The following is a 144,179-nucleotide window of genomic DNA, read 5'->3' on the forward strand; positions in this document are numbered from 1 at the left end:
TCCTCTAGAGAACAGCCCAAAACTGAACTAGGCAACCAACATAATAGCACGAACTGAAGTTTCTTTCATCTAAAATGACCCAAAATGCCCTCCTGGAAAAAAAAAAAAGAAAAAGAAAGAGAAAAAAATGTGGGGGGAGGAACTTGTCTTCCCACACTACTGCTAAATCTCTGTGTTAAAAATCCATGCAAATCTAATGCAATGAAGAAATGTGATGAAAATGAAATTAATGTACTTCTGTACATTTGAGGATTTGGAAGAATCCCCCTTTCTTTTGAACATATAAAATGAAAAGATCCACAACACCCAGAAGGCTGTGAATAATTATTTTTACTAACAGGACTGCCAGAAATTTTTAAACACTTACTAAGCACAAGATTTCAAGATTAAAAAAAAATTAACTTTTAAGTTTTTTCCCCAGATTCCTTTCCTCAAAAGACTTCACATAAAGAACTTATTTCAATTTTCCCCTCTATTAAAAATAAATTACATTAATAAAGCCAAAAAGGAGGAATTTCTATTCATCTAAATTCTGCAAGGAAGCATATTTATGCAGATAGATTTGGAAGTGAACAGAACAAATCATTCAGAAGTTTGGCTGCACTGCCTCAGGTTTGGCCTTCCTTGTGACGTAAACAATAAACTCAATGTTGCTATTGAATCAGATTCCTAAAACTTACTGATTGCACAGGTGCCACTCTAACAGCATTTTCTCGCAGCTTATACAAAATATATCTTCATCTTATTTCTTGTGAACTTGGAGTAGCTGAAGCTCTGTATCACTCAGTGGCAAATGAAGGCTACAGCACAGAACTCAGAATTATTTACAGTGAAAGCCAACGAACAGCTCAAATTCTTCTGTTGTTTGCACTGAAGTAATCCTAAAGTAACTTGATTTCTAGAACAAAATTGAGTTTTGATTGAATTTTGTTTGAAATACTTCAGGAGTTGTGTTAACAATTAACTGTAAAAGAGTGAAATAGTCTTTTTCCCCCTTGTGGGCTAAGCTATACTCTTCCAAGGAGGAAGCACTAACCTTTTTATGAACTATAGCATTCCTGAGGAGATATATCTATCCTGTTTTGCTCTTCTCACTTGCTGATCAGCAAGTGTTTCTATCAACTTAGGATCTCTAGAACATGTTGCTGTGGGCTGGGAAATCCCAAACTACCAAGACTGAAAAGGATTAATGTATTTTTACCCTTTGTAAAACCTGATCTCAGCTCTCTTACCAAGATGGTGGTGTAAGAAAAGCAGAAGCTCATCCTGGCCACAAAGTGTCTGGGATCTCATAATCACAGAATAAATTTTCTCTGTATAAAGAAAATAACAGAAACCTGATGGTTAGTGCTGTTTCTAAAACAAAGGGGTTTGTAATCTATCAGCAGTCTTTCTGACTCTAACTGAACAGGTTTAATCAGCTCTCTGTTGGCTACAAGAGGTTGTCACATTTACACACTTGCTCCCTAATTTCACCAAATTAAGCCAGGTGCTTTTTCCTTTGGTTATGATTGTAAAAACAGTGGGTATCTAGTGCCCTATACAGCAAGACAGGCGGAATTCTTTGATTGAATAGCTGCCAAAGAATTTAAGAAAAAAATGTTGTCAATATTTAAGAACAGCCCATACAACTTCTTTACTAAAAAATGAAATGTACTTGAAGTATATTAAAGGCAATTATTCACCTCTGTAAACCAGGTGAAAGCACTGGTACCGTCTGGTTAAAATCCCTACTGGATTTTGATTCCAAATCTACTCTAGAAAAACAACTACTCTGGTTTATTAGATCAGTTTGTGAGGTGTATAAATAAGCATCCTTGATAGAATGATAAAGTTCTGACAGTCTGCAATAGCCTGGGGAGACTATTCAATATGTCATTGTGCTAAGGAAGTGCTGTACTTTTGTTTAATGCTTTAATACAGTGATATTGACAGGACCAAGAGAGCCTAAGGTAAATAAATATTGTCTCCTTTTTGAGAAAGCTGTTTATTTCATGGTATCTTCATCCTTAATAAATGCTTAGACTCACTTTATGAATTACAGTTTTATCACAAAATAAGGATTATTTTAGTCATTTCAGTGAAATACACCATGACACCTCCAGGCAGGTAAAAAGCTGTTCAGGCATTGTTGAGTCAGGCAACAACAAGCAGCTGTAGAACATCTGCATGTTAGGTTTGAAGACCAGAGCCTTACATAATCTTTAGATATCCAAAGAACAGGATAAACCAAGAAATGATGATTTATCTACCTGGCAGATTTTTCTGTATTATTTCTTTATTTGTCTACATGGGAAACTAATAAAAGCAGAAAATAATTTCAAATCAAGCAGAATAAAGCTGTTCTACTTCACATCCTCAGTTTTTAGCAGATATTATCATTTCACAGAACAGGCTGTTACTTTTTTTTTATATTTAGTGTTACATGTCTTTCAAGATCACATACTGAGCAACAATATAATATAAATTAATACACTCAGCAAGAGATGAAAGAAAACAAAAATAATGAAGAGACAACATAGTGTAATACTTGTTATAAAACAAAGAGTTTGTGAGATCAGAGGGATAAAAAAAAAATCAGTGTAACTAAAGGTTTAGGTGAGATTTGGGGTCAGACTCTACCTCTCCTTTGATTGTTTTTTCTCAACAGACCTGCAGCCCCAGCATATAATGTGTGCTTAAGACAAGGCACCTGTATAATTGGAGATGTCCTACCCTCCCCTGGCTCCCTGTCCATAGTGAGCCTCTGTGTCTTAGCTCAGACATTAACTCCCCCGATAAACTCTGATTAAATATGGAGCATCTTAATGGACTACTGCATATACTAATGTCATCTTTATTGCATAGCATATAAAAATACAAACTGAAATAGCTAAACTATATGTAGGAAATAGTATTAAATATTGTAGTATATTAAAACCATTAAGAATTTCATGCAGGAAATCTCAAAAAATTGCACAACAAAATTGCACATAGCTCTTTCTCCTCCTACTCCAGCAAAGTAAGAGGAAATATCACAGCCATATTTGCATATACAAATCTGCTTTTGAATTCTCAACCCTGACTCTTCAAGTCAAGCTTAACTGGTATCTTGAACTGGGAGTAGAGTTTCTAAATTAACTGTTATTACTTTTGTCTGTACTCCTTCACTGTTTATCCCCAAGGCACCATGGCAGTTCGTAGTTGACCACCAGGGGACAAGGCAGAAAGCTGTTAAAACAGAAGCATTTGTTAGAAACAAGGGTAGAGGGTCTCCTGCTGCTGCTGTGGTAATAGAGAAAACCAAAAATGTGACTGCAACACAGACCAAGAAAAAGTTCTGCAGAGACTGTGAGTTAATAGTGCTCATATCATTTCTGTCTCCATTGCTTCTCTGTCAGACGGACCAATGCAAGACCAAAACACCACTTTGGTACAGATCTTTATAGATACTTAATATCCCTTCACCTTGTCTCATCTATGTCTACTCACAGCAAGCACAAAGCTCCTGATTTCTGTTCCTTCTTGGCCATGAGGTGGGCTTAGCAATACACCTCTGCAAAATGTTCTCATTTTCACCACATTATCTAATGTGTGCTGTACCAGCATTATTCCCTTTCCATGTTTTACATCACAAATTATGTCAGAATAATAATGAATCAAATCAAAACACAGAATGACAGTGTTTACCTGATGTGAACATGCTCTGAGAGTGAAATTAGACTTGCTAAAATGCACATGCATAAAACTCTCATCTTTTATATACATCATCCAGTGTTCTCAAAAATATATAAGTACATATTATGAACAAAGTAGTTCAGCACAAAATGAAACTATGCTATGCCTGCTACAAGTTCAATGTGCAACAAAAATTAGCTTTTACATGTTGTGGGAACACCTCTTGCATCATAGTTTAAGACTCATGGATTTTTCCTATTTTTTCACATCCTTCCTCATCAAGCTTTTCTCAATGGTTTTCTCACAACTGTTAACAGAAATCCAAATTTTCCAATTATCTGTGAGTTTTGCTCAATGTACTGACATGGAGATACATGAGCATGACTGTGTATAGTAAGCATGTCCTGACATGCTTAGCTATGGCCATCTTCCTAAGCGATGTTTTCTTAAAACCTTGCTATTTTCATCCATTTCTTCCCTTGTGAAACAAGGTCATTTTAAGCACATTACCTGTCAAGTTTCAGTCATTGCTATGTAAACATGTATTTGTCTTCTTACGGTTGCTCAAATGAGTGGTAAATTGAGTCAGGTAGAATTGAGATCCTAGCACTTTCTAAAAATTACAATTAGACTGATAAGAATTTAATGATCTTGCAATCTACTGATGAAAACTCTCATTTAAGTTACAGTCTTGTTAACTTTTCTTTCTTCACTCTAGTGAAAGCCAAACATATAAATGGGGGGAAGGAAATGAAATTACAAATTATACAGAAATAGGTTTAAATGGTAATCATCAGTACTTCAGTTAAATACCCCCAAACAATCATTCAGAATGTTTTTGATGCTAACATCTTTAATCATTTTGCACATCCAGAATAGATTCTATGACATTTTGACTTCAGTATTCAGTTAAAAACAGCAACAAGCCAAAGAAAACAAACAAAAAAAAGTGTTTCAGTAAATATTATCATAAAATATTGATTTGAATTTAAACAAAAAAATAAGCAACCTGACTGGCAATCAAAACATTAAGAAAAAACACTGTAAACTTTATCTTATTTCATCCTGCAATTCTTCTCACTAATGTTTGTTTATAGCAATAAAAATAAGTATTACAATATCCAAGATAAGAACTCTTTAGGATGATTAAATAAACCTTGTGTTATTTTATCTTTAGAAAGAGATCAGACTTGCAAAGAAATACTCATTAGAAATTTGAAAACCATGTTATGCTACACTTGCATTTAGTAAGGTAACAATTTACATTTATGCAGTACCTTTTATCCCAAAGCAATTTACAATTTACAGCCAGAGATTATCACTTCATCTCCAGTGGAACTCAGCAACTGTGAAGTGTTGCTCTGTACAAATTCTGGTACGTAACAATAAATATAAGGTTTCAGTTGAATAACTGTGACTCTTATATTTATGCTTCCAATTAAATCAAACAAAAATATTAAATTATTTTTCTGAAGTTGCATTGCCCTTTTTACCTACCATCCACTTGCAAAACGAGAAACAGGTTCTACAAAAAGCAGAAAAACATTTGCCTTTTAAAGAGTGTCTAAAATACAGCAATATTGCTGGTGCAGCAAGGATTCTGAAAGTGCCATCTAAGATATGGGTAGAACTTCTTCCTGAACTGCTTCTTATGAACAGTGTTTAGGAGTAGCTTGGGATCAGAAACAACATTTAGAAATACCTCTGATGTTCAGATATGTCAATATAGACATTTAAGGGAAAAAAATAAAGATATACAAAGCATTCAAAATGTAACAAGTTCAATTTTATCCACTAGAATAATCATCTTACCTTAAAACAGGTTATATACTTCTATTTTCTGTGAATTTACTCTCCAGAATGCACACTTTCACCTTGCAGCTTGTAGCAACAAGGATGAATAATTGCTCCTTTAAAAGACAAAGAAACAAAACAAAACAAAAAGCATTGAAAGCAAGAAGTTATATGACTAAAAACACATTGGTTTTAGGGTAAAAACACTGTCTAGCTTGCTCTAAGGTTAAACAAAATCAATTTTGGTGTTCCAAGAAAATTTGGCATGAGCATAAGTATGACTGAAATTCAGGCTTTCCTGTATAGAAAAACAAGGACATGAATGAAAAGGACAGAAAGTATAAAACACTGATAAATATGAAAACACCTTCTTGTCCAATCAGCATGTGGAACCACCTGACATGAGATATGTCAAAACATATATCAAAACATGAAGAACAAAACTTAAAATTTCAGACACCAGTGGATCATTTCATCCTCAGCACACAAGACAAAGTCCTTCAAGAAATAAACGCCCAACATTGGGATGTAACATCTGGACCTGACCATGCCATGACACATTTAAATTGCCTAACACAACTCTATGTAAACTTCCATAAAATATTAAGCAATTTTTAGAATTTGTAGTCTCCTTTGGAGACTATGACCACAGAAGGGAAAGAAGAGTTCACAAAAACCTACATAAAAAGTCCATTCCAGTTCCAGGATCAGGTTCTGATTCTTGCCCCAGGGCCTCCAGAGGGCTGTGGTTCAGCTGACCTTCTATCAGACCCTACCAGAGTGAGGAGGAGGAAGACACTGCAACAAGAGGCAGCTCTCTAAGAACCTGTTGGTGACAGAACCAGACAGATCACTGACCTGATTGATTTCATTTCACAGGATACACAAAAGTCCTACAAGAAGTGGCCATATTGTCATTTCTATGTTTTAAATTAATAGAAAGAACAAGGAAAGCACTAATTGATCATCTGCTATGAAAAGATTTGGAGAAATACTTAAAGCAGCAACATGAATACCCTGTCAGAATAAATTATAAAACATGCATTTCTATATATATCTCAGAGTGAATACTTCATGCAGTCTGACAAGGCCATTTTGAATTGATCACACCCAGTTCTTCTCGGACACTCATGCATAAACACTTGCTACAACAATATTAATGAGCAATGACATAAGGAATTTTGTTTTAACCAAACAGACTCCATCTGAACAGTTCCATGCTTAAACCCATAAACTCCTTCCCCACCTCCCTTAGGCAAATGAGGGTTTTTGCTTTAAAGGTGAAAAAATTGATCATATAGACGTGATTTCATACACTTTTTTCAGCAAACCCTTCCAACAGAAGTGCAGTATAATAAACAGAAACATAACTAGGCTACAGTGGAGCCGTGTTCCTCCTCACAGAATGTATTCACATCCCCCCTCATTCTACATCAGGCTAGTTATTTGCAGACTTTGAAAGAAGTAAAAATACTTCAGAGTCTTAGCAAACCAACCCAGACAGACAAATCTCTCACGGTTTTAATTTAATTTCATTTTCTCTGCAACTGTCACTTTCTGACCTCAGCCAATCTTTTCTAAAGACTGTATCCTACTACATGGGTTTAGAACAAAATGAAACAAAAAAGCAGAAGGTTAAAGTAAAAGATCTTAGTGATTTCTAAGAGATTAATGGTTTGCACCAGGTCCTAAACATCTGAATATTGAAATAATATTATTTTGGTTGCATCTATTCAGTAATCTGAAGGGTCAAGTGACTTCTCAATACATTTTTTTATGCTGCTCTCCTCCTAGCTTTCACTCAGAGAACAAAATCACAGAGCATATCACGGGAGCTATAGAAGCATGTTACAAATTGTGAGTCCCTATCCACACTACATCTTTGTGTGTCAGTAAAAAATCACATGGAAATTTCAGGAGACAGTATGTGTAACATAAGAAGATCAATTATCTGCCACCTGGCTTGTGGTTGGAAAGTTAAAAATATTCCTGCTCTAATTTATGCCAAAATTTGTGGAGTGCAGAAGGTATTCCAGGAAAATGTGATCCAGGATGTCATTATCCCTAAGACCAAGCATCATAAGCAGCAGATAACTGTCACTGGTGTTGTCTGTCTTCTGAAGCACCAGAGTACAACCTGTACTTGAAGTTTGATGTTTCTATCAATCAAGAATGGAAACTTCTTCCTTTTTCCCTCATTTTTTTCTTTCCCCCATAAAAGAAAATTCTTATTACCACTTCAGAACAATAGTTTGACTAACACTGACATTCCTTAGTGGACCCCATTTAGCACAGAAACTGCTTATTTCTGCTAGAATTTGTGGAGCAGCATTATATTGATTCTTTTATCATCATTTTTCTCCCTTGACATGAACACCAGTGCATACAATATGAAAGTTAGTCTCTGCACACACTGTTCTGCAGACTCTGTGGCATCCTGATGAGCTCAAACACCTTCCTTAAAGAAGTTTAAACTAAAGGTGACAGAAGGCTGGATCTTTAATTCTTCTTATTGCATGGAGAAATATAAATAGGCCCCACCAACATGCCCTTGCACCCATCAGCCTTCCCTTTGGTGCTCCCTGCACAAGTGTCCCTGTGTTCCACATGGACAAGTGTCCATGCATTTGCACAGTGCTCTTGGTGGCCATTCCCTCTGCTTTCTGGCCTGTGCAGCTCAAGCCACCCCCAAAGCGCTGCAATGCCACAGCTCCTCCCAGCTCCTCAGTCAGTGTATAAAATACAAATACCTGGGGAGAAGCTGCCACACCTGTTGGGAATGTGAAGGATGCCAGACTCCAGCAGATGGAAACCAAAGCTGTTGCTCAGTGTGGGGACACCGCAGATCCCACATGGCCCTCTCCATTTTTAAATTATACATTTCCCACAGAGAACTGTATCAGGATTTCTGAACCAGCTAAGAGACCATTAACAGCCTGAATGCAAACACTTTCAGAAAGAGCTGAGCTAAACCCAGAACTTATCCTACAAAATCTGCTTGACTACTTGCATGAAATTAAAGGTCTTTAAAAAGTAACCATTCATGTAATGTCTTGTACTTGCTTAATCAGATAATAAGCAAACAAAAATGGTCTATTATGTAAATATCCTTCTCTTGAATATGACAAGGTGCTTTTCCTTTGCATATTACACCACCAAGTGGCCTAATGCTCTTATTTTTTGTTCAATGTGCTTCCTCTAGAGACACCACTACACAAAACAAAATTTAATTGAAAAAGGTGAATTGCTACCTAAACAAAAAACAAACCAAAAAACAACCAACTGGAGTATCATTAAGACATTCAGTTAGACACTTGTTTTAAGCTTTGTCCTATTATAGCTTGGAAGTGCAAATTTAATACAAGTACAAATTTCATCATCCTTTTTCCTCTTACAACAATTTAAATCTTACTAGGAAAAGGTTTCTTTCCACATTATTTGGGTAATACAAATATCTAATGGAGCATTATGATGTGCCTGCTATGAGCACAGGCATTTTCAGATATTTTATTCAATTTAAAACACAACAAAAGTAATTAAAATACATACTCAGGGAAAACAAATGTTTAGGAGTTTAACTAAAGTCTGGCTAAGTGTGTGAATCAAGGAAGTTCAGAACTGGCTTGTAGTACTTTAACTGAACAAGCAAATCTTGCATGTATCTGATATGAGCAGGACTACACATATGAGTGAGGGCAATGGGAACAGGCTTAGAATCATGAATAAATATAATTTGGTCACATCACAAAAATTCTTAGGTAGGACCCGTCAGTTCAACCTAGAGTTCAAACTTTTCATCCTCAATTTCAATGCCTAGTCTCATGCTGCTACCAGATGGTGTGGTTTTGTCTGGAAATCTACTCCATATTTTGACCAATATATATATATATATATATACACACATATAATCTACTGGCCTCTACCAGTAAGTCCCCAAGGACTGCTGCAATTGCTAAGACAGGCTTCAGTTCCAACTTGCTTGCTGTTCAGGTTTCTCCCTTCGTTTACTCCAAATCCTCCATTTGACTAGGGAAAAGCAGGGATGATGGATAAATCCCATTTGTCCATCAATCTCCTCTCATGAGGATCCAGCTGAATCCTGTTTAATTTTCCCAACCTGTGCAGCAATAGCAGCCAAGAACCAAGGTCATAAATGTTTAAATTTCATGCAATTTCATGCATGTCTAGCAAAAATTTTGCTATTTTAGCTCAGAGGTGTGCAACAAGGTATTTCTTCAGGTTCAGAAAATCACTTCAAAAGAGAATTATTAAAAGAGGTGCCAGCAGGATTTGGGCAAGGTCACAGGAAACATATTTACAAAACACAGACTTGTACAAATATAAACATGCACAGATCCTAGAGCATGATCCATATGAGCGCTCTAAGGACAATAATAATATAATCATCCCTATGACTGAATTACAACCTGATTACAAAGTTTATTACAGTCATAAGGTTCTTGGGGTAGAAACAGATAATTGCCTATTTTCATGAGTAAATGAATTAGACATTTCAGTGCTAAACTGAAAAAAGAGAAAATGCATCATAATGATGAAACTGTCTACTTAAATTAAGGGAAAAAACTTGATCTGTCAGAGTGGATTTTGTCAGGACATGGAAAATGACAATGACCCTTTAATGCTCAGATATCAAGAAAATAGTCATATTGATCACATTTTCAGCTAATGAGTAACTGATTTAAAATTCATATTAATAATTCAATCAATAAAATATTGACTATGTTCTTTACTTCAGCCATATGTGTTCAGGTATTTTTAGAAAGGTGTGTTGGGGTAAAATACTGGTTTAAACTGAATGCCTGTCACAAAAACCATATTCCAGTGTTTCCATGTGTCACAGACAACAAACCAAACCTGCTTATGAAAACTCCCAGTGACTGTAGCATCCCAGGTTTCTACATTCTTGTGCATTCACAGGCACCTGCTTCCAAAGCCTTTGGCACACTCTCCTCCTGTGCCTTGCAGCAGCCTCTGCACCTTTCTGCTGTTATCAGGATCTACCTCTTCCTCCTGAAGCAGGGATTAAAGAAACAAGGTTTCACTAAGTTTTTTCATATCTCTGTTAACATATTAAATCATAATGCCTATGCTGTACACCCACTGAGCAAAGACAAGCCCAAACATGACCCTGCTTATTGCATCATTCTTTTTTCATCTGGGGGAAAAAAACCAAACCAAACCAAACCAAACCAAAAGGCAAATTTAAATAATTACAAATATTTGATGTCTAGCTAAATGAATATATACTAATATGAACTTATGCTTTCCCTGGGTCTCAATAAAAGTTCTCTATGAGCTGGAAAAGGTATATGTGAAAACACTTGGACATCTTGGAAGTGTTGAAGGCTAGACTGGATGGAGCTCTGAGTAACCTGGTCTACTGAAAGGTGTCCCTGTCTGTGGCAGAGGGGCTGGAACTAGGGGTTTGTCTTTAAGGTCCTTTCCAGCCCAAACCATTCATGACTCAATGATCTATTTTCCAACATTTCCTCTGTAGTGGCTGACAGTGATAACACACATCAGTCTCTCACTCTTAAATGCTAGTTGCTTTAGATATTTGACACAGATTAAGAAAATGACCCACAGAAAACATGCAATAAATTGAAACTATTAATTCTTCACATTTAACCAACAAGAATGAGACACAACTGTCTTTCTAATATCAAACACTGACAGCTCTTCATAGGCTTACAAATGGTGTTTCAGACACTATGCCCAGCTAGGGTATGAGGGGTTTGGAGGGGGAAGAAATACTGATCTTCTAATGGGAAAGCAGAGCTTTCCAGGATGGTAACGTCAGTGTGTATTCTAGGTGTGTGTGAGGACTAACTCTTCAGAAGTATCCTTTTCTGACCCAGAGGATGCTATTGAAGGACACATCTAGCATCTCTCAGTACTGGCCATATCTCACATTACTTGCTTGTGTGTAATTCTCTGAGATTTTATTAAATTCAGGACAAGATTAGTCAGGAAATTTCAGAATAACAATTGAACAAACAATCTTACCATATGTCATTTAAAAGAAAAAACCTTAGAATGTCTGCCAATCTTGTGGGAACAGAGGATATAGCAACATTTTTTTCATTCTATAAAACATGTCCTTTAAATATTTACTAGCCTTGTATTTTCTACATGTGGCCACATCCCAAGCAAAAGCCCTCTACCTCTCACTAAAGTATGCTTAAGAACATTCACTGCATATGTAATAAGAGTTTTAAAGGATCCAGATGTGAATTAGAAAAACAACTGTGTCCATTATAACTGAATTTAAAACCACTGGAGTAAGATCAAGCAGGAAAGCTGTGGTTTATTCCAGAGCACCACCCACACAATTCTCTGAGTAGGATACCAAATGACAGTAATGTAACCAGCAAAATACAAAACAAAGCTGTCACATGTGATTACACTCCCAGTGACTGAATGGACAACGGGCAAGAGATTTTCTTGATCTTCAACAAGCTCTCAAAATAAACCTTGTATCACTGTACAGCCATACATATCATAAATTTCTAATTAACAACTTTTTTTTTCTTTTTGGCTATAAAACATCACATATGATTCAACAAACTTGAGGAATACTTACAGGAATATTGTGTGGGAATAAATTAAAACTTCTCTTTTGAAATAGAAATAGTTTATTTTTGCACTCCAAACTTCAGAGAAGTGAAATTTCAAGATGCATTATTGAAGAGGCCTTGGCAGAAAATAATACCTATACAGTGCTGTTGAAACAGCAATGACTGCAGCTTAAGCAATAGCAACAAATACACTATGAACTTTGAAAGACTACAATCAGAGTTGCATTTAATTTTGAAAACCAGCCACTTGCTTTGGGAGCACTCCCAGGCAAGGCAAATGGGCAACTTCTAAAATTTCTAGGGGTCAGAATTTCTAAGTTATTTATGACCCATAATGGACAATAGATATATTTTCCTTAGAGTTTTAACCTGATCATAAAGTATTTGCTTTCAAAAGTAGTGAGCAAATTTAGGCACTCAATCAGCAAGGCTGAGCCTGTCCCAACCTGAGCAGGACAGGCACAACCATCACTGCTGTTTGCCAGGGATGGCCCAGGACAGACATGTCCCTTGGGTGGGTACGGACTACACATGCCTCTGCCAACTGCTCCTCGGGTAGATACATCCTCTGCTCTTCTCACTGGTACAGATTTAGGCACAGGTTCTCAAATCCAGGAACAGCAAGCCTTTGTCCTGGATTGAGGGTCTGTGGTGAGCTGGAGTTCTTGCCTGATGTGCCCGGCCAGCAGCAGCCAGGTCGTAGCTACATCCCAGGCAAGAAGCCGCCAAACCTCGCAGGCCTCTTGGCATCCAGTAAAGTGCAGAGTAAACTCTTCCGTCAGGACGGGCTGCCACGGCACCCCTCCTGCTGCTGTCACCTTCGGCCCCCGGCACACACGGTCATGGCAGGGGACATTCTGTGGCACCGGGTTCTGTGAACACTGCAGGACTCAGGGTGAGTACTCGGGCGGGGGAGCCACCGCCCCTGAGGGTGTTTAAGGACAGATCGGATGTGGCACTCGGTGGCAGGGTCTGGTTGACACGGCAAGGATCGGTGACAGGTGCGACTCGATGGCCGCAGAGCTCTTTTCCAGCCTCAATGGTTCTGTGCCCCCGTGAATCCCGGCTTAGTCTCTGAAACGCTGCATTGCCCCGGGTTCCCAAGGGTGGAATAAGAGGGGCAGAGATGCGGGCACAGCCCGCCTCAGGCCGGGAGTAAGGGCCACCGCCGGGAGACCAGCGAGGAGCTGCTGGCGGCTCCGTGAGGGGAGAGGGCGTGGGAGGCTGCGGGCAGGCGCAGGACAGGCGAGATTCAGATTAGGTATTAGAAAAAACAATTCACTACTCGGGTGGCCTGGCACTGGAACAGGCTGCCCAGGGAGGTGGTGGAGACATCATCCCTAGAGGTGTTGAAGAGGTGCGTGGGTCTGGGTCGGTGTTGTGGTTTAGGGGTTGCGGTGGTAGTGCTGACTTGACAGCAGGACTTGATGATTTTAAAGTTCTCTTCCAGCCTTGAACATTCTAGGATTCAGTAGGATGCCGTGAGGGTTCTGGAGAGGCGACACTGGCCGGGGAGCAGAGGGGGCTGCTCACAGGGGAAAATGTCCCGAGCTCGCCTCTTTCAGGCGCGGAGCGGATCGCGGCTCGGGGATCGGGGATGGCGGCCCAGGGATCGCGGCTTAGGGATCGAGGCTCGGGGATTGAAGTTCAAGGATCGCGGCTCCCCACACAGCCGCTGCCCGGCCATACCTCCGCCCACCACTGCGCCTGCGCGAGACCTCCAGCGCGCTAGGGGGCGCTGCCGGCCGCCAGCGCCTGCAGCCGGGCCGCTGGGGCCGGGCCGGGCGCCGCCTCAGCAGCGCGGCCTCTCCCGGGCGGGCCGGGGCAATGGGGAAGAAGCACAAGAAGCACAAGTCGGACAAACATCCCTACGAGGGTGGGTCCCTACGAGGGGGGCGGGCAGAGGCCGCCGGGCAGCGCGGCCCGAAGCGGACGAGGGCCCCCCGAGCCCCCGACGGCGCCCGCCCCGCCCCGCCGGGCCCAGCGCCGGGGCGGTTCGAACGCGCCGGGCTGAGGCTGGGGGGAGCGGGGCCCTCGCTCCGCCGGTGGGCCCGGCCGCGGGAGGTGGGCGGCGGGCTCGGCTCTGCAGGGGGAGAAGCAGCTGCAGGGACTCGAAATAAGGAAATGGCGCGGGGTTATTGAGGACGGGAGTGTGTTTTATTTGGTACTCACACAGCTTGTTTCTCTGCTGGTTTAAGAATATGTAGAAAAGCCACTGAAGCTGGTGCTGAAAGTTGGAGGAAATGAAGTTGCTGAGCTCTCCACTGGAAATGCAGGACTTGATTCTAGTCTCTACGAAGACAAATCTGAACATGAAAAACACAAGGACAGAAAAAGGAAAAAGAGAAAGAAAGGAGAAAAACAAGTTCCTGGCGAAGAAAAGGAGAAAAGAAAGAGAAAAATTAAGGTATGTGTATATATGCTACTTCATTTTAGCAAAAAAAATGTTTTGACTTTGTCTAGGTTTCACATCAAACGGTCAGCAGATATGACTGCAACTTGTATCCTTAAACTGGAATACATTCAGACTCGGTGTGTGAAGCCTCCTGTCTCATTTTTAAAGGATACACACCAGATAGCTGTCACATTTTCTAAAACACTAATTCAGTGGTACACTGCATTGTATGACTGAATTATTTCAGTGTCCAGCAGATGGAGACAGTACATAAAGGATACATAATTTTTAAATGATTACAAAGTATTACTTTTTAAACTTTGTGAATTTGTTTTGAAAAACCTAGAGAGCATTATGTGCGGTAATAATATAGGGTTTGCAGGTGCTCTTACATTTCCATAACAATCTTTCCAGGAGGATAAAAGGAAACGAGATCGAGACCATGGAGACAGTGAGGGAGAACAGGAAATGAAATGTCAGACCCCCGTCAGAATGGAATTGTCACCAGAGAAACCACTGACGAACACTTTATCAAAGCAGGAGGGTAGGGGGAAAAAGAAATTTATTTTGCTAATTCATGTTTTTCTGTTGACTCATGTTTTATTGTTCTTTGTAGCAAGGTACTTGGCATTTTGTGTCATCTTAGTGTTTTACTCCATCTGGTACAAAAGTTTGGAATTAGGTTGCTGTGCACTTCTTTTGCAGAGTGGTGTCTGGTATTTCTCTCAAAGTGAGCAAAATGTCAAGTAAGGGCAATGAGAAAAGTAGATCCCTTGTAGGTATTGTGGGGTTTGCCATTGTATTATTTTCTTTATGCTGAAAGTGCATCAGTTTTGTTTAGTTGATTTCTAATATCTTGGAAGTTTCATACCTTATGCAGTCACTTCTACCTCACACCCTTTCTCCCCCCTACCTTGTTTTTGGTCTAGAGGTGGAGCAGACACCACTTCAGGAAGCTCTGAATCAACTCATGAGACAGCTGCAAAGGTAATGTCTGTGCTACAGGGTTGCACAGCTGTGAAGTTAAAATAACATCCAGTAAGGGAAGGGGCACACACAAAGCTGAGTGAAAATATTATTGCTAAAGGCTATATATATTGCTAAGAGTGCTATTTTTAGGATTTAAGTGCTAGTTTAAGGAACTGTACTTAGAACTTCTTTTCAGCTTAGGCTTCTTGTGAACACCTCCAGTTTCAAGTTCATAGTAGTTTTAAAAAGCTTTGAAAACCAGGAAAATTTTACAAATAATGTGATTCTTGCTTTAGGGGAACCTTTTGAAAGGAAGGCACAAGTGATTATAATTAACTTGCTGAAGTTTCTTTTACCTTGAATTCTCCCATTTTACCATAATTTACTATAAAAAGGATATATACACTTGAAAACTTTCAACCATGTTCTCTTACTGTTCTACTAACCAAATGTCTTTTGGTTAAAACAATCAAGACTGCAGTTCTTTCAAGTACTCTCTCATTTAAGATAATCTTTCTTGACTTTAAGAGTATCTGCATCTTGTACAAGAGTTGATGAAAGATCTTTCCCTTTAGCTATCTCATCAGACTGAGCTTGAAACTTTGGAAGTTTTCAAGACCTAGGTGTGGTGTCAGTTTCAAGAAACTTAAACTATTCAAAAATACTTGTGTTAGTTTTGACTCCCTTTCTGTACATACAAAAAACCGCACTTTTTACTTTGAATTCTATTTCTTCCCTTGTGATAGTTTCTGAGTGAGCAATGAATGACAAGAATATTCTTATGATATGTATTTCTTTTATTTTTTTAATTAATTCTAATATGGTATAAGATGCCTTTGTTAAAATCTAAAACCTTAAAAAAAAATTTGCATTTTTTCATCTTCTTGGGAGCACAGGTGGTTGTCAAAATATAGAAATAATTTCTGAAGTACATTTGTAGTACTTCTGTGGTATATAGGTTTGCATATGTGATGTTTTCAACCTTGAAAGGGAAAAATTATGCTGACACAAACTATTTCTCTCTTTATAGTTCTGATTTCTTTTCAGCTTAGTTATTTCCTTTCTATTTAATTGCAAACTCAGTATGTTCTTTGTTATAAGTTGAAACATAAAAAACTATCTTTCATTTCTTAACAGAAAGGATCCAAGTTCTTTCTTTTCATTTCCTGTGACTGACTTTATTGCCCCTGGCTATTCCATGATCATTAAAAACCCAATGGATTTTAGTACCATGAAAGAGAAGATCAAGAACAATGGGTACCAGTCCATAGAAGAATTAAAGGTAATGCTTTGAATTTTGTTTTTGTCTACAAAGATGTATTATTCTCAATTGACTTGAGGGCTAGTATTTTATGGGAATAGAAATATGCCAAAAAGAACCAGTACTTGTGCCTCAAGAAATGTTTCTTGTTGAATTTTTGTGAGCAAGTAAGTTCTGACATAAAAGAGAAAACAATTCTGCTTTGTAAATGTACACCTCTAAGAGATGCAGATGGTTTCAGGTTTTGTGCAGGATTGCATGGGAACGGTCAGCTTGTCCTTCAGCCTGTTGTTTTAGAGATACTACTTTTTCCGGGCTATTCTAGTCATGGACATGGAGTGAAGGCACTGTGAGCTTGGTCCTTTTGGCAGCAACCACTTGTCCTGGTGCTAACGTAGTGTGCCTAATGGATCCAGGGGCCTGTTTTGAAAGCCTCCTAAAGCTTTTAAGAGATGTGGGACCTACTTTTGTTTTGTTTTCTTTGTTAGACTCTAATTCTTTACTGGGCCAGATGAGGAGCTGAGAGGTGTAATTTGTGTGTAATCAACAATTAGGCAGATGTTAGTTAATAGCATTGGTTCTATTTTCTTGCACATTCTTCTTTAGATCTCCAAAACTACTCCCTGTTGTAACAGCTGTTTCTGGTTAGTTTTTAATTTTAACGTTGTATATAGATGAGAATGTGATAAAATGCACCTGTAGAGGCTGCAGTGAGTATAGAAGTGCAGTTTCTCGCTCACTTGAATTTCAAACAAGTGTGCATTTCTTCATTGTAACTAAACCTTTGGGATATTATTTGTAATAATTTAACTTTGAATTGAAGCTTTTCTTTGTCATTGTTATGTTGCTTCAGTTTGTTTTAATGACTGCTGATTGGTCAGGAGGTGGGTAGTTGTAGCTAAAAGGGCTTCCCTTAAAACTTTAAAAACTACAAACAATACTGAACATAGAATACTTTAAGGATGTTTGTTAGGTTGATAGATTCAAGTCTTAAAACAATGTTACATACTTATACCTGTTTACATTTTGAATAGATTTCTTAAATTCATTCATTAAAAGTATTCTTCTAAGCTTTTTCCCTAAAGCTCAAGACATCACATTTGCAACAAGAATATCAGTATAGTGCTCTGTAAAATTAACTTTCATTCCAAAATTATTAATGTTTGAACAGGATAACTTCAAACTGATGTGTAATAATGCAATGATTTACAACAAACCAGACACCATTTACTACAAAGCTGCAAAAAAACTGCTGCACTCAGGGATGAAGATACTTAGCCAGGTAACAAAAAACACCAATCAAAATACTAAAAAGTATACTGCTTCTTTGTTTGATCCCTTTTTATTCCCTTTAAGAGGGATCTCTTGAAAATTAATAAAACCTTGCTTGGTATTTGTCAAATGATTGTATATTGGAATATGAATAGTCCATTGTTTTAGTACTGCTGCCAGAGCAGTCATTGTAGAAATAGTTGCATTTAGTATTTCACCTTCTAGACTCTGTTTATGTTTGCTAGTGTAAGAAAGAAAGAACTGAAATAAAATTAGTCTCTATGGGTAGGTTACAAAAAGATTCATTGAAGCAGCAAATAAAAGGATTTTAATGTTATTTAGGAGAGAATTCAGAGCCTGAAACAAAGTATAGAATTCATGGCTGACCTGCAGAAGACAAGGAAGCAGAAGGACAAGACAGAACTGCAGCAAACTGGGGAAGAGGAAAATGGTCCTGGGAAAGACAGAGGAGAACCTATGGATGGTGACACCAAAGCATTCAAAACACCTAGCAAAGAGCACAAAAAGTGAAGTATTATCTGAGTCATTATAGGATACACTTTTTAAATGCAACAGAAACAAGATGACTTAGGGTCCAGTGGATTTTCTCTTTCTGGTACTGCTTAGACATTTTCATCTCAAGGGATTGACACTTCCATAAAGCATCCTCATGTATTAAAACCAAATAAGTGTAGAACCATTTATGATACAATAATTCTTGCATGTAGGTAACTTTGTACTGCTAGTCAGCTCCATTCCTTCAATTATTTTCTGTTTTGGTGCCTGTGTCACGGAACTTGCACAGTTTTGGAGAAAGCTTGCAAACACATGCTTTTAAACATTTTGGTAACAAAACGCTACATAGCCAATTTAAATTACTTTTTGTTTGTTTACATAGTATTTGTATTTGAAGCAGGCAGCTGCCTAGCTATAGAAAGTGTACTTTCTGAAATAGCTTTTATCTGAAATCGCTATGTAGAAATACCAGATATGAAGATGGTAAATATTTAGGTAGATCAATACTGGATACTAAAATTAAGAGTATCTAATATACCAAGAGTGTCTTAGTTTTGTGGGAGTTCTTTACAGAGATCTTTACAGTTACTAATGTAGCTTCTGCTGATGTAAACCTTTGTCACCGGCTTTCCCCAGCTGTCTTAAATACAGTCATATGGAACAGCACTTTTTTTGTTAGTTCTGTCTACAAAACCAGGGGCAGAGTTGGCTAAAACAATATTGTCACAGTATCCTGTTGTGTTATTTAGCCAGTTGGTGTTCCAGCTAGTCCCTAAGTTGTGTGGGTATATTCACAGGAAGGATAAAGACCTGCTTGAAGACAAATTACGGAGCAGTAGCTTGGAAAGGGAACAAGAGCAGATTGATCGGATTGTTAGGGAGTCAGGAGGCAAGTTAACCCGGCGCCTTGCAAACAGCCAGGTAAGCACTGGGGAATAGCTCCTTTCACTTTTCTGTAAACCAGGTTTCCTTGGCCTCTTACACCAGTTGAAACCTCACATCTGCTTTTACTGCTGCTTACACCATTTTACACCATTGATCATCTATGTAACAGCATAAGGTTAAAAAAAATTGCTATTTGAATGTATGTTGAATTTCATCAGCAGAGCAAGTTGAGCTAAAATTTTCAATAAAGTAATGGAAAAGAATGAATAGTAGAAAGCTCAAGAAAATAAACCTGACCTGCAAAATTCTCATAGTTCTGAGACACATACCTGATCCAGGGTTATTAATGTTACAGGAGAAGGAACTCAGTTTGGTAATACTATGCCTGTTTCATTTTCTGCATTTTTTGTCTCTTGGCCTCTGCAGAAACAATATTTATCATAATATCTTAATTCTTTGTGCCTATACCAATAATAAAATTATCCAGTGAAAGTTAAAATTTAGAGCAGCACTCGCTTCTGAGTAACTGATTTCCTTTCTTATTCCTGCAGATAGGACAGTTTCATTAAATGTTTTCATTAGTTTAAGGACCAGTAAATTAAAATAGTCTGATCTTATTTCAGTGTGAATTTGAAAGACGAAAACCAGATGGTACAACGACTCTGGGCCTTCTTAATCCAGTAGACCTCACTGCAGGAGGTAAGTTGGCATGGTTCAGGTAACAAGCCACTTCCACATACCTGGCCCTCTGCATCGTTTCAGGGACACATGAGCAAATCCTGGCCAAGAACTGAATGCCGCTTTCCAGTCTGATAAAGATCTGGCTTAGAAAAGCTGCAACTGAGGGATCATGTAGATGGACCTCAGCTGTGGCTGTTGTTAGGAGCAGTTGGTGGGAGCCCTCAGTGCTGTTGCTTCTCTGGTTTGTGTCAGCTGTTTGTGGAAGCTGCAAAAGAACGCTTTTGCTGCTAGAAAAAAAAAACTTTTGCTGCTGGAGAATTTCCCAGGATACTCTTGTTTCTTGTCCATGTACAGAGTGCAGTGTCTGCTGACCCAGAAGGTCACAGATGTTTTGGAACTGGGAACTCTGTTGGTCCCAGATCAGTGGTATGAAGCATTGGGATAGGAAAGCCCACTTTGAGAGACATGTCCTGTTTATTTTGAGTTTTTAGCTGTGAGTATTAAATGAGTTTCATCATCTTCCTATGCCTTCTCTGTTTCTGTATTTTGATATGTCCTATTGCAGAACCAGGTTACTGCCCTGTAAAGCTGGGAATGACAGCAGGAAGGCTTCAGTCAGGAGTTAATACATTACAGGGGTTCAAAGAAGATAAAAGAAACAAGGTTACTCCAGGTAAGTGCTGATTTTTTTAAAAAATACAGATCCTCCTTCTTGTATAAACAAAGTGTGTTGATCTTGTTACTAGCACACAAATTTGGAACTATGGATTTCCGAAGATAAAGCACATTATTATGTGTCCCTGCCCGTGGCAGGGGAGTTGGAACTAGATGATCTTTAAGGTCCCTTCCAACCCAAACCATTCTATGATTGTCTGTAAAATCTATTTTACAATTAAACAGCGCATCACAGAGTCCAGCTTAAGTTACACATACAAAATGAGCAAGATACTTATTTTTTATCTACATATCTTCATGAGAAGAGAAACTACTAGATAAAGGCTTTTGGTAGCTTTAAAAGAGCAAGGGGGAGCTTGAGAACCTTTTTCCAGCATCAGGCTGTTCATGTTGTGCTTAGGCACAAAGTGGTGTTAATGACATATTTGCAAATACAAATGCATTTGATTTAGATCTTAGTAAAAGTTGTTAGATTGTGAACAGATGGTGTTCTGTGAAGGCTTGTTTCCACCTTAAGAAATACATTCCTTTAAAGTTTCTTGGGGATTGTTTTACAGCCCTTTCTCATTCCTATCTGATGCATGCAAAGCAGGGTAATAATTAATACTATTTTTATTCATTAGTGACATACTTGAATTACGGACCCTTCAGTTCCTATGCACCAACATATGACTCGACGTTTGCCAACATAAGCAAAGAAGATTCTGACTTAATTTACTCAACATATGGGGAAGACTCTAATCAAGGATCTTCCAGGTAATCCAGCAAGCAGGATGCACAGTGCAGCTCCCATGGACAGAAGCAGTTACATGCAACTCTGTGCAGTATGGGCTGGCTTTGCTGTGGAGTGATGGTCCCACTGTCTTTGTAGCTCACAGGGGTTTGTTTGTGTAAGAAACAAATACTTCAGCAGAAGAACCTGCCTCTAAGGTGAAATTAGCCAAGATGGAAGAATTTTGATGCTACTGATTCCTAGGAGCACGCTGCCTAAACTTAGATGTATTTATAACTGAAGGACTCATGTTCAAAGCCACAAAAATACCAAGTTGTACAAATGTTTATGTAAACTGGGTTTTTTTCACATTGATTAATGCCTTGAACGAGATCCAGCTTTGTAAAAATAATTCTGTTGCTTTATTATTCTTGATTATAAAAATTTCAAAGCTCTTTTTTGTTAATGAGAATTTCACAAGGAGCAAGCACAGTGATATAAATTTTTGGGAAAGGAAAGAATACTTTATTACAGTGTAAACGTGAAGGGCCTGGGCAAGTTTGCATTCATCTCAATGCAGCTGCCTGAGAAACAGCACTTTTTCAAGTTTTCCAGTGTCCTATTCAGAATGGATTCCTCAGCTACACGATGCAGGCATGATTAAACTAAAGCAATCCATTTTGATCCTGTGCTACTTTTTGTGTTTTCTGTGCTGTACACTCTGGTTTGACCTTGTGTAACTTTTTTACATTAAATGTTTGATAGGAAAGTAATTACCTTAACTATCTTTATTCTTTCAGTATTCAAGATTATTTTATGAAATCCCAGGATTATCCTCTCTTAATGGCTGATAGTTTGCTTGATGTTCTAACTAAAGGAGGACATTCTAGAGCTCTCAGAGAACTAGAAGTGGTAAGAGTGGATTTGTGTACTATCTGGTTTTTGGTTTTAGCACACAAGCTCTAAAGCAAGAGAAAGATGATGCTGATCCTATTGATGGGCTTCCTTTTAATTGATAGAACTGGAAAGTAAAGACTGATCTTTGCCTCCAGTGGCAGGATTTTCTCAGAAGGAATTATTGTATTGTTAGTTAGTGAATATTAACATATTGTACATAGAGATATAATTACGCATTCTTTGTCCATTATCCCATTCCCATTATCACTAACTCCTATAAGCAATAAGCAGTTGTTTAAAAATGAGATGACCATTGACAGGCATTGACATACTTACCTCCCTTTAAAAATACTGCATCTTGTTAGATTTTACTTTGAATTTAAAAGAGTAGTTTTAATGCCTTCTTTAAAAATCCTTTCTTTATTCAGCCATTGGAAGAGGCTGAAGGCCCACAGGAAAGAAGTGATGCCATAAAAGATATAAAGGTAAAATTTTTCTATATTAATTAACTTCTCCAACCAACCTTTCCAAGCTCACAGATAGAAAATGGCCTAAAACTTTCAGTCCTGTACAACAACATTGTGACTTTGACAAGCTGTAAGTCATATGAAATGGTGTGTCCCTTTGTAGGCATGAGGAGAGTAAGGTTCTCCAAAACATTAAGTCTTAACTATATGTTAAGAGATCTGGAAGAAAATGTATTTTTGTTTGTGATTGTTTGGAACTATAGCTTTGTTTCTATCTCAATTTCGTTTAAGGTGAATTTGTAATGCAAATGTAAGATGCCACATGATGTATAGCAATCTTTGAGAAGTTCTCACTTTGTGCCTCTGTAGGCAAAACATGATAGATCTCAAATCATTCCACCCAAACTTTGCTGAATTCGAGAAAGCAGTTCCAGGGCCAGGGCTGCTTTCCTGAAGCATCTCTTCATCTGCAGCCAGTGCCCAGATTCCTTTTAAATTTTAGCCTCAGATCTTCAATAAAATCTCCTTTAGTTGAGCTGAAGGAATTTCTGAACTGTTTTTTAATTGGGATGCTGGTATTGAGTTACTACATCATTTGTGCATATCCCCAAGTGGTTTTGGCAGATGTCATTTTCTATTGCCTATGAAATAGAATAGTGAACAGTAACTGTAGAACAGTTTTACAGGGTGTCTTTTCAGCTTTCCCTCTGTATGTTCACTTATTTTTGTAGAGTAGACTAACCTTACCTTTGTGTTCTGTGTTCCCCAGACAATTTTGTTGTTTCAAGGCTAAGTATTATCTAAATTATTACTTGCTGATATTTTTTTTTTTCAGATTATGGAAATTGATATTGCTGCCAGGTTGGACACTGCTAATAGTGACAGACTTACAGCTTTAAAAGCAGTTACAAACTTTGGCATGCCTATAGAAGAGTTTGAGTCTGAGGGTGAGTCTGGCAGTCATAGTTTTGATAGTTTCTCAGTCCCTTACAATATTTTATATCATAAAGTAAGTAAGTAGACTTTACTTATATCTTACTAGTCAGGACTTTCTTTCTCTCTAAACAGAGGCTGAAATCTTTCAGAGGAAACTTGATGAAACAACAAAGCTGCTCAGAGAGCTCCAGGATGCTCAAAATGAACGGCTGAGTACAAAACCACCCCCCAATATGATTTGTCTTCTGGGTCCATCTTACAGAGAAATGCACTTGGGTAAATACATTTTTTCTGATCATTCTTGAAGAATTGATGAGGCCCCAGCTTGTATCAACTCTAAGAAAAAAAAACAAAAAACCCAAGGGTTATAGTGCCCTGTTAGGCCTAGAGGATTAATTTAAACTTCTTTGGATATAAAGCCAGATGAAAATCCTGAATAGTATTTACAAGTATTTCCTGTTTATTCCTAAATGTCCCTAGAACTGATTGAAGCTTCTGTATGCCATGGGTCAGACAATAGCCAAATAACAATAACTCCATGAGTTTTGCAGTGTCTTTGAACAGAGGTTGCTTAAGTATTACCAAGTTCTTATTGGAAGGCCAGCCTTTGTCCAAGATGGATCTGGCTATCAGTCTGTTGAGTTACACTAACTAATACCAGTAATACATTCTTTAGTTACTTGAGCAAACCTGCTTGTCTCACAGATCAACTACACACCTTGTGTTAATGGCAGCCCTCTAAGATACGACTGTGTGCAGAGTACCTGTTCGGCAAGTTAAACTGACTTGTGCAACGCTATTCATGGTCTAAACTAAACCACATTGATGTGATGAAGAAATATGACCAAGCTGGTATCACACCAAGTCTAAACCAGATCTAATACTATCTTTTTTAAGTTTCACTACTTAGAGCTTCCTTCTTGAGGGAAAACCACATTTGTAGCAACAAGAACAGTCTCTTTATATCCAAAGCTTTGTGCTGAATGCCAGAATCCAGCTATTACTAACACCAGTGCTGTGTGGGTGCCACCAGCCCTCTCCCAGCTGCTGTGACTGTGGCCCAAGTTTCATTAACTTGCTCTTTAACTTCTGGTGTTTCCTGATGGCAGTAAGCCTTGGGCAGCAGCTGTTTGATTCCTCCTGTTCTTCTTAAACACCTCTTGGTTCCCAGGATGTCCTGCATGGCTGCACACAGCACAACACAGCCCTTCTGGTTTAGAAACATTATTTAACACCGTTCCCTTTGTACTGAATAATTAAACTGTTTGCAGGGTGATTCAGCAATTTGGTGTCTATATATAGCATATAAACACATCCTCTTATCTTTTCCAGCGGAGAGAGTAACCAATAACCTGAAAGAACTTGCCCAGCAAGTGACTCCAGGTGACATTGTCAGTACCTATGGAATCCGGAAAGCAATGGGAATCTCAGTTCCTCTACCTGAGACAGAAGACAGCTGGGTAGATTTGACAGAGGGTGAGTATACAAAAATGTCTTGTAGCATCTGTTCAGCTGGAACAAAACCACATCTGCAAATCCTTAGACTGGCTTATGGTAGAACTTGCAGTAGTGTGGTTCAAATTTTCATTTCTTCTCTCCTTTTTAATTTCTGTTTCAAATGGAAAGTTGCTGCCTTTGGTCTCAGTCCAAAATGAATCTTTTGTGTGTATGGAACTTTGGTTCAGCTATGTGGTTACTTTACAATCCATCTTACAGCACTGCCAGATTTTAAAGCTCAGTAATTCATTCCATTTTAATTTTTCCATTTTGCGTGAAATTGCAAGAGAGGAGTTAAAATTCCTCACTTGCTAAAATGAGAATGTCGTGATTGCTTCTTCTCCAGGCTTTTGGCTGTGCACTCCTTTTGCTTAGTTTGGCCAGCTGTCCTGCTTTGGAAGCTGACAGCCTGCATAGAACTCACCTCATCCAGCCAAAAGTAGTGGCTGTTTTTGCTGTATTAGAGTCTGGTCAGTGGAGTCTCAGTACCAGACCTTCTTCTCCCCCATTTAGAACATGAACAGCAAAAGAGTACCCAGAGTTAGGGTAGGGCAGGAAGAATTTCCTCTCACAAAACGTAATTCACACAACAAATTTACTCAGTCTGTGGTTTATGAAAGTTTTTATTAAATAACATTTTAACTGAAAGAGCAAGATTAATTCAGGAACTCATTCCTCTTTTTAAGGAAACTGCTCAAGAAATTGTGAGCCTTTTCCATAACATTACACAGAGGCTTTCTAACAGAACCAACTGAAATACAGGATTTTCTGGGACTGTTGCAGAATAAACAGCTAACATGGGGCTATCTGTATGAATATCAAATGACCTGAGGCATGCTCTGCTGTATATACATGCCTTCACTTGAGCAGTCTGTGGTCAATGACCTGCTATCTGTTGTAAACTTTCAGACTTTGAAGAGCCTAAAAAGACCATCACTGTCCCTGAAAACGAGTGTGGTGCAGTTACAGGCTGAAGATTCTGTTCAGCTTACAGCTGTTTGATTCTTTTAAAGAACCAGGTAAACATCCTTCAGGTGCATTCACCATGCGTGTATATTGTGTGTTAAACTACTTTTGTTTATTAAATTTTGGAACTGATGGCTTTTGAAGGGTTTGTATTAGTTACTTTTCCTACGTAAATGCACTAAATTATTCTTTTTGCATTGTCTGTTATTTTTAAACTCCTCTGCTGCATTTAAGTTCTCCTAAATTACCAAGTGTCTGGAAAAGTCAAAGCATAATGAAAATGTGCCTATGTATGGTGCGGGGACTCAACCAAAAGTTTCTAGAAGCATTGTATAGACTTATCTCTGAGTCTGGTTAGTGCAAACATCATTAGTGTCTGAACATGCAACTTCCCCTTTTTAAAGTTACTGTGCAACTCTCATGGACAGAAGGAAGAGAAATAAACTTTTTATATAAAAACTTATGCAGCGTGATGAATTAACAAAAGCTCAGCTTTGTGAGACTTTTTGAAGGTGGATGAATCTCCTCTTAGAAAAACCTTGCTGTGTACTTCAGTATCCTAAAACTGGAGGGCAAGCTCAGACTAACAAACCCAGTGAGACTAACAAACCCACCTACTGTCAGCAAGTAAAAGTACTCAATGGATGTGTCTCTGAGACACTCAGGCAGACAGTTCTTCACATTACAGAGAGGTATTAGCAGGCACTGTGTGGATAATGATGCTAGGCTTGTTTATCAGAAAGGAGCATGTTTTGAATCCTTCTCACGTTAAAAGACAGTTCCCTGTTCACCGAACAGGCACTGCAGGGGTACGGCTGCAGCCAGTGGCGCACCCAAGTCAGCTTTTGTTGTGCTCCCCACGTACTCTGACACCATCACACAGTGCTGCACATGGCTGCTACCACAGGCACCCTTAATTGTTTTTGAATGTTGTTTTTCTTTAATCCGTGGTTCCAGTATAACCCTGGAGTCAAGAGGAATGAGCTGCAGGGTTCCAACCATCTGATGTGTGCAGGGGCAGGGAACTGAACCAACCTTACAGGCCAAACAGCATTGTGAATTCCACCCTCTCCCCTCAGTCTTATGGCTGACATCATCCTTGCTTCCTTCCTCTCTAAAAAAAATGCTGCAGAAAGATTTGTTCTTAAACTTTCACAATTAGTAAAATATATTGCAAAATTAACTGTCAGCCTGGGTTTTTCTCCAGTAGTTTCAATTGTCCCAGAAGAGTTAATGGACACCACTGGAACTTTTTCAGTTCTAGGTAATAGCAGCTGAATTATTACATCAGGGGAGAAATTAATTTTTCCATTAATATATAAATCATTTATTTTCCTGCTACAGGAAAAAGACAAGATTCAGGGCAAATGTACCAGCCAAATCCTTAGTGGCTCCTTCCATAGCATCTCACTGCCCATCACTCACCTTTTAGATGATGCAGGAGGTGGCTACCAGTGACAGAAATATTGACATTTCTCATCAGCTGTTGAACACGTGGATGTCACTCTCAACATTTTCTACTGGCAACATTTTTTAAAAAGATAAATATCGAGTTTAATTTGTGAGTAAAAAAAGTCCCATTAATTCTGCAGCGCTATAAAAAAATGACTCCTTTTCATGGGTATCTCCATCAAAATAACTGCAAAACCAGACATGTTTCAAGAATTTTTATTTCATAGTAAAAACAAAAGTTTGTTCTTTAAAACAGATTCCTAGTTCCAAATGTTATTAGCTCTTCAAATTAGATACAGTGCCATTTTTTCCATTTAAGAAAAAAAAATAATGCTGCAAGGAAGATTTTTCCAACAAGATTGTTTCCTCAACGTTAAGTTTCACAGTTCACTCTCAGAAGAACTGCTGAAAACAATTACTTCAATACAGTTGCTTGTTAAATTGAACTTTTTCTGTGGTTGAATATAACTCTCACATTACACAGTTCCAGATCTGGTGAGAAATTAGTCACCCTATTTTTCATTACACACAGTTTCTAACTGCCCCAAGAAGGCTGTGCACAGCACACCAAGTGAGCATTCTTTTTAAACCTGCAATCAAACCCAACTCCTTCCCCTCTGGAAGCTGCAGCTCTTCCTGCCACTTCTGCAAATGAGGTTGAGTTGATGTTACACCCAAAGATACCAGCCTGGCAGGCAACATCATGTAAACAAAAGCATTTCAAAATGCTGTTACAGACAGCAAATGTTCTTTCATGGATAACTTACATCTACAGTCTGCTAGTTCTGTGAACAGGAGCACTTCAGAGCCAGCTCTATTTATAGGCATAATGCACTTTTCAAAATAGATTCATGAGACAAATGGTCACTTTACTTAACATGACATCAAAGACTGCTGAACGTAGCCTTTGACACATGCATGGTCCTGTAAAACAATAAATATCTCAAAACAAATGCTTGCTGAGCACCTGTAATTACAAATACACAACATACAAGAGTAGCAAAAGCTGTTTGAAGGTTTATTCAGCTACAACACTGACGTGCACTAACACAACAGTGAGTATGTCACTTCCTTCTTCAGCAGAGCCCATGTGTGAACTAGACAACCTCAAATTCAGGTTTTCTTACATGCTGCTTTCTGTTGGAGACCTACTACACACATAGATTTCATCTAGAAAATTGACAAAAGACTACAAGCACGATTTTTAATCCACAGTTGGACAATATTTAGGTTTGTTCCTGTCTTGAAACATAGTCACGTCCACTTCTAAAGAAATTACACAGTAATTAGAAAGTGGCAGTGATGCACAGGATTGCTTAAACACTTGTCCAGGATGGGTTGGTGCTAAACCCAGAAGCATTAGGAAATTCTGTTTGTGGAGGAGTAAGGATCAACCAAAACCAAGTGTTGTACTCACTAATGACTCTGCTGTCTAGCCTTAACATGGTTTACAGGGAAAAGGGGGAATCCATCCATAGTAACAGACATAAGCATGCACAAGATGTTAGCCTTACAAACTACTGTCACCACCAGCAGCAAACAGATTAAGAGACTGCAGTAAGTAAAAAACGCCAATGTAGAAATTGGCAAAGGCCACTAACAGCTTAAAAACCTTACAAACTAAACTAATTTACACCATGTCCACAATGATCTTATGAATGCTCTACTCATACTTCCAGTATTGGGGCTTTGCTGAAACATTTCCATTATGAATACATTTTTTCCATATGTCCTTTTGTAACCTTCAAAACCAGTTTATGAAAAAAACTGCATTGCCTTTGAAAGGCATAGAAACAGCCAGGGGCTAGACAAATTGTAGAAATAAGAACAGGAAAAAAAACCAAAACCAAACCCCACCACAGATACAGTTCTGTTTATACAGTATCTGCTACTGTTTCTAACACTTTATTAGTAATTCTGTTCTTCACCTACCCAGCAATTCAGAACAGATTATTCTTTCTTCCCTAAGTGCCCTCAAGAGCACAGAGAGAATCAGAATTCCTGCTGGGATCAGCAACAGCAGCTGCTGTCAGAGCCTGGCCCCTGTGCTCCTCACCAGCAGTTGTACTTTTTGAAATTTAAAGTAAAAAATTTAAAACTTACCATGACAGAACAAAATGCACATGCAGATACTAATTACAGAGAAATACAAAGGAGAACATGTAATACAATGTAAACATGCTGAACTAGATGAAAGTTATTTCTGAACAGCTCTTGGTCATGAAAACATCTGCATAACACAAGGTACTGCTGTGGAGGAAGTGAGGGTGGTGAAGTGACCCCATGCTGTGCAATTCAGGTTTTTTTCTAAAAGAGCTGAGCACAGTTATCATGTGATACACTTGAGTTTCCTTGCATTCCTCTTCCCATTATTCAGCTGTCTTCTGCTGTGAAGTCTGTTCAGCATTAAAAGCAGGAGAGCAGTGCCCTCAGTATCACTGCATGTGTCAGGACAAACACAATACTGTAAGCAGGTGTGTGTCACGCAGGAAATGGAATGTTTAACATGGGAATGAGTTCTACAGTGCATCCACTCCTATTGTCACCGGAGCTGTTAAGAATGCCAGTGCAGGTAAGGAAAGTGACTAGCTGAAAATGCTTCATGGCAATTCTAGATAGATCTTCAAATTACTTCAGGAAAAAGTAGTCTTTTTCAGACTGACGGTTGTGTATCTTCCAGAAACTTCTCAGAATTCTTCTTTATTAAAAAAAAAAAATTCTCTTGAGATGTAGAAGAGATAGGAACAGTATATACATGTTTTTAGAATAAAGTCCTTCACATAAGGAGGGAAATTCTAAGTCTTCACAGAAGGGAGGCAGATCCAAGTCTATTCTGATTAACTTCATTGTAGCCTCAGTTCAGTCCCATGCCCTGGAATTTGGCTGTCTCAGTGCAAACAAAGTAAGTCCTCAGTTCTCCCTTGCCTTTGACATTAATGAGTCCCCTACATTCACATGAGTATCCCAGCTCCTGTAGTATTTTGCTTGTTTCTTCTGTGACCTTTGTGTGAAAAGAATTAGAAACTCTTGTGAAATTCTTCTGATTATTCACATTATTTTTTTTTTTTAATGATTATTCACATTAAAATTCCACAACCAATTAGAAACAATGCCTTGGACATTGTAAGGCTCATAGGTTTACCTGGATCTTGCCAAGTTCCCCTGTGCTCTCCATTCGGCTGGCAACATTCACAGTGTTGCCCCAAATGTCATACTGAGGCTTCCGGGCACCAATCACGCCAGCGATCACTGGGCCATGATTGATCCCTGCAGAAACACGAGGTATCATTACTGAGGTAGAAAGGGATGGGACTTTCAGCTTCATTGTTAGCTGTAGCTTCAGGGGAAAATAACATCCCAAAACCTAGCTCTGCAACACCTTTCTAGCAATCAGTATTAGTACTGTTCTAGAAATACTCATACTGATGCTCAGGAGATGTGAAGTGACTTGCTCATTGTAAAATAGGAAGTCTAGGGCACAAAGCAAAATTCTTCCTCTTCTACTTTTAATATATAGAGATGAGCATTGTAATGACAATACTATCTTTAGCCAACAGTCACTAACAGGGTACTTCACTTATCTGTAGCTTTCATTTCCTCCAAAGTCATCCAGCTGCACTCTTGCTGCTGCTCCCTCCAGTGATGAGAAAAAGCTCATCCATGGAGGAGCTCGGCCTGTCTGAAAAGCTGACCAGACAATACTGCCTTTGGCTATTCAGCACATGGACCTACATCATCCTGCCTCATTTCTTACTTGTCTGAGCTGTGCACGTTCCCCACAACAGAACTTACCAACACGTAGGCGGAAATTGTTAAAGGAATGTCGGTTGATGCCATCCAGTTTACTCATCAGGGCAATCCCATACTCCACCATAATCCCAATGTGAGCGTGCTGCCTTTCCCTGTCCTGTGCAAGTCATGACACGTATTAATGATCAAATGACAACACAAAAGGCTGTGTCAGGCTGCTATTCCAAAGCAGTACTAGAAGTGACTGGAGTGTTTATAAGGATGAGACCACTCATCCTTGTAACTGCAGAACTGCAGAATTTCAAAACTCCATTAAATTCAGCTGGGATGGCTATGAGGCAACAAGCGTGGTATGATTAAATTCTATCACAAATTAATGTCTTTCCTTTAGGGTTTCAGTTTTAATTTTATGTATTTTGGATATATTATTATATGCATCTTTATGTCATACACAAACCTGCTATACTAAAAATGAGCCAGAGAAATTGGTGTTAATTCTTCTGGGTGACAGTTTCAGACCAAATGTGGCACTTGAGGATTCTCTTTCTGTGCCAGTTCTCCGGTATCACAAATAGCCTCCTGTCCAGGTCTGAGATGGCTTTTATTTTGGCTCCCATTCTTTGACTCCCCTATTATTAGAGCCCTTCTGTTATTCATCTAAGAATGTTAAACTACTGGAATCAAAGATTAAAGATGTAAAAAGTATGCTGGGATTACACACTGAATACCTTAATTTGGAAATAAAGTGGAATTAGGAGATAAACACTGAATTCAGCAGGAGAAAATACAATTTTGTCATCTTTTTCTACATTTCAGGAAGTCACCCTTCATGATTTACTTTTTCGTATCATGTTACATTTTGTTGCTTTGAACACACCTATGCACCCACAGAATACCGAAGGCAGATTCAGAGCCAACATACCTGGTTGTTCTCCTGGCCTGGTGTAACACTGAGGCCAGCTGCTGCCATGTATGTGCTTCCAATTGTTTTTATTTTTTCAACACCACTAAATTTAGGTTTTAACAAGAGCTGTTTGAATGGAAAAAAAGCAAAAACTTGAGACTTTAATACCATATTTCAGTGTAGTATTTAACAAGAAATCTTATACTGTCTACCATAAGCATTAAACATCTCTAGCAATACTATCACTCACATGAAGATTAGATAAAATACTGAGGATTAGTTTCACAGTTTTGCTCTACCCACTCACAAGAGAAATGAAAGCACTGAAGTACTGAAATAAAGCCCTTAAATTCAGGACTTTCAAACCATACTTCTCATGGATTACGTGATATACTTGAAAATCCCAACCAGATGGGAAAATATCTTTCAAGACTGCAAGACTGAAGTCAGAATATCAGTACAGCATAAAAATGTTTTTTTGCCCTCTAATGCTCACAGATCTAGTGAAATGTTTATTTTGCAGTAAATATGTAATCCAGTGCATTTTTGACAGAAGTTTAATTACCTCATCAAAATCAGCAATGATTTCATTTAACAGCCTCAAGCATTCCAAGCCTTCTTTATTGACATCACATTCAGTGTAAAACACCTTAAAATCTGGTACTGATGCAAACATGACACAGACACAGTCGTAGGATTGATGGTACCAGTCCTAAAGGAAAGCAATAAACCCACACATTGTCAGCAGCCACACTCCCCTACAGGTACTCACACTCAATTGTTTGTAACCAGTAATCAAATTACAGCTTTCCTATGAAGTAAACCACATCGCTTATTCTATCAGAAACACTAATGAAGTGGATTTGCCTAAGGAAAAGCTGAGATTCCTAAAGATATCTTAAAAATTTGCATCTACTTGGACATTGTCACTCTTCTGAGATACAGCATTGTTCTCTCTGATGACATGCTGGTAAAATGAGATTTTTTTTTTAAAAAAAAATCATTATCAATGAACTCTCAGGGAGATGCTAACTGCTCCTCAATGAATTTCCCTAAAAACTATGACCTATCCTCTCTGGTAAAATACAGTCTTTGGAAAGCAGTAAATCTCATTTAAATATTTAAAACTTAAATATTGTGCCAAACTTAAACTGTGTCCTGAAGCTGAACTACTAATTCTGAGAACAGATTTCAGGGACTGACAGTAAAATTTTCATTTTTTTGAAGCCATCTGGTTAACAGGTTCTTATGTTTACAAAGGTCTTGGAATACAAACAAGAGGCAAATACTGCACAAGTTTACAGTCTGTGTTCTTTTTCACATCATGTGTAATATATAGCACAGATATCTAATTTGCTGTCTTTCACATAGGAGAGACTCAACACACCTCATTTCGTTTTTCTCCAATGAAATATGCAGCAACGTGTGCTGGCAGTACATTTTCCAGCAAAAGCCTATTAACATTCTCCATAGTTTCAAATTGTTCATGTTCTTTTTTAAACTTATTCTTCCACAGACAATCCAGTCGACAGTAATAATCAATCTGCAAAGAGTTCAAATATGATAAATTAAATCCATAAAATAATTCACTGGAAAATATTGGGTGATTTTCTCAAGAAGTGCAGTAGCAATAGTTTCTTCAAGGCCTTTTGGGTCTATATAGTTATGAAAAATGTGCTTTGAGAGCAAAGGTCAGAAAAATATGAAGCAGCCACTAGGACCAAATGTCATTTGTTACCATCAGATGTATTTACCAAAATGACACTTTAGTGATATGATTGTTTTTATCTTAAATTGCTATGTTGATTTAGAATTAATACTGATATATAAATACAGATAGATCAAAACTGTAAGAACCAGGAAGTTCTGACATCTGTGATGCAAACACTGTTGAAAGCTACAAAAATGTTCCCATCCTTTCACAGTAAAGATTTTTTCATTACCAAAAATGAATTACAAGTACATTATATGCAAGACCAGCATATTAAAAAAAGATTTAAAAATATACTAATTTAGAGCAAAATTTCAAGGAACAACACTTGCATTTTATTTAAAGCAACTTGCTGCAAGTAAAGGAACTACAGGATTGCATTTTAAATACATACCTGTTTTGCAAGTAAAACTAGGGTTATGTAAAACAGAACCAAATATAAATTAGTCATTATCCTTGGCTCTTTGATGAAAAACCTGAAAATAAGAAAGCAATACAAAGTCATCTGTATGCTTTAAGAAAATCTGCACGATGGAGGGTTGGGGTGGGAGGCAAGGTGGGGAGGAGGAGGGTGTCTGTCCAGACTTGCACCACAGTGTCACTGCATTTGTGCTGGTGGCAGCCTGGGGACAGGTCCTGTCCTAACAACAAGCCAGTCCAACACCTGGAATGATGCATTTCACATCAGGACACACTGGGTGTTGAAACCTTGCTCAGTAGCTGCTGTAGTGAGATGCTCAAGTAAACATGGATTTATCTTAATGGAGCCATCTTAAGTTCCACCTGACTGAGTTTCAGCTCCCACCCCACAAAAACACAACAAAACCTTGAGGGAGGAAAATAAACTTTCTTATTTGTGGATGGAAAGACAATAACAAATTAAAAATCTGATTTCCTACGACAAAGACAGCAGTTAAATCATATCTGTATCTGAATCACCACTCATATTTCATAGTAAGATGAGCCTTACCACATCTATTACTTTTTACAAATGCAAATTAAATTCTCATCATATGAATTATTAAGTTCACTCAAACTTTTTTAAGGTGTGCTGACAGGTTATAGCCCTTGCAAAACAAATTTATTGTAATTTTCAGCTATGAGACTATGCTGAGGAATCTGAGAAAGACTTAAAAGCTGACAGTAAGGCCTTTGCATGTGATTTCTCTTCAGTATTTGCAGTTTGTGCAATTAGAGCAGGTAAATTGCTGTTACATTTCAATATACCTGCACTTAGGTTAGTACATGAAGAGTTCGCCATCCTATTGACTACCAAGGTCTCAGAAACACAGCTTGAGCCTCAGACTTTTAGCAAGGCTTTTCTTCATAAGATCAACCTTACTGTGACATTAATATTCTGCTCTCTAGTCGTTAATGTAATCCAAGGTTTCTAGGGATCACAGAAGCCACATTATAGAATTCTTTCAGAGAACATATACTTGGTTTAAAAAGAAAAAAAAAATAAAGGTGACATGGTCTAATAGGATTTCCATGTTGCTACCTTTACAGAAAGGTTTGCAGTGTCTGGCTTAGGTGATTTTGATATATCAATATTCCAGTAAAATCTAACACCTCTTTAAATGAAACATTAAAGGATGAGAAACTTTACAGTGCACCTGGTACTGTTGCCATAGATGTCTTTGTGCTGAAGGGTATTAAAAATGATGAGGTAGACAGTCACAGCAATGGACAGGAGGAGAACTTTGAGTTCGAAGCTCATTTGAAGAAATACTGAGCAAGCAATGAACCCCAATATACAGCAGTAAGCATAATACTGCAAAAGAGGAACATAAAGAGCCTTTGCATTATTCAGAACTTATGTCTAAGAGATGTTCAAACCACAGTAAATGCTCTGAGTTCACGGTCACTGCAATTTAAAACGAAGAAATAACAATCACTTAAAGCTTTATTTTTAATGACACTAAAAGGATGAACTTAATATTGATTTTAGTTTACTTTTTAATTTGTTATGGGTAAACAAAAACATTTAAACAAGAAAAGAAACATAAGTAAGCAATGCTAGATAAAAATTGAAGTGTTGAGAATTTATCTCCTGAAGTTTATTAAATTTAACCAATTATTTATTTAAAGTTCCAGACCAATCTAAAATAGGTTCACAGTCCAGTGAACCAGCTCTGAAGCAGCAAGTCCAGTGCTCTAATCCTATTTTGACCATGTTTTCCCATTGTAAGCTGAAGCAGATACCCATTCCCACCTGCCACACCAGTAACACATGGAGACCATGACCACTACCCAGCCTTGACACAGCTCCTTCAGGAGAACTTTGATGCTAATAAGCACTATGAAGCTATGGCCACTATCCCCCCCTTTATGGAATTACTGAGCATTTTCCAGGGGAATGCCAGCTCAGGCATGGTGTCCAAGGTCAGCCTGCAGCTGGCAGCACCAAACCAAGTGTGTGGTGCAGACAGGATTGCTGCCTGCAGCCATGGGCACGGGTGGAACGTGCTCAGCTGGCACACTTTAGTCCACAAGCAGCTCCAAAATTACTTCAGCTTCTGCTCAAGAATTCCTTCTCTTAATACACAAAGCAGTTTTCCCACCTGTAATAACATAAGCTTACCACAGAACTGAGAGATTTTTTGCTAAGTAATTAACATTTCTGCTGAAGTGAATGAAACCAGAACAATTTATGAGGTAACTCCTATTAAGAGCCCGTATGTAACACATTATACCAACTCTGTCATCCTAAAGACATTGAGTCTACCTCCAAAAGGTACAACTCAAGCCAAACCTCTGAAAAAGGAGCTACTATGTAAAGAACACCAACAGAGGTCTGTCTGCCCCTTAAGCCCTTTCACTCTGTAAACACACTTTACTGGGACACTTGCAAGTACAGCTGTCATCTTTCAGACTCAAACATTATCATTACCCTGTTCTGCTGTTTTTTTCCTTAAAGTTTTAGACCTACTTCTAAGTCTGAAATTTCTAAAAACTGCAAAGCCATACTTTAGTCAGCACAACAGCAGCTGAATAATTTTGATTTCATGAAGAATTTTTCTGCTGTCAGATACCTTAAAAAGCTGCCTTCCATACAGCAACAGATCCTGCCATTTGTCAGTAATATACAAGACATTCAAAGATCAGGCTTAAGAACAATGCATTCATTACTTACAGTTTCCTCTACGCAGGAATGAGTTGTGTTTTCAAAAGTCTGATTTACAAACATGCAAGAACAAAAAATTACCAGGTGAGTACAATGTGCATTTCATATATGTAACTTATTATTTGTCATAAGCTCCTGAATGAAAGGCTTCTCACACAACATGTTGCACATAATTCAAAAGTATGCCTATCATCTAAAGGGCTGGCCAGGTGACAAAGGAGCATCCCAAACATTTGGATGAACTCCAAATAGAACACTACTTTAGCATTAAAGACATAAAAAGTAAAACCCCCAGAATTAATGCTTTTGTGTCACTAATATGTGCTGAATTTACCCTTACAAAAATGCTGGAGAACACCTTTCAAATATGCTGAGAGAACAAACTAAGCCAAAACTTCAGTTTTATACATAAATACTCCAGACTTCTGAAAATTCCTAAAGGATGCACAAGAAAGCTGTATGTAAAAATACAAAATATCCCTTAAAACTGCCTTGTGTCATGAGCAAGTCTTCATGTTCAACAATTTTAAAAAAAACCCCACCCTACATTTATAAATAAAAAGAAAAAATATAAAAATGTTGCCATCCATCTATATGATAGGAGTTGGGCTTTCATAATCCTTGTACCCACCATCCAAGACTCATTTCATTTTAATCCAAGAAATTAAGAGGGTACTCTACTCACATAGGTGGTAGTGCACAGTTCATTTGGTCCAGTAAAATTGGCAGGTTTGTTCTTTTCAGTAGTCTTGATTTATTGGAGGGGAGGAAAAAAAAAACACAAACCAAAACACATCAATAAAACCACCATATAAACTTATTAGCAGGTAATCACTGATTTTTTTCTCCATATATTTTACAAAGAGTGCTGATCTGGTTGTCTTTTCAGTGCTATTGAATAAATGTTGAAATACAATGGCATTTTATGAAGTTCTATTAAACATATATGCACACACAAGCTGCAAGAAGGTTAAAATTACTTATTTTCTAATTGGGGGAAAGTTTTACATTATGGCTATGTTAATTTAGCAGCTATCTGGCACAACATGTGGTTTTGTCTCAGCCCCCAGTTTCACAGCTGCTGTTCCTATTTTCTTTCAGGCTGTCTCCAGTGATGTTCACATGACACCACTGTGAGTCAATTCAAGGACCTAAGCCAGCAGAAAAAACACGCTACAAAAGAAAATTAAGCATTTTCTGCAGTATTGCTTTCAGAATGAACTCCCCATGGAATCAGAAGAATGGCAAGGCAAACAAACACATGGGATCAGGAGGACATCAGTTTTAGTAGTTAACTATCAGTCAGGTGGAACTGTTAACACACAGAGCTTGTTTAAATAAAAAACACAGCACGGTCATTCAAATGTACATACCCCGGGTGCAACATAATATTCAAACTAAATGTAAAAGACAGACACCATTTCCACCTTACTCCAGCAGTACCCATCCTCAATGCCTTTGCTTTTAAAAGAGAGCCAAGCTGTATTCTTCCCTCCTTCATCCACATTACTGCCAGTGAGTGCAAACACTACAGTGAGCTGCTTAAAGTGCTGCCTGCCACGGCCAAACATTTAAAGCCACATTAAAAAAGGAAAACATCTTAGTGATGAGGGTCACAATCCAGTCGTTATAAGTGCCATCTTGAAAACCAGAAAGGTTTGTAGATCTGAAGTCTATCACGTGTACTTTCCATTCCACAAACTAGGAGCTTTTATTCTTAATGCTTTTAATTGCCATCATGCACTATCCCTGTGCAAATCAACTCCTGTTGCAAATCAGGCATTAGAAAAAGCAGCAAGAACTGGTACTTGATGCAAATAATACAGGAAGTTACCTAAACTGTGAATTTTACAATAAGTCCATCAATTAATGCGATTACTCACCAAATTAAAAATGGCTATGATCAGCAAGGCAGCTATAGTGATGACTGCTAAAGGCAGCCTAAGTAAAGGCATTGTCTCCACCTTTTCTGAGACAGCACACAGATGGCGCAGGAGAGGCCACTGATCTGAGCAGCACTTCTGTAAATACAATTAATTCATTTCAGGAACAAGGATAACACTTTGATACAGGAGAAGAAATATTTCTAAATATAAAGCTGACCTTTTTTCTACAGGAGAGTGTCAAGAGCCTTCACTGGAATTCTAATCTAGGACTTTGAATCTCCTCATTTGGAGTCAATGTCTAACACCTTTCCCCAGCTGAAAATAGAGACAATGCTTCCTTTCTTCAGAGGGGTTGGGTGCTAAACTTTTCTGAATTTGTGCTTTAAAAATACAGAATTAATGTCTGTTTGAAAGTTCTAGAGAAAAGTTAATAAAATGGCAGTAAAAATTTTGTATTTTTTTAGCTATAGAGCTATAATATTATATTTGGAACTACGTTCTCAGATTAATAAATCAAAACCAGCCATAGACTGTCCCCATTCTTGCCATCCCTATATTCTCCAATCCAGTAAAGCATATGATTGTAATGACTGCAAGCATTATTCCATGATGCTACACCAAAACACTCCCAGCATAAAAGTAAAGTCTGATGCAACTGCAGTCTTGGAATTTTCTATTTTCTCTGTGTGTTTCTGCACACATAGAAAAAACACATGAATGCATATACACATACCCCCCTCTCTCTCTACAGACATATATGCAAAAATCCATCTATAAACACATATAAATACCACACATACATAAATTCCATAGATCTGTCTAACCATACAATTAAATGAGTCATAAATCTTTATACCAGAGTGCAATTTTCTCTTATTTTTTTCTTTCCCCTTTGCACAGCTTGACCGTGGCTCTGTAAGAGACTCTTCCTTTCCCTGGAGAGCTCCATCCCCTCACTGGGGTGCTGCAGTGCAGTGGTGCAGGTTTGATGGGTGCAAGGAACATTCTCAAATCCCTTCTCTAAAATCCTTTTGCTCTCCCCACCCCCCAGGCAGTTCTTGAACTGAGAAGGACTTTTTTTTTACTCTGTATCATTGAACTCCATCACTATGGGCTCTCTCTCACTATATATTTTTAAACAGTAATTGTATGCGTTTAATAATGCAAAGAAAAAGGAACTACAAGTGCAAAGTGTCCTAATTGATGTAATGGTGAATTTGGAATTCTAACTGCCGTGAAATTGTTGCCAGTAAATTATTCATATGTTTGTAATTTTCATTACACTTCATAAATTATTATGAAAACTGATCTTCTCTTCCAACTTATTTCAATATTGTTTCCAGCACAGAGAATAACAGTATTTACAATCAAAATTACTATTAATGGCAAACATAAAAATAAAAATATATTTTAAAAAAAACAGTCCTACATCCACCCTCCTACCCATCTATTCTTGCACTCAAATAATTCTGAATTACTCTTAGAATTTTCAGACATGAAAGTCTGTTTCAGACAATATAATCTTCTGGTAACCTGAGGTTCAAGGCTCCTGTAACTCCTATTGAAATAGCTAAAATTTCATCAGCCTAAAAAACAGACCAAGTTGCTGAAATATATCCATCCACTTTTGAAAACAGGAAGTGTTTTTCAAATGTAAACTTACCAGACATTTCTTAGCAAAGCACACAAACAAAATAAGCACAATGATGACTGCAACAACTCCAAAGGAAATTCCCAGTTTTGCAGTTCTAAAAAGAAGAAGAAAGCACTAAAAAAACCAAGTTTAAATATGATTTTCTTCAAGTAGCACTGAATGACCATAACATCACACAGGTTATGGTTGCTCTGTTGCACAATCACCACTTTAAGAGATTCCTCCCCTGATGGCCTGAGCCACTGCTCTGTGCATAAACCACATGGAAAATGCACTGCAACAGCCACAAAAAAATCAAACATGCCATAAATTTCAGAATTATCCATCATCTGCTTTCTCAGAGCTGTGACAAGCAGCTCAAAGTTGTCTCCTTGTAGGTCTACAGAAAAGGATCACTGAGCACATTTTAACCAGAAAAATCCCATTGTCCTACTGCTCAATGTCCTTACAGCCAACTGCTCTTATAAAATAGTATTTCTTACTTAACTGACCACCCTGTGCATACTAAGCAAACAAAATATTAAAGAAATAATTATATTTTATTTTCATACTGATATCTTGGCTCTTATGCCAACAACATGAATGAACTCCTTTATCATAGGATAAATTAATATGTTTCTTAAATTTAACCCCTCAAGAACTCCAAAAAGTTCCATGCACATGAGGTTCACTTTAGCTATTGGTTAATTTGAATTATAAATAATTAAAACACCAGCACTTACTTTGGCATGATAAACATCTGGATCACAAATATACAGAGGAACACAAAACTGGCACACACAAAGTAACTCTTGAGTTTTAGAATAGGAATGTTGCGATACTGAAACACAGAGAGAATAAAGCATATGGGCAATTTCAGGAGTGTTTTTTCTTAATTTTATTAAATCCTTGTGATGATACATATATACAAGTTTATACTGTATTATTAAAAATATACCGAGGACTAAAACAGAACAAAAGACCACTACAAAAAAAAACCCAAAAAAAGTTACTTGAACATCTTTCAAGAAAAACATCCCAGTCCAAATGATAATTTCCCAATTTCCAGCCTAGAGGGAAATCCAGGCAATATGTAAATGAGCTCTCCACAGATACCCATGGTTAAAATCCTTATCAAGAAGGGACATACACAGAAGTAAACCTGAAGTGTAGGTACAGACCCACACCAGTAACTACATCCACAGCACAGTAAATTTAACAGCAGTTATTCAAACAGAAAAACTACACTGCACCTAACAAATACCAGCATTATATCTACAATGAAACAGCCACAGAAAACAAGGTGCTTTCATTATGGATGCAGAAATCCTTTTATTTTTATTTCCTTCTTTAAATCTCATTACTTTTAAGGGAAGTAGTTTATTTAGAAAAAATATCAAACTCCCACTAATTCCCTTATGGCATGAATTTGACCACAGATTAGAGACAATCTCATTTAAACTCAGAATTTGCATTTTCAAGGAAAAATGACCAGTTCAAATGAGTCCTGAAATCTGCTTTCCATTAGTTACCAGAAACCTCTTAGGATTTACAATCACCTCCAGAATCCAGTTTCAGAATGAAAAGTTTCAAACATATTCTTATGCTGCTCGGAAGGACAAATAAAAGACCAAAAGGGATTATTTTGTTCTTACCAACCTCTTTTTCAAGACCAGGCTCTGCAAAGATCAGTGAGAATCCACAGAAGTCATCTGATTTGCCACACCAGGGACTGCAGCCACAGAGAGACAGGGGTTATCAGGAGCACACAGAGGCCAAGGACAGGACACAAAATCATTGCAGCACTTGGGACCCCACAGCCACTCTCAACACACATCTGATGCTTCTGCAAGGTCTTTATGCTTCACAGCAGAACAAACCTGTGGTTTTTACTCCTCTGACAGGCAGATCCACTCACAGACAGCAATATCTGCCAGCAACATGAAAAATGTAGCTCCAAAACTTCCCAAAGACGTACAAACAGGAAAGTATAACAACAGATGTTAGAAAGGGCTCACAGCCTCCAAAAACTTTCCCTAAATAATATTAGACTCCTATTAGGAATACCTAAGTACAGCTCTCCTAGAATTTAAATGAAGATAGTTTTTCTTCTCAAATTCAGTGTTTTAGGAATTCTTTAGGTATTTAAATATTGTATTTTAAATTGAAACAAAACAAAAACAAAGAAAACCCAAACCACCACCACTGCTTGTGTTTGTCTGCTTTTGAATGCAAATGTACTGCCAAAGGAATTACCTGTCCCTGACAGACTATTTGCCTTCAGTGGATCAGACTCTAAAGCAACTTTATCACCCACAAAGCTATTTTGACTTTATACTTAGTTTTTTGTTCAGGATGGCACCTCATTTCATGAAACTTCTTGTTTTACTAAAGAAAACATTGAACAGCAAAACTGATCACTCTGTTCGTGCTAAACCATGCAGTAAGATTCTCATATTCAAATTAAATCCAAAAAGAAACAAAATAAAAAACAAAGACCAAAAAAGGGCAAGACAAAAATCCTGATAACTTTATACATAAACTAGGCTTAAACTGAGAATGCAGGTTAATCTCAAAGAAAAGATGAAGAATAAATTAAAGTACTGCATACGTAGTTGAACTGAGGCCTTCAATGGTTGACATCATTTCATCATAAATATCTTCCTCTATCCTTCCCTTCTGAGATGAATTTCTGAGGATGAAATGAAGTCTGTGTGACAAATGCTACTCAGAAACAAGTAATGGAAAGTAAAGAAAGTGTACAGAGCACACTTTCTCAGCACACAGTGGGGCAAGCTTCCAGGGAAAAGTTAAACCAGAATGCTCCAAACTGATTAAAAAAATACACCCATGAGCACTTTACTAAGCATTTCTCTAGTTACTCAAACCCTGCATTTTTCAATACAGCATTTTTGACAAACTGAGGGGATGTTCCACAAGTGAAAATCAGCTCCTCGTTTAACCCAGTGCTACAGGTACCATTCTACATGACAATTCCTTATCACAATGTAATGGCAAATATTAACAGCACTAACCAAACCCAAATCTTCCCACTGCTCTTTAGGGCTCTCCCTTCCCAATTCCCTCCCATCCTGTTGCAGCCCAGCAAGCAAAACAGAATCTGAATGGCAGGGGAACAGTAAGACAAGAAGCTGTTTTTAGAGTCTGCTAACAATAACAAACATGAGCTGAAAAATCTTTGAGGCCAAAGATTTAGCTTAACCTTTCTAAGGCAGGACTACCATACACACACTGATTAATCAACCAAATGACCACATCCTTACAGCACACTGAGAGGAGCAAGAGGAGCCCAGGAGCAGCAAAAAAAAAACAGAAAAGAAGGTACTTGACAAACCTGTCAGAAGCTCTCTGGCGCCCAGTAGAACATAAAGGTATTTCCTAAATAAAACAGGAATTAAGAATAAGTTACACACTCTTTGAATACCAAACAACTATGGGAAACAAATATCAAGAAACTGCCAAAACCATTTTTATTAAAAAATAAAAGAAGTCAAGAACCATTCTCAAACAGAAATATTTCTAAAAATCAATCCTTTCCAGCAACGTTTTCTGCTCTAACAAGTGAGAATTGTTTTCTGACAAAAAAAAAAGTATTGTTAGAAAATAATTAAACAGATCTTCCCTCTCATTTTTCTCCCCACGCCAAAATAACTAAGCAAGCACCAGCAGAGGCAAGCAGACTGGAAACCCCTTCCACACACCTGAACGGATGGATGGATGCTTAAATTAAAATTTACTACAGATGTGGCTCCAGAACCACACCTGAAAACATGTACATCTACTTCCAGCTTTCAGGAAGGGGAGATGGAAGGAAAAATTAGTTTTCTTATATTTTAAAATCTTAAAACCTTAAGAATTCTTTATCTTAAAAATTCCTTACTGATAAAATCTAGTTGCAGGGAGAATATGTGGAAGGACTATTCATTTTCTGTACATTCCAATTAAGTATTGAGTGCATCTATCTTTTTTTTTTTTTTTTTCACAAAAGCACAAGTACCATCTCAAGATGGAAAAATAACAGGAAAAATAGGTAGTTTAGCTTTAAAGATAATCAATGATTGTAGTATGCTAGAGGGACTGGCAGCCTGAATATGGTTAAGTTCTGAGAGGAAGAGATGTTGCACAGACACCCTCTCAGTTCTGTGCGCACACTCAGCACCGAGGGTACCAACAGACATTCAGCCACAGAAGTCACGTCAGTTTTGGGTTTCACACAGCAGGCACAGGAGCAGTTTGCAATTGAAGGCTGCCCATCAGCAGAGAGCTGACCTTTCTGCGCCTGCCCTGGGAGCTGGAGGAGTCGCTGCTGACGCTCTCTCTGTGGCTCAGGTGGGCGAAGGGCCTGGCTGCTCCCCAGGACTCCAGGTACCGCGTCATCCGCACGGACGCGCGCATCTTCAGCCCATCGTTCACCCGCGTTTTAGGGAGGTGGTTGTTTGACAGGCATTGTTTGGACTAAAAGAAAGAAAACACACCCATGTACAAAACAGAAATTCAGACAAATTACAAAGTATTGAAGCTCTGTGTATCGAGTAGTTTAAGACTACACAAATCTCGCCATTTAGTAGGGCTCTTGGACACATCAGCAACATGTCAGCCAACCTCAATCCTTTATCTAGCTTAATTAATATGAGCTAAAGCAAATCACAGCACATTCAATTAATTGCTTCAGCTTCCTTTACAAGCCTTCGCTTGCAACACTGCAACAGTCAAACTTCCAGGTTTATTTACAGTGATGCAAGGGCTCACAGGATCATATGAATGATACAGTTTCCTTGCAGTCAGCCCTACAGCAGGGGAAAAAGGTGCCAAATTCCTGAGCTGGGGTGTGTCAAAACAGTGGTTGGAAGATGCCACAAATTACAGACTCCACATCAGATTATATCCCTGTGTCACAGGTGCTGAGTCAGGCAGTACAGACAGGGTGTACAGCAATATCCTCACAAAACTACAGAAGAAACCAAGCCTTCAATGACTGATAATTCTCTAACATTTCACAAGTATCTTCCAGGGAGCAGAGACCATTTTAATCTATAAAAATAGAAATAGGTAACATAGAACCTCATTCTGAGAATATGTGCTGTGTGCAACTGAGGGGGGTTGCAGCACTGAAAATGTAACCAAGTTACAACAAGATTGAGTTCTTGCTAATGAAAAGTGGCTCTATGCTGTTCCTTCCTGTAGAGATCAGGAACAAAAGAAGTTTCTCATCTGCATTCTTTTTTCGTTTGAAACATTTTACTCATCAACCACAAGCCAATGCAAAATAGCAGTACCCCAGGTGTTTGTAGTTATCCAGCTCTAAAGGAGCAACCTGCAGTTGTTAACTTCACACCCTGAAAAGAAGGTGAATCTTACTTTTCAGATAGTGAGGAAGATGTCTGATGCTATTTTACAGGCAATATTTTAGCTGAAAGTGGCCACATAGGACAGGCATTCCTCCATCCTCATCTTTTGACCTGTGTTTTTGAAATACTTCACACAAATACATAGTCAAATATGTGTTTTTACCCTAAGTGGGTCACATTGGAGATTTCAGCATAACACTTAATACCTTCAATGCAATAGGCATGCCATAAAAAAACAGGATGTGCTTTCAGATTTGAACTCCCAAATCCAAGCTACTCAGGTGACTCACACCATGCTTTAATTCTGTTCCTGAATGAAAAATCTGTACGCACTGCAGAAACCTGTGTACTTAAAATGTGTGCATACACTTGAATAAATATATATGTTTATAAACAAATACATACCCTTGGATCAACCACTAAGTAGGTTTTGATATTCATGGATTCAAGGTAAGGATCCCTCAGGTGTCCATTCCCTTCTTCTACTTCATAAGCTTTGCCTAGGTGATTTAATGTTGCTTCAGTGATGTGCACACGGCTGAGAACGGGAGAAAGAACAAAGAGACCCAAACATTCACAGAAAGGTCACATTAAGCGTTTCATTTACATTTCAATGGCCACTGCTGACATTTCTGCTTTTCAGACATCCCCTGCTTTGGCAGCCAACTGAAAAATCCTGCCAGTACTTAAAATTATATTTGCAATCTTTTACTGTAGTACATCATTCATAGCAAGCATGCGAAAAACCACTTCCCATAATGAGATAGTATTGGTATAAAATTAAATTGAAATAAGCGGGGAAATAAACAAAACAAGAAGAAATGTGATCAAAGGAGATCTGATGACTCACAAGACAGACAGGCTCACAGGCAGTTTGTGAGAGCTGCCGGGAAAACTCATGAACAAAACACAAGCAAGGACTGCTTTGTGCTAGAAATGCATGAGAGTGGGGGAAGACACAAAGTCTGCGAAAATAAAGCTGGGGAAGGTTTTTTGTTAACTCTGAGGAGAATTCTGAAAGTCTGCCTTTTCTGGCTGAAACAATCCAAGGAAAAGGCAACTCAGCACTTCTGAGAAGGGTAGCCAGGATTTTTCTGTACCCATTCACACTTTCCCTTAAATGTTATTTCACTCAGTATTCCAAATCATGTATTTCCACAGAAGTTATGAGTTATATCTTTCCATATAATTTCTCAACAAGAGACTGGAGTGAGTTCATAAAATAGCATTTCTTAATTTCTATTTTCTCATTGTTCATCTTCCCATGCTTTTCTGGCTTTTCTTTGGCACAGACAAGTTTGACACTGTCCTACAATCCATCAGCTCAGGGCTGGGAAAAGCAAAATTCCAGCATGGAAACTGGCAGTGTGCAGCGCTGCAGCCAAACTACAGAGAGCAAGGGAATCGCTGTTCCATCCACCTCTCCTTCCTAAAGCTGGACATAGGTTTGCACGACAGTAATGTGTCCAAGAGCTGAAAACTACTGCCCGTAGCTTCTAAGAAGGAAGAATAAAAACTTCCTCAGTACTTTTCAAGCCAAAAGTAAGAGCTGAATTGCAGAGGGTGCATGCTTTTATTTGTTTGCAGGTAATTTTCTCAAAAAAAAAAAAAAAAAAAAAGAAAAAAATTTTAATTGTTACCTTGAGTACGCACTTTTGCAATTAAGGTAAACTTTCAAATCTGAAATTTTAAAGTTTGCTCTAAAGCATCATTTTCTTCCACAGATATTCCACAGGGGCATTCTGGGTGATGTCTGTGCCCTGAGCCTTAAAACACAGCCATATAAGTTTTCTGTGCTTTTTCACTTACTCCAAAAAGCAGTACATTTGTTCACTACCCACCATTTTGCATTTTACCAAGCTTCCTCTCCCTCAAACCACACACTGCCGTAAGACATTTCCGATCCTACTGCAAACTTCTCAAATTAGATGCCAGTGATCTCTGAGCAGTTCCTAATTGCTTACTGGATTCCAGGCTAAGCACATCACCAAGAGCTGCTCTCACAGTCAAGCTGGAGCACGCAGTGCTGCCCTTGCCGTGCCAGGACAGAGCACCCAGCACACTGTGCCCCATTTCCTATGCTGACAGGAGAATAACGTGCTGAGCCTTCAGGCATTTACACAACAGAGAGAATTGGTTGTAAATGCATTTTGAGTTTTAGTTTTATGCTACTCCTTTCTGCTTTAGTACTGTATTACACTGTTATGAATGTAAGTAATTTTTAAAATCACAAGGAGGATGAACACGGATACTCTGTCACTGGAAAAGAAATACTTATAAAGCTAAAAGTTTTCTTGCATCTTTTCAAAAGTCTTTAGAATTCCTTCATTTACAGAAACTCAAAATAGATATGCTTCCTATTTGAAACGAAACCTCTAGCTGGCTCCTAATGACAAAACTGTTTCCAAAGGAGCCAGAGTATCTAACACTGGAATGAGGAATCCCCAACAAATAATTTCCCTGCAGAGCAAGAAACAAATACGAAGTAACATTTGCATAGTGAATAATACCCTTCCACCCTGTCAGGCTCAGTCTTCCACAGGTGAAGGTGTTTCCTCTGGCCAGTTTTGAAAGACGAGTACTACACACTAGAAGAAGTAATAAGGATGTTTCTGAATCAGCATGTCAGCTTAATTCTTTACCAGCTTATCAACTATAAACCTGACAACCATAGGGAAATAATCAGAGTTTTCAAGATTAGGCAAAGGTCCTAAACAAGGCTAAGTATGGTTTTCTGCCATATTCAGAGTCATGCTGTTTGCTTTACCAACAAAAGAAACTTTACAACTCTGTATTCTTGTTTAATCATGCTGAATCAACACACTAAGCCCTTCAGCCTGGCTGAACAGTGTAACTGTTAACCAAGCTCCAAGTAGTTTTCTTTCTGTTTCAGTCACCAATGCAACAAAGTATTTTAATATTCATAACCTCTTATTATTCGATAAATCACTTTAATTTTTAAGTTACAAGCATATACCTAAAAGCTGTCTGAGGTACAGAAATAATAAGAAAAGCTATAATGTCACTGGTTAGAACCACTTACTAACAGAAACCAAATTGCACTGACTACCATGACCAAAAAAAAAAAGAATGAAGAAAGGAAAAGTCTTATAATGGCCTTTTTTAGGGCAAACTACCAAAATAACAAAGAAAAAAACAGAGGGTTTCTTAGAAGAATTCTAATACTTAAATTTAACTTAGAAAACAGGAAAAGAGTATACTTTCCTAAAGGAAAATGCAAATGCTGGTGTTTTTGAAAAACATTTATATTTGTTCTGTTCAACAAGCATCTTAAAAAGGCTACAACCTCAGATCCAATTCCTGTATCACTGAGCAGCATGTGGCGAATTATATTCCTGCTCTGCCTCAATCCTCCCATTCAGCACCACTCCCTTCCCTTCATCGTGCCCATGGCAAATGCACAACAAACAACAGCTCCAGACTCTCCTTGCTGGGATACTCCCCATCAGGGTGCATTCTCACTTCTGAGTTGTTTGTAGGGTTTGAGTGGTGGGGGTGGTGAATATAGAGCTGATATAAATCAAGTGGGACTGATCAATACACACGCAGAAACACTGGGCAAAGACACAGCTTGGCCTTGTTGACCTGAGGAGCACAACCGTTCTTTAGCTAAACTCACAAATACAGAATTATCCCTGTGTGGATAGTGGATTAACAAAGTCGACACAATGCACTGCTGAAGACGCGTATGCTTCTCCCATGAAGGGGAAGTCAAGAAGCAGTCACTTTCCTAAGAATAGAATTTTATAGCTCATTAAAAACGCAATCAGAAAATATTAACATTTTACGGCTCTGCTAAGTACACATCTGTCCTATTTCCAGCATCCCATGGTGAGGATTTGTGTCATGGCACAGTGACAGATGCCAGGCCTGTGACAGCACAGCTCAGCCTCAGCAGGGAGGTGATGCCTTAAGTTTTAGCTTTCATATTTAACAGATTCTGTACTGTCTTGGTGTATAACTCTGAACTTCATATAAAGTGCTAGCAAGTTCTCTTCGCAGTTTGGTTAGACAAACCAATCCTTTTCTAGCCTGAGAAGCTAGGACACCATTGCAGCTTCAGGCCCAAAAAGTATAAACAACAGTGAATTGAGAAGAGCAATCTGGGAGCAATATGGGACTTCGTAACCTGAAGCTGTAATTAGACAACTAACACCAATATGCAAATGGACCAAAACTTATAAAAGTGTGAAAACATGTGACCCGTCATCCATCTTTGGTGTAGCCTCAGTTGAGCTCCTTTACTGCCCAAGGTGTATCCTTTGAAGGCCTTTTAATAAACACCAACTTTATTCCTTTAACACTGTCCAGCCTCAGCTGCAGGCAGCCTCTTCAGGCATCAGAGGGTGCTCACCCCGGCACGCCGGCGGACTCCATGCGGTTGGCCAGGGATACATCGTGGGACCACACGTCGTACTGCCACTTCCTCAGGCCAATCACCCCGCACAGCACGTTCCCAGAGTGGATCCCAACCCTCATGTTGATGTCCACGCCCGTGGCTTCTCTCACCTGCCTGGGGAGGCATCAGGGGATTAGAGCAGGACACTTGTCATTTTCTCTCCTCCTTCTGTCAAGGTTTTGTCTCATCGTACACTTGGTGCAAAGACGAGCCAAACTTATGATCAGAACTGTGCAACTACAGCTAAGAAATACACTTGGAGTGTTGACAAGAAAACTAATTACTTAATTTGATATCTGCACAGTATCTATATTTTAAACAGCCTTCTGTTTAATAATAATACTTACTTTATGGCTTCACACATGTCGAGCCCCATTTTAACACAGTTCCTGGCATGAACTGGTAAGGACACAGGCAGGCCTGAGACACAGTAGTAACAGTCTCCCAGGATTTTTATTCTCATGCATTCATTCTCCTGCAAAATTACACCAAACATTTTTAACAGGAAAAAATTAACTGCAAATTGGCTAATAGCTCCAAAGGCCCTGGTTTGTGAAAGTCAGGCTTTGTCCAAACCTTGTTGAAAGCTTACTTCTTTTTCCTCACATCTGAATGCCTGGACATTGCTCACTGGAGAGAACAAAAATGAACATTTAAAGCATTTCTGAAATAAAACCATCTTGCTAGTTTCTCACCTTTTTCTTGGAACTGTGTGCAACTGAAAAAAACTATAAATAAAATAGAAGTGTCACAGAATTTACCATCTAAAGGATGAAATCTACTTATCTATCTTTTAATCTTCATCTGAAGTATGGGCAGTTTTCCCTCTATTTTTACATGGCAGCCTCATAAGTAACAGTGTGAGGTGTCGTAAAACCTCCCAGCACTGAGGGAAAACTTAGAAATTCAGATGCCCAACCTGGTTGCTGTGCAGATGCAAAATGGGATTTTTTTGTTATTTCAAACAAGACTGAAGAGGAAGCTGGCATGCACTACAGTTTGCTATTGCTAATAAAAAACCCGCAATACTAAATGGCAGCAAAAATAAATTTTCCTAACTGTGCAACAGAGGATACTGCTGCCAGTGACTGGCAGGAGAGAGAGCAAAAAGCCTCTTATACTTTTGTTAACACTTTACTGAAGAATTTTAACTACAAAGGTTGCAAGCAAGCCAGAGCTAATTCTGCAAGGCTGTGTAGTGTTTGACTGACGAGCAGAGATGGCTTAATTTGGGTCAGCCAATACCTCCAGCTATTCAACCCTACCTGCTCTGGGAACACAGTTCATAAATCAACTCCAAGATCAGCCCAAATGTGTGGCAGTTTCCCAAACTGAGCTGTTCTCCCTCATCACTTAAAGCTCTTAGGGAACATCCATCATTCTCCACATCTTAATCCATCGCAGTGGGTTCTGAGCAGTGCCACAAGTGACAAGCTCAGAGGGATCAGCAGGGAAACCCAGCCCTGGATTAGAGCCGCTGCACTTCAGCATCCAGCTCAGTGTCCAGCCTAGCCATCAGTTTTTTGTTAGGTAAATTGGAGCTTGCAACATTTGTACATTATGGAAAAGATGACAGAACGCTCTCTGGCAGAACAAAAATAGCACAAAAAGCAGGAACCTCTTCTCACAGCTCAACCACAGAGTTGCAAAAGACTTTGACTCATTAAATCCAGACATTACAGTGCAATTTGCAGACAGCAGTGAAAAATTAAAACACATCACTCAAAAGCTAGAATTTTTTCTATTTTTGTATCTGCAAAACAGTTATAAAACCTAACTAAATGTGTTTAGCCTCAGCTTCTACTTCAGCATTAAAAGAAATTTTACCATTGCCAACTAAGATGACATAAGACTGTCTTTATAGCTGCTTCACAACAACACAATTGCAATAGATATAACTTTTATGTGTCAGTGCTTAAACACTTAACAGCAACTGAATTCAGATAAATGCAAAGATTAGCCATGTCACTTAGTCAAAAATGTTACTAGCATCTCAGTCAGGTTTAAATCAGCAATATATTTAAGAATTTATTCAATTATATCCACAAGGGTTTAATTACAGGAATTTCACTCCTCTGCTACTTTAATAATTTTAGAGTTTCCCAATTTTTTTTGACAAATTTTTAGGATTTCACAAACACAACACACAAACATGTAGGTGATACAGTCCCTGTAATGTGAGAAATAAACATCTGAGTTTGTGATTACAGCTGGAAAAAATTAACCTCAAGCAACACCTGGAAGTGGTAACAATTCCTGCCAGGCTGAAGGGTCAGTATTGAGGGTATGTCTTAATAGGGACAGCTTTAAACTACTCCCCATTCTTACACTTTTTTGTAAATATCCATTAGTAACAGGAAGCTTTCTTTAGCTCACTCCTGAGCTTTGCCTGTTGCCTCTGTATTTATGAATTTAAATGTGTATCTGAGAGTTCTCCATTTCTGGAGTCAAACAAACCTTCAGGCTGAACACAGCAAAGTTCCTCAGTGGAGTTTGAACACAGAACCTCCAGCAGCCTTGCTGCAATCACTTATCACAATCAGGCAATTTCTTAAATGATACAGATAAACTTCCCCACCCAAGAACTAGAATTACAGCAGCAACTTGCTAAATTTCCCATTTTTGTTTTACATTTTGTTTTAATGTGGTTTTGCCAGTTAGCTTTAAATCAAAAGCAGTCTTGCCTTCCTAACTTCAGGACTAATATCCAGATGCCTCCTGTTGTGCAAAAAGACTTATTTTTCCAAAGGCCTTTATCCTACAGCACAAACTGTAAACCTACCTTTGCAATCTGATCAAACTTTCCAAAGAGTTCATTCAGCATCACTACAAGTTCCTTAGGAGAGCAGTCACTAGCCAGGCGAGTGAATCCTACAATGTCTGCATAAAGAATGCTGGACAGGAACAAAAGGAAAAAGCAGGAAAAGTGAAATATGAAGATACGTCAATTCCACAGTCAGCATAACTATTGAAATGCATTTAACAGAAAAAAACTCTGTCCTCTCTGGGAAAAAACTCCAGCAAAAAGGGCTCAAGTATCTCCCCTGATGTGAAAGACAGCACACCAGTTCAACACATGTTGTATTCCCATAACAGGAAAGAAGCTCACTTCAGCCTGAAAGTCTGCCTTTAAATTTTAATGTCACTGGACCATATGTACTGATAAGAATCAGAAGTTTATATTAATAATTATTTCTAGGGTTTCCACTTACCTAACATTTTGGTGCCTTTTTACGTATAGGCTGTGGAAGTTGTTGTCATGCATTTGCCTGTTATCATTAGTTTCCTTCAGTCGTTCAATGATTGCCAGCTTCATTTCCATAGAGATATGAGCAGGCAGGATGGATAAAAGCAAATTTTCCTAAAAAAGGGGGGGAGGAATAATTATGCAAAATTATTAAATTTATTAGTATGTTTGAAACTGAATTCTACTGACTGCAAGAAGGCATTAAAAAAAAACAAAACCAAAATGCCTTTATTCAAATAGCTTTTGAGTAATGCATGTCAGGTTTTCCAGAAGACATTTTTCATTGTTATTATCCACATTATTGATTTCACAATTATGTTTCATATTTTTTCTTCTGTTCCTTGCGGCATAGGTGTGACATCCCTTTGTAACTATGAAACACACACACAAAAAATGTCAGTACTCAGTACTACATTTTCTGGATAAATTATATTTTGTTTTGTTCATTAATGTCAATGTTATGTTGGCATTGTCTGATAAAGCTTCTGTAAAAGCTGATGTTTTGTACCTAACAGTCTATTCAGTATTAAAAATATTTTGTAACTTCTCAAATGCTGGAAAAGCAGCAACAGATACAAAAGTGTCAGGTACATGCTGCTACAGCTAAACTGAAGCAACGCCACTGAAATTAAGTCTTTTGAACTGAACGGGAAACAGACTCCTCCAAACCCACCTCCACTGTTTGACTATTCGGGGCACTGTTTTACACTGGCTCTCACTCAAAAGCCCCATCTTCAAAGACCCTGGTAAGTTTCTGGGCAGAAGAGGATGACAAAAAGAGACTTCTTCGAGTGAGGAAGGGCTCTCCCACCTCAAAGATGGAAGAGGAAATGTTGTGTGGAGCAGCTACAAGCAGGAACTTTTTCAGACAACATCAATAGAAAGATGAACGTATTGTGTAGCCAAGTGAAATGCTAAATGCTGTCCCCTGGGACCAAGTCTTTGTCCCCTTTTCCTGGCTACCCAATGCAGCCATGTGCAGATAGCACTGAGCTGCCAGGGTTATTTAACCAGTGCTTGCCTCTAAGAAGAAATACCCTGGGATCACAGTGGGAAGAGACAGTCCTTGAGCATCAAGTACTCGCCTACACAAGGTATAGGCAGCAGTTTAGTTTGAGACTGATCCCAGAAATAGAAACACTTCCTTTCCCTCAGCTACTGTTGTGGTACTAGGAGAGACAACCCTGGGGAAGAACTTAAACTGGCAGCCAAATCCCAGGGCCATTGGGAGGCTGACACATCAGTTTTCAAGGAAGTAATGAAGAACCCTGAACTGCAGTTCTCACATCTTCTTCATGGAGAAAAAGTGGGTGGCAGAAAGGATACCCAGAATTGCCTAACAAATCACAATATGGATGAAAAGAAAGCTCTCCATAGACTTAAGCACATTTACACTTCAAACAAGCAACCGTTAAAAAAAAAATCCCAAAACAAAAATTCTGAACACCCATGGAAGTGAGCACATTGCCCAAGAAATGAGAACACACTGCCTCATAAGGTGATCAGAGGCTTCCCTGGTGGCTGCATGGGGAAATTCTGCCAGGGCTTTCATGAAGATTTGTCATCTCATCTCACAAGATTAGCATCAGAGAACAGATCGCACTAGCAGTGTGGCATTTTCTTCTTCCCAGTTTGATCAGGTCAGTCACTTTTCAGCCCCTTCTTTTTATCTAATAACTGGTGGGCAGAGAACACGGTACACATCAGCCTTGTAGAGCTCTTCTTAACCCTATTTACACCAGGAGAGGTGCCACCGTTTCAGCTTTGGTATCTCTCTACAGTCCTTCCTCAGTAAAAAAATTCATGTTCCTTGCTTATTCTTTGAATACCACTGGAGTTTATGGAAATAAATATTTTTATCTATTATATGATTTTTTTTTTTCTCCCTTCACATCCAATTTTCTCCTTCTAGCAAAGGAAAAGTAGTTTGTGAGACGATAATGTATAAGAATAAATAACACTTCAGAATTCAATGCAAAAAAAGGTGACCAAGGAAAGCATAAAACTACCTGCTAAAATTACCTTACAAGTAATTTCAAGACATGTCCTATTAAGTTATCTCAGGCCAGTCCCAGGAACAGTTTATTCTAGGAGAAAAGGAGCTAAAATGACTGGCAATTACATTCCTGTTACAAATGCTGTGATTTTCATGTAGACAAGCCCCAGAAAACAGCTTCCTCCCTTTAACTTCCTTCTTTTGTTACAACTTTTATTTTTGACACTAGGTGGGTATCTCAAAGACTGGACCAAGCCTTTCAACATGGATTAGTCACCAACCTTATGAATTTATACAGATTTTGGAAATGAAAACAATCAATTCACAACATGAACTAGCTCACTCACTTGTTGTCTCTTTTCAATCTTCAGTTTCATTCGGACCTGAATGCACTTTAAGGTGTATCTGTACAAATCCCACGAAGCAACCTGCATTTGACGTTTGTGAAATGCACCCATGAAGTTGCCACAAAGGAAAATTACAGCATTGGCAAGGAGCTGCACAAGAAGAAAAATATTTACCTACTGCAGGGCAGTCATTGATACTTCATTAACACGCATATTAGTCCCACAAAAAACAGTCAATCCCAGACCATGTCTCATTTCCTCTTACCCCATCCCATAACAAATCTCAGTTGCTATTACCCAGGATGGAGCTGGCAGATATAATCTAACTTCCACAGTCACAGTAACGAAACAGAAAATCCCATGGTATCATTTAACATCTATTTGCAGGCACCAGTGTTTGATTTGTGAAAAACCAGTGCACAAACTCCTGCATCAGCACGCTGTGTGGAGTCTGGCACACGCCTGCAAGGAATGAGCTGGGGTGCTCCTTTGAACACACCCTGTTAATGAGTGTTGGGAGCCCTGAACCAGCAAGCAGCACCCCAAGGCCCTGCTAACACCCCAGGGAAGCAGTGGCCCTTTTGATCCACCCTGTGGCCAGTGCCTGATGAAGGTAGACCCACCTGAACGAGCACAGATTGGGATAAGTGACTGTGACTAAACTAGGCATATTTTTAACAACTTTGTTTAAAAATTAATATAACAACCCTGCTTTTTTTCCATTTAGGTCAGAAAAACAAAATATACTATAGATTTAAAAATTTGCACTTTTACAAAAAGCCCAAGGGTTTTTGGGCCCAAGCTCCAAATCCACAAACTTGAAACATCAGTGTGGAAGTCTGGAACTTTTCTGAACAGAATAGTTATGCCAAAAACAAAGGGTAGCATGACTAGGGTATTTCATTATGTAACCAAGTTATTTCCTTACCTGAAATAGAATGGATTCCTTATTTTCTTGAGAAGTCACACTTACCACACTTACCACAGTGCTTAAAACAATAATATGGGAGAGAGCAGAAACAACACTAATTATGACAGCACCTCTCATCCCAAAGGGTAGCATGGTATAAACTGTGAAGATTACGAACAGAAAGAATGGCACCTTTGGAAAGAAGAAAAAAAAATAAAAAAGAATCACATACAAATGTTATAAGGTGAATCCCCAAAATCACTACAGAAATAGGAGCAAAGTAGTAGGATTCTTGCCCAATTTCAGGCTGAACAATTTAGATATGGATGTTTCAAAACACAGGTAAAACCACAAGGAGATCTAAGAGTAGTTCTAAGAGTTCTGAGGGATTAACAGCTATATGTTCATAGACAAGATGGGTTAACATGACATATCACCTATAATTTTTTCACTTGTTCTTGCCCCTTACCCTGAACTTATCCTTTACAGCTGAAGATGCACTTTGGATACACTTTGTACTCACACATCAGGAACAGTGTGTTGCAAGGTAGCAATACTGAATAGAATCAGATTTCTCACCTGCTGGAGGATATTTTCTAACTTTAACATCACCCAGTCACATGTGTATGTTTGCTTCGTGTTTGATAAAAAACAAAATCCAACCAATACTTCCTGGTCCTCCCACAAGAGAATAACCTTTATTAACACTAACCATGTATTTAGGTGTGCAGATTTTACAAAATGCAGAACTAAACTGCTCCAGATAAGTGGAAATCTCTGTAAAACTTAAATCCATATTTATAGACCTGTTGCAATTGTTAGCTTATATATATATATATTTATATATGGAAACCAACAGCCCTGATCAGAGGAATATATAGCAGGCTCAGCTCCACCTCATCACAGCAACTAAACTTGTGCCATTCCAGACAAGAGCTTCCTTGGAGGAAGTCTCAAGGTCCAGTCTGCCCTTAAATATTTTCACAGAATAGCTAGGTTGACTGGGACAACAATAATCAGACAAACAGGCAAATAAGTTTTCATTCAACAAAAATATCTGTCCGAGTATATCTTACTATTTTAGCTGGAGTAAAAACATTTTTTTCTGCTGTATTTGCAACCCCCATTACACAATGTTCTGAATGCTGTGTGATGATTTTATAAGCACAAGCAAAGGATGGACAAGCAAAGACCATACCTGCATTTAAACAGTAGCTTTAATAAGTGATACATTCATAATTGAGGTGAAAGTCTGAAACAAATCTATTCACTTTTCAGAATAGGGTGTCCTTCTATTTTAGACTTAAAATCAATATGAATGAATTATTACCACATGACGACACCACATTGGCTTGCAGCACTGAAAGCAGCAAACCCAAATCTTGCTTTCTTACATATTTGCATTTATAGTTAAGAACAATACTTTTGGGGGGGTTTCCTAAGGTACTAATAGGCACATCCTTAAGTTAAAAAATACTGAACAGCAACTCTAAACATACAGTACTGGATCCAGACCACAATGCAAATCAGATTTTGGTGGTTTAACTGATAATTCGTGTCTTTATTCAAATAAAGAAGCAAAGGGGCAGAGTTCATAAAACAAGATAAAAAAGTAATTCTGATTTAATTAAAACTCTTCTGCTTGCATTATGAGATCTTAGGAGGAGTTTCCTACAAATTATGATATTTTTGGCTTCATGAAATCACCCATCTTCTGATCAGAGATAGCAAGCAATGAAGTTTAGCCACACCCAGCAATGCCAGGATGTGTCATTAATCCTTATTGTTCACTTCACCTCTCTCACTGACTTAAAAACCTGCTCCCTAAGGCACACCCAGCTCTGGAGTCCTTTATACATTTCTCTAACACCTCTGTGACCCAAATAAATTAACAATGCAAGTATTACTAACAAAAAAATCATTTAGAGACGAATTCATAGTAATTAAGATTTAGTAAGAATCCTAAATAAAAATCCAATTCAATTACAACTTAAAGATGCAATTCCCACATAGGTTTATGCAATTATCCATTTTTTTCACTGAAATGTATTTGCACTATAATACAGTGTACCAACTAAAATTTACTGGAATAGATCAGTAAAGCAAATTTTTAGAAGTTAACCTAAATCTCAGAAGAGTTATTACGCAGTTATAACATTCTGAAAGATTAAAGCACACAAACATATCCACACAAACACATCCACATCCAGTTCTGTGTAAGTACCTGAATGAACACAATACACATACCTGCTCCCACAGCTGATAATCACTTCCTTTTTCAAAAAGGGATACATATCCCACGGCGAGGAAGCAGATCCAAATCATCACTCCAAACCACGTCAGCCACCTCCGAAACAGGGATTCCATGCACAGCAGTAAATACATGACTGCAAACACGGCCAGGGCAGCGCACACGGTGATGATGAAGGCAAGGTGGGACTGTGCCTCCTGCAAAAACAAAACAAAGGGTTACAGCTGGTCCAAATGTCCCCTTTAGAAAAATGAAAAATGCATCTATACTGCCCTGGAAACAGCGTGGATACCTTTGAAATAAGTTAACCTGGGTTTTTAAGTAGACTAGCTGTGGCAGCACAAACACTTTCTGATATTCACACATACAGAGATAATATAATAAATACTCTTATAGATACTCATTCTACCCCAGTTCCACTGTTATTTTCCAAACTAGCTTAAAAGGCAAACCCCAAACCACAAAGTTCTAACTAAACTGTATGTATAATGCAGATGTACCCAAAGAAATGTATTTAGAGTTCAAACTTTGCTAAAGAGGAGTGTAACAGTGCTCTAAGTTTTACAGAAGATAAATTGTTTAAAAAACAGTGTTGCTACTTTTTTCTCTTCCTAAGAACTAAAAGGTAAAAGGGATACACAAGTCCAATTGGTAAGATTTGATTTGCTGCTAAAGAGAGACTTGAAGACCCTTTATCATGAAGTACAGTGTTAAAAGGCAATGAAGGATTACAACAGCTACTTTACTGCCTTTTTACAACATTATCTTTAAATCAACTCCTCTTACCAGCTGTCAGCTGGGCTCCTACAACACCAAATTTCTTTACAGAATATCAAATTACACTACATAACAAAAAAATAATCTTTAAGCTGCATCTTTTCTATGCCTATAGGATCACCACTCTTTTCTAACTAAATATTGATTCCACTGATCACCCATTGTACTGGGAGTTTTTATTAACAAAATGAGACCAAAAAAAAAAAAAAAAAAAATTAGCATCTACAAATCTTTTAAGAAAAAATCACCTCAGGAATAACCTGATGAAAAACCAAGAGGTTACCAAAATGTTTTATAATTCTTAGATTGCTCTTAAAAAATATGAGAAATGCAGGACATTTTAACTCCTGATAGTAACTGTGCATGTGCCTGACAGCCCTCTTCCTCCTCCCATCCTTTCACAAACACACACAGTATTACACACAGTTACTTGCTATCTTTCAGCACTGCAACTTTGATACCATGTGGCCCAAAATACTATATAGCCAAAAATGATTAGTGTGCTGTCACAGTGACTCCTTACCCTCTCTGAAAACACTGAACACACACAAAAGAAGTTTACTCACAGCAGTAACAAAAAAGATTATAATCAGAGTAGTCCAGAAGAGGATTGCAATGAAGAGCAGCAGCAGCAGGAGGGGATGCTGCTGGCTGGTGTAGCGGTACTTCTCGTAGAGCGGGTCTGATATCCTGCAGTCATCGCTCTCGTTGAAGAAGTATTTCCCTTTAGCTGGCATCTTCTCCCAGGCTGGCTGCTCTTTATCTCAGTTCCCAGTGCACACAGTGACACAGCTGAAGCCACTGCTTCAAAGAGAAGTTTTGTCGTTTCACTGCTGGCTCTGTGATCTTTAGGCACACCGAGTAACCCACGTTCTCTGATTTCACTTCTCATGGGCATTAACTTCAGATTTCCAATGCAATCAAAAGCAAGAGTTAGCCTCCCCAAAACCACAAGCAATTCATCATCAGCTCTAAGCATGAAGCTCCAGATCAACTTGCATTGGTGCAGATAGGATGCCTGTCTTTAGCATGAGATTTTTTAAAATTATTATTTTGCGAGTCTCTAACTCCTTTCCATAAGCTTGAATCTCACTTCCTGAGATGAATCCTGCAGAGACACAAGATTAGTAAATTCATAGTTAATCATACACAATGTTCTCCAAGGGGGAGGGAATAAAAACAGTTGATTCCTTAAACTTTCCTTGAACTTTCTACCTCCATGCTCTGACCAGTGAGCAAGGGCTGCGTGCTGCTGGTGGGTGGGAGCCCAGGAGCCTCGTGCGTGGGCAGTGGTGCCCAGCAGAGTTCACCACGGGCTGCTCTGCTCACCTTGCTCTGGCAACTCAAACATTTTCATCTACAAATGTACTACATGGGTTTTTTTCTCTTTTTGAGCAAATGACACAGTTCCTGAGAGCATGCTGTGTAACCAATTGCTCACAGCTCTTTGGAAGTTGTGTGCATCTGTGTGTGTATAATCTTTAATCACAATGCACTGGGCATTCTTTCTCAAAACATGCATCATAAAAATGAGAAAATACTGTTTTATTCATTTCACACTTTAATTAAGGCATAGAAAAATGAGAAAAGAATACAGCTGTCCAAGCCCAAAATTCATTGAACTTTTTTTAAAGATACTTAACATCTAGCTTGGTATATTTCATTCCACTCTAAGGATACTCTAATACTGTTCCACTCTAATACTGTTTCCAGGGCAATACATGTGTTCTGCTAACAATGAACATTAGGGAATAAACTGTATTGTTAATTTCTAATGACCAGTGTTTTTCAAACAGGTTCATGAATATAGTTCATTCAATGCCAAGAGACATAAAAAAGAGGCATGGGGATATGATGGAAGGAAGCATGAAAAACAGGATTTCATAAGTCTTATTAAAACTTGATAACAGGACCACAGCTTCTTTGCCACTTGACTGCCGTCACCATGGTGCCCAAGGCCACTGCTCCAGGGAGAAAGAACCCACTAAAATACATTATTTTTTCCCTCAGAAAAGCCAAATCTCAGCCAGTTCCTTTCAAAAACAAAATGCTTAACTGCACACACACGTTCAGACTGTTTTCACACTAAAAGCAGGAAAAAGTTTAAGAAACCATACTGAGCCTCTGGCAAATACAGCCACTAACATGCTATCCAATTATTAATGAGCAAGCAGGCAAAACCAGATATATCAACAGTGAGACTGAACCCAAAAATCCAGCAAGTGTACTTTTGCAAAATGAAAAGCTAGAACTTCTTTCCCGGAAAGAAAAGACCAAAAACTTGGACTAATCATAAAAAAATACCATATTGCATCACTCTTTACTGAACAGTAATACTCAGAATAAACTGATATATATTAACATATTAATATGTATCTATGTATAATAAGAAAATAAAATTGAATCTTTCCTATTTGTAGTTAATGGTATACCTAATATGTCACCTGTACTGGTTATTACTGAGCTTTTCATCATAATTAAAGTCCTCCCATTTTTCACTTAATTATTTTGGTACTCATACCATTTGCATGTGCATAATAATGCTCTTGAAAAGAAGTGAGTCTCAGAAACTGCTGACACTTAAAGAAGAGATGAATAAGAAATTGAAAGATTTGCATCATGTTTGACTGCATTTTCCAAGTCAAAGGTAACTGCACAATTATTTCATTTGGGCATAAGCCAGTTTTTTCCTGAGGAAGAAACTCTCAGGAGGTGTGCACAGGGACAAGTATTTCAGTAGCAAAGACAACACACTGCAGACAGTGGGAAGGTTTGGCCTCTGATGCACCAGAGAGGCAGACAGCTCATGAAACAGCCTGAGGAATTCCTTTACCATGGGGCTGGGGGTGCAGGAACTCACTCTGCCTGATGTGAATGACTACATGAAAGAGATGGCAGGCTTGCTGTCCCAGTTCCTTCTAATAGTGTATTTCAGAACAAAAACAATAAAGACCTTCTTTAATAAACCTGCAGAAATACGATTTTGATGGTAATTTTTATGATACAGAGGTATTTTGAGAGGGAACTTTATTTTTCCAATTAGCAGAATCAATTTTCAAAACACAACTATTAATTGCTAAGCAGCAACACATTCACAATTATGAGGAACAAATTATCCAGTTTTGGGCTACTTAATATTAAAATGCAGGAAAATTTACTTCACAGCCTTCTTTCTGTAGCTTCTGACTACGTCAACAAAAAAACAGCACCAAGGACAATGTCTATTCTACAGGATTATACTGTGTGATCGTGGTTCAGTTATCTGATGCTCAAAAAATGAAAAATGGGTGCAGTGTCAGCTTGGAACTATCTCTAAATATTAGTGAAGAGTTTCACAGGACATCAAATTAAAGAGACATGTCTTTTCCATAGTCTAACCCATTTTAATAAAAAAAGAGATTGGTATCTCATTGATTTGTTACTTCCTGTCTGATCTTCATAGATATGCACTGCAACTAATTATGAATGACCCCTGGGTCATACAATTTTCTCCTCAAAACTCTGCTAGGTAAAGAAACTCCCTGGCAGTACTTTATTGATTTACCAAGAATCCATAATGCACCACACAAATGCTATTTCAAGATGAATAAGTCAGCTCCGAATTAGCTTCCATTTGCATAGTATGTCCCACTGCCACTACCACTTCCCTTTTTTAAAGTCCCCACTTTTTGTGTCTTTCCTCCTTTGAATTTTTTCCAACAACCTTCTGGAAATGTAGAAGGTAGATTTCAGAGAGAGAAAAAGATTCTGTCATGAATGGTATCACACACTGGAAAAAGGATCGACCCAACATTCTCCTGTTCACATGTTTAAGGATCATGTGAGCACTGTGCACCACAGCATCACTTTTACTCTTTTTGGTCATTGTTTCTTGAAGATTTGCTGTTATGACACACCAAAAGAGATGTAACCCTGAAACAATAACAGGCCACAAAAACCAAAGAACACTCCCAAAAGCACCAGTGGCAAACACGCTGAGCCAAATGGGGGCTGGATTTGGACTGTTGCCATAAAGCCATGGAGCTCTGATCAGCAGCTTATCAAGAAAAAGCCTCATTTCTTTAGAAGCCTTCATTGTGTTTGGATGAAAAAGAGAAGGAATTGTCACCCAGGTCAGGATATATAAGAAAAAACCCTGGCAGAGTGGGTTAGAAACAGGACTGAGAACCTATGGGAACAGCCACCAAACACACTAATATGAGTTAGTCAAATTTGTGAGAGCTTCATAGCCACTTGCAAGCCAATTAACATGAAGAATTTTTGCTCAGTGAATATGCAAGAAAACTGGACATGTGAGAGATATAAAAAAACTGGACAACAGAATACCTTCCAGAACATGAATCAAAACACCTATTACCTCCCAAATCTACTGTGTTTCAAGCCAGTGGGAACAAGGATGTGCTCAGATTCAGCATCAGAACCTCTTCTAGGTAAGTACTGGGTAAGACCTGACAAAAGCACAGCCCCCTTTCACCTGCGAGCAAAAAAGACATTTCTATCTCCCACAAATCTGGGTATTGCTCTATGCTTTCCTCCCCACAGATGGGAATTTTCAAGCACTGCTAAACTCTCCAGTGTCCTACTGACACAGCAATAGAATTTAATCACAAAAAATACAAAAGCAAATATTTCACTAGTCTACCAGGCTTGGACTGAAGCTCTTTGGTTTTCCCAAGCTAGTCAAAAGTGTCCACCATGCTTTGTGTCAATCCACCACCTTTTCTTAAGGCCTTGCCTGGACTCAACAGCTGCAGAATAGCTCTGTACAGAGCCTGCAGATCCCAAGTATTTTAAAGAAACACATACCAGCCCAGGGTGTTGATACATGAGGTAATTTCAGCCCCCTCCTCCCCAGAAATTGTCTGCATGGAGCAGTGTGAGGGCAGACAGTGGGGGAAAGGGGGAGAGCATCCATGACATGGCAGGGCACAAAGTCACTCACCCCAGGGAGCTCTCTGGAGCTCAGGCACAAAGAGCAGTCTCCCCCCCTTAGCAATGCACAGTGGAACAGAACAGAAAGAATGATGTGCTATCTGATACAGAAGCCAGACTGATAACAACAAAACAGCTCTTGAGATGGCTTCCTTTACTCTCTGCATCTGCAGAGCATGAGCAGCTTCCAGGTGATAGCTCAATCAGGCAGGGGAGTGGGGCTGGAAAACCCACACCATCCTGCCCATCCTCTCACTCACATACCAGGATGGACAGACAGCCAGTGACCACATCCTATTCCCCCTCTGTTGGAGAATTATTCACAGCAGCTCCTGACCAACTAAAGCCTTTTCAAACAGAATCCAAGTATGCTGCGTTTTTTTTTTAATTTCAAAGCTCCTGACATATTCACAAGTGAACACAGCCACAGTAGCCACCTGGATAATCTACAAAGTATTTTTTCTCTTAGTTGTTCTTTTGCCAAGAACTCAAGACTTGAACCCCCAGAGCTGCCTGATTACCAAAGAGCAGTGTCTGATATATTAAAACAAACCCTAATAGCAAGGACCATATGAATCAATATAAATTGCCTTATTCCTCTCAATAACTTCTGTATAAAATAAAGCAGAACCATTTTCATCTTTAACTACTACAGCACCGCACAGACAGTACAGTTTTGATTCCCATTCCATCTTTTGTTCCACACAAATAACAACAGTGTTTCTGAAATTACTTTAGCAATTTCCATGACAAGAATGATTGCTCACTGTAATTACACATTAGCAGATATTAAAAGGGAATCAGGAATCTATAAACATGCAATAGAATAATTGAAGGAGATTAGTGGGTGAATTATGAATCTCAAGCAAAAATAATCACCAGTCTAGTGGACTCCACAACTAATTCAGTCTAGGAAATGAACTTTAGCAATCCAAACATGCACCACAGGAAATACCATTCATGTCAAAGACAACACTTCTTCCTTTTAGACTTTGCTTTCAAATGCTAGCCTGCAGCCACCTTAGCTTCTTCCACTCATACAAAAGTATTGAGTGGAGAACAGGTGTGTTTTTAATGATCTGTCTGCTAGCAGTGGGTTTTTTTTACAAAGGTGAACCTTTTTTAATATGTATTTTGAAGTTTTTCATGTGAAATATCACCTTCCTTAATTACACTTAATTGCTGAAAGCCCCTTCTGCAATACAGGGAAAAAAAAAAAAATCTTACTTATATTCACCTTCTATTTTCTCACAAAAAGTGAGCATACCCACTTCAACACATCAGCACTCAGAACTATATTTACATTAAAAAGCCAAATCAATACAAAAAGTAATCTGTTATTCAAAAAAAAAAAACAAAAAAACAAACCATGATGTATCAGAGCAATCAGTGTCACTACATCACTTAGGGTTTGCCCTTGAGCGTTGAAAACCAGGCAATGATAGTGTTAAATGTACTGCAAAGAAAGCATTGAAACTGAACTTTCTGATTCACATTCTTATTTCAGTAGCTTGCTTATTCTCATAATGTTTGTTCTCCAATACTTTTTAAAGTACGAATAAGTAACGAGTTGTTTAATTTGGAGTCAGTTTTTCACTTCTTGTACGAGTGGAGGATGTGAAATAACAGAGGCTGTAGTTTCCTAAACACCAACAGCCAGCACTGACCAGCCAAAGGAGAAGTCTCACCCACTCAGAGCCCCCATCCTGTACCAGGTACCTGCACCAAGCTCTTGCTGGGCTCTCTGCACACTGCATTCACCAAATATAGCATAGAAAGCTGGTTTTGGCAGGTCACTTCCCTGTCGGGGTGGGGAAGTGCAGCAGGTAGCAGAGGCATAGAAGAGCTCCAGAGCTGGCCCGGGGTTTGGAAAGAAAAAGCAAACCACAAGTAGGAAAGCAAGCACAGCAGTGAGCTCTTAAACTGACTCATCGCTTCTCACAGGTCCACAGCCTAAGGAAAAAAATATCAAGAATACCACTGCTAAAGTTGTGCCCCTGTGGGGGCAGGGTGTTTGTTGCTCATTTTTAAATACCACTATTATTACAGGATGTGCTTTGAAGAAAAAGATTATAGTCACAGAAAGAAATCTCTGTGTGACTGATCCAGGAAGGACAGAAAATGGTAACAGAATATGGTTCAGAAAACCTATTGGTAATTTAAGTTCACAAACTAAGTCAGTAAAAAAGAAAAAAAGAGTCCATATAACCAGACTGATGCAACTGAACTACATGGGAGAGTTTACTACTGTTCTAAGGTACTTTTTATTGTGAAAACACGTAATGGTTCAACCAACAAATCTATTAAGCCTTATAATTAAGTGCTGGGTCTTGCTCAGCAGGGCAGGGGAGGAAGCAGCCGTTTTATAATACTGGTTTTCATAAGCAGCAAACTCCAGGGTGTAAAAAGATACATCACACCAGAAAGGAATTGAGCTGTACTTTGCATCTTTCAAAACCAAGGTGTGTGATTATTTCTTGACTTCCTGACCCCCTGTCACATCTTACAGATAGATTTTCTGATTTTAGCTGATTTAAAATTGAACTTACCACTGCAAAAGTCAATATTCCCCTTACACTTTCAGTTTTCAGACCTATTTAAAATTCATGTCTTTGAACACAATGTCCTCAGAAGCCAGGATAGCTTTTCACTGAGTAATTTCAATTTAATTATATCAAAAGCAGAGTGCTTGCGCCATTATTGAAAGTACTAAAACCTGCAATATTGAGCTATATAAACTTCAGAAAAAAACACTGAAACACAGAATATTAAACTTCAACACCATGGGGAAAAATATTTTCAGCTAAGACAGGAATAGGCACAGAGTCTCTGTGCGTCTAAGCCCCAATAATTTCTATGAGAATATCCCTGATTTTCACAGAAATTAAAACTTCTGACATTTTCAGAGCATCTGTATTTTAAGAAAAAAAAAAAAAAGCATCACACTAGGTAATACCAAGCCTTTACTGAAATCAGCAATAAAACAAAAATTCAAGAAAGGTGTTTGAATGGTCTTTTTTTTTTCAGGCATTATTTTATTTAGGTTACAGAATTACAGCAAATAGCAAACAAAAAGCTCAGACTGACAAGTTTTCTAAGCACAATATAATTAATTACACCTAGAACGAATTCTCTGTCACCTGTTCTGCAATATTTTGAATATACCTCAGATAATCTATTTCAATAAAGCAGTCAAGAAGCACAGATGTGGCAGAGTCAGAGTACCAGGGTATAACTGGACTCTCTGGCTATGACAAGATACAACAGATGTGCAAAAAGTAAAAAATTACAAAAAATTAAAAAAAATCATTGTGAACAAGAGTGTAATGGGCATCACACACTGCTGTCGTTTTTTCCCCTGCCTCACACAGTTATTTAAGGGGAATGTGCAGTTCAACATAGAAAAGAGTCTTGCCCACCTCTAGGGTAAATAGTGTATTTGCACAGAGCAGGTGCAATGATAATACGGCATGGCACAAGGCAGGAAAAAGATAACAGCTGCCCTGGATAAGATATCACTTCCCTTTTCAGTCAAGTTCATGTAAAACCAGTAAAACAGAGAAGGAGGCTCCTCTCTCTCTCTCTTACCTACAATATTCCCACCCCACTGAAGTGAACAGAAATACAAACTGGCATCTGAAGTTCAAACAATGCATTGATACCAACAACTTTGGTTTCCATTATTTTTTTTTGTCCCAGTCTCTAATTTTTACAGAGCCAAGTATTTTTTTTCTAAATAATTTTGTCAAATATGGTTGTTTCTAGCTGGATTTCTGCTTACTCAACTCCTGCCTAAGCAATCTCACTTCTGAAGTAAAACTCAGCCCAAGGCCAAGAGATGGACACAGAAAGAATGTGACTGTGCATCAGTACTTGGAGCAGTGCACTTCAGGGTGGTATGGCAGCACAGATATTTTTGTAAATGTAAAAAACGCCCTTTACAAAACCAAAGTCTTCATACTATTTAAGGAAGAAGGGGGAAGGTAAGGAGAGTGGTTAAATCAAATCTCCCTTTATTTAATGACTTCAAGACTAAGTCTTGTCAAATACCTGCTCTAAAAATCTTATTTCTCTATACTATTAATTACAGCGGAATTTTAACGTCCCCCAAACTAACTATGCAACATTACTTACACCACCATACTTCACAGCCAAAACCACTAAAACTAACACTTGCAATAAAGAAATTCCCTCCCTTGGAGGTTAAATATTTAAAACAACATCAAAGAGACAGACATTTCTGATGGAATGCTTTGCTTCTAGAGTCATACCCTACCTCAGGACACAAAGCTGTCAAACACCCACAGTTCTTTTTTAGAAGTTCTCCAAAATGTAATACCAGGTTTCAGAAGGTCCTTTGTGGAGTCATTCTGAAATAAAACAATGATAAAGGACTGAAAACCTCAGAAATCTTCTATTTTCAGTCTCACTTGATAGCAACACACTAAAAACTTGTTAGGAATTGTATGTATATTTTTCATTGATCCAGACAAAGGGCCACAGGAGCCAAATATTGACAAGGCCTGAGGTAAGCTGCTTTGGATCACAAAGAGGGAACCATGAAGAAGTACTGAGAGCTTTCCAGTGACACCCAACATGGCTCATGGAATTTTGTTTCCACACTAAGTTTTGATTGTCTACTAAGATACTAAAATATCTGAACACAGATCTAATCACTATCACTCTTCTTGTTTCATCTTATCTTTCATCTTACCATTTCCAAAGCTTTATTTGACAGCCAGCCCTGTCAAACTGCTCCCAATCCCAACAGGCCACAGGAAACTTGCACCATGCAAAGCACTGACTCACCAGGGGAAACGTGGATATCTCACCTGGCACGGCTAAAACAAAGCAGACACTTGAAAATTAAATTCTCCTGAAGCAGCTTTATCCTTTGGATTTGCTGATACTAAGGCCAGTTAAAGAGTATTAAAGCAGAACCAGTTAGTTCCAAACCTGAAATAATACCACAGACACAGCAAATCTTCAGGATGTGGCAAAAGTCACTTCTCAAAACAGCTTGCAGTTACTGCTTCACAGCTACGTGAGGTTTACAGAAGAACCTTCCCAGCTGAGGCATCATGAACACCTGAGTGAAGGTTACACTGCTCAGCACCCAGCCAGCCCCCAGGGCTGGGTGTTCACCCACCACAGCACAACTGAGAAAGCATTTTTACCCAGACTGCAGTGCTGAGCTCTGCATAGCAGATTACTCCAGGCTTTTTTTTCCTGGGACCACTGATAAGAAACCCATGCTTGTTGTTTGCTTACCATTACAGGAAACAGGCAAAATCCGAATTTCTCCACTCCACTATAGTTCTGTTTGGTCATTTTGAAATTCCTGCAGGAGACTGAGTGCAGCCCACTCAGGTTAAATCCTTGACACTAAATCTTTTGATGTACCACACACACAGGAACCTGCAACAAGACAGGGAATCTTTACCCCAAGGATCACTCTAGGCATTAACAACACTTTATTTCTTCCCTTCACAGTTCAAGGAAGAAAAATCTACTCAATCTCCATCATACATTTTATGAACCTTTACTCAGACAATCAGTAGAAGAAGAAGTATTTAACTGTAGTGTGACATGCTGCAGCATGAATATAACCTGATTGAAAAAATCACAGATGGAAAAGTCTGAGAAGAAGGCTCAAGACTGATGAGAGGCATCATCTTTATGCTAACTGGTCCCAATGCCTTTCAAGCAAGGCCTGCATGACAGCAAAGGGCATGCTGCTAAAAATAGGATAAGAATGTTTTACCAACTTTCACAGCATTATAGATAATGAAAGCCCTATTTTTTCAGTAAGTTTTGTTACACATAAGATCAAACGTCAGCAATTAAAAAAAAGACCACTCCAAGAAGGGTAACTTAAATTGAAAAATATGTAATTCAAAACAACATAAAATATTGCAGATCAGAAAATACAACAATATGGCAAGAAAACAGCTGGAAAAAATACCCTAAAACACACCAACAAAACACTCCTCCCCTGGGCCTTGTAACTCTGGGTAAAGAATTATCTACTGCTAGTGTGGAAATTAAGAGATTCTGACACTAAGTTTGCTTAGTGTCTTGGAGTACAAAAGGGCAGAAGTACATATTCCTAGGATGTTGTGAAAACTGTGTCTCCAGTCAATCAGATGATGACAAGACATGGTTAGGCACCATCCTTGAACCCAGTGCAGCAGGGATCTAGCAGGGGAATTCATATCACACGTAACCGCTCCTGGCTTTGTCTCACTCTGTTCCTGTTTTATCCTCTTCATACACATTCTGGGAACAGCTCTTCAGATGTGAGAAGATGCCAAGGAAGTTCAACACCTCAGCCCAGAACATGAAATCAGAATTAAGATGGCACTGAGGAACTCGATTCAAGCTAAACAGCTGTGCTGGGAAGAGACAGAACCAACATCTACTTCGCTGCTCTGTCACCAGGGACCCACTTTGGAAAGCAGAAGGCAAGGGCAACTGCCAAATAATCTGGGACCAAATCAGAGTAGATGCAAAGTATTTTATCAGAACAAAAACTGAAGTAAATCTATTGCCATTTTCTGTTATTTTTTTGCTAAAATATACAAACTACTTGAAACACTACTCAAAATAGGCATTCCACTCTGTCACAGTGGGTTAAATGTCCAGCTCATAGCTAAGTCCTGGGGCAGCTGTGGCCATTTCCATTAGATTTTGGCCAGGAGTTAGCTGTACCTAGCCAAGACCTACGTGCATCCGCATTCATAAAAGTTGGGTGAAAGCTGGAAAAGATTCTTATGAAAAAAGGTCAAAACCCTGACAAAGGCTTTTGTCAGCCTTGGAGAGAGATGAGAGGAAAAGCCACAAGATATCTCAGAGAGTTCATCTGAAAAGGCAGATATAAATCTGCTGTGTCTGTGCATGCGTAAAAGCAGATAAAAATAAGGCTTTGTTAAACCTGTTACATGTTCAATTTGGAATGCCTAAACAAGCTGCTGCTTTACTTTTACTGTGTTACGTGTCCAGTATTAAGGATGAGTCTCTGATAACCACAAGAGATGCCTCATGTTCCTTTGAAATGGACCAGAGTCATCTGGAGAGCAGTACATGAGGAGGATGCTGAATAGTTAGAGCATCCCAGAAATATTATAATGCCTTTTAGAAAAATAAACTGTGACAGTTTATAAAAAGCATCCCATGTTTATGAAGGTGCTCAGTTGTAGTAATTCATACTTATAACACAACTTAGAAAATTACAATGCAATTTAGAGAATTAATGTAATGACTACCGAGCTTACAAAGTTTTGCTGATTTTTGCTTTTTTTTTTGTTTTTAAAAGCTATGCTTAAAAACATAATTTTGTCCAAAGCCCTTGATAAAGAGTTGTATGCAGGATTCCTCTTAGATACAGAGGAAGAAGGTGCTGCTCACAGAAATGTCCTTGGGATCAGGTCCTGGGGACGGTATATTCTTGTAATGTAAAGGGAAGAGAGTTAAAAAAGAAAAAGGTTCTCTCTGTATTTGTAACTGAAGTTCCTCAGAGGCACAGAGACCAGTCTGCTGATAAGCAGCAAGTTTCCGGCAGTAAAGTGATACACAAAGTACTTGGAGCCAATTTTTGATCTGCAAGACAGACAAGCCTCTCTGCATTCAACACTAACCACAGGCGCCTATTTCCCTAGCAACAGCTTGTGGGGCGCTTTCATTTTGACCAAAGAACATTTAACCAGTTACATTATGAGCCCTGCACCTTGCTGCTACAGCAGCAGTTGCTTTTCACACCAACCAAATTGTTATTTGTGTGGTATTGAGCTGCTGGATCAATGCTGCACCTGCAGCACAGATTTGCTTTATCGTGTTTTGGTAGTTTGGGGGGTTTTTTCCATTTTTTTAACTGTCTGAACTTTATCAAGCTAAAACTGGTCAAAAGTGAAAAAAAAACCCAAAAAAACCTTACAGTATTAAAAAAGGTAACTTAGTTACTCAATAATAACCCTATTATTTTCCAGATGTTTCCTTTGTTTTAAATTTGGAGTATTAGAGCACAGAGAAGTACACAAAAACAATCATGTATGTAACAAGTACAGTCCTTGATTAATTTTAGAGAGACTTAATTCTACCAACAGAGACAGAAAATTTACCAAACTAATAATGCAACATCAACTATTCACCATCAGATCAAATGGCATCATGAGATTTTTAAAAAATGACAAAAATTGAGAAATTACAATCCAGGAAGCAGCCATTCAAAACTGAGAAAAAGCAATATCCTTCAATGATAATGTAATTGAACTATACAAATCATCCATCCCAAGTTTATCTTCAGATGTTCAGGAAGGAAACAACAAATTTTCATGAATACTATGCCCCAACAAAATACAAACTACTAATGGACATAAGTCATAGCCTGAAGATCCAACCTGCTGGTAGTTTCTTGAAGTTAATCATGATTCAAAGACCTGACATTCTGCACATAACCCCAAGGAGAAGGCCAGCAGTTACACACAAGGAAAGTGTTCAACCAAAACCAGTGCTATGAAGCACCTCAGGAGCAGATCTGGGAAGAGCAACCAAACTTGAGTTCACTGGTCAATTCTTCCTTGCAGCTTCTGTAGGAGCACAAATCACCCATTTAATTAATGTCAGCTGTTCAAAATTCTGGTTACTTCTAACTCTTACTGAAGTTGTTCAGCACAGTTTTAAGAGCAGGCCTGAGAATCAACCATTGCCAAAAGCCCAAGAACATTATTTCAATAACCACATCCTGTAGTTAAATCACAATAAATTCCAGAGCTATTTTTCTCCCTTGTAATCCCATATTTCCATCTTGTGAACATACAAATTCTCAAAACCTTCTGAAGCTCTCAGCCCCTGTATGAGAAGGACAACTCATGTATTTAAAGGACAGAATTTAAATCCATTTCTTTCATCCCTCCTATGAATTTTCTTCTGACACATTCCAGGTGTGTGGTATCCCCTTTCTTCTCCCCTAAAAGGACTGACCTAATACCAGCATCCACCCACAAAAGGTGCCAACAAAATAAATTAATACTCACAAGACATTTTAGGAATAAAGTCCCAAGCTTATAAGACACAAATAATTTTGGACTATAACAATTCATTACAGTAAACATCATTGTTGGCACTTAAATCTTTTGCTGGACTTTATTCTCATACTTCCAGAAACACATAATTCCTGGAGGAAAATGTCTGTTCAACTGTGGCAGGAAGCACAATGCTGGACTTTAAATATCACATAAAATAATAATTAAGTTATTGTGTAATAGCATTATATTTTCCAAAATAAATATATAATTAGATAAGAATGCATGATGTTAAGGATAGCAGAATGTCTGTGCTTCAGCTCCCACTGACAGACATGGTGGTTACAAAAACAACACAGCAATCACTGCTGTAAATTCACTTACAGAAACGAGGGGGATCTTTTAATGCCAGTTTTTCAGTTGCAAATGGAATCAGCTTCTCTGAGTAACAGTGTGACAGAACAGGGGATGAAATCACTAGGTTCCTTTCACATGGCTGAAACACCGCTGTGACTGTTCCTGAGGCAGAGCTGAAGCTGGCACCACTGCCATAGGTTCCTTATTGCTGAGGTACAGCTCTGTACCTGGCCCAGGTACCTGACACAACAGGGGAGGACCCATGTGTGCAACGGGAGGTGTCTGGGATGTGCTCAACTGCAAACATCTTCAGCAGCCAGTGCACACTTATCCATAAATCACCACCCTCCCTACACACAGAGCTTCGGTCAGTTTCATGAACAGAAACAGAGAGGAAGTTCTGCTGTTCATTTTAAAGAAATAAACCCACAGATCCTGGTTCACAACAGGGGTGTCTACAGTAATATTTGTTCAACAAGTTCCTCCTTCTCTTCCCTCTTTGTTCCCACCACTTATTCCTATCTGGGTGCCACACCATTCTTTCCATATGTGCATGTGACTGTTTCTAGGACTACAGATCAACTCAAAAATAACAATAATTTGTCTCTCCTAGGTTTTGTTTCTTTTTGCCCAAGAGGCAGACAAGATCAGTGATGGTGTGCAGTAGCTTCGAGGGCAGCTCAGCCAGCACAGCTGAGAGCAGTTGGCTGCAGAGAAGAGGCAGAACAACGAGGTGACAGCACGAATGTGCTCCTTTAACCTAAAAATGCTGCTGCAGCCATCATAGGGAGGAACTGTGCTCCCACATGTGCCCCAAGATGAGGAACAGCCCAGACAGATGCTAGGCAAGAGCCAGGAACAGAAGAGATCACTTTCTCAGGGGAAAACAAACCTCTCAACGCCTTTAGCACCAAGCATGTACTCAGGGTGGTCTGAAATTCTCTATTTTAACATATGACAAAAGCCATTAACAGTTCAGTTATGCACAGTCTGTGACCTGCAGGAAATATTCAAGACTTAAAGAACAGGAACAGATAAATATATGCAAGCAGGGAAGACTCGCCCTGGTCAGATTGGCTCACTGCACCTCTGAAAACTGAATGAGGAGATCCAAGATGCTTTCCCAGAGCAGGGAGGAGAGTTGTAATTGCATCATTTTTCTAGATGAGCAGTGTCAACAATTTCGGCTCTGAGTCAGTCCTGAGCCAGTCAATGCTCTGTGGAGGTCCCTGGGGCACTGTGCTATTAGAAGTGATGACTTTCACAACAAGCTGCTGAGCAGGATCCAAACACAAATTCGCTTATGAAAGAAAGAACTGCTACTTTGTTTTTCAGTAGGAGCAAGAGCACACTGCCAGTACTTTGGGCAACTTCCAGCAGCCAAATTACTGTTAATGTCCAGAACGCTTTCCACTTTTGTCTGGGAGCTTCCAGGATGAGTAAATAAGTCCTTATGTACTCTTATTTCCATCAACAGTTCACAGAATGAAAAAGCCAGAAATAAATCAGACTTGCTAGAATCACCCTGTGAGCACCACTCACATCTTTTGACTGCCAGGTTTATGCTTCCACCAGTAAACATTCTTCAAATTTGCTACCTAAGAAATTTCACATGGAGAAAAAAAAAAGGTGTTCTTCCCTTCCAACCTACAACTTTTGCATGACAAGATATACACCAAAAGGATATGTATTCAAGAGTAAGAAATAGGGGAGGAAGAATTAAGGGACTTTGCAGATAAAAAGAACTATTTGAAAAGTTTAGCTCACTCTTTTAGACAGAAGGGAGTTAAGCACACAAACTGAAAAAATATCAATCATTTGTTCTAATGTTTTTTATCTTGCACACCTTCCAGAGGCTAATCTCCAAACCAAATATTTTTTTGCATTTGATTACCAGACTCAAAAGACATATGAGTTCACAGTGAGAAAGAAAAAGCCAAACATTTACATTTGTAGAGTGTTTCTGATGTAACACAATCCACAAATATTTACAAATCCAAACCCCACACACTAGCACTTCATTAATTTTTGTTGGTTTTAAACTAATTTCAACAAATGAAGCAGAAACCACTGAAATACAACATAATGTACAAAATTACAAACCCCATATTCATATTTATCACTGAGTCAGCCCACTTCATCCAGGAACTAACACCCAAGTGTTTCAGGGTAAGGAAAATCATAAGCCATACGCAACCCTTCATTGACCTTACCTGTGCGTAAAACAGGCAAAGCTACATTTCTAGGTACTCTGTGTATTACACACAGACATTAAAATGCTGTAACATTCATTTAAATCATAAAACACTGGTTTACCCAAACTTCTACTACTTTATCACCATGCTAAGCCTATTCATACAGACCTAGAGCAAGGAAGGGAAGGAATAAAATGTAAGTGAAAATGTCTGGTAGGTATTTTTGCTTAAATCCACCCCTCAAAATTATTGTTAGCAATTACTGTATTCAGGCACATACATTGGACTATAGTAATAATTTCATCACTGTCTATTTGTTAAATATATCTATAAGCATATATTAGCACAAAGAAACCCCGGGTGATAAAATAAGTTGAAAATAATTACAAGCAAACAGTCAAAACTTAGGTCTCAAAACACTCTAATTGCTCCACAGCATTTTTACAAAAAGATACTGCAAGTGTTCAGTGACAAGCATAGAAAAAGGCTCTCTAAGTCTTTCACACAAGCTCCCAGCTTTAGGTGGAGTTTAAAAAAAGGTGTGTGGGGGAGACAGCAGATCTGCAAGAAATGTGCAAAAGTTCAAGTGACGTTCAAAGGAAATCAGTGGGGTGAAAGAAAAAAGTGTCCCATTGGGAAACATATTGTACACTGTCAGTTGCAGACGTCAAGCACAAATTAAGAAAGCATTAAGACAAGTTTTTATATTTAGACACTAGCTAGTGTCTAAATATGATGAACATGGAAACCAACATTCACTGAACTCTCCACCCAAACTACTGACTTTTGAAATCCTGATTTCCTAGACAGGATGAGAAACAAAAGAAGTAAAAGTAAAATCAAAGCTGCATATCAAACAACCTACATATAAGAGAGATTTCACATGTACTATGAATACTCAATGTCCACTTTATCAACAACATGGCTGGAAATAAACCTGTACTGTGAACATAAAGCAAAGCTTCAAATCAACCACAATAAACAAAACTTAAGATTTTGCAGAAAAAGACATTCTTGACAGCAAATATAGTAAGTAATACATCAATTTTTCTAAGTGGTGTTAGATTTTATCAATTTCCTTTAACGCTTCCTCCTTTGGCTGAGATGAATCTGGGAATTAGCACAAAATTGTGTTTCCCAGGGGAAGCTGTCAGGGCCGTGTGTGAGTGACCTCCCCAGACCAGAACAAGTGAGGCTCCCCCCCCTGCAGCCAGGGAGCAGCACTCGGCTCCTCCTCTGAGCCCTTGAGTGATTCTTCCAGTTTGCCCTGGTTTTATGACCCTACAGAAAGGATCAAGAGAAGGTCAGTCTGAGGAACAGGGACAATTCAGCGAATGACGCATCAAGGAACTCAGACTGTGGGTCAAGAAATCCCCGAGAAGAAAAGGCAGATTCTCATTCTGGCACAAGTCAGACAAAAGAACAGCCAGGAAGCTCATCAATAAAGGCAGATATTTGTGTCAGTCTCTGACTTTGAGCAGGCAGTATGTCTAGTTCTGGCCAGAAATAAGTCTCTTGCACAAACAATCTGAAGTACAAACCCAAGGTAACTGTATCAATACAAAACCCTGTGCCACAGTCCAGAAAAAGGGCATACAATCTTCACCACATATTTCTTCTACTAGTATGCTTGAAATTATTGGGAAATATATGTAGAAAATTAAAAGTCCTAAGAAAGTATTTAAAAGTTTGCTGACTTCTCCATTGAGACAGGAAGGAAGTTAAAAGAATGTTTAAGCCTACTGACATAGCATTAGTCTTTTTTCTGAATGTTAATGTTAGCAGACATTTGTAGTAGAGCCTAAATCATAAAATTGTTTTTTTTAGCATTTGGCTGCAGAGAAAAACTCACCTTAGGTCAAAAGGTGATAAAAATTCATAAGAGAAGTGAGAAATCAGCATACAGTTCTGAAAGGCTTTTTTCTTTTTGTAAACAATTCATAACCAAAAGCTATGTTTGGCAATACTGCAAGGAAGGTGCAATGACCCCTCAGGTTACTATCATGTTATTAAAAAAGGCTTTTTTAAAAAGAGAAAGGCAGGTGAATAAAATTCACTGTTGCCTATGCTCCATGCTGTTAGCTATATAGCAACACAGAAAGGAATTAACAATTAATGAATAGTTTATAGAAATACAAGCAATCATCCCAAGCAGGTTGGAACTAGAGAAAACTACATCTTGAGATCATACTGACTCAGGTTTTACTTCCAATAAAAAGGCACACAATATGGTTTGTGTGCTACAAATGGTCTGACCAAATTATGCAGATTTTAAAGATTTTTTAAAGGCTACCATGGCAAAGAAAACTACCTACCTAGTTACACAAACAAATTACCAGCAGATCAATTAAAACATGAGGATTAATAGCATGTAAAATTTCCCATAGTAACTACCAAGGTACAAACTCACAGCCTCCTGTAAAGGAAAGCAGAATAATTTGTCCCACATTTACCTTATGTTGGATAACAGAATACACAGGTAATAACTAAGGCATTTTAACTTGCCCCTGACATTTTGTGCAGCACCATCTTAGGCTAGCATCTAAAAATTAACGTGGCCATAATTTGCTCCCCTGGTGTAAGAATATACACATATGTTAGAAGATATCTGTGCAGCCTGTGTGCACTGCTGGGGGAGGTAAGGAAGCTCTGCTATCACAAGCACCTCTGCTCTGTAATCACAAATCCCTCATGGCTGTCACAGGAGCCAATACATATCTGAAGTCTGCCTGGACATTACTAAAGCTCTTTACACATAAAGTCCTTCATGTGACAAGGGGACATGGGAAGGGCCAGCTGGATGGCACTGCACCGAGGAAGGAGCAGCACTCAGCCTCCTCTGCTGAGAAAGACACCAACAAAGATCATCCACAATCACCTGGCTGTTCCCTAGCAGAACAGGTAGCAGGTGCATTTAAAAACCAGTTTTTCAGGTCTGAACTCAAATTGTATGGTAACCATGCAACAGACCACCCAAGGGTCTGTGACTGGCCAGAGGGTCACACAGCAGGAACAGGAATAATCAAAGGCTGCTTGGATCCTTCTCACAGAGCAAAGAAAAGCCCGTGCTGGAGGTGTCTTGTACAGGAACAGGGATATAGGAACCCTGGGAAGCACTGACCAAATCCTAAAGTACACTTCAAAGAAGGAAGCTTTGGGAACAGCATGCTGTACAGTTTGTTTTGCACCAACCAGCAATGGCTAGCATCACCTGGAAAACTTCTTAAAAAATTCCACCCACTACTAGCTGTATGTCTTTGTGACTGTCAGTTATCTCATGCCTCCAAGAGTGAAGTATTTCTAGCTCACAAGACTCCAAAAAAGTTTGTTTCCTTCAAAAAGACAGAGTCAGAACTGATTTTAATGTCTGGAGCATTTGTTCCCAAGGTCCAGGCTCAGTAAGTGGGTACAGAGAGGCAGCACCCAGATCCCTGAGGTGCTTAAAGCACTTGCATACGGGGTGGACACAAATACAGCTGGCTTCTTGCAAAGAAGGCAAAACTCAGAGTGATACCATCACCAACCCGCATTAAAAAAAAGAGAACTTATTAAAATTCAACCACAAGGCTGGAAAGAATGGTGGAGTTGTTCCCTACTCAGACTTTGCAGATTTCCAATCCACTGCTCTGACAGCACAGTTCAGGTTACAGCAATTAAAAGTATTTCTGGACAACCTGATTTCCAATGTGTTAAGCAGCTGCCTTCAGAAGTGCTCTTAAAATACACAACTTTCCAGGAGACATACACTGCCTTCTCCCTTCTGGTTATCTCCAGAATCCCTTCCTATCAATGGCACTAACCCAAGCCTGACTCTGGATCAGGGCAAGTTCTTCCCAAGTCCCCCCTAGTATCATTATGCAATAATAATACAATATAAGTAGGTCTCCTTTGCCTGCAACCCATCCCATTTCTGTGAGGGCAGTGCACAGTTAAAGAAATCCTTCCTCCTCCCCCCAGTCTCACATTTTTTGCCTCTTGAAAACCCTTCAGTTTCTAATGAGAACATTTTTATAGCATGTAAAAACTGCAACAACTGATTCATGGCTTTCCAGTTCCCAGAGTTCCCATACTTTCTACAACCAACACTCCTCAGACTTATCAGTAAGTTTGGCTGTTTGGGTTTTTTTTTGGCCACTGCTTCTTAAAAAACTGGCTGTTTGTAAATGCACAAGCCCAAAGAATGATGCCTGGAGTATTGATACACAGAATATGATGAAGCTGACATTCAGAAAGACAAAAAGAAACAAGCACAATATTTTGGATTCTGTGGCCTTCAGAACTGTTGCTTTAGTTAGTTTTCTTTATTTATACCAATAGATATTTATGTATCTTTACATATACACGTTTTTATTGGCAGCAGAGAACTCCAGGAAAAGCATAGCCATGAACAATGCAGTTTAAAACAAGTACAGGAGAATCTATTTCCAAATACAGCTGCCTGCATAAAAGTAGGACAGAAATTATTTCAACATGTAAAACAAGTGTTTAATGCTACTCTGATAAACCAATTTAGCTACAACTACATCCAAATTCCCTGTGTAAACATGTTTGATAAACGATAATGGAATACAGAGTTAATATAAGAAAAGAGCAACTCTTATTTCTTGCTTGAATCTGTCCAGAATTTTGAAAAGCAAAACTTCTCCTTTTACACTCCCAATATACTATTAATGAACTACAATTTAATCTCCTTTATCTAACAAGATTGTTAAATAATTGGTCTACACTTGACCAGAAGCAATTAATACCCACATGCAGCTCTGCTCAGACTGACAACCTGTGTCACTGAATTGTGTTCTACAACTCCACAAGTGAGCTCTGAACATGCAAGCAATCAACACATCAGCTCGCTGGGAAAAATAAAACAGCCTGTGTGGAACTTCGCCTTCTGTGGCATTGTAAAAACTGCATCAAACTGTTTTTACCAAGTAACTACACTGGGTTTTTCCCATTTCTTTGAAAGCTAAACATAGTGTTTGTACTGTTATCAAGTTCTCACTTTTTCAGAGCAACTCCTAGCTTTGAGTACCTTCCAGTGCGAATTTTGTGTTATTATCTAATGTGCAACAACACTGCATTCTGCCTTATTTTAAAAGAGCAGCACCCTGATGGAGGAGGGAGTGGGGGGCTTGTAATTGTTACAATTAGCAATCTAAAAATAAAAAATAAAAACTACTAAATTCAAAACAGGATACTCCTCAGGAACCTGACAAAAAAACTAGATGATTTTTAAAATGTACTACAGTGAAATATTTTTACGTTCATTTCCTGCTATACAAGTAAAACAGAGGAAGAAAGCTCACTCTTAAGAAATACTGAAATCGGGGTAACAATTTAACTGGCAACACCTCCAACCAAAACAGAGTCCAGGTCGTTTTTCCAGCATGTTTCAGAAGTATAACTTGGATAACCAGGAGCCAAATTTTACAGTATAGCCACCACTGATGAGGAGGGAATTCTCCCTGCCTGTCTCTCTAGAAGTTCAACAATATGTTCTGGCCACTTCCTCTAGCCTGGTTGTTCTGTTCCTACAGAGGAAAAAAAGTCATACTTAAAAAATGCTTATCTTATGAAAAAAACCTGCGTTTTGTCTGTTTAGCTTCATGAATCATCTCTTGCAGCAGGTCAGATGAGCACCAGTGCTGACTTCAGGGCGGGGTGGAAGCACAGGGGCAGGAAGTGAACAGAGCTGCTGGCTTTTAGTGACAGCTGCTCCTTGAGCCAGCTTAGCTGTACCATAAAAATCACAGCCTTCAGTGCACTTACTTCTGTGTTCATATTCAAAGTCATATATTTCTGGGAAATAAACGCTTTTTTTACCCAAACATCGTTAGTCATTGTTACATAACAAGTGAGCAGAAAGGGATCCAAAGTTCCCAAAAGAGGCTGTGCCCTCCTGAATATACACAAGACCTTGCTGGAAAAAAAAGGAGAAACATTAAATTCACAAACAAGGTGGATACTCCATAGTGGAGCACAACTAGGCCCCAAAACCCCAAAACTCAATCTGCTCACAAGAATACAAAGTGACTGGTAGTTATGTCAAATATAGAGGAAGATAAATTTTAACCTCAAAACCAAGTTCCTGATTAAAATGTATTAGCAATGCCTACATACATTTAACATATTTTCTGTTATATTAGTTTATTGCAACAAACATCTCACAAATACATAAACATTTGTTTCCTTGGCATTGAAATGCAAATGCTTGCCATCTTGGCTGAAACCACCAGCAAAGGAGCAGAAGGTCAGGCAAAAGAGTGGCAGGAGTGAGAAAGTCAGACAGCAGTACCCCAACTTCCTTTCAAATGATAAAACTGAAACCAAAATTCTCGTCTGTTACTGCAACTTATTTTTTTAATTTATTCCTGCATGTGCTCAGTAGCAATAATAGGGGGAAAGAGAAAGACACAGAGAAAAACTCCAGTACAAAGTTCATCCTCTCTCAACTTGAGCCAATCTGGGTTTTTCCCCATAGCTTAAGCCTGAGCTTGTTTGAGGAAGCAGGTCCTGCCTGAAATATTGCAGCAGATGGGCTCAGGTTGACACGAGCCAGATGCTAAGAATATCTGGCATTTAAGTGATCAGGGCTTTATCACCCTCTTCCATTAATTTCAGCCGAGTTTGAATTAACCTCAGTGAGCTCAGTCTGTCCCAATACACCTTTGTGAGTGCCTTCCCAGCTGCACTTCTTGCCCAGCTCTTCCATGTGCTCTGTCATCCTACAGGAACAATTGTTCCTCACCCTTTTGGTTACTTGGATGGAAAACACTATTCAAGTAAAAATTAGTCACTGCTAGGTGGTTTGATCATCAACTAGTTCTTTCAAAGAACCCCCAGAATGAATGTATATTTTTTAATGTATATTTTTTTAATAAAGCAGAAAATTTCCCAGACTAGACATTAAGTAAATAAGTAAATATTGACTAAAACCCAGGCTATATTACAAATGAAGAGCATCTTACTGCAGTATTTTATTCAACTCACTGAAATGCTAACTTATCATTATTAGTCATAACAAAAATTCACAGAATTTAAAGTAACAACATAAACCCAAAATTATACAGTCACAGGTAAACTATTTCTACATTTTTCTACCTATAAAACACTATGTTGTCTTTTTCCTTGAAATAAAGCATGCAGTCTTGAGACCTGACAACTTTTTCAAAGCCCTTTAAAGTATTTTTTGTTGATTCTGAGACTATGCTTGGGGCTTTATAACAACCCATTTACAAGGCAGCATTATTAAAAAAAAAAAAAAGAAAAAAAAATTTACTGCTTTCTTGCTGAACACCTCAAAAAAATATAGTCCTTTTGTTGTGGACAACTTACATGACAAACAGTACCGAGCAGAAGGTGGCACAAAGCCCTGTCACTGTCCTTAAGCCATGCAGGACACTGGAGAATGAGCCTGAAAATTACCTCCTTCACTTTGCCAGAAGGCCCCAGCAGCAACCTGAGCAAACACACAGACACTGCAGTGAGCACAGCACACACAGAGCACTTGAGGGAGAAGCTGCCAGAAACAGCCAGCTCTGCTCAATGGAACGCGTCCCCTTTCTCTGACTTACACCAGTTGCAGTCTTGGTAATCTTTGTTATTTCTGTTTTTAACTAGAATCATCACTTACTCACTTTAGTTTTGTGCCCAGAGACAGAAGTTAAACACACCCTGTTGGTTCCTTCTCTCTAATTACAGACCAGCAGCTACTTTTAATACTGAGAAGGGGATTACAGAGCAGCTGTTAAGAGAGGGACATTTTGGCCATTAGCTGTGAAGGAAGTTCTTAGGAAAAGCGGTGCATACAGCCCTGCTACCACAGGACAGCCAGAGCTTTGACTTTGTTTCTTCCTTAAAGCACCAACAGACCTGAAGCCTCTAGAACTGCAGGGCCTGTGCTGTAGAAATCAAACCAGCAGCTTGGCTGCTACAGAGGAGGAGGTTTGTTTATTTTTTATGAAAGTGCCATTGAAAAGAGACTATACAAAACAAAACTGTTTGAAGGGCACATTTTGACACATATCATAATTCCAAGGTGCTGAGCTAAAGCAATGTTTTGGTTAGAAAAGGAGCAGCAGCCACAGGTTCTACTTAAATTCTGCTGTTTAAGTATTCTAGACAAAATCATTCCACCTTTCACAACCTCATTCTATGAGAATTCATTCAACTGAAGAGGTAACGTTCAGCAGTAGCAACATACACGTGGTGTGCAGGAAATATCATTACAGCATATTTTTGCTGTCATATGTTATTATTAAGCAAAGAAAAACACAGAGGAAAGATCCAATGCACGGCTTGCCCCCCTGCCTGCATATATGGACTACCCTGCTGCTCAGCACCACAAGACAGAGCCTGGATCCTATTTGAGGAGCCTCAGGATGGTGTTAGATGTGAAAGACAAACAACAGTTACTTAAAGTGATTTCCAAGTCTCTAGAGATAACAATGATAATGTTTTTTATTATCACATAACAGTGCTGTAAACTCCTAATTTTTTAAGACAGCAATTTTTTTCCAGACGGAAATGTTCTGGTTTTGTAAGAGATCCAAAACCAAGATCTTTACTGTTCTCAAAATGTAAAATAGAAAATTCTTTTTTTTTTTTTTGCAAACACAAGACAGATTCTTTGTGAAGTCCCTTGTAATGGCCTGAGGAAGATGTTGCACTTCCTTATAGTAATACAAGATGATGCACAGTGCTTACAAACTATTTCACACTGCAACATCCTGTCAGTTTAGCAAATAATCATCTTTAAACTTTGCAGATACTAGTTTAAAATATGATCTCCCTCTCTGCAGTATTCAGCCTTTGAAAGAACCAGTTAACTCCTCAAATGGCCCTTTAGAGACACTGCACTTCACAATTTGAATATTGACCGGGTTTATTAGGGAAGGAAGGAGAGATCTTTGGCTCGAGCAGGTCCCGGCTTTCACCCGAAAAGCCTTGTTGGTTTAAGGAAGGTCTGTAAGTCTTTGACAAGCTGAGCTCGCAGGCAGCTCCGGAGACTTGGGAGCTGTCAGAGAGAGCAGAACAGCGGAGAGCAGCGAGTGGCAGCTCAGTGGCACCGAGCCTCCTGTGGCACCCACAGCACAGCCCATTCCTGCCCAGCTGCTCCTACTCACCTCAGCCCTGACTTCCGAGGACAATACAACACTCCTACATTCACACAAAACCCTAGGTATTCCTATACAGAAAAATCCCAAATGACGTCTGCAATACATAAGCTTTGCAGATGCTGAGTGCACTGTATTAATCTGAAACAAATCCAGGTAGTCTGGATCCTTTTTCAGAAGGATAAAACATAGCTTCAAGACAGTCTATAAGACTGAGGGAACAATAACTGGGTGAAGTATTTCACCCTAGATTTTATAGGCTTCATAATAAGTTTAAATCAGAACAAGTAATTTTGATAAATTCTGTAATATTAAACCCAAGTCAAAGGTGTAACACAAGAATAAATCTAAGATTTCAGTTTAGAGATTTTATTGTAATTTCACAGGGAATACTGTCTTTTTCTATTTTTTAAATCCAAGAACAACAGGCAATTACACCTACACCCACCTTAATAGAAAACAGTGATCATCACCCCTAGGCTTACACCTTAAACTAATTCGCTCTCAGCCAGCACCTTCTCTTTCACTTAGCACAAGCCGAGGACATAAATATCCACATACATTAGGGAATGAAGTCTGTCCCCTGTTTACTCTTAATGGTGTTGACTTTAGCTTCATTAAGAAAAATTTAAGAAGTTTAATGGCTGCTTTACAAGAACCCCCAATGGCCCTAATTGTTGTTACTAATGGCTTCTGGAAGCAAAATTAACATGCTATAATGGCCATTAGAAATCCGTATTGGCTTAGTGTTTCCAGAGAGGTATTCCACATACCCCTCGGTTTCTGTTCCACACTTCTGCATAGGGGGAAACTGTCAAGGTGTGGTGACTTTGGCAAATACTGTTTTTAATGTCACCCACTGCAATGAAGACTTTTTCATAAATACTTAATTCACTACAAACACAAAAATACCATGAGTGCCATGGTATCACAGGTTGTACCATACACCTCAACACATTCTTTTTCCACCTACAGGGGATGATAAAAATCCTTTCAGATCAGGACTTAAGCATTTGAAAGATCAGGATATCTAAACAAGCAAAAATTTTATTTACTTTTGACCTAGACACAAACATTAAAACCTCCTGGACTTTTGCCCTCCTGGAATCCTGCATGCTAAAAAATAGTATTGGAAATTATTTTTATTAGTCTTCAAAACAGAATTCTTTATAGTAATTTTCCTTTTTAGACATACAGACATAAAGTAAATAAGTTGGTACATTTTTTTTCTTTGTTTGTTGGTTTTTTGTCGGTTTTTTTTTGAGGTGAATTACTTGTAAAAGTTCCCAGGTCCCTCTTTTCTATTAAAAAAAACCCAAACAAAACCCCAAACAAACAAACAAAAAAAAACAAACCCAAAACACACACACAAAAAAAACAAAACAAAAAAACACACCACCCAAACCCCTCCATCATGAATCTTGACAGACAGCAGTAAGGTCACTAATACAGGTACATTTACAGCCTATTTCCCGCTATGAAGAAATTTTCATATTGCAGTGCCCAGATGCTTTATTTCCTATAATAAATCTCAACCTCTTCAGAATCAAATCCAAAATTTTAAGGTACATTTGTGTGGATTTTCCCCATCTCGTATTTGCACTGCTCTTATCACAGCACAGTCTTGGGCCACAACCAAGCATGTCAGGCTCTCAGTAGTAATACAAATAAAATATAACACATCTGACAGGACAAAACCAGAATTCTATGCTGAACCAAATTCAAACATTACACTGCATATTTACTTTGCATGTCCAGAAAGGGTTTCAAAGTGTTTCTGCCCAGTCCTCAGCACTTGTGCTGACCACATCCTTACTGCTTCTGACAGAAGTCTCAGGCTTAACAGACTTGGGTACAGTCCTGGCTCGCTGGTGATGACATGCTCAGTCCCAGGATATCCCTCACCTGCCACTGGCAAACATCACATCCCAGCAATAGTCATCCGACGCTATACTGTATGTTTTAAAGTGTTTTAACCCCTTTATTAAGACTTGTTATAAAAATGCTATGACACATCCCATGGAGATTAGAAATAACTTACCTATTCAGCAGTAAAACAAGACACAAACCAAACTTCTGCTGATATTTCAAGCTCACGCTGGTATTTAAGTACCTCTTTCAACAGCTTAAAGCCCTATTGTGTTAAAAAGGTGCAATTCAAAAAGGATCTGGAATACCTTCTACTAAAAACAACTCAGCTTTTGAGCGCAAAAATAACCCCCAACTTCATTCACGTGCCAATATTCAGGCCTCGCAGATTTACCAATTTTTTACCAATTTTTTTACCAATACCAGATTTACCGCCTTTTCTGAGCAAAATAAACTTGGAGAAAAGCTTTATGGGCCTCAACATTTGTTCGCTGTTCCCAGGTGTATCAAGTGGTGGTAGTAAATAGCCATTACACTGGAAACCTATCGAGCCTTCGACTCTTCGTGTCGCGGTCCGCGCAGCGCTACCCCCAAGCCCTCACCCTGCGGGGGCATCTCCCCTCCCGGGCGGTCTCTCACCTGCGGCCGGCGGCAGAGCAGCGGACTCGGGCTGGGGCTGGGAGCGGGCTCTGCTGCTCCTCCTCCCGCTCCTGCCGCCGCCCGAGGTGTCTCTGGGGCCCGCCGAGCCTCCCCGGCCCGGCGAGGGCGGGCCCGGCGGCATCGCCCCTCCTGCCTCTGCCTCTCCTCCTGGCGGGGAGCGCCGCCGGCACCTCCGGGGATGGCCCGAGGGGCTCCCTGACGCCGCCAGGGGATCCCTGCCACCGTGAGGGACTCCTTCCCACCGCCCGGGGCTCCCTTCCACCGTGAGGGGATCCCTGCCACCGTGAGGGGCTCCCTGCCCTCGGCTGGGGCTCCCTGCCACCGCGAGGGGCTCCTTCCCACCGTGAGGGGCTCCTTCCCACCGTGAGGGGATCCCTGCCGCCGCCTGGGTCTGCTTCCCACCGCCAGGGGATCCCTGCCACCGCCCGGGGATCCCTCCCACCGTGAGGGGCTGCCCGCCCAGCTCTGCCCCTCTCCGCGTCTGCAGCGCCCCGTCCCGCACAGCTCGGGGGGTCCGTGTGTCCCCCCCATCAGCGTTCACGCTGTACCAAGGTGGAAACTAATTTCTGCCCGGGACTCTGAAAAATACAAACGTTTTTAGCCGTGTTTTTTACATCTGGCCGCTGCTGTGGTGGCTCTGGCAGGGCTCCCAAGCTCGTCACAGCCAGGCTGCAGGGGACAAGGGACCAGAGCAGGCTGCACACAAGGGACCTGCCCGTGGCTGCAGCCACCCCACGGCACCCGGCTCCCACTGCCATTGCCTTGGGTCCCCCAGACCTCTCCCTGAGAGTTTCACTGCCCTGGCACTGAGCATCAAGCCTCCAACTTATGGCTACTAATTCAGATGGAGCCTGGCTCTACCACACGTTAAGTCCAATGCAAAGCTCGCTGGAGGCAGCAGAAAGAATGCTGATTTCCATGGATTTTTGGATTAAGCTTATCTGGTGAGCTGTTAGACACTGGCAACCACACACAGCCCACGGCAGGCAGGTGTGTGCCCAGCTACCTGCAGCTACAGCCATGTGTTAGTCATCCATGGACGTAGCATTACTGCAGTAATTCCTTAGTCACTAAATACAATTTGTATTTGTGTCCTGCCAGCCAGCTGGTGCTTTCCCCTCTCCGTAGGCCCGAGAGATGTGCTTCAATTGACTCTGGGAGGGAGTAGCAGCTCAGCACACACATCACAGGCATGACAGGTTTCTGTGACTCTCTAAGCTCCTGCTCCAATATTGCTGGGGAAAATAGAAAAGGCTGTGTTTTCTGAGACTGCCTAGCCATTAGGATGATTGGAGGCTGAATTTTGGAAAGGAATTTAAATCCAGTTTCAGCGATGTGAGACATTAGATAAGGAATACAGCTGGGGAAGTGAGGTACAGGACTGTGCAGCAAGTGAACTGGACTCTGCTCTTCTGAACCCTTGCAATGCTTTCATGTGCAGTCCTGGGCAAGGTACCTAATCATACCCTGGTCCTCCCGCTCCTGTTTTGGACATAGTGTCCAAAAACACCCAGAAATTACAGGAGCACTCAGATGGAAGCAGCGCACAGGCTGTTCAGACCATTTCTTAGGGGAGAGGAGAAGGATCTTCCAGTAAAAGGATTGTTAAAAAGAATTGTCTTCACTGGAAGTTGGATCGGATAACAAGATTTTAAAAAACTGCAGGAAATGGAAAATACATTGTTCTGCTGAGATCATAAATGGAGTTGTTTCAGAACAGATGGACTCAATTTGTCACTTCATCAAAATTTTGTGGACCTTCTGAGCACACAGATTGCTTAACATCATTTCTGCATACCCGCAAAAAGTATTTGCTATCCCAGAGTAAGATCTGAAATTCCTGCATGATTCAACATGACTGACATTGCAGGGGTTTTTTAATGGCAGCAGCTCCAAAGCATTCCAAGTGCTTTATGTACACTGTTGTGCAGATTACTCTTAAACTATCAGCAATTACTGTAACATATTTTTAGAAAAAAAAAAAGTAAAAAAAAACCCACCCCAAAATATAGAAATTAATATCCAGTTCACTGCCTCCTGCCTATGTTACATACAGAGCTCTCCTGTTCTTTTCTCTGCTGCTGAGGTTTCTCTCAGCGCTGGCAGCTGGTTCTCACAGCAGATGCTACCACCCCTTACTGGAGAGCACCTGGCACTGCTGGGAGCCTGCTCAACGCCACCACCCAAGCACGAGGTTCTGTCCTGGGCCAGGAAAGTGACAGCATCTCACCTGTGCTCCTAGTGGCTTATCTTTTCGCCCCTGTAAATAAATCCAAAATAAATTTCCTATGCTTATGTGGTAGCTGCAAATGTCGAATGTTATGGAAATGTAGGCCTTCATTGGAGGTCCATCTGAAATGTTCAAACTTAAACACAGCAATCCCTAGGGTTGTATTTGCTTCTGTGAAAGCTTTCTTCACAGACAAACAGCCATTATTTTCAAGCTCTTGCATAGAAAAATATCCAACAACCCTACAATTATATGTACATACTGAATATATAAAGTCTGAGTATTAAACACACAAATCTAATCTTTCTCAAGATTGAACTGGATAACTATATCATAAATAGTCTTAAAGATTTTGTTAAAATGCATCACATTGGCTGATAAAAATCTAATAAATTTTTTTTTTTAATTTTCTGTGTAACTTATTTGTAGATAGGATGTTTAAAACAAATGGAGTTGCAAAGTGCATTATAGAGCATTACAGGAGTCTGTTTTGTACAATTCAGATGCGTGCTTCAGTGTAACTTGCCACAGTACTCAGGGCCATGAATCATTATGAGACAGAGAAAGATCATTATTTTTAAAAGAAGCAGATAGAAAAAAACAGTAAACTTCAGCTATAATTCTCATGTGAGGTGTTTATATTTTTCTCTTAGTAAGTCACCGTGGGTTGAATCTGCCTTCAGTTTGTCTGTGCTTGTACTATTTGTAGTAAAGAGGATGACAGCATTTGGTTCTAAATAATTTTATTTCCAAATATTTCAACACTCAGATTTTCAGTGGCTCCCATAAATGAGTCAGTTAGGACTCAAAGAGTGGTTACTGACTAAATGAATATGTGCAAATTGGAAATATATTTATAACCTCAGAAAATATTATTGTAAATCTTTAGGAAAAATTTGAAAATTAATATAGAGCAGACTCTTTTGTGGGTTAGACATTATATAAAGTGTTCCAATATGTTAAGTTGTACTTGTAAAATTAGCAGGTAGACTTTTAATATATTCACTTCTTTTAAATATTCCTTTGATGTCCTGCAACACCAGAGCATATAGGGTAGCATGCTTTACCTTGCTGCCTTTTTATAGTTCCTCAAATACCCCGAAACAGTGAGCAAGACAACTGTAATTTCTGCTTTTTGTCACTAATTTCATGATTCTAATTCAGAAAGACAGAAATAAAATGTTGTTTTTAATGAACTCTACAGTAGGTAGTATTTATTAGAATATTGTTTGTTTGCTTGTTTTGGATGAGATTTAGCATCTATTTTCCAGTGTGCATCCGCACACATTCCACTCTCTGGCCACTGATCAATTTAGAGAATGAGACAGACAACTTGAGCAAATTATTTGCTATTTCCTGTAAAGATATCTAATAATAGAACAATCCCAATGTGCTAGGCATGACATGTTATGGAAAGATGTACTAAGACATTATTTTGAGCTGGTATATTGCTGTCACCTTCATTTACAGGCTAATATTACAATCAATTGCTGAAGACCATTAGGTTTATGCTGCTAAGTGCAGGAGCATCTCACTGCATCAGCCTGGCTAAAGAGAAGGCAGAATTTCTCTGCTGTTACTTGGTTTGCATTTTTGGCTCTTGGATCCATTGAACAAACTTTGGGGAATAATTTGCTGCTTTCTGTAAACAGAGCATATCTGTTTCTTTGGAGACATGGAAAGTTAATCAGGTCTCTTGTCCTGTCTGCTACTTGTTTGAAAGTTGTCAAAGACTCTTAGCTGACTTGGAAAGACAATCATCTGTTCCAGCATTCCAGACTTCATAAAAGTTAGTGGGACAACAAAAACTTCTCCAAAGAAAATTTAAAGTGCACAGAACTGGGAAATGATAATTAGGGAAGGTACCAAGTGTACAAAAAACTGTGTGATTGAGGGGCTTTTGCAGAGTTTCCTAGAGGTACTAAAGGGGTTAGGAATACAAGTCCCACCACTTGCAGCTCTAGAACCTGAGCTAGGAAGTTTTGTTTGAATTCTTGGATTAACAACCAAAAAACCACCTGCATCTCCTCTCCTGTCCATGCTTAAGATTCTATCTCCAGGTCAAGAAAATTCATTATTCTTGAAAAATCAGTGCCTGGTTAATTGCTTAAACCTTTTTCCCTGTACTTGCAGGTGTGATTTGTACTGAACCAAGGCCTTTAGATCAGCCTGGGCTTTAACCCTTTCTGTATGCTCAAGATGACCTGTAATAAAATTGAACATTTTCTTCTAGAAATACAATTACTCTCAACAATGACAGATGATCTGGTCTATGGCTTCCTAGAAAACTGTAAGATGGTCTTTACTGAGGAGTCACTCTTTTTATTAATTGGTAAGTTACACAAGAAAGGAAAATAAGGCCATTTCCCTATTAAGTGCCCTAAAACTGCAGGTGGAGTTTGTCACGAAATGGAAGATGTTATTGACTGAAAGAATACAGAAAAGAACAGATCGTTTTATGTTCACAGTAAATGATGAAACTATTTAGCTAACTGTTTTCAATTTGCACTTTCAGAATCTCTGTATTAGTAACTTGCATTAGTATAACTCCTATACTGGAAAAAAAGAAGAATACATTGGAAAAATCAGTAAGGAACAAATGGACCATGCATATTAGTAGGAGAAAATGCTGTTATGTAAATTGGAATACTGTTGTAGAACACAAAATTCTAAAAGAATCCACTAGGAAACATAGATTTACTGACAAAAAAAAAGAAAAAAAAAAACCAACCCAAAAACCTACCCAACCCTGTTACAAATAAATTTTAAAAGTGTGTGGACAAACTTCATCTTCATCAAACTTCATTGTAGCCCTATTATAGTGAAACCAATGAAGTAAAAATTATTACCTGAGGATGTAGCCTTTCATGTTATCTCAATGAGCTTACAGAATTAGCTTACCTCTTGAAGATTAGTTTATTTAGATCATAATGGGGATTTTAAAAGAGAGACTATGAAGCAAAAACATAATCCACCCTTTATTTTCCTTTATGCTGAGAAACTGTGTTTTCCTCCACGTAGTTGGTATTTTCAAACAAACCAATATAATAACTGCCCCAAACCTGAGAGGAGTAAGGTGGAAAATACTTTACTGTCTTACTGTCCTGAAATCACAGTCCTGCTTGCTATTAGTGAAATCAGTGGAAGAACTCCCCTTAAATTCAAACAGGCTGTGGTAATTCTTAGAGTAAGGCAAAAGAATAACCTCAAATTTCCAACAGCAAAGGTTTCTCTCTTTACAATAAAGTCTTAGAATTTATTGATATAGCAACATTAAAATGATGTTCATACTGCATCTTCACTACATTTGTTTTAAGTACAACAGATTATTAACTGAAATAAGCTGAGCAGTGATTAATTTAATGAGGTAAGATTGTCTGGTGCTTTAACACGTCCACATGATAGTTGGTTGTACTGGCACTACAATAATTTTTTTCATCGTGGATAGACTACTGAACTGGGAAAAAAACTGGCTAGACTCTAACAGGACTGTGTCCAAAATGCATACTCTCTGCTCTTTAAAAATCATCCATCCAGCTCATAAAATTTAATCTCAGGCAAGGCTGGCAGCCAGTTTGGGATACAGGACAGCTGTGATGTACTATGCAGACCAGATGAGGCACAACGGTAGGAAAAGCCTGTAAAACCTGAGACACTGATGAAGACACTAAAGAAGAAATGAAAATAAATAACTTGCCAATAATGACATCTGAGAAATAAACATCAGTCCTAATTTATGTCCTTTCAGTGTTTCACCAGCTCATCACAATTGTTTATTATAGTTTTCTCTCACTAAGCAGTACCAGAACATTAGGACTTTCACAAATGTACAAACACAGTAATTATAGTTCACAACTACTGCATTTTTCTGGACAGGTTTTTATGTCTAACTGTGATCACTTTATTCAATATAAATAAAGTGCAGTAATGCATTTGAAGATTTAGGTGTTGTTTTGGTTTGTTTTTTAAAAATCAGACTGTCCATGCAAGGTAAAGTGACCAGAGAAGTGCTCTCCTGTAACTGCAGAGGTTGGATTCCTTCTTTTTCACATTAATGCCTCAGCTTCCAGATTCCCAAGGTCTCTATTTGCCTGTACTCTCCAAGAAGGTTGTTCTGCTTCTGACAGACCATGATGTGACTTTGTTCTGAAGAGCTCACAAGTGCTGACTCGTTACAAAGCACTTGGTGTAGGAGAGCAGGTCCAGAGCAGTGTGGTGTTTGTCCGAGCCAAAGCTGCCCCTGTGCACAACAGGGCAGCCTCTTTCTTGGAGCCAGTATTGCTCTTACCCTCTTGGCTTCTCACACTACTAACACTGTGCTTATATTTTTTGGAAACAAATTTCAGTTTTCTCAGTTCTACCCTTAGATTAGTGAGATTCTGTGGGTAGTTATCAGTACCTGAAGGTGCTACTGTCGGCATAGAAAAAACATTATAAAGCAAAAGCCTTCAAATGAACTTTAGTAGCTGGAGTTGGTGGCATAGACACTGCACAGAAGCGATTCAGTAGTGGCACACACTGCAGGTCAGACATACTTGAAATTGTCAGCAATTATGCTTTATGACATTATCTTGACAGATAAAAGTTGATATCATAACATCAGGTTAGTAAGATGCTTTGGGATGAAAAGAACCTTACAGAAACAAGTACATTATTTTATAAGTTATTCCTCCCACGCCCCATGAAAAATTTTGAAAAGGAAAAGCAAACACACATTGAAGGAAACCAATATGAAACATTTCTGCCTGCTGTTGGGTTAGCCATTGATTTTTCCAACTGAGAATGTCTTTTCATAGTTACTGATTACCAGGCAACCACAAAGGAGTTTGATTCAAGGTCCACTATAGTGAAGACGGAAAAAACCCCAGCCCAGCCTTAATCTGTCTCTTACTTATTGTAAGAATGATCAACAGTCCTGTTTGGAAAAGGGTCACAGGAGGAGGGAAATGCAAACAGCAACCATTAATGCACATTTCATCTAAACTGCATCATGTTATTTTTGTAAGAAAAATATTTCTTCACAATCCTGGTGCAATTATCTGTTGTGTACAGACCTGCAAGATGTATTTGGGGATTTTGCTTTTTTTTAAGATGAGAACTTTAAGTTCAGAACAGATATTTTTGTGTTACATTGCCAGGCAGCATAAATGAGCAATTTGAACCAGGATTATTTTCAGATTTTGCTGTCACCAAATCTAGCACAACAAATGAACTTTAGACCCAGGAAAATGCAGCCGAGAGTGCAGATTAGTTTCACTAACAGCTATTCAGAAGCGTTTGATTGCTCAATGATCTTTAAGCTCAAGAGTCAAACATTGCTTCATACAGAACAGAAATCATTTTATATACCTGCACAAGAGCATTTTATTTATTTTAAACAAGCAAAGCACTCATCGAATTTGTACTCATGGTTACTCAGATTTCTCTACCACCACACAAATGCATTCTTTACAAGCCAGCTCTTGCATAGAGTCAAGTGGGTTTTTTTCTGGCAGTTTTGCACTATGGGAAAGTAGGACTTCATTCTATAGAGAGCCAAAAAAATCAGCCTCACATCCCAACATTAGATTGTCAAATAATATACAAAGAAACTAGCTTCAAAAATGGATATGTGAGTGCTAAGGGGACATACTCCTACTTCAGACTGCTCAATCAAAGGGTTTTTGGTCTATTTTCCTTTAAAGAGCTACTGTAGCAGCAGGAAATACCCTTCTTAAAGCACTAACGATCTGCATCCCCTTTGTGCTTCACTATAACCTGTTGGACAGCGCTTGAAAAATGTCACATTTAGCACCAAAAAACAAAGGGTGGGCTCAGAGTTGAAAAAGGATTAGGAAACTCAATGCAGCAAGTTTCAAATGCCAAGAGCTATTTAGACCTGCTACAGAGCAGAGACACCTTCAGGAGATTCACTGCTGAGGTCATTGGGTATCCCACAGGTACTGCCTGAGCAAAGGGACCCAGAGCACCACACTTCCACACATCTTGGAAGCAGAAAGATGCCATTCCTCCAAATGGAGGTATTTTTTATGCAGAGGATACCCAAGATTTTCATCTTCCCCCACTTGTAGGTTCACTCAAATAATTTTCAGGATCCCATCAGCTTTTTAGGATTAACTTACAGCAAAATAAAATCCACATTCTTTTGCTTGCCCAGTTTCATCCACATCCTGCACTGCTACAGGAAGGAGTAAATGGGAACAGGCCATCTCTGAGCTGGCTACTGCCAAGAGAAAGGTCCAATGAACAGCATGGCCAAGATGCCCAACAAAGGCACCACACTTCTCTCTTACAAGTTTTTGGAGTCCACAGATTAATAAAATTATCACAGTGGGCCAACCACTAAATACACAAAGAATTAAAATCAAATATTAAAAAAAAAACAACAACTGATCTAAGTTACAGTTATCTGAAATGCACATAATTTGATCTAGCACTACCATGCCCAAGTAACAGCTACTTTCTGTCTCTTTCTGTTTTCTTTTCAAGCAGGTATTTGACAGAAACTTTGGGCTTTTAAAGACTCAATAAAGCCATTTCAATTTTAATTCCCATGTTACTCAGGATATTAAGTAACTTGAAAAGAATTGGTGTTGGATATTTCTTTCCCTGGGATCATCTCAAGCATCCCAACAATCAACTTTGAAGGTTAGTTCATTAGGCTTCAGAGCAAATTACTACAGGGAAGAGCCTAAGAGTACTTTGGCACAGAAAAATCTACAACCATGAAGAAATTAAGCACCACAAGAACAGCAAAGCTGTTTTCAACCTGTAGATAGAAATAATGAATAATGTATCTGTCAGAACTGCTAGTAAATAACTCCTGGAAATACAGTCAAGACACATTTAGATCACTGCACCCAAAAAACATGTTTGAGGAAAAGTTTTGAAACCACTACAAATTAAGTTGAATATAAAGCTCTCAAAATCTGCACTCTCAAGACAAAGAGTTCTAAGACATACTAAACTTGATTCTTAGAAAACTATTTTGCATTGTTAAGCAAAATAATCAAGTTCTAAGAATCAGCAGAATAATCATTTCTTTGCCCTTTAACAGTAGCTGGAATAATTCACTTTTTTGTTACAGCCTCTAAATAGGTAAATATACTCCCTTCTTGAGTAATTACACACTTTATCTCCTATGGTTTTTACTCTCTAGGAAATAATGTTGAACATTTAGTTTTAAGCTCTATCATGAGTTGAAATATCCATCAAGATGCCAAATGGCTGTCTGCATTTATTTACAATACATTTTCCAGGTAAGACATGTTCTAACCAGCTGCTCACATTATATTTAGGATACCCTCATGATGACTCCAGACATAAAATGGAAAAGGCCCATTTTGAAAGTACAGAAAAAAAGCTGCCACCAGCCACTGGACTACAATTATTTTCTAGAGATTTAGTTCTAGGAAAGCAAGTTTGTTTTTGGTATTTAAAAACCTGAGCTGTAAATTCTGACAAAACAGAATGAAGTCATGTCTCACAAACAGGAAGAATTACCTATACTTCAGCTTTTTTTCTGCCACAAGGGAGAAGACTGCCAATTAACAAACTGATCAATTTTCTTTTCAGTTAAAAGATTCTCAGCAAATCAATTTAATACCAAACAGGAAGATATGTGAACATTTCAGCTTATTTATGTATTTCCAATGGTCTGTGGTGGACAACCAGAGGGAAAACTACCAGAACTGCAGTATGTGCACGTCTCCCAGAGAAGGACAAGAACACACTTCAGCAACATCAGCTGTGCTTCGGGAACTGCTGAATATGGATTTTAGCTGGAAGTAAATCCAATTAACTCTTGCATAATTCTACACTATCCCCCTCAGCATGGCAGCTTTGAGCAGCTGCTGCCCTGCAGCTGCAACACCACCCCAAAGCCTATTTCAGAAGACAAAGAAAATGGATCTTTACGTAAGTTTCCTATGTATTTGAGGATGAAAATTAGACAAAAACCATACATTAAGAAATCTTTACACATGTATTATACTCCATTTATTCTCAGGCTTACAGACTGCTCCAGCTTTCCTGAAAGGAAAACCAGCAGACCAGGGCCACCTGAACAAAATCAACTTCCAAACGCCGGGCAGAGGGGCCCAGGACTCAGCTGGGGAAGGACCCCCATACTACGAAAAATGTTACTTGAGTAACTCTTTCCACAGTGCTGGGAAGGGGAACACAGGGTGTCAAGAATGGTGATAAACTGCAGTAGTTAGATTAAACATTTATTTTTTTCATATATTCACAAAATCTTCACAAAAGTATTGAAACTCAAAAAGGAATTAGACTTGAGTCAAATACAGAGATGAAATGTACAAGACAAATGAGCAGGCAAACTAAAAGGTCTTGAAAGTATTTTACTTCAGATTGAAAAACGAACAGTTCAACTGTTCCGTTTAAATAAAGTTTTGCAAGATATACAGTATTTTATGAATACAATGCTGGTCATTTGAGGCAATGTAAAATACCTCAATTTTTCCTTCATGCTTTTTTTTTTCTTTTTTTTTTCTTTTTTTTTTTTTTTTCTTTTAGAAAGATACTGTTTACCAAAAAGAAACTTGAGCAGTCCAGGAAAAGCTATTTTCCATTAAATTTATGAAAACCATAAATTGAGGCAAACCTAAGATTCCCAATGGAATCAAGATTATCTTCCCGCTACCACCACCTTAAAATTATCACATGCTTATTGGAACACTAATATCTGCACCCTAGGAGTACATTTGCTTTCAACAATGAGGGTGATTCTTTTAAAAACACTTCAGTGTGGTAAATGCGATACAGATCTTTGCAAGTATTAAGTTTTGGAACAGTTTTGCTAATAGCAGCTAACAATACTGGATTAATATAATTTATAAATAATTGTTCCCTAAGCGGTGAACATAAGTCTACACATTCACAATAATCTAAAACAAAATAAATAGTGACTATGCATAATGTGGTACAACTTTTACTAGGTTCTATGAAGAAAAGCTGAACATCTTGATAAAATTATCTGATCAAATTAAAATATGACTCTAAAAATTAAAAAAAAATTGTCAAATTAACATCACTTAAGCTTAGTGTTGGAGTAAATGTTATGACTTTCTGTATTTTTTGAATATATATATATATATTTTCCTTTTTGAAGTAAAACACTTTAACACATTGAAAAAGTTTATTAATTTCAGTGATGACATCAGTTCTGGTCTCATTTTTCTTTAAAAATCATTGCACTCATTAGTGCCCATAAAGGTCAGGTTGGTCTGTAGTATTCTGTAAATGCATATAAAAAGTTTCTCAAAGCTAACAGTACATTTTATAAAAGCATCATCTCAGAACTGCTGCATTTAAGACAGCCACGTACGCCAAGTACAGACTTTCCTCTTTACAGAAATATGTGAAAGTAAATGCCACTTAACTCTCTACCACTGAAGTGTCCCAACTCCTGTTCCAAACTACGCCTGTGAGTGCAATTTTCCATTTCATTCGCATTCATGGCATCAAAGGTACTGCAACCTAGACTTGCAATGTGACTGAACCACACACAGGTGGAGTTTCAATGAAATGAGAACTAGGTCAATGAAGAAATATTATGACATACGAAAGGTTTGGGTCTTTAAGGCAATATAAAGTATATTTCACTATTTGAAATTGTTTTGTTTTTTTTTTTAATAATTAAGTGTAAATATAAAAATGCCTAAGAGGGGAGTGAGAAAAAAATACTTTAATTGTAAAATTTACTTAAAGCTTCAACAGTTATCATCTCCTACAGGAGTTAGCAAAAATATAAAAGACAAAAAAACCCAGACCTGGAAGGGGGAGGAAAGGCACAAACAAGGAGGCATGGGATTAAAGCAGCCCAGGAATGCAAATGTCTGTAACAAACTGAGTTTTGGTGTTTTGTCTTTTTAAAACAAAAAAACAAAAACAAAAAACAAACAAACAAAAAAAAAATCACCACCATCAATCAAAAAAAAAAAAAAACAACCAAAAAAACCCAAAAACTAACCAAAACACCCCCAAAAAACCCTGAGTGGCCTTTTGTTGTTTCTTTAAAATAAAGAAGGAAGGGTCGAGGGAAGACCACTAAGGGGAGGAAGAGAAGATGCAACTATAAAACCCCATTGCCTGAAATGATGGCACTCTAGAAAACAAGGTGAAGGTTACTTCTCAGAGATGACAAGCTCCGTGTCTACACAAAGTACATGTACATTTTATACAAATTAAAATCTTCATTTGCCACCATAAACCTTTCTTTCAGAGGAACAGCTTTTGCAGATCAAAAGTTCTATGAGATCTTCCAAATGCCAAGAAAAGAAATTCTAAGCAATATAACTAGTAATGTCTCTTTATATGGATGTTAAGATGACAATTCAGATTATTTTCCAAACTAATCCTGAGAAAAATTTATGTTTACAATTTAAACAGTAATGTTATGTAAAAAGTATTAACAAATCCACTATTACAAATGTCAGTTTTCCTATATGGTCATCTATATATACACAATAAAATGGTAAGTATATGCAAAAATAATTAAAAAATCATGCACAAATTACTTTCACCTTTAAAGGCTGGGTTTCCCTCAAAATACAATTTTTTGCCTTTTTTTTCCTATTTTTTGTGTTTTGTTTGTTACCACCCCCTAGACACACTGAGTACTATCTCTACAGGTCAGCATGAGCTGATGGGAAATACATTTATTTTACATTCAAGCTTTTATATCCTAAATGACCCTGTTGTAGCATATGACTTATCAAATGAGCAGCCTTTTTCCTCTTTTTAAAAAAATTATTTTTTCCTTTTTTTTTCTTTTTTTTCTTTTTTTTTTTTTTTTCTTTTTTTTTTTGCAGTGATCAATCTTCATGTTCCGTTCCGTGGCGAGCTGGGAAAAAAAAATGCAGTTGCTAATCTATGTCTGAACAGTCTGAAGCTCCAGAAGAGATCCAAGGAGTCACTATCAAACTATCCTGTAGCATGAGATCATTGCACACAGAAGAACAGTCATAAAATAGGCAACTATCTACAAAGGTCTGACAGGGCTGCATCCCTCTTGTGTTTCCTCTTTTTGCCGTGGAAAAACTGATGGTGTGATTTGCTGCCTTGGTGCTGTTTGTTTGTGACTGAGGTACCATGGCTTGAGTTTGCTGGACCTTGGAAGCCTTTGTTAGAAGAGCGAAATAACCGTGCAGATCCATGCTGTGGAGGAAAAAGAACATGGTAAATCCGTGCTACTGGGAATAAAGCATGGCAATAACATATCCCTGCTTCTGGATAATGAGCACTTCTGAAAACAGCACACTTGAAAAACTTGCTATGGCAGAAGAAACCTGGTCATTGCTAAGACAGCAGCACAGCACTGCCAATCGTGGGTGGTTGCAGACAAATGTTCATGTCTAGCCCCAAACAGGTCCAGAGAGAGGAACAGAGCACTTGGAATTTTGGAAAGTAAAAAGGTATTTTACAGAAATGTCCATAATCCAAGACAACACAGTAAGATTGCTCAAATCTGATCCAGGACTAATCTTATGCCACATCTTTTCAGAGACGGGGTACGTCAGATCATGGACGTGCACATTCCAGCCTGGAATTTAGCTCTGCCCAATGACACAAACAACACGCTCATGGCATAGCCAAGGCCAGGTGTGTGAATTGTCTTGTTAGAAGACAGATCACCAGCAAATAAGAGGAATGTCTTCAGAATTATTTTCAGGAAAAGTATTCCAGAATGCTCTGGACTATGTTTCAAACATGAAAGACCTAATTTCTGAAAAAAGTGCAAGAATTTAAACTGCATATATCCAGGGTAGACTATATATAGAGGCATAGAATATTTCCAGAATACTGACTTGCCATAGAAGCATTCCTCAGTGTGGGAAATCTCCTAAATGCAAAAGCTCTGATAGGTGTCATCATATGGATGTTTGGCTATAGGGGAAAATGGGGGGGAATGTCATGTATCAGCGAAGAATCTTCACCTCCCTTACTGGAAGACAGATCAACAAGTATCAACAGCTAAAAGAGGAGCCAGTCAGAGTTTTAAACACATTTTTGCTAACTGCTTTCACTGAGCGTAGGCACGCCTCACTTCTCAAATTTTGCAATCAAAACTGGACTGACGTGCTTTTTGCAAAGGAGGAAATGGGTGTGATACAGCTGTACACCTCTGGTGAATTTGGTGTCCCAAAATAAAGTCAGATCAATTTCATCTGCTTTAAAGCTGAGAAAGCCACAGTGGCAAATTCATCTGTGCAAACCTAACAGAGAACCTGGTGGCTTTCGGTACAATCAGTGCTGGAAGCTTTTTAATGGGGCAAAAGGGAGGTGAAAAATGCAGTGTTCCCTTTCCAGAACAAGTTACCCTTCCATGGGAGATAAGTGTAATATTCAAAAAATCTACACAGTTTTCGTTGTTTTCAAACATTTCACAAACCTGAGATTTGTTCGTGTTGCTGGATGTATTGGCTGTTTGGCTATTTTGTGTTTTCCCACTTGACTGGGAGGATTCCAGTGACACTTCTTGTGACCCCACTCTGTTTGTGGTAGACTGACGACAACTCAACTGTTTAGAGGTTTTGCAAGGTGTTCCATCAGAATCCTTCAGGAAAATGTAAAGGATTAGTGAGTTTTTCTTAAGAGTGAGTATTTCTAAAAGTGAATTTTCCTTTAAAAATAAAGTTAACAGTGGACTAAACTGAAAACTTGTTTATTTTACTAGATACTAAAATTCTTTTAATCCAAAATTCTTATCGAGTAAAACAGATTTAAAAATGTATTGATGTGATTTTGAGATTTGCCTTTTATACTTTAAATAGAATTCCCAAACAGATTTTTTTCTCAAAGCTTTTGGCCTGTTTTTTAAAGCATGTGACTACCAGTCTGTTTTACTTTTGAAATACAGTTTTCCCAAAGAAAAGAGGGCCGTGGAACTTAGTATCTACTATATTCATTTTCCACATGTATTGTGTCAAAAACACACTGCAACTTATATGTGTAGAAATTGCATAAGAGTTATCATCTTATGCAAGTTAGGATTCTGGATGAATTAACTGATTAGGATTGTGAGCTCCCAAAATGTATTTTGTGACAATATAAATCAGAGGGAAAAAAACCCCAAAGAAATTTTAAAAAGCAAAGTCAGAAAAGCTCCAGTACTTACTACATCACTAGAGCTGGACAGTGTGGATGATGATGATGATAAAGGACCTGATGAAGAATTTGAAGAATGTTTACTAAGTGTTTCTGAAGTTTTATTTCTAGGTTTTCCCAGTGCTTCATTCTCTTCAGCAAGATTATTGTTGCATTTGTCCAGCTGCTGAGTATCTACTATCAAGGTTACTCCATTACCTAGTGAAAACAAAACAGAAGCATCACCACACATTTAAATGCAAAAATATGTTGGCTTGGAGTTTTCTGATATAGCCACTAAGATAGAAATTACGTGTTACATCCCACAGGACATGCACAGACATCTGCACACATCCACACCCTAAATCCATGCAGACACACGTGAGTGCATCCGTGTGTGTGCACTGCAGGCCAGCACCTCTCAGAGGGCTGGTGGCTTCCTGAGAGGATCCATTAATGCACTGAGCATTGCCCACAGTTTGAGATGGAAATTAGGGACAAAAGGCATGGAAGAAGGCAGTAACAAAGTTCAGATGTGCTGCTGTAGATTGTTTCATGCCACACTTCAACAGCACTCAAATACATTTAAATTCTGTTCCTATATGCCCAATACTCAGCAACTCCAATTTTTCTTCTGCTGGTGTTGCTAGAATCAGAAGAACTCCAAATAAGCCTCATTGCTTTTTAGGATTTCCTACACTGAAAATTCAAGATACAGAACTCTCATATCTCACTAAGCTCTGCTTTAAAAAAAAAAGAATTGGAATTTAAATCCAAACTAAATCAACAAGACAACCACCGTTACTGTCACCATTACCTTCCTAATATGGAGTTATTTTTCTTTTTTGATTGCTGCTTTGTCTCAAAGACAACACTTAAGAGGTAGAGATTTACATAATGTCCATGCACATAGGCAGTTAAAAGGGAGGTGATGAGAGCTCCTGGCACTGAGCACCGGCTATTTGCCATGCCTGGGGACAGCAGGGCCACCAGGGCTGACAGCTCCAATGGCACACAGCACATTCAGCTGACAAATCACTAACACAAGCTCAAACAGGTAAACAAAATCCGAGTCTAGCCAGAAGAATGGGTCCTTGCAACATCTTCTCTGATTAACTGCTAACAGGAGAACACTTCTGATAGGGAACATTCTAAAATTAACTGGAGAGTATTAAAATTATTTTTAGTTTGAAAACTTCCCAGATAGCGGATACACCTGCACCAAAGAGAATGGAACTGGTTGCTAGAGTCAGAAGACGGGCAATGGATTAAAGGTGATTCAAAAGGGCATTGTCACCAAGTTCTCTGTGTGGCTAGATTTTGTGTGTGTTCATTTGTTAAAAACAAGATCATGATTGATATTTCAGGACTTTTCTGATTAAAAGACTTATTCCACTTACATAGTGAATCCTGGCTTAAGTATAGCTTCCTTACACATACGGTATGTTAGATTTCAAAATAAAAATTTAAAATGCAGATTTTTAAGGATTCAGATTTAAATTAGCATGCCCAGTAATTCTTGTTATAACATAGTCCACATTTAAAGGATAAAGGAAGTGTGACACTGACAATATGATAATTTAAAAAGGAAGATTTTTCTAAAGTTTGTTTTTGGAAGGCAGCACTCTTTACAGACCTCTCTACTGACCAAATCTATCACAGTACAATAAAGATGGGGACATTTTATTCTTGTACAAATCTGACTTTTCTGGATGAAAAGACAGGAATACTGAACAAAAAAAGGAAATTGCTATTAAGATGCACGCATTGTCTTATGTGAGGCAAAAGCAGCAACAAAATCTATACAAGCAAAATGTGCCAGAAGTTTCCCCCCTCATCCCTGCTGAGTCAAAACTCACCATTACATGAAGATTCCGTTCTGCTTTGCATTCCCCACTGCTTGGATATCCAGTCTCTGTACGTGGCCACTTCTTGTGTTACTCTAATTATTCTCCCTAATATACTGCAAATCAGGAAAAAAACCAACACCATCACCACAATTCATTTTTAGACACAGAAAAATAGAAGCAATGGATGAGATTTAGACTCAGGTCCTTTACCTTTCTGTTTCGTTGTTAGGATAATATTTAGCTATTGGGGAAACCGCATGGCTCAGAACAACATAGGCATAATCAAAAGCCTGCTTCACTTGCATGGCACCATAGGAACTCCTCCCAACATCATTACCTTAAAATAAGAATATAAATAAATGAGTAAGATTGAAACTGTGGTTATCACCTTTCAGGCAGGAGACAGTAATTTGTTTTAAAAATTGCCCTTAAGTCCCAACCAACTGCAGCCACCTCTTGCAGAACAGGATTAGCATAAAGCATAAATATTTGAAAGAGCTTAAAAGATCTACAGATATTTAGATGTAAACAAGTCCAAACCAGCAATACTCTGGGTAAAAGCACAATACATGAAGAAAACAAATCCTGCAGTACATCTATTAAACATTTAACAGTACTGTTATTCCATTTTGGTTTCTGAGGGTACCTGGCTGTAATGGATCCTCAATGTACAGCATTGATGGTCTGTAGCCATCCAACATGCTTTTCTGCACTTCATCCTTGGCAACATAAGAGCCACCATCTTTTATTCGGATTCCAGTCTTCAGATAATTGAAGTGACGTCCATATAATTCAAAAAACTCTATTAAAAGAACACCATAGTTGGCATTGGGCATACAGGCATCTTCCCTGGGATGTAGCTATTAAGAAGAGAGAAAAAAAATTCATTCTTTTAAGTCTTCAAGTTACTGTCTTTTTTAAAGAAAACATTTCTAAATACAGTAATAAATAATAATTAAACAGATATGTCTAAATATATAGTATTTTCCCTTAATATAGCAGTTTTGCATCTTTAAAAGAAGATGCTATGAGAAGCTTTATAAAATAATTAACTCTTTAAAAAAAGGCTGCCAAGCCCTAATCTTTTTGCATTTGAACTTTTAGTCCAATAAGTGAACTTCCAGCACTAATGGCAGGGTTCTTGTGAAAAAGCAGATACCTGCATCTCACTAAACCTGGTCTGCAATACAAATACAGACTTCTCATGTACATGGCACAGGATCCCCTCTCCTGTTAAGTAAGCAGCCTGACAGACTCTGAACAAAACGAGCTCAGAATTGTAAGATATGAAACCTGATTTTTTTAACTTTTTTTTTTTTTTTTTAATGAGCAAATGGAAGTGCTGTTACTCAGTGTAAGAAAGAAATGGACTCGGAAAGATTTTGGTTTTCAGCTATATGTATGTTGCCTTTATTTCTTTTGTGCTCAGCAGGGAACTGCAAAGGCACTTAGCAAACACTGAGCTCCAGTTCCAGGCTCAGGTTTTAGAGTAATTACAGTCTGGAAAAGGATGGACATATACTTGCCAACGCAGTTATACATAACATTTAGTTCAGGAAAAAGAACAGGCTGATACAGCCAGAAATCAGCTACTTCATATTTGTCTGGTATTTCCCTCCCCCAGGCACAACAATACAGATTTAGCTCATGCATTGTATTCTATTATATTTAAGAGAAAGTTGTAAAACCTGTTTGTTTGATATCAGCTCAGAAACCCAGAGAACCAAGATTACACTGCATTTATGAAAGCACATACAGGGTGTATGACCTGGAGACCAAGTGTTATAAAGGACAGCTGCAGATAACACCAACCTTATGGAACTTGTTCCAAACAAGTTATACAATACTAAAGTTGTTTTACCATGAATGACCCATGTCATTTCATGTGTATCGAAATCATATGTATCAGTGCCTGGCACTGGTACACCAACAGATGTTCCAAACATCTTTGGTACCAAAAGTATCAGCATCAGAGAAAGAACAGAAGACAGGTGGGACCTATCTAACTTTAAATGAAAAGAAGGTGCAACCCCAAAAAAATGTTAGCTTAAATTATTAAATTTAAGGGTTGATCAAATTCCTTCTTAAGATGATGTCCTTATGCACCAAGGGCATTGAAAGATTCCACTGAACTTACCTGAAGGAAACTAACAGCCATTAAAAAGAGACTATAAGAACCAATTCCACCTGTAAATACTTCATTAAGGTCCCTCTGCAACAGGAACTGTTTCAGTACTAAAACTAGAAATGGTAACACAGGATATTTCTGAAAGAGAAAAACAAAGCTGTTACAATACTCTGATGCATGCATACAATGGATGCTAAGAGAGCATACTGAAACTGTCTTATTATATTTTATCTTAAAGCTAACTATAAATCTAACCTATCATTTTTAGTAACAGTGGAGAAGCCAATGCCCTGCCTGTGATCAACACATATTTTACCTGTTAGACTCTGGTGGCAGGTATAAACAACAGGAAAAAGTTATTAGATCATAAAATCTGAAGTATTTGGGTTGAATATACATATATATATTTACACACATACACTTGCTATTTTTCATACAAGTGAAAAGCACAGCAAAGGAAGAACTGTGGATATATCAACATCTGTAACCAAACCTTCTTGCTGCAACTGAGGGGTAGCTCAAAATGCACTGAGATTTCTGTCCTGCTAGTACTTGAGATGGCCAGAGTTAAAGAAAGCCCTTCAAAATTACTACACACACATGTAACATTTTCAAATAATTGAAATACTTTTGGGTAACTGGTCCTTTAATGGGTTTATCTGCATGGATTCCCCTACGAGGTGTGGAGAACAGAGACCTTTGGGACAGCAGTGGAGGCTGGGCTATGCCTGCACTCTGTACACCCCCCACAGGGGAGGGGCAAAAGAGGCTCAATACTACCACTGCTTTTATCACACAGCCAAAAAGTTCCTTAGTTCCTACAGATGAAATGTGGGTCACGATGTCCGTGACTGCAAAAAGATTAAAGGGAAAGAAGAATTTTGCTAAGAACTTCTCTGCATGAGCCTTACAGTAAATATTGGGAGCACTATTTAACTGAAGATCCCTAACTATCCAACTGAAGATTTTGAACTATTAAGAACTCCAGTCACAGGCTGAACTGTTGAATATAAGTATATACCAAAATTTAAAGACGGGATTTTTCTCAGAAAACTGTATAAGGCTCCAACTGCCTCAGACTTCCTAAATAACCTGGATGAAGAGAAAGAGGCATTTCCAAGCCTAATGCCAAATACGATATCTCAGTTAGGTATTAAGTTATGTGGGACAAAATAAGAGCCAAGAGAATGCCCTGCAAGAGCTTTATACAGAGTGCCTCAAGAACACCAACGAAATCTCTTGGCAAGAACACACCAAGTTTTCTCCAAGTCAAACAAAGGACCCTCCACAGCAGCACGGCCGCCCATGCCACCTCTTCCCCAGCTGTCCGTGCTCAAGGCCAGCTGTGATGTGGCACAGCTGCACAGCCTCGGCTCAGCCTGCTGGGGAAAACAGCCCCGTGGGAAAGCAGCATGTGGGAAACCTTGCTGGGAGTGCCTCCACTCTGCTCAGAGTGCTTCCCATCTCAGCTGCTCCCTGCGCTGTCAGCCCGAGCCACGCTGGCCTGCACTGGTGCTGATCCTGACCCTAATCCTGCCCCTGCTCACAGCCTTGATATCCTCACTGGCTGCCTGTCTGCTGGGCACTGGCCAGTCTGGGAGATGACAGCAGCTACTGGCACCAGACCTGCTCTGCTCTTTGGGCCAGGGGTACCATGGCCCTGCAGCCTTGCTCCTGCTGCCACACACAGCTCCTGCTCCATCCTCAGGGGCACAGACCCCTCTCACCCCCTGACTCAAGGCCAAAGGGTCACAAGTAACTCAGGCAACTTGCTTTTCTTTGCTTTCACACACAAAAACACCTTCAGGCTTTCTTGAGAAGACCATCTCCCATACTGAAATTCAGAAGTGCGTAGTACAATGAACTGCAGTTAAAAGAGCAGAATACATAAAACAGGGATCAGTGCATTTTCCTTAATCATTGTACCATTAAAACTACTCCACGTTTTATTCTTGTATTTTAGTATCTTCATGCCTTTTAAGGCAATATATCTAAAACTTAGTAACATCCCTCAGCATTACCAGACAACAGAAAACAACATAGTAAAAGTATATCTCTAGTGAGGATGCAGTCAAAGTAAAACAGAAAATAAAAATAAGTTATCAGCATGTAGTTCCATGATTGTGTTGCCTAACCTTGATAAAATCTTTGATGAGCTGGGCTGCTTTAACCCCATTCTGTACATTAAAGCTTATATCAACTTTTACTTCAGTGAAGGAATCTGTCAGTTTAATAATAGGTACCTGCAAAAGAAAGATACAGTAAGTCAACACAGATTTCCAAGACACACTTGTTTTCATTTATAACTTATATGCACCAGTAAACTTGAAATTTTTCATGAATTTATAGAGAAGAGGTAGGCAGAGAAATCAGGACTCCTATTTATGAACTCGCTCATCCTCCCAATCTGTTTACATAAACTTTGCTTTTCTAACTCATAAATGCTATTTTCAATTTACTGTCCTGCTGAACAGAACTTAATGCTTCACCTTCCACGTGATTTATTTTAGATTGGTTTGGGTGAGTTGCTGTTGCAGCTGCTCAGCTCTGGTGGGGACCACAGACACCAGAGGGAGACAAACACTGGAGAAACACAGAGAAATGGTCCTGGAGACATCAGAAATATCCCAATTCGTGTCACTGGGGTCATCACTTCCTCACCAAAATGAACTTCAATCAAGAAGTACAAGATATGGAGAGTACTCTGAGATATCTCCACCTGAATGATTACCAAATTACCTCTCTCTATAATAACATGACTTAGATACCCCAACAGTCTTACATACTCCTACAATTAGCAAAAGGTAGGAAATTATAATGGAATTAATCTATTTTTTGCAAGACATACCACCACGTATTTAGACAAGCCTGTATTTAGTACTTCTAAGTGAAAAACTGATTATACCTGCTTACTTGCAAAAAGAAAAAAGAAGTTATTTACTTATGCAAAAACTCAGTCCAGAAATGCACTAAGCACATCAATGCACAACACTGACTAGTCCAATCTCTCTTAAAAGCAAGAGAAATATGTGCATATGAAATATCAGACAATTTCCACAATAGAAAAAATGTTTTTGTTATTGCACTATCAATTATTTTGTCAGTAAAAAAATCATACTAAATAAAAAAGTTCATATGTTCTATTTCAAATTTAATATACAAAATAGTTTCTGCCTATGAAAACTCATTCTTTTAAGCAACATCATTCTTTGATTAGAAATTTAGCTTAAACAAGGAAATGCCCTCTTCCCCCAAACTTACAGTTGCTTTATCTAAAACCTTTACTGAGTTTTCATCTGCTACATTGTGCTTTCTAAGAGCTTCTTCCAGGGTCCAAAGAGGTAATGTCTCCCATTTTCCAAACACAACTAAATCAATATCACTGAAATGAAAAAAAATATATTTATTCAAATTAAAAGAACCAGTACACTTAACATACCAACAACTGACATCTATATGAAATTCGAATAAAGATGACAGAACATAGCTTAACCAAATAATTAATTCTGATTTTTCCAAGGAAATGGTTGGAGATGAACTCTTACACCTGGGGAAATACAGACCATTTCAGGTTACCTAGAGGGGGGACAGACAAACATAAATCAATTAGGCTGCAAAGCCTAAGATTAGTCTCCTCAGGCCACACTGCGAGCAGAGAGGATCAGCTTCTCTGGAGTGAATCAGAGTAAGAAATTAACTTGTTGTGAATCACCACCTCTGGGCTGTACTCATCAGGAATGTTGATTTAACAGCCTGACACTGAAAGGAAAAGTCCTGTTCCCCATCTCTACCCCCAGATACATGGCTCTGTCTCTTCCTTTGCTCCAGATTTGGTTTGCCTAACCCACAGCAAATCAGTTCAACCCAGTAATGGGTCTGGCAGAAACCTTCTTCACTCCCCCTTTAAAGAACCCACAGAATATTCTGGGGTAATTTCCTGCCTCTTTGCATCTCTTAAGTTGATCTTCTGGATGACCAGAGCACCAGAGGGCACAGGGTAAGCTGCTGGCCTGTAGTGCCAATAGGGAGAAAGGAAAGGGAGAAGAAAACATGGCAACTTGGATTTTAGGAAGCAAAAAACTATTAAATAAGATCAAACTACCTAATTAACTTCACTCATTAACTCAGCTTCTTGAAGGGGTGTCTCCATCCCACTACACTTCCTCCCTATGCACACACAGTGATTTCACTACACAGGGAGCTGACACCCCAATTCAATCCCTGAACTCAAATTCAAAAGGTGGCTGGTGTCACATCTGAAGCCAGTGAGGGCTACTGTGAGATCCTGAGCTTCTCCCTCTTTGCTCCCCTTTGATTTCCTGCTTGGCCAGGAGCACGAACGAGGTGAGCGTGTAACCCTATAGTTAGGCTAGCAGGATCCTTCAGTAACAGGGAAACCGTGTAACAGAAAACAAAAAAAAAGTTTAGAAATACTTCCCCCTGCAACAGATTCTACAGATCTGCTGATTGACAAACACCACTGCTTTAACAATCCAAAAGAAACTGCATTAGATGAGCTGTCTCTTGCTAAGCAGCAGTTCAGCCACAGACCATTGGGCTGACAAGGACAGGCAGCACCCGGCAACTTCCAGAAACGTGTTCAAAACTGGCTTGGAGAGCACGAAATGCTGCTGGACATTTCTCTTCTAAGCTAAATTAGTGTTAAACCCACTGCTGACAGTTAAACACAGGAGACATTTTTCTGATACACACCAAGAGAAAAAGCAGCTCTGTTGCCACCTTGAGCATAGATGCTGCCTGCAAAGGGACATGGAGATCCAGCAGCAAAGCAGCTGCGTGCCCAAACCTTCAACAGCAGCTTAAGTTAATGGATACAGAGCAAATCCCAACAAAGAGATAGCATTAAAAACACACTTCAGGCCTTTCTGAATCCCAGAGCCTGAAATCTCAACAAACTGCTACAGAGGTAAGGAAAACTTAGGGCAAAGGGAAGCTTTGGTAGAAGGCAACAGTGAAATAAAGACCAACACACAAATGATGACTATTTTGAAAGTTTGGCAAGCACTGCCACAGGAAGGATTTTTGTGGGTTTATGTACTATATTTGAAGTATCTTTATTTGTTCTCTCCCAAAACCTCACCTGAAACAAATACTCAATAAATGCAGTATATGACAACAGAAAAGCATTTGTTACATCTGTTTCAAAGCAATCAAGTAAATACAGTAACGTACACATCAACTGGCCAGGAATCTCTCTCTAGCATTACCAGCATCAAATCAAATTTAATTAAGCATATTTAAAATAAATTTTAAAAAGGTTAGGAATGAGGCCAAATGTGAAAACAATGAGTATTTGTATACCTCACTTCTGGCTTTACAAAAACTGAAAAATTAGACTTCCTTACAACTCCTAAAACTAAAGCAGGTACTAAAGCATCTGTCAGGTTCTTTCTTTTACAAAGAGATGGAACAATGATGAGGACATCCCTCACCTGCTGTCAGTACTACATGTCCTCCTGTTCCCAAAGTATGGAACTTAGTTCAAAAATTATCCTCAGATTTATGTTATTTAAATGTGTTTATCCCCTGCAGCCATTTAAGCCTTTTACTCCATTTCTATTTAGTTGTCATAAATAGTCACAACTTCTACACAGAAGATACCAGTGTTGCTGATGAAAGACTCTTATGAAAACTAGCAATAAATTTGGAAAAGGCAGATGTTGAGTATTGCACAGATTTCACAAAAGAAGACTGAAAGAAAAAAAAAACAATTCTGTATGTAACATTTTCTCTTCAGCGCTAACATTAACGAAGTGCTGTTAAATATTTCAATTTAGTCATCTGCAGAGATAAAATTTAGCTTTTCTATTAGGGCCAATATCTTCTTTTGGTATTAATGAAAGCAAATTCCAACATTTTTGACCATATGGTAATTCAGATCATTCTAGTGATATATGCAAGATCTATATAGACACGTGTTACAGTCAATAGTCTTATTTATTGTATTTCTGTACACTTTTCAGAGAACTAATAGCTTAACACTTCCTTAGCATAACAAGTATTGGCACAAGTAACAGATCCCGGGAGAGCAGATAAATAACCTCAGGGTTACAGGCTTAACAAGTTACTTTTCTTTTGTGTGGAATTTACACTGAAAAAATTACTAACCTTGTAGGTAAATATAAACCAGTTTTAAAACTTCCAAATATCTGCACCTGAAACACAAGAAAAGGATATATAAGAAAACATAGAGGAAGAAATAAGAAATGTTTCAGGTTTCAGAAGACAAAGAAGCCTATTAAGCTGCTTGTAGAGGCTGGCTATTGCTACCCTCCATTGGTAGGTTTTGGTATTGCTAACAGGCACTCAACACTTCTGTTAAAGCATACACATCTTCAGTGTACTCCAAAACAGCTGATCCTCATTGTTTTTATTCATAAAACATTAATAACTTCGATTTTTCTAATTAGAAACTGCTCTGCAATGTAAAAATTGTTCCCATTACCACATTTGTCAAAAACCCAGAACCCAAAATTTTAAAATGCTTAACGATGACAGAACACTTAAGAAAAACAGTATCAGTTTAATTTGCTTTTTGTTTTCACATCTCATAGTATACCTCTCAGTATTTATGCATTTTTGAAGTTTAATGTATTTCCATTGCTTTGCATATTTAAAAAAAAATAAAATTCTATCATGACCCATTTTTTTTCCTGCATTACAAAGCAAGCAGCACAACTCTGTCTATTTCTGCTTAAACAAGAAGTTTCATAAAGCTTCACATCCCACAGAATTGCTTTATTATTCTGGATTTTTACTAACACTGCAGGTGTAAATCATCAGGTTTCCCCTGTAAGCTGTCCAAAACCACGCACTCATTACTCAGCCAAGCCTTGCAGGGAGGTTGGACTCACTTGCTGAGTCTCAAAGTGGGGTTGAGGAGACTTCAAAGTAAAAAATATCTACACATTTGGGCTAATTTTCAGCCATCCTTCTGATATGGTTCCTGGAGCCACCTTATACAGACTTGAGTATTCTGCTTTAATGAGTCTCATATACCACTTGATTGCCACCTATTTGTATGTCAAGTGACCCACTTTTTATGTTTTTCCCCTTCAGGATAAGAAAAAGGGGGAGACAGGAAAAGGTGATGTTTTGCAAGTGCCTTAATACTTTAGTAGACTAAGAAGCAGTTTGAGTGCCTCTTCCCAATTGTTTTTTTATCATTCCACTCCTTTTCGCCCCTCACTCCACACCCAATAAAAAGTACATACACAATTAAATATTAAAAGTTCAGATCTTCTTAAACTGGCGAAGACTGAGCAAGGTGCCACAGCACGAGTATCAATACTGTACAAAAACATAAAGGCATTACAAAGCTAAGAATGTAATAATAATAATAATAACAACAACAACCACCATTTTTAATCCAGGATAGTAATTAAAGTACCCTCTGTAAAACTGGGTTGAGTCAAACCAGGATTCACTTGGGCACCAAAAACAGCAGAAAAGTGCTTTTGCACAATAAAACAGCCACTGATGGGTTCAGAAAAAACTAAATGTGCTTTCACATTATCAAACAAAATAGTGTGCTCAGCTGAACAGCAAAGAGAGCCTTTCACTGAATAAACAACCCTGAAAGTATTCATAAACTTACTGATACAACATATATGACCTTTACCAAAAGGAATGAGACAACATCTGCTCTTGTACAATAATTTGGAGTATGAGAAACACTGAACTATTAAAAAAGAAGCCCACACCCACACTTCAACCACTCTCTCACAAAAACTGGAAAGAGAAAAGAGGAAGAGTGAGGAAATCAGACCACAAATTTTAAAGGATTTTAATTTATTATCAAATTAGAATTTAAACTGTTGAAGCTCTGTGGCCATGCATGTATTTAAAGCATCCCAAACACAGAACACTATTATGGCTTGAGACATGAGCATTAGTTTTTGTGGTGTGCCAATACTGCCAATCATGTTTTTATTGTTTGTGGACAGAGATCTGTATTTGCACTCATAAGATAACTTCAGTCTTCAGAGTACTGTAACGACTCCTAATCCTCTCTGTTTTTGTTACTGTTTATCCCACATTTCTGTGAACTTGTTCATATTAAATGCCACAGTTCCTGAAGGAGCTTTAATTACAGTATGTGTCCAAATACACACTCACTAAGCACAACAGAACTTGGAAACCCACAAAAGCTTGGTAAATTTCTGGTACCAAAATCCCTGCGTCAAAACAACAACAAAAAAATCCATCCATAGCCAATTTAATTCCCCTTTCTTCTACTCTTTCAGTAGAACTTTCTGAAGTTTGTTGAACTAAACAGAGGTTCATCTTTCTACTTTCATTCCTAATCGCAGTATTTTCATAACTGAAGTGTGTGAAGAATGCAACATTGCCTCTTTTCAGATCTATGTGGTCACATGGACATGAAGCTGAGGATATTATGACAAATGAATCCTAAATTTGACTGTGTAAGTACTTATTTGTTTAGTAGCCAAATTTTCCTACTGAACAGTCAAAAATCTTTGTCTTAAAAAGTGTTCATTTAAATGTTTTGGATTGTTTGGTTTCAGCATAATTTAAGTGTTTCTTATGGTCAGAGACCTGCTGATGCCAGGAACAGCTCTCACTTACTAGGAATGTTTCCTTCTAAGCACATTCCCTTGAGTAAGAGAGCAAATGACACAATTGCTAACTTCTATAAATAAAGTAACAGTTTAGGATACCTAGTTTTACCCCCCCCCCTCCATCTGCTTTTTCAGCCTTTTCCTAAGTGGAACAGGGGAGGGGAAAAAACAAAGGACATGCTCAGGCACATTCCACACATACATTCTCTGTACATTTAAATTTATGAAGCCTTATTTTCCTTTTCTTGTTATCTAATTTTTTATGTATTTATATATTTCTTATGTCTTACCTATGTGTTTAGTGAGAAACTACAAGCTAAATGTGTATGTTTAACTTCCAAGTTTATTTTAGCTGCTTTGGCTGCATCAATGACTCAAAATGAACAGCTTAAACATTAACTCATCACTTTACACTACAGCTAGAGTTAAGGACATTGGACCAGATAATACTCCACCTTCTCATAACTTGAATCTTAGAAGTACCTAAACCAACAGAGATTTTCAAAATGTTAGTGATTAACTCAAAGGACTGAAAAATTACAAGAGACTGTCCAAGTCGAACACAGTTGAGTTCAGCAGTTCAGTTCCCAAGCTGATCTGGAAAATAAGTTTTAGAAAAATAACATCACAGTAATGCTGTCACCATTCAGTTCCCTTTTAGCCTCCAGAAAAAAGGAAGGACATACAAAAGGAGAATTCTTCCTCAACGTAACAACTGCAGACAAAATGCAATTGGGCTTTGAAGAACAGTTACTGACTTGAGAAAAAGGAACTGGCACACTCTCACTCTAACATTTTCAAGCACAGTGGAGAAAGACAGTCCTGGCAGTTTTAACTGGCACTAATTGTAAAGTGAACTTCAGCTTTTCAACTACACAGTGTGTGCTTCCTCTCAGTCATGTTACAGCTAAGCCCACTGGTCAGCTGTCTCTTGTGGTAGGGCTCGTAATTTGCTTCCCCTCCTTAAATACCTTGAGGCTACAAAAAGATATATATATATATATGTATGTACACACATATGTATGTATGTAGTAAGTTATTTTTGATACAAAAGACTTTTACAGATCAAGCCTGTCCTACAGTGTATCTCTGGAAGCAGTATGTTCTTGTGCCCCATTCAAAGTGCTAGTGGTAAAAAAGAGAGATCCCTGGTAAAAAATCCATTCACCCCATTAGACTAGTTAGATTTGCAGCAAACAAATTTGCCTAGGAAACAGCAACATCTCTGGGCTGAAGCAATCAGTGGTTCTGGGGAAACCCACTCCTCCAAGGCACTGGCATATGGCACTAGAATCAAACATACAAGGCATTGGTATCACAGCACACCCTGTTCCATACCCACACTGCTCCCTACACTACTGCTGTCAAGACCACTACTCCTGCTCTTGATTAGGGTCTAGCTGCCGGTTTCACTGGGGTAGAGGAGAGCTGTGCAACACCTGTGACACATGCTGCTCTCTTACACAGTTCCCATGGAAAGGTTACTGTGTTTGCTCCAAGAGAAAATTGCCAGACACCTGGAGTAATGACTCAACCACCTCCCTCCAGCTGTGCAAAGGCAGCAATCACCAGTGGAGACTGCTCCTTCCATAGGATGCTCACTGATACATCGTCCATAACAATAACCACCTTGAAAATGTGAGTATGTTTTACACACAAACCCACACACCACATACATAGAGCTTATACAGAATTCACATTCTGTCGTATTCTGCCAATTTCTAAAAAAAGCACTCCAAAAACAACAGGTTAAGAAGGTTTGAAATGAACAGCAGATTTAAGTCACTCATGTCAAAACACTGTCTTTTACTGTGGCAGGATCAAAGAGCATTCCTTATACTAGAGATTCTGCTGTCTGAATCTGATTTGCTATTCTGGCTAAAAAGCCCTTATTTTCAGCTACTGTTACCTACAAATAGATGCCTACAGCTAGAAATTTACATTCTGGAAATGAACACAATATTAGTAGAAGAATACAATTAAACTAGATTCAATTATGCCCAATGGTGTCCCCATAAAACCACATTGATTTATAAATGCAACTTCTCTGTCTTCTTTTTAATCTAACCTTTATAAAAAAACCCCATAACTCTGCATAGGAGAAACTCTTGTTTTGTATGTATGAGTATGTCTGAGTATGTACTAGCAAAAACCCATCTTCAGTGGAAAGAGGTATTACAGATTTTCAGCTCAGCACACAGATCTATAGATTTGCTTCTTCCTAAACACAGACTGCTGAGGCTTTTTAAATTTGTAAAATTCATAAATTTAGTATAGCTGCCAAATAAAAATACCATGGTCTACGTAATGTGACATTGCTGGTACACCACCTTAATGGATTTATTCAAGATCACAGGTCTTTGGACTAAAAGGCCTACCTACTACTAAAGACAGGCGTTTCAGAAGATTTTTTTATTACAATACATGCATACATGTCTGATATGTCCCCATTCATCTTATCAAATAAATATTCATGAGACTGAACATTGCCACACCTTATGCCTTTTCTTTGACTACAGCAGGACTAACTTGTCTTTGGTCCTATGTGTGATAGAAAATGCTACCCGGTAGTATTTGAGAAAGAAAGATCACCTCTCTCATTTCACCAGAAGTTTTTTTATGTTTAACATGGAAAAATAAACAGTACCTGCAATATTCAGTATTCCATGAAGTAAAAAGGCACAAAATGTTGCTTTTACATATTAACAAATAAAACAGTGTCCTACTCACATCTGCATTAGGCCAGAGCTCCTTGATAACATTTTCTATTCTGTTCACCACTTCCATCCGCATTCTCTCTTCTTCAGGTCTGGGAGACATATACTTATAAAAGTCAATGATTTCTTCATGAAGACTAAGAAAGAAAAAAAAAAAGAAAGAACAAAAAGTCATAAAAAAGCCCACATGCAAATAAGTATTAACTATTCTAACCAAATATGCTTTTTAAGCTCCTAGTTCCTAATTTTGTTAAGGGATAATTTTGGAGCAGCATGCAATTAAAAAAAAAAATCCACATTCACAACACATTGTAGCATTTAGTTCCACCTTAGCTTCTTATTGCCAACAGGTCAATATTGCCCTTGATTTGCTGAAAGCATGGAAGCAAATCTAAATCCAAGTGCCTTCAATTCACATTGAAAATCACACTCTATTTTAACGGCAGCATAACACAGAAATAGTTCAGTCTTCAACTATGAACACAGCTGTAGCTCTGAGTACACACTTCACAAAAATTTAAACAGGAGGTTTTTAGCCAACACTTCCTAGTCAGCCCCTTGGCACCAGGCAGGGAGCTTCAGGCAGCAAGCAGTCTGTATTCAGTACCACGCTTGCAAAAGTTGACAGTAATTGTACCAGTACTACAGCTAGCAAAACTACTTCTTTTACTGCTTATAGAAGTCACATAAACTAAAAATGTACTCTCCCCCCGCAACCCCAGAAAGTAAGTAGTACACATGCAGCAGCAGTTGCTCAGAAGAGTAAGTGACTGATGGATGGTTAACCCATATATAATTTACCATATTACATGTGTTTTTCATTTGTCAGTAAGTTATGTTTAGCTTGCCTGTAATGAGAGTTGAAATAAAAACGTCTTCATACAGTGCTACAAATTTCTGTGCTTCTGTAGTACCAGAAACACATCATCAACTTGACTAATAATGTAATTCCAGGCACAGAGTAACTAAATTAATTGCATTTGTTTCCTGCAATGACCATTACAGTAATAGCTAGTTATCTTTTAAGAATGTATTGTTTCTAGTTACCAAGTACAACTGCATCTTTCATTAAAGCTCCGAAGGACCACCAGAAGAGAGCAATTTATTAAGACCAAGCCCTTAGCTGAGATGTGGGATCTAATGGTTCCCTACTGCACACACACTTAAATAAATCAAATGTTAATAACTGGAAGCTGTATACAGGTGTAAACAAAACTGATTAAAATATCCGACAGTTGTGTTTAACAGAGTCAGAGCAGGGAAAGAACTCAAACCACCTGTGTTAAATTCTTCCAATACTGCAGTTTTATGAACAACAAGCTTCTATCTCTCCACCCCCAAGTTAGGGGAACAGTCACAAAAGCCTGGCAGCTTGTGGTGGCCACCACCATGACTCTCTCTATAGATAAGGCTAAGATAAAAACTCCTCTGACAGAGAAAATATCTTACCTCCTCCTACAGCTGCTTTCTTGCTTTTCCTTGGAAGCTTACATCCTGGAGCTACTTACACCCTACATCACACTGACTACTCTGCCTTCAGCTTCTCAGCCATCTCCTGTTCTTCTCTTCACTGCTATTCCATGTGTTGGCATTTAAACTTTCTTACCGTTATCTTCCCAGCACAAGTACTGCATTCAGGTGAGAAGTATGTGATAAAGGACACATTGAGCACTCCAAAGACCAAGTTCACTGCCAGTCACGTGACTGAATCACTAATTTAGTTTCCACATGCTTGACCATGAATCTAGCTTTCAAAACCAGAAGCAACAAGGAAATGGGAAAAGCCCCAATAATTAAACTCCTGAAAACAGAAATTACTTATCAACTGTAATTTGGTGAACCAGCTTCCAGGAAGACCTGGGAGTCAAGGTCTGTCTTTAGGGGGTATACAGTGGGGAACTGATGAAGAAACACTGCCCCATTTCTGCCTCTGCTCCTCTGGACTAGCTGGAGCAGACTGGCTACACCTGCAAGGCACACGATTTGCCCCACAGCAGTGTTTTCAGCAAGGACTGAATGGCCACATGCACTGCAAGCCACAGGAGCAACACCATGTTGTCTGAGAGCACTGAATTGCATGAAACATGCTGGGATGGTACCAAGGGAGTATCTGTAGGGAGAAATTCATGCGTGGCACAGCACAAGTCCATGCTGTCCATCAGTAGAGGGCCCAGCTGCTCCTGGGCTCACACTTTATGGGAGTTAATTGTTGCCCTGTCCCATTAGGGAACTTGGAAAGAACAAGGCAATCAGAAAAGAGGTCCCCAAAGTGCACAGAGAGCCAAGCCATACAGTTGATACTGCAGTTCTCAGGGCACTGCTCTTTATTAACTCCACTGACACTCTTAATCCAGATAATTATATCAATTGGTGCATTCTTTAGAAGCGCATAAAACAACGATGTTGTCAGAACCAGATGTATTTATTTTTCTAAACACAAATAACAGATGTCTGCATTTCTTTGAATAGGATCCTTCTTATTCTTAGGTAGTCATGAAAAGCTTTGTGGCAAAACAAAAAATTATGCTACGTACAAACACACGTTACGCATGCACAGAATGTTAGTAAACACTGCACAAGTAGAAAAAAAAGAAATCTGAACTTTTTCAATGATAGAAGAAAGCCTTTAAGACTACTAGAGAGAGTTCTCATTGGCACTCTGTTGGAAATAGTACAGACATATCTGTGTTTCATCTGCTGTAAGACTGCCTGCTGCCAGGACCTCCTGCCTGCACAGAGCCATGGTGTGCAGAATGCAGGCAGAAGCTACAGGAGCCAGAAGACAACACCTGGATCCATATTTCCCTGCCCAATAATAGGCTGCTGCCAAGAAATAAGGGAATGATTAATTAAAGCTAAGACAAACAGAAGTAGGCACACGTGAATTTCAGAGCAGTACAACATGACTTAGAGGTGTGACTCCAATTAATGTGGAGTTAACTCATACTGTATTGAAAATTAAAACTCAATGTTATTCACTCTCTTAGTCAACATCTATTATAGTCACTGTTTTTCAAAACAATTTATTAGGATTAATGGAGTCTGTTTACAGAAGTCTCTAGTGAAATTTTCTATATTTAGCCAAAATGAAGATCAAAGAGACTGAGATGTTCTTTTTGGCATCGTAACAGTATTTTATTATTTAATTATTTAATACCATTACATTCATCAGTAATTTCAGATAGAAGTCCTTAAAAGGAGACTTGTTTATAGACGGAAATTACACTGCTATAAACTTGATTTCACTATTGAAAGGTATTTCATTTGGCTTTATAGTCATACTGAAGCATACCCAAAACATACTTAGGATGTTTGGAGATGGAGAGAATTCCCTGCCATACATAAGGGCATTAGTTTGCTGGGTTTTTTACAGCAAATAGGAGTGAACAAGTTGGTCCTTGTCCTGTACTTCAGGAAATCTTAATACATGGGGAAAAATAAAAATAAAAATAAAAGTTCTCTTACACTTTCTCTAAACAGGTTCAAAAACAAAGTTCTACCTGTATCAGATCTGTTTTCAAGTCTGGTAAGCTGATTCCATCAGAATTTCACAGAGAGAATAGAATTATAGAGAAGCCACTCAATTTAATTTCATGTTCAGCTGAGAAGGACAGTGATGCATCATTAAAAAATAAACTATAGCTGCGAAAGTTGTAATGACAAGAATGACTTCCCATGGTAACATCACTGAATAGCCCCACGAGGAACACAAGACTGTGAGACTCAAGTCTTTTAGGTGAAAAGTCACAGCTTTTGTGAAGTGCAAGCACTATGGAACATAGTATTTACATTACTCTCTTAGTTCAACCACAGCTTACTTTATTTTGTAGCATAACTTGTGGGCTCTGAATGTAGAACTCAGGAATCTCAAGGCCCTTTATGTAAGATGTTGTTCTGGAGTATGACTCTTGCTGCACGTCTGGCAATCAATTAAAAAATTATCACGTATGAACAAAATGTCATTTCTGTTTGATATGCAGAGCACACAGGTAACGTGGCCAAGCACATACACTTGATGTGTGCACTTCAGCTTCCTGACACCTAAACCAGCACAACTCTCTCCTGCTGCAAGTCCAGAACTGGAACCAAGAGTGACACTGGGAGGGACGTCACACTATGAAACACAACTGGAGATACTACAAGTGTCACCTCCCTGCACTCAGGGAATGCAGAATAAATGAGCAGCCCGTTGTCCTTACAGATTGTGGCAGCTTGAAGGAAGCCAACCTGACTGAACCAGTGCCCAGGGCTCAACAGCCACACCAGCAGCTGCCCTGTGCGGGATCATTCCCTCAGTCCCCACTGTCCTGAGTAGCTGAGCAGCAGAGCCCAGTCCTGGCTAAAGCAGAGCCCAGTCCTGGCTAAAGCAGAGCCCAGTCCTGGCTAAAGCAGAGCCCAGTCCTGGCTAAAGCAGAGCAGCCAGCAAGGTCAAGATCATTCTGATCCATTTTGCTTAATCACAGGATAGCAGTTAAGTGTTCCTTTGTGTGTCAACACGCCCTATTATACTAACCAGAATAATTGGTTTTAATCAAAAAAATTCCTGCTTTGGTCATTCAGGAATTCTGCTATACTTCCACTCTCCTCTGGCTCCTCTTTATTCTTCATTTCACAGGAGAAATTATGCAGGCATGCATGTTCTAATTTCTCTCATCAGGGCGTTACCCATGGCTTCTGCTCCAACTGTTCAAAATTCTGTTCATCCATCCCAAACAGCTTCTCTGCCTTGGGCTTATATATTCCTTTGCACATAACAGGCTATTTGCAACGTCACTGAAGATGATTTAAAACAGTGGATATCTACTATACCCAAAAAGTTGTCTAGTGCTTGTGCACTACAGATTAGTTTTGGTAGGATTTCTGAAGGAAGTTTCATTTGCAGAATGATGAAAATCTAAATTATTTAGAAACTCTGTGGATGGTGGGCTGAAGCAAGCAGTGAACACACAGGTGACTTTCATCTTCCCAAACTCTATACTTTATGAATTTAAGGGGTATTTCCAATATCATCCTGCAGCACTAAATAAGCCTTTTGTATTTGAGTTTTCTTTGGATAAATAATTCCTAAAGGACAGTGTTTAATTGCCCCTATCATTTGAAGTCTTCTCTGGACTAAAAAAAAAACCCAAAAAACAAAGGAAACAAGGATAAATACTGTAGAATTTCATTATTATAATTGTCTTAGGAGAAGAATGTGAAGGAGGAACCTGAGGTATTTTAACCACTGAAAGTACCAACACTTAAGAATCCAAACTGCATCCATCCCTTCACTCCCAAAAAGAAAGCCAGCATTGCACAAAAGAGAGAGTAACTTCAGTTAGAAGCCTCCAAAGGTATTTTACTAAGAAAAAGATGGTACTGGTAAATTCTGCCAAAACTTCATAAATTTCATGAACTAAATAAAGCTTTTACCCCTACCATTCATCACCTACTTGGTTCTGAAATAGTTTTGAACAGCAGCTGTACTAAGGTAAAGACAAAGAGAGCCCAATCCTCACTCTCCCCCTAACAATTGTATCGGGGAACTCAACACTTTCCTAAATTAACCTTCAATTTTAACACTGATCTTCCACAAGCTTAATACAATATCCTCTAGATTACTATTGCCATCTACATGTGTTGAATAATGAAGTACGAACAACAGCAGACACTGTAAAGATCACAAATTATTTTCCCACCTACAAACTCAGGCAAAACCAAAGAGTCCTGAAGGGAACAGTAAATATGAAGCATCTGCTGAGGTCCTTTCCCTATCACCTGGGCCTCCATAGCAGACAAATCCTTTTAATATTTGCTGGCTTAAGCTACTGAAAAAAAACACTTAACTGCATTTGCAGGTGATTTAATATGCACTTAGGTTTCATGGTGACTGACACATCAGTCCTCATAAGAAAATAAAATTATGCATAATAAAGGGAACAATTTTCAAAAGCCTCAGAGACTTTGACCATCAATTTTTATATCCTTAGTTACTGAACCATATCAATATATTTTAGGTCACATAGTATTCGTATTTTGAGACACATATGCCCTATGGGAGCTTTAAAATCCAACATCCCAAGACATATCCATAATAGCAACCTGACAAAACCAGGAAAGCCTAAGGAGCTGGGTTTTTGATATCACATGTTTTTTCTTCAGTTCACCTATTTGAATTACAGCTTCACAGACCATCTTTTCACAGTTTACCTAAAAACAGACATACAGAAAAAAACAGGTATTTCACTGCCATATGATTGCTAAACATCACCAAAAATCAGGATATCCACTGTATAAACAGTTTCTTAAGGTGCAAATTCTCCAGAATTTCCCTTTGCAGACAGATAGGCAAATGAGATTTCAATCTGTTCCCATTCATTATAGGCCAGGTGTGTGTTACCACTGCCTGGCTTCCCAGACACAGGGTCTGTTATAACAGGATTACACAAACCAACCTAATCCATCCAGGGCAAAGTTAGCCAAGCTAAATCCCCCACCTTTATTAGTTCAGGTAAAGCAGCCACTTCTGAGAGCTGTGGGGAGTCCCTGGAGGAACCCTAAGCCCCCTCAGATGGCAAAAGGTGAAAAGATGCAAGCAGAACTCCTTCAAAGGCCATAGCTACACCCAAAAAAACCACCTCTGGCAACCACCTCTGGTAGCTTTCAGTGTTTACCCAAGAACAGCTTGCCCTTTCTATCTCATATTTGTTGTCTGTAATTGCAGAGTAATTTGCAGAATTGCCTTTTAGGACCAAAGGAGAGCAAAATTTCCACAAATATGTAAATGATTTAGGAACCTGATCTTGTTTTCAGGACTAAAGTTGTTTGGAATTAATGTAACCATGCTGATACTGAGTTTTGAAAACAAGGAGATAATTTGTTCACTTCCACCAATTATGATGGACTGATTATGCACATTTCTTCAAAAACTGTGGAGAGAAAAAAAAAGGCACTAAATTTACACTACAAGACCTACACTTTCTGTCCTGGGCAAATACTTGGAAGCCTATTTCTTCCTCCCAATCAACACCCACTGCCCCCAAATCCCTCAAATTAATGCTGTTTTTTCCACTTATGTTCTGTATTTTACATTAACTTATGTGTTTAACTGCATCATAAAAGGCACTAAAATAGCACTGCATTGTGGAAACAGCACAGTGTAATATAGACATTAAAACACTAGACAAAGAAGAAATATGGACAGTTCCTTTTAATTATTTAAACTGGTATCTCTATCTTTCCAGTTTTTTATTTTATAGACCCTTTGTTTTAATCAGCATGAGTGCTCTCTTCTTTAAACTGATTTGAGCTACTTCTAGCAAAAATTTCCAAGTATATTCTTTAGTCAAGAAGTAATGTAACTGACTCTTTTCCTACCAAGGTAAAAGTGAGTATTTTTTGTCTGTTTATAAATTTCATTGTGTGCTTTGCCTTCCTAAAACACACTTTTTCCTACAGAAACTTGTCTTTCAAGAGGGGGAAAATCCTACTGAACTTTAATTATAAATCAGATATTTGAATTAGTCCTACCAGTAAGTGATTTGAAGTGTAACTCGGCAACTAATCCACTGGCTTTTAAATCCATGCCATATGCATGCTCAGTCTTGCTCTTTATTTTTGCAGCATTTCCTGCAAAAACATCAAATGCCAACTGGAAAGACTGTTTTGAGAAATACCCTTACTTCCCACTGCTTTTTTTTATTTTTTTTCTTTTAATCACATTGTACATAAAAACAATCTAGCTGAATCACTGCATGTGTGGGAATAATCTTCTATTTCTTCCCTGGAAAGTATCTACGTATCATCCCTCCTTTCCATCTCTGTAAGCAAGTGCTGTGAGAGTCTGTTGCTTCTCTTCCCTCAGGTGATGGAAGATGCATTTTTCTAACAGAGGAGTGGAAAAAAAAGAGAGGAACTGCTACCTCAACTGATCTGAAAGAAAACGTACTTAAAAAACAAAAGGATGAAACAGGAGAAAAAGGTTTTGTGCAGGAAAAACAAAGTGGGAAGAGCAGCAATGGGAAGAAGTTGATTTATTTCATAATGACAAAGAGTTCAACTCTAGTAATATCTAGTAATATTATCTTGAAACACCCCATTAATTCTAACAACTCCTACAGAAGACAGCCACACGGTTTTCCTTTAGCTCACTTACAAAACAGTGTTAGGCTGCTGGAACAGTTGCACATACAGACTACGCAGTTTGCAACATCATCATTTAAAATACATATATATTTATTTTCGAAGCTGTAAAGTTCAACTGTTAGTATGCACTTTGTATATTCTGGAATTACAGCTTCAGGTAAATTTCCAAACATTTAAAACCACAGAGAAGTTGAAGGTATCTTTTTCCTACAGTGGGGAATTAGTAACTCCTCAGCCTGCCAATTCCCTTTACTTAAACAAGTAAAAAGACCAAACAGCAGTTTGTAAGCTTTTTTTTAAAATAAGAGCTTAATAAGTTAAAGTAACTATCAGTATCAACTGTACTTCATCAGTACTTCAATTAGTATTAGCTAAACTTTCCCAGTAAAATGGCAACATTTGGGTTTGTGTTAAAGCTGTAACAAAAGCTACCGCTACTAAATTGCTGTAACACAGAAATAGCCCTGAACCCCTCTGAACCAGCACAACAGGTACAAGCAGGGAGTTTTAAAACAAATAAAGGTCTATCACATCAGTTCAGCAAATCACACCAATGGTGTTACTATTAAACCAAACCAGAAGGAAACAGCAGCTCAGGTAATCTGCCTTTCTGTCTGTCTCCATAAAGCCAGGCAGCACAGATCTTTATACAGCTCAAGTATATTGCTCCTGTTTTGTTAGTGTAGTAAATATTATCACATAAACAAATAATCTGTGACCTTCTGATAACTGGTAACACATGCTGTCTGGGCAGAGGTGAGACTAGTACACTCCCAGCAGACTGATGAGCACTGCTGGTGGATAACAGGCTTGGGAAAAACCTCCCCCTGAAAAATCTGATGGGAGCAAGAAAAGAACCTGCAGCACAGACCTTTGCCACCACGTGCACAGCAGCAGGTCACCCAACAGGAAGCCTGGCAAGCCTTGCACAGGATTTTCTCACACAAAACCAAGTGGAGAAAACTCTACTTCCACATACACAGTGGGTTCTGCCGGACAAATATTCTTGTTTATGACTTTATTCGACTTGAAAGATTAGTTAAATGAAAGAATGGAGAGCAATGTAATTATTAGCTCCTGTCTCCCTCCATCAGAGTAGGTTTACATTTTCAAATGTCCACTCCAAACAAGCCCACACCAGTCCCTTCCCCAGGAAGGGACATCACCACGATGCCAGGCTTACCCTGGCCAGGACAAAAGGCAGTTTGAGGTGCGGGTTCCCACCGGTGGCTGGTGCTGCCGCAGATCAGTTACGCACCCTGAGCGTGCTGTGCTTGCTCCAGAAACCCTCTGCATGTCCATCTGTGCAGCAAACCTGCTTTGTAACTGCTCAGTAGGCAGGGGAACCAAGAACACAATAAAACTATGAACACCTCTCCTTCAGGAACATGGGATCAAACTAAAAATCATTTAATATAAAATTATTAACTCAAATAACTAGCCACAGTTGCAGTTCGTTAATAACTTTTCAGCTCCAAAATAGAAACATTTTCAAATTAAATTTGAAGTGCCACTATGCCACCTGGAAAGTCAATGCAGATTTCCAAGTCTTTCCAGCATCTTCTTGTATTCACAGCCTTTTGGATGGTGGGTTTTTGTTTTTGGTTTTGTTTTGTTTTGTTTGTTTTTTTAGACGAGGGGTTTTTGCACAGCATTTTGGAGCATTCAAGTAATAAGAAACTGAGCCCCAAGTTACTTTGCTACATTTCCTATATCAGAAGTATTCAAAACTTCTTATGAAAATATCTGAAGCTAGCAGTTACAATTAAAAGCGCAAGGCTGAGTTTGTAGGTTTGTCTTGCGTTGCAATGCAAGACGTAACCAAAAGTAAGTATTCTATTAGCAGCTGTTAAAACCAGGTGGGGCAGTGTTCTTTACCTCTTCCACCACCCATCCTCCCACCAGAGGGAAATCTTCTGTTAATGGGCCATTGGTCTCACTGCAGGACTGATAAAATTACATCATCCCATTGGGAGATGCTCCATCCATGGGGAGGAGCCAAGCATTCCTACCTGGATATAATCTGAGACTGAACACCACAGGCAGCCTTTGTCCTCTGCATTCCCACAGGAAGACCAGACTGTTCTACACCACCACTGGACCTTCAGAGGAAAACTACACCCTTCTACAGGATCACTGCCTAAACAGAACCACGTCTGTCACTCCAGGAGAACTGCAGCCACCACTTAATGGGACTGCTACCAACACCCTGACCAACAGTGTCAGGTTGTACTCTGGCTCTGTCAGTGTGGTTTTTTGTACCACTGCATTTTTATTTTGATTTTCCTAGTAAAGAACTGTTATTCCTATTCCCATATCTTTGCCTGAGAGCCCCTTGATTTCAAGATTATAATAATTTGGGGGGGGATTACATTTTTCCATTTCAAAGGAGGTTCCTGCCTTTCTTAGCAGATACCTTTTCAAACAGATGTCTTTTCAAACAAAGACAAGGTTAAATTTCTATTCCCTGAGCAAAATGGAGAGTGACTCCAAGTTACCTGTTTTGAAACAAGTTTATCACCTGTTTATTACTTGTTACTTTGGTGATACTCTGATACAGTACTAATACAAGTTTAGATGCACTGCTGTCATACCTAGGCAAAATTAGAATCACAGCTGTAGTTCCCTCTCTCACAACCAAATTCTTAAAAGCAACTGCAGTGGGTATACTTTGAATGAGGAGAAATAATCACACCTACTATGGCAAAAGTATAAGGAACATTTCAGGTAACTTTACTTTGATGAATTGTTATCTTTACAGTATGGGTGTGTACAGTGAACTATATTCAGATTAAACAAGGCAGTTTTGGGACTCATGATGCAGTATTATGCTCCCTTAAAGGTACATATTAGAAACTGTTTATACTCTGATTTGTTCTCTTCTCCTCATATACTCTTACTTGCAAGGCAGGATGCACAGGTACCAGAAATACTATGGGCTGGGAGCAGTAACACTGCAAAGTATTTTGGGAGTCAACAGCCTCCATTTGCTCTACTTACCATCCCAGGATAGAAAGCTACAAACAAAAACAAAAAAGGACACTGCCTAAGCAGATCACAAAAAAATATCTCCTGTGGTCACCTCAATCAGCCCAGTGATAGATGTAAACTTAAGAGTGTCTACATCATGAACTGCAAAAAATGCTGCTTCTTCTTCTATTGTAGGTGACAGATCTCATCCTTCCAAGTACCCAGAGAAGTTGGTCTCTGACTAACCCTGTGGGTCAAACCATGGGTTTTATTTTCTTTATTTCCCCTGAAGCTTCAGCTAGTAGATCTGTCAGAAAACTACTGATTAAAAAATGAGAAGAAAATACTAGACAATACTGCACTGAAATACGTCCCATGAATCCAAATTGTTAAAAGACCAATCCATATGGAAAGACAACTTAGTAAAGATTTTGCACAGCTACCTCAATTGCTGGGACATAAAGACAGAAGAATCAGTCCATGATGGGAAATGGGGGAGTTTTAATGGTCTCACTCAGACCAAGTATCACCAAGGTGACTACAGGAACTCACTCCAGGATGGGGCATCCCTGGCATGGCACACCTGCTCACACCATCAACATGTGCACTGACACATTTGTGCACAGTCTTTCAAAAGAAGTAGCAAATGTGGAGTGAGAGGCTGTGAGGAGCTCTCAGAAACACCCTCAAGATTCATCCAACTACTTGCTGGAACCAGTCTCTAAAAATAATTTGAAGATTATGTAAAAGTGTCCTGTGTACCCAAAAAATGAGTAGAAGATGCAACAGTGACCAGTTGTAAGACAGGTATAAGAGGGTCGCTGTGAGCTCCACAAACTGCAGAATCAACAGAAACTGAAAGAGCATGTTTCAGCATGCCTGAAGCAGGTTTGCTTCAGAGGAGCAAAGGCTGAAGTGAACTATTTCAGCATATAATGTTCATTGTCTTGCTGCCTACAGGCAAATACCACACTGCGCAAAAAAACAACGGAAGAAGTTTGTTAGTATTCTTTTTTACTCCTAGGTACTTCTATGCCAGCAGCTGACACTGTTACTTACTACCATTGAAACTTTATCTTTTACCAACTGTATGTGCCCTGTCACATTTGTCCAGATTGTAACAACAGCAGTCTCAGAAGATCATTGGTTAGTTCAAATTTAGATAGAAAAACAATGCAAATTATGTACAATGTAATTACAAGAGAGCAAAAGAAGCAGGACAGTACTTTCTTTCTGCCTCATCTCAAAAACTATCCCCTTATAAGAGGCAATCTAACAGCTTGATGAGGCAAACTTCTCTTCCATCTGACGCTGGAAGCAGAGGTGCATGTAAAGAAGCTGCTTACCTCAATAACAAATTAGTTCTTCAAGGCAAAAATCAACATGAAAATTTTCTCATGTGAGCACCTGCCAAGTATGACTACTATGGTAGTCATGCCCCATGGATGAATGAGCATAAGATACTGAGTCTGAAGCACAACCAGAAGGCTGGGTATATAGATCTTCAAACATATGAGTTGAATCACCCAACTGAAGAATGTGACAGAACAAAGCAAAAATTAAATAAAATTAACCTTAGGACCTAATTTTTTCAGCCTGACTAGGTACTGCGACCTAAGACTTTGATCTGCAATCATGACCATTACTCAGATCAAGACAGCTCCTTCACCACACTGTGTTTAACTCAATACTTTAACTGGCAAAAGTGGAAAGCTTCCTAACCAGGAGTGCCTCTGAATATGTAAGAGATAAAGCCAGATGCAAGGCACAAGTCCTTCACACCACTTTCAGAAATGATATGCATACTCTAGATTAAAGCCAAAATCTTACTGAGGGATAAGGGGGAGGAATGCAAATGCATAGAAAGGAGTACTTTTTATAACAACCCGTTGAAACAAAACAAACAAAAAAAAGCCCTCAAAACCAGAACAAAAACCACTTGCTTTTTGTAGCACATAGGAAAATATAGCTGTTCCTGAAGTAACATAGGAAGTGAACAGCTCTAAAATTAACAGTGAGAATTAAGAAAGCTTAAGAAAGTAAGTTATCACACTTCCTCAGTCTAGCTTAAACACAGCATCAAGGGGTCAGGCAAGATCAACAAGCTCTGATTAAGGACTCCCTGTCTTCAGACTATACACACTGACTCCTAACAGAAAGATCAACACCTTAGTCATCACTCAAACCACAGCACAATATTCCTGCATGCTGTATTTTAAAGGACATTTCAAGAAGGGCTTATCTATACTTAATATTTGTGATAGGTTAATGCAAGTTCTTTCAGGTGTTACTGCATCCATAAACAAAGTAATTGTAAGAAATCACATGATACTTTCAATGAGTGTGCTTAAATGTAACCGAAAGTCAATCTAAACTGAGTGAAGGTAATGAACCCATGCTGCTACTCGTCTATACCCCTCTCACTTACCATAGAATACTACCCTCATTTCCCTGATTTGGAAGTTTCTAGAGGACTTTAATGTTTGAACTTGTCCCTTGTTATAGTCTATTACTTGTAGAATCACAATACGATTTCCTCCACACTGTCTTAACATCTTCAATATAGTATTGGCTACTTCTCCCCTAAGAGATCACACTGACAAGACAGAAGAATGAGGTGCACAAACACTGACTTTGATTTTATGCCTCTGCTACCATTGCTGTCCAGTAAAAATCCTAAAAAATGCAATGCAAAACAAAAAAATTGCACAATGCACGCAATGCAGTACTGTAATGCAGAATACCATACCATATAGCCTTCTCAAGAAATTGTAGCAAGACTGTGCCTCTTTCACTGAACATCATTTTGGAATAATTCAGATGTAGATGTCATATCATGAAGAATGTTATAAGACTGTCAGAGAAGCTGATCTGAAATGACGGCTGCCAAATAATCTTAATTGTCATTATGGAAGGAAGAAAATTAACAGATGTTGCATCCCAGCATAAGACAACCCCAGCCTCAGTCAGGCAGCCAGTCCATCCTCACTCTGAGCTGCTGTTCTAGAGCTGCCCTCCCACCTGTGATCCACCTTGAGAGCTTAGCAGCCCCAAGGGACACAGTCAGTGTGGCTCAGTCTCACACAGACTTTGTGACACAGCTTTAAGGGTCAGGAAGACAACCTTCAGGGACAGGCAGTATCAGAAGAGCTGTGCTGAATGCAGCAATACTGATACCTTGACTGCACAACTAAGACACAACACACCAGTATCACCAATACAAAGTTACTGGGAAGATTTATACCGGCTCTAGTGATCTGTAGGAGAGTTCTGTACAAACCTATAAACAAGAGTTCTGCTCCCTTGATTCATGTCTGTCTCTTGTTTTGATACCCTAAGTTCGTAGTATTGCCAGAAAAAATTCCTGCTGTCTTATCTACTGCCTGAAGTTACAAAATGATTAAAGTTCAAATTGTTCCTGCTATAGCTATTTGCAGCCTAGGAAAAACATCTGAAGCTCGTATTGCGTTCATCAGTTTTCCTCTTTTTCTTGTTTACAGAAATATTTCCTTAGCCACTATTTCTAGGCAAAGGCACAGAAAGTAATAAGCAAATACTCATGACATTTTGAGCACTCTTTCGCAGTTCATCCAAAAAGATAATTAAAAAAGACAAACACTCATAATTTAAGAATTCCCAGCATGTTCAAATAATAAATTAACATTCCAACTGCCCACTAAGAACGGCAATAGCATTTACTTGCTTATAATATGTATTATGCATTATTTTCACTAGTTGTGCTGCTCTATCACTACCAGCACAACTCCCTCCCTCAACACAACACCTAAGCTGGCTCCAGGCTGCATTCTGCTCCTGCTGCCAGTTCCAACATCCAGCAAGGACAGCACAGGAACCACTATTTTACATCACACATGACATAAACAGAAATATTTGAAGCAACAGTCATCTCTAAAATTTTGGCATATGCATGAGCACATACACTATATTGAAAGATGTGTTCAGAACCCCCACGTGATGAGATCAATAAAAAAGAAATATTTATTCCTCTTATTGCCCATTCTATCATTTTAATATTAAAGTTAAGCACACAACTTCTGAAAGTTCTATTGCAAAGTGAATTCCCAAAGTGAAAAACAGACTTTACATGTTAATTTTAAATAAATTACTAGAAATGGCCCAGGAACAAAGTATAATATGGAGATAGCAGAAAAAAAATTAAAGGGGTGAAAACAGCAATAATGTACTTTCATGACACAGGTCTCCATCTATCTGGTTCCTAGAACTGACAATATGATACCAGGCTTCCTGAAACTGACCTTATGCTACCAGTTTGACAATTAAAAAATAAAAGCTATAACCCAAACACAGTTTAAGATAATACTAATAAGATTCAGGGTGAACATATCCTAATTCTTCAATGCATACTGCTGCATAAAACACACAGTGGCTCTTGGGAATCAGCAAGCACACAAGAGGGAATGACACACTCTTCCTATTACTTAATATAGACATCTCCATCTACCAAAAAAAGTCTGCCAAACTTCTGTTCCTTATATAGCCACTCCAAGGTATATAGGTATCCAAGCCCCAAATGAAGAATGAATCGGAGAAAACAGAACAGTTCACAAGAATGCATCCACACACTTTTCCCTTGCACATGCAGAAATCGGTAGCCTCTGAAGTCCTCCTTGAACTGTTTAAACAAATCATGCAGAAATGTCGGCCCTATTCCAAAATCCTGCAACCTCAGATAATACTGTTATATAATATTCACCATATATTTCTCAAAAGGTTTCATCAAACTGCCTTTAGTCTGCATCTTCATCCCTAGTAAACCTTTTCTCTCTGCCAGCCCTTCCAAACGAAGTAATTTCTTACTACAGGAGGCTGTGGGGAAATACCGGTTTCACTTCCATAAAACCCAGCTGACTGCCTCCAAGAGCTGCACAAGCTGTCACAAGGGTACTGCCAGGACGGTGCTGTGGCATGACTCAGGACAAGACAGAGAGTGACAGTGGATCTCATCAGACGGCTACAAGAAAAGGATCTGCACTCCAGTCACATCCGTGCACTTCTACCTCAAAGCCAGCACACGCAGCTACGGAGACAGCACAGAGAACTGCTCTAGGAGGCTTTTTCAGGAACCAAGCAGATTTGCTTCTATGGATTTTTCCAAATAACTCTTTATTACATGTGATGTACACAGTGAATTCACCTGTAGCCTGTGCTTTAATGTATGTGAGTTCATCAAATCCAAAACACATACGACTATTCTAACAGAGGATGCATGAAGAAGTCATGCACACATCTTGTTGTTTCACCAGAAGTCTGCACAAAGGTGTCTGTTTCACCTAATTAAGCTTTTGTGTCAAGTAACATAACAGTAAATCAGGTAACAACCCTGCATTTGATTTAAGCACTTAAGAGTACATGATGAAAACCAACACAAATTATTAGGATTTTACCAGATTTCCCTAAGTCAGACATTCCAGCTGGTTTTACATTTTGCTGGAGGTTCACAGACTTGCTCTGCTCACACAACACTCAGCTCTTTCTGTCTGTGCTCCAGCCCACATAGAAATCATGGCTGATACCATGCAAGGGCCTGAACTAACAGAGCTAAGGACAAGCAGGGTTAAGTTATCACAGGCAGACAGCCACCTTAACATGGCTGCATGTCCTCTGGCCAGCCCACACCTGGGACAATGGGTTTGTGTCTGCCTTAATGCACTTTGCTTCTTTCAAAAATGAGACTAAAAGACCTGAGAAGCTGACAAACTTCACATGAAAAGCTAATAATGCAATTTCTGTAGCAAACATTTATGGCTTTAAGCTATTTTCTTCCCTAAAGCAGTTATGGTTTTATTTCATGGTACCTTCTGTAATCCTGGGCAACATGCTGGGAACCCTTACATTAAATAAGCAGAAGTCTGCTGAAGTCTGTGCCAACCAGTTCAGCAGCAGGAGAGTGTGTGCATATCTGTGTGCAACCCCCTCCTCTGGGGGTCACAGGATTCTCTCCCTTCCATGACAAAGTTTCCATGAGTACTTCAAAATGTGCATTCAGTATTTCAAAATGCAGTCTTCTATCTAATCCACGTTTCTTCTCAGCAGTACACACCACAAAATTACCTCCTTAAGCTCACACATTAACTGGGTTCTTGCCTTCAGCTGCAGATTGCTGTGAAAACAGCTCATACAGAGTCCCAAATCCACATCTCCTTCCTCAGAACTGTGTAGCACTGGGCTCTTCCCTTTGGCACAAGAATCACAGAAATCTACAATAAATAGGCCAAACTTAAGTCCAAGTCTTTATTTTTGAGTTTTGTTGCACTTAAGGCTTCTTGTTTCAGCAGTTCTTTTGTCACATTTTAGCCAGGCTCACGGTGAAAGCTGTAAAATAGCAATTTCAATATCCCAAATACTTTTCCTTGCTTTCTAATTGTGACACTACTAACATTATTTATTGCTGCCCTTGGGACACACACACACAGAATCCTGTCTAAAACCCCCAACCCACACATGCTCCTACATCCCTGAGTTTTGCTACTAACTACCCTGCTAAGGCAAACCAAATTTAACTCTTTAGAAATTTAAGTCAACAGTAACATCATTCTCATGCTGTGAAACTTTTCATTCATATTGTGCATTATCTATTCTTTTCAGAACTGCTGTCTGATGACAATCATCAGAGGATGGAAGAAGACCTAGAAGCTGACTCTGACTGGTGCAAAGCAACGGGCAGGCAGCACTCCACAGTGATATTCCACAAGCCACCGCATTTAGAGTGCCACAACAAAGTAGAGTACCTGTCATGCAAACACCTGCATTATTAATAGAACTGCAAGTCTGAAAACTTAGACTAAGAAAAAATATTAAAGATAGGCCAAAATACAATGCACACAACAGCACCCTTAACTCAAAGGGAGCAAAAACTCCTGTTGAATGTATTTCAGCACAGGTAAATGTTAGGAAATATTGTGCATACTATATAAAAAAATCTATCTTGAAATCAAACCCAATACTGTTGTGGGTTATTTTTAAATTATTTAGTTATCTCTCTATATGTGCACATAGCATTAACTGAGAGAATATATTTCCCAATAATAATTAAAAAAAAAACAACTTAGCGGAAAACAAATCAAGCTTTGACTGAACAGCTATTTAGCTTTTAACCAAAATCTCTATTTCAACATGTTTACTTTACCTAAATCTTTAGACAGCTAGTTACACACTGTTATGTGTTTACATAATCTGTTCAACTTGCTAAAAATTACTGGACTGGTTTTCCAGACAGCTGATCAATAGAATTGCATATTCAGAGGGGTTTTGCACAGCCATCCACACAAGTGACATCCTTGCACTGGAAATATGAATGCCACGTGTCAGCTTTCAAATGTGTTTCCTAGCAAATCTGGTCTTATCTTTCTGCAAGTGAGACTGTTCCACAATTCTATTGTATTCCAAAGAGTCAAAGTGATCAATTTAACAAAATTACAGGATGGTATATAGGGAAAAGCACTGAGAGCCGTTTTTTACTTTTTCACAATTTGCATAGTAACAATCAGGGGAAGAAAAAGATACCTGTTAGCACATAAGTAATGATATAATAGCAATGCTGGTATATTTTCTTTTTTTTTCCCACTAATTGCTAGAACTACTGAACACAATTTTGAAAATTTACATGGGAATCAATGAATTTCAAATATTTACTTTAGCAACAACCTCATCTGCTAGGTTACAAACCTCTCTATCCATCCTTACTGCCCAGTGCCTCAAGGTGCAGACAGATGCTTTAGAACAGACAGCTGTTAAAGAGAAGCTTGCAGTCAGGAGAGAAGGCAGCACCTCAGGTCACACCACGGGCACAGGAGGCTTCACCCAGCCTTGGCAGCAGCCAGTCGGTCACACTGCAACCTTCACAGGACCCAGACATTCCCTTCCTAGGAAGCTTCAGCTCCTTTTAGAAATTATTTCCACAGTTATTCATTCAAGATCATTAGCCAACAGCCTCTAAAACATTTTATATAGCTTTTTCAAAAGGAAACTTCCGTAATTTAGGAAAAGCATGTAGGGGTATATTTGAGAGACACTCTACCTTGCTCTACTTTGAATGAAGGAAATAGCTAAAAGAGAAGCTCGGCATCATGTAAATATATGCCATAAACTAGACAGTCAATACACATGCAAACTAAGACATCTGAGCATTTCTTGATACTGTTAAAAAAACTCCTCAAGGGCCTACCACTTGGAGTTTGAAACTAATTCCACCAAAATTTAACTACAGCAACACTTTAAATACTTCGGCAAAGTTGTTGTTATTATTGTTATCAATCTCTTGCTGAAGCTCACTCTTTTTTCATCCCATTACTATTACTCTCTTGTTGAAACGTACCCTTTTCCACCCTTTATCTTCAACACAGAAAAAAATCATGAATTTACAAGGCAGAGAGCGAGAGCAAAGCACCTCTAAAAATGTTCCTCAGCCTCTAAGTAAATAAGTTACAAGGCAGAATACAACCAGAGTCCAAAAACTAACTTACAAAAATTCAGTACTTAGTATGTTCTACACACATTACTTTTAAGTTGTGTTAAGAAAGTTGCAGAAAGTTCCAAGGTAAAGGTACTAAAACACTTAAAAAAGAATACTTCTGCTGTGTCATTTTATGAATTATTATTACCCTGGCAGTAAAGGCAACATAGGAGCCAGCAAAGAAACAGGGAGTCAGAGGTGGTAAGAACTTGTCTTCCAAAACAACCAGCAAATTTGAATAGTCTTTTTAACAAAACTTACAGAACAGCAATTTGGGAAGGCAAAGAGGTCATTGCTTTCCCATGTGAGAGGGCTGAAGAACCCTTAGGTACAAGCTGAGCACACAAAAACTCATGCACCTAAATCACTACTGATTTCTAATATGAGCTCTGTCAGGCCTTCAACTCTTACCATACACCTCTGTCATCTAGACCCTGGCAGGTTCAAGGCAAAGGTTATGTTTTGAAAAGCATGAACTTTACAAAACAAAAAAAATCCACTGAAGTTACCAAATGGCCTTTATCCAGGGCATTGCCCATATCAAAAGCCATCACTGTGTTCAAAAAAAAGGGGAGGACTCAAACCAGTTTTCAGGTAAACAGGAGATAGGTGATTGTCTGCCCTCCGTCTCTGTGGGCTCGTGAAATGCCAACTGATGAGACCTAAGCTAACACAAAAACACTAATGACAAAATATTCAGATCAGCATATGCACTCCATAGTCAAATATCCATGACAACCATTAATAATCCCACACTAAAACCTACTGCGCACTATAGTGCATGGAAGTTCATTTCTGAGAGCAGGTGCCTGACTGCACGCATACCTTCTATGTCAGGTCTCAGAAAACACATTCCCCGGGAAATTACCCAGTCTCTGCGCTTTCTTTTGACACCAGCAGATGAATATTGGTTTTTTTTAAGTTCTAGTCCCTACCATGCATTTGTTCCGCAAGCAGCACAAAGCGTTGGAAGTGAGCTTGACAGCGCTGCGGAGGGCGGGCGTGCCGGCCCTGCCGTGCCTGCCTGCCCCGGCGGCCCTGCCGTGCGTGAGCAGCGAGGGCAGCACCCGGCGCTACAGCAGCGACAGCACCGAGCACAGCGCGAAGCGGCGCTGCCAGCGGAAAGCCGTGTCCGAGGAGCCCGGCGGCACCGGCCGGCAGCGTGTAACACGTGCACGGGCGGTGAGCACGGGCGGTGACAGCGGAGGGCCGGCGGGGCTTCGGTCCCTGCGGATAGGCGTGCCCACCCCATCAGCATGCACACGGGCACCGCCGCCGCACGCGTGTGGCCCCAGCCCCGCGGAGCCGCCGCCCCGGCGGGGGGGGCGCTCGGCGCAGGGGCTGCCCGGCACAGGCCGCTCGAGCACCGGCGGGGCGTAGCTGTCAGCACGGCCAGGCAGCGCCAGCCCGGCACCCGCCGCCCCTGCCCAACCCCGCGGACCCGGCCCGGCTCCCTGCGCCACCCGCCGGGCCCGCGCCGCGCCCCAGGTGCCGCGGCCCAGCGACCCCTCGGCGGCCGCTGCCCGGCCCCGGCGTGCGGCCCCGGGGCGGGGAAGGACCTCGGCCCCCGCCTCCTCCTCCTCCTCCTTCTCCGGAGGCCGAGCACGGCCGGGCCCGGCGCCCCCCTCGCCCGCCCTGCGGACGCTCACCCCACGACTCCCTGGCTGTAGTTCCTTTTCTTCCAGGGGGTGCCGGTGTAGAGCGGCTCGGCCAGGCCGGGCTGGGCGCGGGCGGGCGGCTCGTCGGCCGGGGGGGGGGCGCGGCCCAGCAGCAGGCTGTAGTTGAGCCCGAAGGTGCTGGCCTTGTTGTCGCGCTTCCTCTTGTTGCTGGCGGCGGCGGCGGCGGCGGGCGGCGCCCCCCGCGCGGGCCGGGCCCAGGCGGCGGCCCCCGGGGGCGGCGAGGCCTGGCGGTGCCCGCGGCTGTGCGGGTTGTTGGCGCTCTCGAGCGGCAGGAAGTCGGGCGGGGGGTCGGCGCGGGGGGCGCGGTACATGCCGGGCGGGGAGGCCGGGCCGGCCGCGGCGGGGGCGCTCTGCTGCTGCTGCTGCTGCTGCTGTTGCTGTTGCTGCTGCTGCTCCTGCTGCTGCTGCTGCTGCTGGAAGTAGAGGTTGCGGACCCCCTGCGTGGTCTCCCAGATCTGCATCCACAGGCGGTTCGAGGGGCCGAGCTGCTCTGGCTGGAACCAGGCTATCCGGGGATCCATCAAACGGGGACCCACCCCGGCTGATCCGCTCCCCGCGCCGCGCCGGCCGCCGCCGCCGAGACCCTGTCAGCGGGTCCCAGCGCTAATGGCGGCTCCTATGGAAGGGCAGCTCCGCGCCTGCCTGCTCGCTGCTGCCGCCGTCGCTCCACAGCCCCCGCCCCTCCTGGCGAGCGCGGCGAGGCGGGGCCGGGCCGGGAGAGCCGCCGGCACGCGGGCCGCGCGCAGCACGGGGGGCGGCGGCGCCCCCGCCGCTCCCCCGGCACCGCCGCGCTGCCCCCGCGCCGGGCCGGGCCGCGGAGCGGGGCCTGGGGCCGGTGGCTCCTGTCCCGGCACGGCCGCCGCCGAATGCAGCGGCCCCACGGGGCAACAGCCGCGCTCCCAGAGCCGAGCGCTCGTTCTGTCCCCGTGGGCGCCCGAGCGAGCGGCCGCGGCTCCAGCCCCGCTGCTGCCAGCGCGCCGGGCGGCGGCTCCGGCACAGGGAGACGTGCGGGCAGAACCGAGCCAGAGTCCCCCTTCCCTGTCTGCACACCGACAACTGCCGCTGCCCCCCTAAAACTCTTGTGAGGACGCGTATGGGTAATTCAGGTTCTTCCTGCGTTTCATTCCACTCCAAAGGAAGGGCAAAGGCAGCCTAGGTGCAGTCTTTTTCGTAGATGGAAAAATACATCATATTGACTCCAAACAGCAACGCTGAATAGTACCAGTTCTTGTCAGACTCGGTTTTATTTTTAATGTTTTCATACTCCAGCCTTAAAACATCTTTAATATCAGCTACAAAGTTTCCAGCATTTTGCACGAAGGGCCTGGTGCTTCCCCCACTTTCTGAATTGCATGGGAGATAATTTCTCTTTCGGAAGCTGGAGGTGGGGGCTTTAGAATTAAAAAGTCGCATTCCAATTTCAAGCATTCCATGAAGTGAACAGTTTGCAAAGAATACTTAGCACCATTTCCTGGTGACAACCAAAGACTTAAGTTCTGGCTTCTCCCCACCATTCCAGAGCAGAACATACTGTCCTCAGCAGTCCTCTGTTGTGTCACAGCGTGTCTGATCTGCATTACTCAAGAGAAAATTAACCACAGCAAGAGGGTGAAATTTGGAGTCGAGTTGACAAACTTATTTGTTTTGAAAATTAGGACTTGTACCTAAAACTAGTACTGAAAGCCAAATGGAAACTGGTGGGACTTGAACACATCTTGGAACTGGGGAATAACCTTTATGAATAACGATATTTTCCAAACCCCACATTTTTCAGTTATTCTGACAATTACAAGTGTAGCAGGAAAATGTAAAAAGATGAGTCTAAATGATGTTCCCTGCACATGAAACATTAAGATTAAAAAGTTTCAATTAATAAACTTTTTTTAAAACAACAAAGAAAAGTGTAAGTCAAAGGATTCCACATTACCCTTAAGAAGGTTTAACAGCTAACAGGAAAAATAACTGATTTGTTTCCTTTTCTTTTTAATGAAGCTAGTTCCACAAAACCCCATGATTTAGCCTACACTCATAGCACGTAAATGCCAACAAGTTTTGTTTTAGGACTGAGTTTTATTAATTTACAAGATTCCTCAGTAGCAACCCTAGTGCCAAGCAAATATAGCCAAGACAGGTGGTGTAGCTACACAAATGCTTTAGATTAGCAAGTATATCATGGGGGCATAAAAAACAAAACCCACACTTTAATATGGTCAAATTGGGGTTTTTTTGATCACCGCTTTGAATTTTAATTCTTTTATTTACTAAAAAGGGAAATTCCCAGGAAGGGTCATTTGGAAGCATCTTGCATTTACTAGCTGAAACTTACAAAAATTACACAGAAACAAAATTAAAGTGAATTGACTTAAATGCCTTCGTTTTTTTCCCAGAAGGTACAAAAATGAACAGTTTTAAATTATCTGAAAATTAGACCAAAAAAAACCCCATCACTCAAGTAAAAGCTTCTTCAAACAGAAAGGCTCACCATGCATCAGCCCTGGTGGAAAAACTTCAAGTTCCTTAATTTGCTGTAAGAAACCTCAGATTTTGCCAATTACCTTAAAGTTATATATCTTAAGAGCTTGTCCAGAACAAACTATATATACATTGTTTGCTCAAGTCACTTGAGCCAGAAAGGAATAATTACATTATTTTCAATGACCACTACCATTGCCTGAATTGGAATTTGCAACAGTAAATGTAAGGCTAGACATTTCTGTCCAATCCTTGGGAATGTTTTTATTGAAAATCCCTTACTAAGGAAACAACTTGAGTTTATGGGCATTTTTATTTGGTTGTTTTATGTTCATATTCCACAAGATATGAATTTCATTTTTAATACTTAAACCAATACTTAAAAACTAATTTGAAATTAATTTGTTCTCCAATGCAGTTTTCACTTTGTAATTTCACTGTGCTCTCATTTTTTTTGTCTCTCAAAATACAAACATCAAACCAACCCAAATAGTACTGAAGTTATTCTTGAAGTTATTCTTGTTCTAAGAAGACAATCTTTAAAAAAAAAAAAATAGCCCATGCTGTGCAAAAAATTACATTCAACACATACCACAGCCCCAAAAAGTTAAACTATTGACTTGACTGGGGTACACAGCAATCTTCTGCTTCTGAATGTCAAGGCTCGATGTATAAACAACAAATGCACATTCAAATCTTGCCCCACTTGTTTCTTTTCATAGAGAGCAAGAATAAAACCACACAAGTGATTAATTCCTTATTTCCACAGCTGGGAATTCAACATTTTGCAGGCTGCAGAGACCAAGGCAGTAGAAAATGCCAGAGGTCCTGCTGCTCCTGAACAGGGCAGAGGACCCACAGCCTCTTTCACACTCTTTACTTGACAGCACAGACCAAGGTAAATTCAGCACCTGTTTTGGCATTACAGCTCAGCTCAGAGCCACTCTGTTGTGCTCAGCCTCAGAGACACAAGCAGAGCAGCAATCCATAGGATTGCCAAGGACTGCGGTTTTTAACTGAAGCAGACAGATGCCTTAGGGACCAGAATAAGCAACCCAATTCAGATACCTGTTTTGATTCCAGTCTTTTCTTTGTGATTAGATTAACTGATGAAGATCACTTACATCTATTTAGTATCTACTTATGCTACACACTGTCTACATAAGTCAAATTTCTGCCACCCTCAAAGTATCAAGATCTGTAAAGGATCTTGTCTTTGTCTGAAGCTTACCTAGACCTATTAAATAAAGAAGTGTTCAAAGAGCCCCCAAAACATTTAATTTGCACGTCATCATCACTTCTGCTGCTGCCTTAATTTTCCTTAGTTGTGTCAGCATAACTTTTGTAGACCCAATCTTGTAGCTTAGCTCTTTTGTGCCAGTGTGTCTCATCTGGTTTTACTCCCTGATTTGTCACTTCTTTAAATCACCTAACTTGCCTTGTCTTCCATAGATTCATCAATCTTCTATAAATTATATTGTTTGTACTATGCACCAATCTCATTATGAAAATATTTTTTCAAAACATTCAGCTGATCAGTACATAGCAAAAAGATAATCTGTGCATTCCTATTGCCAGAAGAGCTTAGGATCTAAATGTCAGTCTGTTTTTCCACTTGAAGGAAAAAAAAAACCCAGGGTCTAACTGATTATAAAGAAAATCATGTTTCTATGTGTATATGTTTCTATCTTCTGTATATT

At 39.2% G+C, this 144,179-nt stretch overlaps 4 protein-coding genes across 12 annotated transcripts in view; 1 reads left to right on the forward strand and 3 right to left on the reverse strand.

Annotated features, from left to right (window-relative positions):
* The first annotated feature begins 13,794 nt into the window (after positions 1–13,794).
* BRD7 (bromodomain containing 7) lies at positions 13,795–38,496 on the forward strand. Of its 2 annotated transcripts, XM_088062460.1 has the most exons (18): positions 13,795–13,926; positions 14,249–14,457; positions 14,860–14,989; positions 15,375–15,432; positions 16,552–16,696; positions 17,847–17,957; positions 18,290–18,474; positions 19,261–19,384; positions 19,972–20,047; positions 20,595–20,702; positions 21,328–21,460; positions 22,217–22,328; positions 22,742–22,798; positions 23,616–23,727; positions 23,849–23,992; positions 25,049–25,192; positions 26,123–26,232; positions 38,225–38,496. In XM_088062460.1, exons 1-17 carry the CDS (start codon positions 13,878–13,880, stop codon positions 26,185–26,187), a joined length of 1,962 nt encoding a protein of 653 aa, XP_087918586.1. In that variant the 5' UTR covers positions 13,795–13,877; the 3' UTR covers positions 26,188–26,232; positions 38,225–38,496. The 2 variants fall into 2 exon arrangements, with proteins under 2 accessions (XP_087918586.1, XP_087918585.1); XM_088062459.1 differs by lacking the exon at positions 38,225–38,496 and having other exon boundaries at positions 26,123–27,368.
* Positions 27,832–88,172, reverse strand: ADCY7 (adenylate cyclase 7). 6 transcript variants are annotated; one of them, XM_014255494.2, is made up of 28 exons: positions 88,085–88,172; positions 70,163–70,309; positions 60,526–61,067; positions 59,179–59,379; positions 56,950–57,123; positions 56,022–56,171; positions 53,644–53,792; positions 53,214–53,325; positions 50,779–50,906; positions 50,387–50,545; positions 46,417–46,549; positions 44,933–45,118; positions 43,998–44,041; positions 43,254–43,334; positions 42,302–42,374; positions 41,386–41,483; positions 40,673–40,757; positions 39,007–39,144; positions 37,809–37,871; positions 37,133–37,171; positions 35,613–35,770; positions 34,391–34,472; positions 33,673–33,828; positions 32,851–32,997; positions 32,304–32,411; positions 31,424–31,538; positions 30,774–30,898; positions 27,832–30,632 (listed from the first exon to the last, which is right to left on the reverse strand). In XM_014255494.2, the coding sequence occupies exons 3-28, from the start codon at positions 60,694–60,696 to the stop codon at positions 30,486–30,488; spliced, it is 3,222 nt and encodes a 1,073-aa protein (XP_014110969.1). In that variant the 5' UTR covers positions 60,697–61,067; positions 70,163–70,309; positions 88,085–88,172; the 3' UTR covers positions 27,832–30,485. The 6 variants fall into 6 exon arrangements, with proteins under 6 accessions (XP_014110969.1, XP_014110970.1, XP_087918584.1 ...); XM_014255495.2 differs by lacking the exon at positions 70,163–70,309; XM_088062458.1 differs by lacking the exons at positions 70,163–70,309; positions 88,085–88,172 and adding an exon at positions 87,618–87,635.
* Positions 88,173–98,550: 10,378 nt separating this feature from the next.
* Positions 98,551–140,644, reverse strand: TENT4B (terminal nucleotidyltransferase 4B). Its single transcript, XM_088062348.1, has 12 exons — positions 139,978–140,644; positions 118,754–118,877; positions 113,550–113,596; positions 110,682–110,802; positions 109,556–109,663; positions 107,430–107,558; positions 105,939–106,152; positions 105,503–105,629; positions 105,302–105,405; positions 103,474–103,661; positions 102,748–102,912; positions 98,551–101,513 (listed from the first exon to the last, which is right to left on the reverse strand). Exons 1-12 carry the CDS (start codon positions 140,526–140,528, stop codon positions 101,334–101,336), a joined length of 2,058 nt encoding a protein of 685 aa, XP_087918474.1. The 5' UTR covers positions 140,529–140,644; the 3' UTR covers positions 98,551–101,333.
* A 565-nt stretch (positions 140,645–141,209) lies between these two features.
* HEATR3 (HEAT repeat containing 3) overlaps positions 141,210–144,179 on the reverse strand; it is a 23,046-nt gene continuing 20,076 nt past the window's right edge. The window contains exon 15 of one of the 3 annotated variants that reach the window (XM_088062136.1): positions 141,210–144,179. This exon is cut by the window's right edge and continues 2,615 nt beyond it. The gene's annotated coding sequence lies outside the window, so the exon portion shown is untranslated. The other 2 variants (XM_005526370.3, XM_014255482.2) reach the window with 2 other exon arrangements.

This window comes from Pseudopodoces humilis, chromosome 14, assembly GCF_049639895.1.
Source record: "Pseudopodoces humilis isolate 2021_Gansu_Grassland_sample_001 chromosome 14, ASM4963989v1, whole genome shotgun sequence".
Classification (NCBI taxonomy): Eukaryota; Metazoa; Chordata; class Aves; order Passeriformes; family Paridae; genus Pseudopodoces; species Pseudopodoces humilis.

Excerpts from the sequence above, each read along its gene's own strand:
- ADCY7 (XM_014255495.2), bottom strand. The coding sequence starts at position 60,696 with ATGCCAGCTAAAGGGAAATACTTCTTCAACGAGAGCGATGACTGCAGG. Across the intron at positions 44,042-44,932 it reads CCCAGGGCAGGCGCAGAAAG|GAAATACCTTTATGTTCTAC; the intron begins GTCAGCTCTCTG and ends TGTTTTATTTAG. Across the intron at positions 37,172-37,808 it reads AACTGTGCACTACCACCTAT|ACTTTTGAAAACACAACTCA; the intron begins GTGAGTAGAGTA and ends TTTGTAAATCAG.
- TENT4B (XM_088062348.1), bottom strand. The coding sequence starts at position 140,528 with ATGGATCCCCGGATAGCCTGGTTCCAGCCAGAGCAGCTCGGCCCCTCG. Across the intron at positions 118,878-139,977 it reads TACAGCCAGGGAGTCGTGGG|TCTTCATGAAGAAATCATTG; the intron begins GTGAGCGTCCGC and ends TTTCTTTCTTAG. Across the intron at positions 107,559-109,555 it reads TCATCAAAGATTTTATCAAG|AAATATCCTGTGTTACCATT; the intron begins GTTAGGCAACAC and ends TTTCTCTTTCAG.
- BRD7 (XM_088062460.1), top strand. The coding sequence starts at position 13,878 with ATGGGGAAGAAGCACAAGAAGCACAAGTCGGACAAACATCCCTACGAG. Across the intron at positions 15,433-16,551 it reads CTCATGAGACAGCTGCAAAG|AAAGGATCCAAGTTCTTTCT; the intron begins GTAATGTCTGTG and ends ATTTCTTAACAG. Across the intron at positions 19,385-19,971 it reads GGCGCCTTGCAAACAGCCAG|TGTGAATTTGAAAGACGAAA; the intron begins GTAAGCACTGGG and ends ATCTTATTTCAG.